Consider the following 144179-nt stretch of genomic DNA (forward strand, 5'->3'; position numbering starts at 1 on the left):
AAAAATCCCAAATTGCATGCAAAACCACCTTTATGTGAGAAAAAAATTACATTTCCAGAAAAGTGTCTTTTAAGTGTTTTTGAGCGTGAGAGGCAGTAAAGCACTAAAAAGCAGGGCTATTATATTACATTGGAATAACACCAATTTATACCAAAAACTTGCCTTTAAGTGTTTTTGAGCTCCTTATATAACAAACCGCTAAAACGCATGCAAAACAAACTTCATGGAGAAACAGAATAACATTACCAAAAACATGTATTTTGAGTGTTTTTGATCATGTTATCTATAAAAACGCTTAAATACATGCAAAGAACATTATGTTTGGGAAACAAAAAGGACATTACGAGAAACGTGTATTATGAGTGTTTTTTAAGTTCCTTAAGTACCAAAAAGCTAAAACCCACAATAGCACTCTTTATTTAAAAAATAAAAAAATAAAAAAAAATAAAAAAAAATAGGATTTTTTTTTTTTTTTTTTGTTATTCATCTTCATAGGTACCGAGATGACAAAATTCTGGGAAGAGTCAGGGCAATCATATGATAAAACAATATTATCAAAAAGTTAATTTCAGCTTTTTTTTTCGGACTGTTATGTACCAAACCATAAAGTGCATGCAAAGCCTCCTATATAAATAAATTAAACAACCTTACAAGAAATCTGTGTTTTGAGTGTTTTTTAGCATGTTAGGCACCAAAACGATAAATAATAAGGAACTCACTCTATATGGGAATCCAAAACAAAGTTACTGAAAACGTGTCTTCTCAGTGTTTTACGTAGAAAAACGGTAAAACGGATGCAAAGCAACGAATATCAAGAAATAGAAAAATGTTACTAAAAAGGTATATTTTGAGTGTTTTTGAGCTTGTTACCTACAAAAAATGCGAAAATTGATGCAAAGCATTCTATATTGGGAAAGAAAAGAACATTGCAAGAAAAGTGCATAATGAGTGTTTTATAGTTCAAAAGAACCACAAGGCAAAAAACGCAAAATCTCGTGTATATGGAGAGGTTTCCTAGATACCAAAATGCTAAAACTCATATATAACACTCTGAATTGAAAAACCAAACAAACTTACTAAATGCATGTATTTTCAGTGCTTTTAACATTCTTAGTTACCAAAACCCCAAATTCCATGCGAAAATCGATTGTGGGAAAAAAAAAGACTTTAGTAGAAAAGTGTCTTTTGAGTATTTTTGAGCATGATAGGCAATAAAGCACTAAAAAGGAGGGCAATAACATTATATTGGAGTAAAATATATTTTTACCAAGAACTTGCCTTTAAGTGTTTTTGAGGTCCTTATATACCAGAACACTAAAACGCATGGAAAACAAACTTTATAGTGAAACAGAATAAAATTACTAAAAACATGTATTTTGAGGGTTTTTGATCATGTTACCAATAAAAACGCTTAAATACATGCAAAGAACCCTAATTTTGGGAAACGAAAGGACATTACGAGAAACATGTATTATGAGTGTTTTTAAGTTCCTTTAGTACCAAAAAAGCTAAAACCCAGAAATAAAACTCTTTATAGAGAAAAAAATAAAAATAAAGTATATATTTTTTTTATTTTGTTATTCATCTTCATAGGTACTAAGATGTCAAATTTCTGGCAAAATTCTTTGGGAATCGAAAAAAAATTACTAAAAACGTGTCTTTTTGGTGTTTTACGTAGAAAAATGCTAAAACAGATGAAAACCAACCAATATGATGAAATACAATAACAGAACCAAAGAGGTATATTTTTAGTGTTTTTGAGCTTGTTACCAAAAAAAAAAAGCGAAAAAGGATGCAAAGCAGTAGGTATTGGGAAAGAAAAGGACATTACGAGAAATATGTATAATGAGTGTCTTATTATTTTCGGGCAAAAGAACTTTTCTTTCACAAGAACCACAAGGCAAAAAACACAAAAACTCGTGTATATAAAGAAGTTTCTTAGATACCAAAATGCTGAAACTCATGAATAACAATCTTAATTGAGAAACAGAACAACATTACCAAATGCATGTATTTTGAGAGTTTTTTCACATTCTTCGCAAAACCCTAAATAGCATGAGAAATTAGTTTTATGTGGGAAAAAATGACATTACCAGAAGTATCTTTTCAGTGTTTTTGAGCGTGTTAGTCAATAAAGCACTGAAAAGCTGGGCAATCATATTACAATGGAATAAAACTAACTTTTACCAAGAACTTGCCTTCAAATGTTTTCCAGCTCCTTATATAACAAAGCGCTAAAACGCATGTAAAACACTCCTTTATGGAGAAGCAGAATAACATTATCAAAAACAAGTGTTTTGAGTGTTTTTTATTATGTTACCTATAAAAACGCTTAAATACATGCAAAGATCCCCATATTTGGGAAACGAAAGGACATTACGAGAAATGTGTATTATGAATATTTTTAAGTTCCTTAAGTACCAAAACGTTTTTTGTAGGAAACAAGCACACAAACACTTATAATGTACATTTTTGGTAATGTTTTTCTGCTTCTTGATATTGATTAGTTTGTATCATTTTTAGCGTTTTTCTACGTAAAACACAGAAGAAACGTTTTCAGTAATTTTCTTTTGGATTCCCACTTAGAGTGAGTTCCTTATTATTTATCGTTTTGGTGCCTAATATGCTGAAAAACACTCAGAAGACATATTTCTTGTAAGGTCTTTAATTTTCTCATATGAGAGGCTTTGTATGTCTTTTCAGTGTTTGTGAGCGTGTTAGGCAATAAAGACCTAAAAGCCAGGGCAATCACATTACATGGGAATAAAACCAAATTATACCAAGAACTTGCCTTTAAGTGTTTTTGAGCTCGTTACATACCAAAACGCTAAAACGCATCCGAATACATTTTATATAGAAACATAATAACATTACCAAATACATGTATTTTGAGTGTTTTTTTTAATCATCTTATGTATAAAAACGCTTAAACACATACAAAGAACCTTATGTTTGGGAAACGAAAGAACATTACGAGAAACGTGTATTATGAGTGATTTTTAAGTTCCTTCGGTACCAAAAAGCTAAAACCCACAAATAACACTCTTTAGAAAAATAAATAAATAACAAAAAATTGGGATTCTTTTTTTTTGGTTATTCATCTTCATAGGTACCGAGATGCTAAAATTCTGCCAAAATTCACGGAATTTATGTGGAAAAAAGAATATTATTATAGAAGTTAATTATAGCTTTTTTTTCGGATTGTTATGTACCAAACCCTAAAGTGCATACAAAGCCACCTATATAAAGAAGTTAAAGGACTTTACCAGAAACCTGTCTTTTCAGAGTTTTTCAGCATGTTAGGCACCAAAACGATAAATATTATGGAAGTCAGTCAATATGTAAATCGAAAAGAAAATTACTGAAAACGTGTCTTTTCAGTGTTTTACGTAGAAAAACGCTAAAGAGGATACAAACCATCCTATATGAAGAAATAGAATAACATTACCAAAAAGATATATTTTGAATGTTTTTGAGCTTGTTACCTACAAAAAATGCAAAAATGTATGTAAAGCACTCTATATTAGGAAACAAAAGGACATTAGGAGAAACGTGTATAATGAGTGTTTTATAGTTTTAAAAGAATGACAAGGCAATAAACGCAAAAACTCGTGTATATAGAGAAATGTCTTAAATACCAAAATGAATAAATGCATGAATAACACTTTTTTTTTTAGATAAACAGTACTACCTTACCAAATTGCGTATTTTGAGTATTTTTCACATTCTTAGTTACGAAAATGCCAAATTACATGCGAAACTACCATCATTTGGGAAAAAAATGACATCACCAGAAGTGTCTTTTGAGTGTTTTTCAGCGTGATATGCAAGAAAGCACTAAAAAGCAGAACGATCACATTACATGGGAATAAAACCAACTTTCACGAAGAATTTGCCTTTAAGTGTTTAATAACCTTTTATATACCAAACCGCTAAAAGATTTTGCCAATATGTGTTTTTGAGTTCCTTACATACCAAACCGCTAAAACGCATGCAAAACAAACTTTATGGAAAAACAGAATAACATTACCAAAAACATGTATTTTGAGTGTTTTTGATCATGTTATCTATAAAAACGCTAAAATACATGCAAAGAACATTATGTTTGGGAACCAAAAGGACATTACGAGAAACGTGTATTATGAGTGTTTTATAAGTTCCTTAAGTAGCAAAAAGGTAAAACCCACAAATAACACTAAATATTTAGAAAATAAAAAAATAAAAAATATTAAAGTTTTTTTTTTTTTATTCATATTCATATGTACCGACATGCCAAAATTCTGGGAAAATTCAGGGCAATTATGTGATAAAAGAATATTATCAAAAAATTTAATATCAGCTTTTTTTCGAACTGTTATCTACCAAACCCTAAAGTGCATGCAAAGCCTCCTATATGAGCAAATTAAACGACCTTAAAACAAGTCTGTCTTTTGAGTGTTTTTCAGAATCTTAGGCACCAAAACGATAAATAAATAACTCACTTTATATGGGAATCCAAAACAAAACTACTGAAAACGTGTCTTTTCAGTTATTTACGTAGAAAAACACTAAAACGGATGCAAACCAACCAATATAAAAAAATAGAAAAACATTACCAAAAATGTATATTTTGAGTGTTTTTAAGCTTGTTACCTACAAAAAAACGCGAAAATTGTTGCAAAGCACTCTATATTAGGAAATAAAAAGGACATTGCAAGAAAAGTGTATAATGAGTGTTTTATAGTTCAAAAGAACAAAAATGCAAAAAACGCAAAAAGATGTGGATATGGAGAAGTTCCCTACATAAGAAAATGCCAAACTCATGAATAACATTCCTAATTGAGAAACAGAACAACCTTACTAAATGCGTGTATTTTGAGAGTTTTTTTTACATTTTTAGTTACCAAAACCCCAAATTGCATGCGAAACCAGCTTTATGTGAAAAAAAAATGACATTACCAGAAAAATGTCTTATGAGTGTTTTTGAGCATGATAGCCAATAAAGCACTAAAAAGCAGGGGAATCACATTACATTTGAATAAAACCAATTTTTATCCTTTAAGTGTTTTTGAGCTCCTTATATACTAAACCGCTAAAACGCATGCAAAACAAACTTTATGGAGAAACAGAATGAAATTACCAAAAGCATGTATTTTCAGTGTTTTTGATCATGTTATCTATAAAAACGCTTAAATACATGAAAAGAACCTTATGTTTCGGAAACAAAAGGACATTACGAGAAACGTATATTATGGGTGTTTTTAAGTTTGTTAAGTACCAAAAACCTAAAACCCACTCTTTATTTATTAAAAATAAATAAATAAATATAAAAATAAAAATAAATTTTTTTTTTTGTTGTTCATCTTCATAGGTACCGAAATGCCAAAATTCTGGGAAAATTCAAGACAATTATATAATAAGAGAATATTATCAAAAAAGTTGATTTTAGCTTTTTTTTCGGACTGTTATGTACCAAACCCTAAACTGCATGCAAGGCCTTTTATATAAGGAAATTAAACGACCTTACCAGAAATCTATATTTTGAGTGTTTTTCAGCATGTTAGGCACCAAAATGATAAATAATAAGGAACTCACTTTATATGGGAATCCAAAACAAAATCATTGAAAACGTGTCTTCCCAGTGTTTTACGTAGAAAAACGCTAAAATGGGTGCAAACCAACCAATATCAAGAAATAAAAAAAACATTACCAAAAAGGTATATTTTGAGTGTTTTTGAGCTTGTTACCTACAAAAAAAAAAAAAAACGCTAAAATTGATACAAAGCACTCTACATTGGGATACAAAGGGACATTGCGAAAAAAGTGTATAATGAGTGTATTATAGTTCAAAAGAACAACAAGGCAAACAACGCAAAAACTCGTGTATATGGAGAAGTTTCCTAGATACCAAAATGCTGAAACTCATGAATAACACACTTAATTGAGAAACAGAACAACCTTACCAAATTCGTTTATTTTGAGTGTTTTTCATATTCTTAGTTACCAAAAACCCAAATTTCATGCACAACCAGATTTAAGTTGGAAAATATAACATTTCCAGAAAAATATCTTTTGAGTGTTTTTGAGCGTGATAGGCAATAAAGCACTTAAAACCAGGACAATCACTTTTCATTGGAATAAACCCAATTTTTACCAAGAACTTGCCTTTAAATGTTTTTGAGCTCCTTATATACCAAACCACTAAAATGCATGCAAAACAACCTTTATGGAGAAACAGAATAACATTACCAAAAACATGTAGTTTGGGTGTTTTTTATCATATTATCTATAAAAAAGATTAAATACATGGAAAGAACATTATGTTTGGGAAACAAAAGGACATTATGAGAAACGTGTATTATGAGTGTTTTTTTTTAAGTTCCTTAAGTTCCAAAAAGCTGAAACCCACAAATAACACTTTATTTAGAAAAAAAAATAGGATTTTCCTCTTCCATCTTCATAGGTACCGAGATGCTAAAATTCTGGGAAAATTCAGGAAAATTATATGAACAAAATAATATTATCAAAAAAGTTAATTTTAGCTTTTTTTTCGGACTGTTATGTACCAAACCCTAAAGTGCATGGGAAATCTCTTATATAAGGAAATTAAACGAACTTAACAGATATCTGTCTTTTGAGTGTTTTTCAGCATGTTAGGCACCAAAATGATAAATAATAATGAACTCACTCAATATGGGAATCCAAAACAAAATTACTGAAAATGTATCTTCTTAGTGTTTTACGTAGAAAAACGCAAAAAGAAGTTTCTTAGATACCAAAATGCTGAAACTCATGAATAACAATCTTAATTGAGAAACAGAACAACCTAAGCAAATGCCTGTATTTTGAGTGTTTTTCATATTCCTAGTTAGCAATACCCAAAATAGCATGCGAAACTAGCTTTATGAGGGAAAAAAATGACATTAACAGAAGTGTCTTTTAATTGTTTTTTTTTTTTAGCGTGTTAGGCAATGAAGTACTAAAAAGCAGGGCAATCACATTACATGGGAATACATCCAACTTTTACCAATATTTTGCCAATATGTATTTTTGAGCTCCTTACATACCAAACCGCTAAAACGCATGGAAAACAAACTTTATGGAGAAACAGAATAACATCACCAAAAACATGTATTTTGAGTGTTTTTGATAATCTTATCTATAAAAACTCTTAAATACATGGAAAGAACCTTATGTTTGGGAAACAAGGACATTACGAGAAACGTGAATTATGAGTGTTTTTAAGTTCCTTGACTACTAAAAATCTAAAATCCACAAATAACACACGTTATGTAAAAAAAAAAATAAATAAAAAAATAAATAAAGAAAAGGATTTTCTTTTTTTTTTTTTTGTTATTCAACTTCATAGGTAACGAGATGCCAAAATTCTGGGAAAAATTAGGGCAATTATATGATAAGAGAATATTATCAAAAAAAGTTGATAATAGCTTTTTTCGGACTGTTATGTACGAAACACGAAAGTCCATGCAAAGCCTCCTATATGAGGAAATTAAATGACCTTACCAGAATTCTGTGTTTTGAGTGTTTTTCAGCATGTTAGGCACCAAAACGATAAATAATAAGGAACTCACTCTATATGGCAAACCAAAACAAAATTACTGAAAACGTGTCTTCTCATTGTTTTACGTAGAAAAACGCTAAAACGGCTGCAAACCAATCAATATCAAGAAGTAGAAAAACATTACCAAAAAGGTATATTTTGAGTGTTTTTGAGCTTGTTACCTACAAAAAAACGCGAAAATTGATACAAAGCACTCTATATTGGGAAACAAAGGACATTGCGAGAAAAGTGTATAATGAATGTTTTATAATTTAAAAGAACCACAAGGCAAAAAACGCAAAAACTCGTGTATATGGAGAAGTTTCCTAGATACCAAAATGCTGAAACTCATGAATAACACTCTTAATTGAGAAACAGAACAACTTTAATAAATGCGTGTATTTTGAATGCTTTTCACATTCTTAGTTACCAAAAGCCCAAATTGCATGCCCAACCAGCTTTATGTGGGAAAAATATGACATTACCAGAAAAGTGTCTTTTAAGTGTGTTTAAGCGTGATAGGCAATAAAGCACTAAAAACCAGGGGAATCACTTTACATGGCAATAAAATCAATTTTTACCAAGAACTTGCCTTTAAGTGTTTTGAGCTCCTTAGATACCAAAACGCTAAAACGCATGCAAAACACACTTTATGGAGAAAGAGAATACCATTACCAAAATCATATATTTTGAGTGTTTTTGATCATGTTACCAATAAAAACGCTTAAATACATGCAAAGAACCCTATTTTTGGGAAATGAAAGGACATTGCGAGAAACGTGTATTACGAGTATTTTTAAGATCATTATTTACCAAAAAGCTAAAAGCCACAAATAACACTCTTTATTGAGAAAAAATAAATAAATAAATAAAAATACGATATTTTTTTCTTTCTTTTACATCTTCACAGGCATCTAGATGCCAAAATTTGGGCAAAATTCAATAAATTATGAGTTAATTATCAAAAAAATTTAATTTAGGTTTTTTTTTTTTCGTACTGTTATGTACGAAACCCTAAAGTGCATGCAAAGCCACCTATATGGGGAAATTAAACGTCTTTGCCAGAAAACTGTCTTATGAGTGTTTTTCAGCTTTTTAGGCACCATAACCGTAAATAACATGCAAGTCACTCTATATGGAAATCTAAAACAAAATTACTGAAAATGTGTCTTTTCGGTGTTTTACGTAGAAAAACGCTAAAACGGATGCAAACCAACCAATAAGAAGAAATAAAATAACATTACCAAAAAGGTACATTTTGAGTGTTTTTGAGCTTGTTACCTACAAAAAACGCGAAAATGGATGCAAAGCACTCCCTATTGGGAAACAAAAGGACATTACGAAAAACGTGTATAATGAGTGTCTAATTATTTTTGAGCAAAAGAACTTGTGGTTCACCAGAACCACAAGTCAAAAAACGCAAAAACTAGTGTACATAAAGAAGTTTCTTAGATACCAAAATGCTGAAACTCTTGAATAACAATATTAATTGAGAAACAGAACAATCTTACCAAATCCGTGTATTTTGAGTGTTTTTCACATTCATAGTTAGCAAAACCCCAAATAGAACGCGAAACTATGTTGGAAAAAAAATGACATTACCAGAAGTGTCTTTTGAGTGTTTTTGAGCGTGTTAGACAATAAGTCACAAAAAAACAGGGCAATCACATTACATGGGAATAAAACCAACTTTTTACCAAGAACTTGCTTTGAAGTGTTTTTGACCTCCTTAGAAACCAAAACGCTAAAACGCATTCAAAAAATCATTTATGGAGATGGAGAATCATTTTGATCATGTTACCTACAAAAAACGCTTAAATACATGCAAAGAACCCAATGTTTGGGAAACGAAGGGACATTACAAGAAACGTGTATTAGGACCGTTTTTAAGTTCCTTAAGTACCAAAACGTTAAAACCCACAAATAACACTCTGTATAGAGAAAAAATAAATAAATAAAAATAGCCTTTTTTCTTATATTGATTTTCATAGGTACCAAGACGCCAAAATTCTGCCAAAATTCAGGGAATTTATGTGGAAAAAAGAACATTATCAAAAAAGTTAATTATAGCTCTTTTTCGGATTTTTATGTACCAAACTCTAAAGTGCATGCCACCTATATAAGGAAGTTAAACGACTTTACCAGAAAGCTGTCTTTTCAGTGTGTTTCAGCATGTTAGGCACCAAAACGATAAATAATATGGAAGTCAGTCTATATGTGAATCCAAAACAAAATTACTGAAAACGTGTCTTTTCAGTGTTTTAAGTAGAAAAACGCTAAAACGGATGCAATCCAACAAATATGAAGAAATAGAATAACATTACCAAAAAGTGTTTTTGAGCTTTTTACCTACAAAAAACGCGCAAAAGGATGGAAAGCACTCTATATTGGGAAGCAAAAGGACATTACGAGAAACGTGTATAATGAGTGTTTTATAGTTTCACAAGAACCACAAGGCAAAAAACGCAAAAACTCGTGTATATAGAGAAGTTTCTTACATACCAAAACGCTAAAACTCATGAATAACACTTTTAATTGAAAAAAAAGAACTACCTTACCAAATGTGTGTATTTTGAATGTTTTTCACATTCTTAGTTACGAAAATCCCAAATTACATGCGAAACTAGCTTTATGTGGTAAAAAATTGACATTACCAGAAAAGTGTCTTTTGAGTGTTTTTCAGCGTTATATGCAAAAAAAAAACACTAAAAAGCAGAACAATCACATTACATTGGAATAAAACCAAATTTTACGAAGAACTTGCCTCTAAGTGTTTTTTAACTCCTTACATACCAAAACGCTAAACACAAGCAAAACAACCTTTATGGAGAAACAGAATAACATTACTAAAAACAAGTATTTTGATTGTTTTTGATCATGTTACCTATAAAATCGCTTAAATACATGCAAAGAAATGTTTGTGAAGCGAAAGGACATTACGAAAATCGTGTATTATGAGTATTTTTAAGTTCCTTAAGTACCAAAAATCTAAAACCCACAAATAACACTTTATAGAGAAAAAAAAAATATATATATTTTTTTTTTTTGTTATTCATCTTCATAGATAACGAGATGCCAAAATTCTGAGAAATTTCTGGGAAATTATGTGAAAAAAAAACAAAAAAAATCATTTTAGCTTTTTCTGGAGTTATGTACGAAGTGCATGCAAACCCACCTATATGGGTAAGTTACACGACTTTACAAGAAATGTGTCTTTGGGTGTTTTCAGCAATTTCAACAGTATTACTGAAAACGTGTCTTTTCAGTTTTAGCGTAGAACGCTAAAACAGATGCAAACCAACGAATATGAAGAAATAGAATAACATTACAAAAAAGTTGAGTGTTTTTGAGCTTGTTACCTAAAAAAAACGCAAAAATGAATGCAAAGCGGTCTATAATGGGAAAGAAAAGGATATTACAAGAAAATTGTATAATGAATGTATTAATAGTTTTCAAGAACCATAAGGCAAAAAACGCAAAACTCGTATATATGGAGAAGTTTCTTAGACACCAAAATGCTGAAACTCATGAATAATACTCTTATTTAAGAAACAGAACAATTTTAGGAAATGAGTGTATTTTGAGTGTTTTTTTTTTCACATTCTTAGTGGTCCAACCCCAAATTACATGCGAAACTGTGGAAAAAAAATGAAATTACTAGAAAAATGTCTTTTTAGTGTTTTTCAGCGTGTTAGACAATTAAGCACTAAAAAGCAGGGCAATCACATTACATGGGAATATAACCAACTTTTACCAAGAACTTGCCTTTAAGTTTTTTTTGAGCTCGTTACATACCAAAACGCTAAAACCCATGCAAAACACCCTTTATGGAAAAACAGAGTAACATTATCAAAAACATGTATTTTGAGTGTTTTTGAGCTTGTTACCAATAAAAATGCTTAAATACATGCAAAGAACCCTATGTTTGGGAATGAAAGGACATTACGGGGAATGTGTATTACGAGTGTTTATAAGTTCCTTAAGTACGAAAAAGCTAAAACCCACAAATAACACTCTTTATAGAGAAAAAAAAAATAAAAAAAAAATAAAAAATAGCATTTTTTTTATTGATCTTCATAGGCACTGAGATGCCAAAATTCTGGGAAAATTCAGGAAAATTACGTGAAAAAAAAATATTATGAAAGAGGTTAATTTTAGCTTTTTTTAGGACTGTTATGTACCAAACCATATATTATAGTACCAATATATACCATATATACCAATAATATACCAACCATATACCAAGAATATACCATATTTTATAGTAACAATATATTATAGAAAATATGGGAATAAAAAACATTATCAAAAACATGTTTTTTCAATCTTTTTGAGCTTCTTACGTACCAAAACGCTAATACGTTTGCAAAACACTCTTTATGGAGAAACAGAATAAAATTCCCCAAAACAAGTATTTTATGTGTTTATGAGCTTGTAACGTAGAAAACGCAAAAATGCATGCAAAGTAACCTTTATGAGGAAATGAAACGATGTTTCCAGAAACGTGTTTTTTGAGTGTTTAGACACTAAACCGATATAAAGCTTGGAAATCACTTGATTTAAACCAGAAAAGAACACTAAGGAAAACGTGTCTTTTAAGTGTTTTTGAGCTTATTACATACCAAAAACCTAAGCCGCACGCAAAAAAAATAGAAAAAAAAATCATCATGGAGAAACATAATAACATTACCAAAAACTTGTAATTGGAGTGTATTTCTCATTGTTAGGTACACATGCAAAGCATGCGAAAGGAAACGAGTTTTCCAGAAAGGTGTCTTTTCAGTGTTTATGAATGTTCTACCTCCAAAAAAATTAAAAGCATGGAAATCACACTGTAATGGAAAACAAAACATTAACAAAAATGTCTCTTTCCAGTATTTTTGAGCAACTTAGGTATCAGAACGCTAAAACGCATGCAAAACACCCTGGATGGAGAAAGAGAATAACATTACCAAAAACAAGTTTTTTGATTGTTTTTGAGGCTGTTAGGTGAAAAACGTCAAAATACATTCCAAGTACCCTATTTGGTTAAATGGAAAAAAAAAAAATTACGAGAAAGGTGTTTTTTTTTTTTTACCTCTTAGGTAACAAACCGCTAAAAGGCAATAATTAGCACTCTATATAAAAAAAAAATAAAAAAAAACAATATTTCCGAAAACATGTATTTTGAGTGTATTTCACATTGTCAGGTACCAAAACTCCAAAATGCAAACAAAACACCCTATAGGGTGAAAGAAAACGAGACTTCAAGAAAAGTGTCTTTTGATTGTTAATGAGTGCGTTAGACACGAAAACGAAAAAAAAGAAACAAAAAAACACCCTATATGGGAAAACAACACATTACCAGAAACTTTTTTTTTTGCACTGTTTTTGAGCAACTTATGTACCAAAACTTTGAAACGCATGTAAAATATTATTAATAACATTAAGAAAATAAGTATTTTGAGTGTTTTTTCAACTTGTTCCGTAGAAAAACGACAAAAAGTAAGCACAGAACCCTAAATGGGGAAATGAATAAACATTACGAAAAACGTGTATTATGATTATTTTATTAGTTTCATAAGTAGCAAAACGCTATGAATGAGTATGAATAACACTCTATAGAGAGAAACAGAATTACATTACGTATTATTTTGAGTGTATATCATATTGTTAGGTTTTTAAATTCGTGGAAAGCACCCTATATGGAGAAAGGAAACGAGATTTCCAGAAACGTGTTTTTTTTTTTAATATTTATGTGCGTGCAGACACCCAAACGATAAAAAAAAAGGAGGGAAAGTATCCTATATGGGAGAACAAGACATTACCAAAACGTCTCTTTATAGTGTTTTTGAGCTACTTACGTACCAAAAACGCTGAAACGCTTGCAAAAAAGAAAAAAATCATGAAGAAAAGTATAAGTATCAAAAACGTGTTTTTGTTTGTTTTTGTGCTTAGTACGTGGAAAAAAGCCAAAATGCAAGCAAAAGACTCTGTAATATTAAACGAAAAGACATTAGGAAAAAGGTGTATTATGAGAGTTTTAGAGCTTCTTAGGTAGCAAAATACTAAAACGCATGAATTTTATAGTGCACTTTATATCGACAAATCAGAACATTAACAATAATTTTTTATTTGGGTGTTTTTTCTTTTATAATTAGGTACCAAAATGCCATAATGTATTCACAGTCACCTATATATGGAAACAAAACTACATACTAGAAAAATGTTTTTTGATGGTTTTTTTATTTATTTATTTTATTTTTTTTTCGTATAAGGCATCATAACGCTAAAAAAAAAAAAAAAACATAGAAATCACCCTATATGGGAATATACATGTAAAACAACATTACGAACAAGTGTCTTTTCAGGGTTTTTGAATTTCTTTAGCACCAAAACTCTAAAACATGCAAAACACACTTCATAAAAAAAAAAAAGAAAGAGAATAACCTTACGAAAAACAAGTATTTTGAGTTTTTTTGAGCTTGTTACGTAAACAAACACCAAAATATATGCAAAGTCCTCTATTTTGGGAAACGAAATGACATTATGAAAGATGTATTATAATCGTTTTTTTTTTTTTACCTTTTTAGGTACAAAGACGCTAAAACGCATTGACAGCACTTAATAAAAACAAAAAAACATTACCTAAAACTTATATTTTAAGTGTATTTAACAAAATGCCAAAATGCATGCAAAGCAACGTATATGGCAATATAAAACATCATTACGAAAAAAACGTGTCTTTTGAATGTTATAGAGCTTCCTACGTACAAAACGCTATAACGAGTACAAAACACTTTATGGAGAAAAAGAATAATATTACAAGAAATAACTATTTCGAGTGTTTTTAGCGTGTTACTTACAAAAATGCAAAAATTCATGAAAATAACGTTATATGGGGAAACGAAAGGACATTACGAAGAAAATCTATTATAAGTGTTTTGAACATCACGAGGTAACAAAATGCTGAAACTCATGAATAGTACGAGTTAATGAAAAACATGACTTTTTGAGTGTTTTTGAACTTCTTATGTACCAAAAAGGTAAAATGCATGCAAAACACCCTTTATGCAGAAAACAGAATAACATTACCAAAAACAAGTATTTTTAGTGTTTTTGAGCTTGTTACAGAATAACACCAAAATATATGAAATGTATAATATGTGGGGAAACAAAAAAGACATTAGAAGAAAAGTGTATTATAAGTGTTTTTGAGCTTCCCAGGTACCGAAATGCGAAAACGCGTTAATACCACCTTATAAAAAGAAACAACAACATTACCAAAAACCGTGGAATTTGAGTGTTTTCTTTTTTTTTTACACATTGTTAAGTACCTATATATTTGGAAACGATACTACATTTCAAGAAATGTTTTTTTTTTTTAGTGTTTAAAATGCAATGGTAAACACCGTAAATTGGAATAGAAAACAACTTTACCAAAAAACGTGTCTTTTGAGTGTTTTTCAGCCTCTTACGTACCGAAACCCTAAAAAAGCATGCAAAACACCTTTTATGTAGAAGAATATCATTACCAAAAACAAGTATTTTGAGAGTTTTTTGAGTTTGTTGCATACAAAAACATTAAAATGGATGCAAAATAATCTTAATAGGTAGACGTAATGACATTACGAAAAACATGTATTATAATTATTTTTTTAACATTTTAGGTATTGAAACGCTAAACATATAAACAGCACTCTATGAAGAAACAGAACAACATTAACAAAAACGTGTGTTTTGAGCATATTTCACATATGGTAGGTACCGAAACGCCAAAATGCATGGAAAGGCCTTGATATGGGGAAATGAAATTGTTACAAGAAAGCATGTTTCGAAACGAAAAGACTTTACGAGAAACGTGTATTATGAAAGTTTTTGGTTCTTAGGTACAAAAACGCTAAAACGCATGAATAACACTTTATATGAAGACACATAACATTATTAATAACATATATTTTGAGTCTATTTCGCTCAAAAAAACCGAAGAGAAACGTTTTTGGTAATGATGTTTCTTTTTTCCATATAGGGTACTTTTCATGCTTTTTTAACCGTTTTGGTGCCTAACACGCTCATAAACACTCAAAAAACACATTTCTGGATATATCGTTCCCTTTTCCTATAAAGTGTGCTTTGCGTACATTTTGGCATTTTGGTACCTAACCATGTGAAATACACTCAAAATGCAAGTTTTTATAATGTTAATTTTCTCCATATATTTAGGCGTTTTAGCGTTTCAGTACCTAAGAAACTGAAAAAAACACTCATAACACAAGTTTCTCGTAATGCGTTTTTGTTTCTTCAGATCGTGTAATCAAGGATTTTGGCGTTTTTCTAGGCAATAAACTCAAAAACTCTCAAAATACTTGGTTTCAGTAATATTATCATGTTTTCTACATGAAGAGTGTTTGCATGCATTTTTGCGTTTTGGTAATTAACAAGATCATAATCACTCAAAAAAACATGTTCCTGGAAATGTCTTTTTTTTCTTTTTCCTCATATAGGGTACCTTACTTATATTTATGCATTTAATTACTTAACAGTGTAAAAGAATACACAAAGCACGTTTGTTTTTTCTTTTGATGTTGTTCTGTTTCTCCATTTAGAGTGTTATTACAGGGTTTTCGCGTTTTCGTAGACAGGAAACTCAAAAACACTCATAACACACATTTCTCGCAATGTCTTTTCATTTCCTCATTCTTTGCATGCATTTTGGCGATTTTGTACGTAACAAGCTCAAAAGGATTTAAATACTTGTTTTTAAAAGGGTGTTTTCCATTCGTTTTATGGTTTTTGTACATAAATAGCTCAAAAACACACCAAACGCACGTTTTTAGAAATGTTGTTTTGCTTTCCCCATGGAGGAACCCACAAATAACACTCTTTATAGAGAGAGAGAAAAAAAATTTCGTTATTCATCTTCATAGGTACCGAGATGGCAAAATTCTGGCAAAATTAATGGAAATTAAAAAATATATATATATATATATATATATATAAAAAAATAATTTTAGCTTTTTTCCGGAGTTATGTACAAACCCTGAAGTGTATGCAAATCCACCTATATGGGGAAATTACACGACTTTACCAGAAACCTGTCTTTTGAGTGTTTTTCAGCAATTTCAACAATATTACTGAAAACGTGTCTTTTCAGTGATTTACGTAGAAAAACGCTAAAACTGATGTAAACTAACCAATATGAAGAAATAGAATAACATTACCAAAAAGATATATTTTTATGTGTTTTGAGCTTGTTAACTACAAAAAACGCAAAAATGGATGGAAAGCACTTTATATTGGCGAAAAAAAGGACATTACGTGAAACGTGTATGAGTGTTTTATAGTTTGACAAGAACCACAAGGTAAAAAGCTCAAAAACTCGTGTACATAAAGAAGTTTCTTACATACCAAAAAGATGAAACTCATGAATAACACTTTTAATTTTAAAACAGAAATACATTACCAAATGTGTGTAGAAGAAAAGTTTCTTACATACCAAAATGCTGGAACTCATGAATAACACTTTTAATTAAGAAATAGAACAACCTTACTAAATGCCTCTATTTTGAGTTTTTTTTCACATTCTTAGTTACCAAAACCACAAATTCCATGCAAAACTAGCTTTATGTGGGTGATGATACTACCAGAAAAGTGTCTTTTGAGTGTTTTTGAGCGTGTTAGGCAATAAAGCACTAAAAAGCAGGGTAATCACATTACATGGGAATAAAAACAACTCATTACATACCAAAACGCTAAAACGCATGCAAAATTCCTTTTATGGAGAAACAGAATAAAATTACCAAAAACATAAATTTTGAGGGTTTTCATCATGTTATCTATAATGACGCTTAAATACATACAAAGAACCTTAAGTTTGCGAAACGAAAGGACATTACGAGAAATGTGTATTATAAGTGTTTTTAAGTTGCTTAAGTACCAAAATGTTAAAACCCACAAATAACACTTTATTTAGAAACAAAGTAAAAAAAATAAAAAAATAAGATTTTTTTTTTTTTGTTATTCATCTTCATAGGTACCGAGATGTCAAAATTCTGAGAAAATTCAGGGCTATTATATGATAAAAGAAAATTATTTAAAAAGTTAATTTTAGCTTTTTTTTTTCGGACTGTTATATACCAAACCATAAAGTGCATCCAAAGACTCCTATATGAGGAAATTAAACGACCTTACCAGAAATCTGTTTTTTGAGTGTTTTTCAGCATGTTAGGCACCAAAACGATAAATAATAAGGAACTCACTCTATATGAGAATCCAAAACAAAATTGCTCAAAACGTGTCTTTTCAGTGTTTTACGTAGAAAAACGCTAAAACGGATTGAAACCAACCAATATCAAGAAATAGAAAATCATTACCAAAAAGGTATATTTTGAGTGTTTTTCAGCTTGTTACCTACAAAAAGCGGGAAAATTGATACAAAGCACTCTATATTAGAAAAGAAAAGGACTTTGCAAGAAAAGTGTATAATGAGTTTTTATAGTGCAAACGAACCAAAATGCAAAAAACACAAAAACTCGTGGATATGGAGTAGGTTCCTAGATACCAAAATGCTGAAACTCATAAATAACACTCTTAATTGAGAAACAGAACAACCTTACTAAATGCGTGTATTTTGAGTGCTTTTCACATTCTTAGTTACCAAAAATCCCAAATTGCATGCAAAACCACCTTTATGTGAGAAAAAAATGACATTTCCAGAAAAGTGTCTTTTAAGTGTTTTTCAGCGTGAGAGACAATAAAGCACTAAAAAGCAGGGCAATCATATTACATTGGAATAACACCAATTTATACCAAAAACTTGCCTTTAAGTGTTTTTGAGCTCCTTATATAACAAACCGCTAAAACGCATGCAAAACAAACTTCATGGAGAAACAGAATAACATTACCAAAAACATGTATTTTGAGTGTTTTTGATCATGTTATCTATAAAAACGCTTAAATACATGCAAAGAACATTATGTTTGGGAAACAAAAGGACATTACGAGAAACGTGTATTATGAGTGTTTTTTAAGTTCCTTAAGTACCATAAAGCTAAAACCCACAATAGCACTCTTTATTTAGAAAATAAAAAATAAAAAAATAAAAAAAATAGGATTTTTTTTTTTTTTTTTTATTCAGCTTCATAGGTACCGAGATGACAAAATCCTGGGAAAAGTCAGGGCAATCATATGATAAAACAATATTATCAAAAAGTTAAATTCAGCTTTTTTTTTTTTTCGGACTGCTATGTACCAAACCCTAAAGTGCATGCAAAGCCTCCTATATAAATAAATTAAACAACCTTACAAGAAATCTGTGTTTTGAGTGTTTTTTAGCATGTTAGGCACCAAAACGATAAATAATAAGGAACTCACTCTATATGGGAATCCAAAACAATGTTACTGAAAACGTGTCTTCTCAGTGTTTTACGTAGAAAAACGGTAAAACGGATGCAAAGCAACGAATATCAAGAAATAGAAAAACATTACTAAAAAGGTATATTTTGAGTGTTTTTGAGCTTGTTACCTACAAAAAACGCGAAAATTGATGCAAAGCATTCTATATTGGGAATGAAAAGGACATTGCAAGAAAAGTGCATAATGAGTGTTTTATAGTTCAAAAGACCCACAAGGCAAAAAACGCAAAATCTCGTGTATATGGAGAGGTTTCCTAGATACCAAAATGCTAAAACTCATATATAACACTCTTAATTCAAAAACCGAACAACCTTACTAAATGCATGTATTTTCAGTGCTTTTAACATTCTTAGTTACCAAAACCCCAAATTCCATGCGAAAATCGATTGTGGGAAAAAAAAAAAAGACTTTACTATTAAAGTGTCTTTTGAGTATTTTTGAGCATGATAGGCAATAAAGCACTAAAAAGGAGGGCAATAACATTATATTGGAGTAAACCATATTTTTACCAAGAACTTGCCTTTAAGTGTTTTTGAGGTCCTTATATACCAGAACACTAAAACGCATGGAAAACAAACTTTATAGTGAAACAGAATAAAATTACTAAAAACATGTATTTTGAGTGTTTTTGATCATGTTACCAATAAAAACGCTTAGATACATGCAAAGAACCCTAATTTTGGGAAACGAAAGGACATTACGAGAAACGTGTATTATGAGTGTTTTTAAGTTCCTTTAGTACCAAAAAAGCTAAAACCCAGAAATAAAACTCTTTATAGAGAAAAAAAAAATAAAATAAAGTATAATTTTTTTTATTTTTGTTATTCATCTTCATAGGTACTAAGATGTCAAATTTCTGGCAAAATTCTTTGGGAATCGAAAAAAAATTACTGAAAACGTGTCTTTTTGGTGTTTTACGTAGAAAAACGCTAAAACAGATGAAAACCAACCAATATGATGAAATACAATAACAGAACCAAAGAGGTATATTTTTAGTGTTTTTGAGCTTGTTACCAACAAAAAAAGCGAAAAAGGATGCAAAGCAGTACGTATTGGGAAAGAAAAGGACATTACGAGAAACATGTATAATGAGTGTCTTATTATTTTCGGGCAAAAGAACTTTTCGTTCACAAGAACCACAAGGCAAAAAACGCAAAAACTCGTGTATATAAAGAAGTTTCTTAGATACCAAAATGCTGAAACTCATGAATAACAATCTTAATTGAGAAACAGAACAATATTACCAAATGCATGTATTTTGAGAGTTTTTTTCACATTCTTCGCAAAACCCTAAATAGCATGCAAAATTAGTTTTATGTGGGAAAAAATGACATTACCAAAAGTATCTTTTCAGTGTTTTTGAGCGTGTTAGGCAATAAAGCACTGAAAAGCAGGGCAATCATATTACAATGGAATAAAACTAACTTTTACCAAGAACTTGCCTTCAAATGTTTTCCAGCTCCTTACATACCAAAGCGCTAAAACGCATGTAAAACACTCCTTTATGGAGAAGCAGAATAACATTATCAAAAACAAGTGTTTTGAGTGTTTTTTATCATGTTACCTATAAAAACGCTTAAATACATGCAAAGATCCCCATATTTGGGAAACGAAAGGACATTACGAGAAATGTGTATTATGAATATTTTTAAGTTCCTTAAGTACCAAAACGTTTTTTGTAGGAAACAAGCACACAGGCACTTATAATATACATTTTTGGTAATGTTTTTCTGCTTCTTGATATTGATTAGTTTGTATCATTTTTAGCGTTTTTCTACGTAAAACACTGAGAAGAAACGTTTTCAGTAATTTTCTTTTGGATTCCCACTTAGAGTGAGTTCCTTATTATTTATCGTTTTGGTGCCTAATATGCTGAAAAACACTCAGAAGACATATTTCTTGTAAGGTCTTTAATTTTCTCATATGGGAGGCTTTGCATGTCTTTTCAGTGTTTGTGAGCGTGTTACGCAATAAAGCCCTAAAAGCCAGGGCAATCACATTACATGGGAGTAAAACCAAATTATACCAAGAACTTGCCTTTACCGCGACGGTTCATGGGCCTACTCCACATGAACAAGGAACTGTGTAACTTTGAAGAAGTGTCGCGGCTTACCCTAACCTGCAGGCTTGCCCGGGGACTAGTAGGAGATTCCCTGTAACCAGTTGGGGGCAATAAGCAGCAGGAAAGGACTAATTAACAGTTCCGAAGAGCCAGGATAGGCCTAGCAAGCCACTGGTGTTACAGTTTTTGCTCAAGAAACGCAGAACGTGCCTCGGAATCGGACTGACCAAAGGGTAACGAACCGGAATGGAACTGGACATGAAAATAAGAAACAAAAGACAATAAAGATTGCAACGATAAACTTGGCAACATTCAAGGATAAAGAAGAGGAAATAATAGAGATGATGAAGGAAAGAAAGCTGGAAATCGTTGGATTATGTGAAACTAGAATCAAAGGGAAAGGAGAAAAAACATTACATGAAAATTATAAGATCATAATAGTGGTAATGAGGATGGAAGACATGGGGTTGATATAATGATGTCACCACTGATGGCAGAAAGGATGGACAGTATGGACTGTAGAAATGAGAGAGTGATGGGTATAACGTTAACTATAGATCAGACAAAAATTAGCATTATCCAAACATATGCTCCACAACAGGGCAGAAGTCTGAGGGAGAAAGAGCAGTTTTATGAAACTCTAGAGGAAATGACAAAAACAATAAGACATCACGAGAATGTCATTGTCATGGGAGACATGAATGGACATGTCGGACAGAATAGAGATGGAGTAGAGCACGTCATCGGAGAGTTTAGCATTGGCGAAAGGAACCAGGAGGGAGAAAGAATAATAGATTATTGTGTGATGAATAACATGTCCATTATGAATACTTATTATAAACATCAGGAGAGCCATAAATGGACATGGTATCGGTGGAATGAAGCACAACAAGGATATACTGAGAGGTCAATGATTGACCTGTTTCTCACCAACAGGAAAAACATATTTAAAGATGTTAGGACCATACCATCAGTGTCCTTAGACTCTGACCACAGGTTGGTGGTGGCTAAATTAAAAATTGTAAAACCAAAGGAAAAAGTCAAGAAAAAGCAAAAGAGATTCAAATTGGAAAACCTCAAGGACGAAGAGAAGAAGCAAGCACTACGGCAACTGGTAACATTACGAAAACCAACTGAATTGGAAATGGAAGCAATGAACATAGAAGAACAATGGAATAAATTCAAGAACACTGTGTATGGGGCAGCTGAGGAGACAGTTGGTATTAAGATCAAATATGGAACCAAAAAGAAAAGTACTGCATGATGGACTTATGATGTTAAGGAAGCAGTCAAAGAAAAAACAAGATCTTTCAGAAAATGGATGAAAACAAGAAACATTGAAGATAGAGAAGATTACGTAGATAAACGAAACAGTGCAGAAGCAACCAAAAGAGCAGCCAAGGAGGACATGTGGATCAAGATTGGTCAAGATCTAGAGAGAGACGTAGAAGGAACAAGAAAATTATTGTATAGCATGGCTAAGAACTATAGGAAAGGAAATAACGAATCAACATATGCAATAATGAACAAAACAGGAGAATTACTAACAAAACCACAGGAGATTGAAGAAAGATGGAGAGAATACTTCCAAGAACTTCTAAATGTGGAGGATGTGGAAGTGGATGAAGAGCGGAATCTAGATATACAGGAAGAACAAGGAGAGAACCCAAATGAGATCAATATAGAGGAAGTGAAGGAGGCACTAAAGAAGATGAGAAGCGGCAAAGCCCCGGGGGACGACGAGCTCCTTATAGAGCTATTTAAAGCTGCTGGGGAAGAATGTGTAGAGTGGATGAGGTACATTTTCAGTAATGCGTGGAAAGAGGAGAAAGTGCCCCATGATTGGCACAAAGCAATAGTATGTCCAATATATAAGAAAGGCAGTAAAACAGATTGTGCAAATTATAGAGGTATATCCCTGTTATCTCATGTTGGAAAATTGTATGAAAGAATAGTTGAGAAAAGATTAAGAACCTGTGTCGAGGAGAAACTAGGAATATGGCAGTATGGTTTCAGGCCCAATAGGAGCACGACAGATCTAGTGTTCACTTTAAAGATGATAATGGAGAAGAGTTGGGAGTGGAGCATTGATAAATATGTGGCTTTTATAGATCTGGAAAAAGCCTTTGATAGAATTAGAAGAGATTGCTTGTGGAGAGTCTTACAACATCAAGACTACGGCATAAACTCTAAACTGATACGAGTAATTAAGAGTATATATAAGAACACGGAGAGCAGAGTCAAGAACAGAGAGCTGGAGAGTGAATGGTTTAGCATTAAGACAGGAGTGAGACAAGGGGGAGTGCTCTCTCCTTTGCTATTCATTATATACATGGACAGATGCCTGAAGGAAGTGTGTGTAAGGGAGGATAAAGAGATCACGCTGGCCTATGCAGACGATGTCGCTGTCGTGACAGGAAGCCAACAAGATCTTCAAGAGGCCATGACAAGATGGAATGATGTCTTAAATAGGGAAGGAATGAGAATGAACAAACAAAAAACTGAAATAATGAAAGTTGGCAGAATAAAGGAGGAATGTAATATTTACATAGAAAACGTTAAACTGAAGCAGACCGACAAATTTTGTTATCTGGGAGTACTTTTCGACGAGGAAAACAGACAGAATATAGAAATTTTAAATAGAATACAGAAGTACAATGCAAATGTCAGTGCATTGTATCCCATACTTAAAGATAAGAATATTCCAACAAAAGCTAAAACCATAATATTTACAACAATACTAAGACCAGTACTTCTATATGGGTCAGAAACTTGGACACTGACAACAAGAACATCTTCACAAATACAAGCAGCAGAAATGAGAGTTCTGAGAATGATCCGAGGTGTGACCAGACTTGATAGAATTAGAAATGAAGAAACCAGAGAGAGATTAGGGATAACATCTATACTGAGGATAATTGAAAAGAACAAATTGAGATGGTATGGACATGTACGAAGAATGGAAGATACAAGATACGCAAGGAAGTTTCTGGAATGGGTTCCTCTAGGCAGGAGGCCGGTGGGACGACCTAGGAAGCGATGGATGCAGGGAGTTGAAGAAGCTACTGAACGAAGAGGAAGAAATCTACAAGAAATAACCAGAGATGAGGATTTCATGGATAGAGACCTTTGGAGAAGATTCGTAGAGGCCGGACACTGACAGGCATTGCCTACCTTGCGTCTGGTGACAAAGGTGAGAAACTTGCCTTTAAGTGTTTTTGAGCTCGTTACATACCAAAACGCTAAAACGCATGCAAAATACATTTTATGGAGAAACAGAATAACATTACCAAATACATGTAATTTGAGTGTTTTTTTTATCATTTGATGTATAAAAACGCTTAAACACATACAAAGAACCTTATGTTTGGGAAACGAAAGAACATTACGAAAAACGTGTATTATGAGTGATTTTTAAGTTCCTTCGGTACCAAAAAGCTAAAACCCACAAATAACACTCTTTAGAAAAATAAATAAATAACAAAAAATTGGGATTCTTTTTTTTTTTGGTTATTCATCTTCATAGGTACCGAGATGCTAAAATTCTGCCAAAATTCACGGAATTTATGTGGAAAAAAGAATATTATTATAGAAGTTAATTATAGCTTTTTTTTCGGATTGTTATGTACCAAACCCTAAAGTGCATACAAAGCCACCTATATAAGGAAGTTAAAGGACTTTACCAGAAACCTGTCTTTTCAGTGTTTTTCAGCATGTTAGGCACCAAAACGATAAATAATATGGAAGTCAGTCAATATGTAAATCGAAAAGAAAATTACTGAAAACGTGTCTTTTCAGTGTTTTACGTAGAAAAACGCTAAAGAGGATACAAACCATCCTATATGAAGAAATAGAATAACATTACCAAAAAGATATATTTTGAATGTTTTTGAGCTTGTTACCTACAAAAAATGCAAAAATGTATGTAAAGCACTCTATATTAGGAAACAAAAGGACATTAAGGAGAAACGTGTATAATGAGTGTTTTATAGTTTTAAAAGAATGACAAGGCAATAAACGCAAAAAACTCGTGTATATAGAGAAATTTCTTAAATACCAAAATGAATAAATGCATGAATAACACTTTTTTTTTTAGATAAACAGAACTACCTTACCAAATTGCGTATTTTGAGTATTTTTCACATTCTTAGTTACGAAAATGACAAATTACATGCGAAACTACCATCATTTGGGGAAAAAAATGACATTACCAGAAAAGTGTCTTTTGAGTGTTTCTCAGCGTGATATGCAAGAAAGCACTAAAAAGCAGAACGATCACATTACATGGGAATAAAACCAACTTTTACGAAGAATTTGCTTTTAAGTGTCTATTAACCCCTTATATACCAAACCGCTAAAAGATTTTGCCAATATGTGTTTTTGAGCTCCTTACATACCAAACTGCTAAAACGCATGCAAAACAAACTTTATGGAAAAACAGAATAACATTACCAAAAACATGTATTTTGAGTGTTTTTGATCATGTTATCTATAAAAACGCTAAAATACATGTAAAGAACATTATGTTTGGGAACCAAAAGGACATTACGAGAAACGTGTATTATGAGTGTTTTTTTAAGTTCCTTAAGTAGCAAAAAGGTAAAACCCACAAATAACACTATTTATTTAGAAAATAAAAAAATAAAAAAAATTAAATAAATAGGATTTTTTTTAAAATTCATATTCATAGGTACCGACATGCCAAAATTCTGGGAAAATTCAGGGCAATTATGTGATAAAAGAATATTATCCAAAAATTTAATATCAGCTTTTTTTACGAACTGTTATCTACCAAACCCTAAAGTGCATGCAAAGCCTCCTATATGAGGAAATTAAACGACCTTAAAAGAAGTCTGTCTTTTGAGTGTTTTTCAGAATTTTAGTCACCAAAAATAAGTAACTCACTTTATATGGGAATCCAAAACAAAACTACTGAAAACGTGTCTTTTCAGTGATTTACGTAGAAAAACACTAAAACGGATGCAAACCAACCAATATAAAAAAAATAGAAAAACATTACCAAAAATGTATATTTAGAGTGTTTTTGAGCTTGTTACCTACAAAAAACGCGAAAATTGATGCAAAGCACTCTATATTAGGAAATAAAAAGGACATTGCAAGAAAAGTGTATAATGAGTGTTTTATAGTTCAAAAGAACAAAAAGGCAAAAAACGCAAAAAGATGTGGATATGGAGAAGTTTCCTAGATACGAAAATGCCAAACTCATGAATAACATTCCTAATTGAGAAACAGAACAACCTTACTAAATGCGTGTATTTTGAGAGCTTTTTACATTTTTAGTTACCAAAACCCCAAATTGCATGCGAAACCAGCTTTATGTGAAAAAAAAAAATGACATTACCAGAAAAATGTCTTATGAGTGTTTTTGAGCATGATAGCCAATAAAGCACTAAAAAGCAGGGCAATCACATTACATTTGAATAAAGCCAATTTTTATCCTTTAAGTGTTTTTGAGCTCCTTATATACTAAACCGCTAAAACGCATGCAAAACAAACTTTATGGATAAACAGAATGAAATTACCAAAAGCATGTATTTTCAGTGTTTTTGATCATGTTATCTATAAAAACGCTTAAATACATGAAAAGAACCTTATGTTTGGGAAACAAAAGGACATTACGAGAAACGTATATTATGGGTGTTTTTAAGTTTGTTAAGTACCAAAAACCTAAAACCCACTCTTTATTTAGGAAAAATAAATAAATAAATATAAAAATAAAAATAAATTTTTTTTTTTTTTTTGTTATCTTCATAGGTACCGAAATGCCATAATTCTGGGAAAATTCAAGACAATTATATGATATGAGAATATTATCAAAAAAGTTGATTTTAGCTTTTTTTTCGGACTGTTATGTACCAAACCCTAAACTGCATGCAAGGCCTTTTATATAAGGAAATTAAACGACCTTACCAGAAATCTATCTTTTCAGCATATTAGGTACCAAAATGATAAATAATAAGGAACTCACTTTATATGGGAATCCAAAACAAAATCATTGAAAACGTGTCTTCCCAGTGTTTTACGTAGAAAAACGCTAAAATGGGTGCAAACCAACCAATATCAAGAAATAGAAAAAAACATTACCAAAAAGGTATATTTTGAGTGTTTTTGAGCTTGTTACCTACAAAAAAAAAAAAAAAACGCTAAAATTGATACAAAGCACTCTACATTGGGATACAAAGGGACATTGCGAGAAAAGTGTATAATGAGTGTATTATAGTTCAAAAGAACAACAAGGCAAAAAACGCAAAAACTCGTGTATATGGAGAAGTTTCCTAGATACCAAAATGCTGAAACTCATGAATAACACACTTAATTGAGAAACAGAACAACCTTACCAAATTCGTTTGAGTGTTTTTCATATTCTTAGTTACCAAAAACCCAAATTTCATGCACAACCAGATTTAAGTGGGAAAATATAACATTTCCAGAAAAATGTCTTTTGAGTGTTTTTGAGCGTGATAGGCAATAAAGCACTAAAAACCAGGGCAATCACTTTTCATTGGAATAAACCCAATTTTTACCAAGAACTTGCCTTTAAATGTTTTTGAGCTCCTTATATACCAAACCACTAAAATGCATGCAAAACAACCTTTATGGAGAAACAGAATAACATTACCAAAAACATGTAGTTTGGGTGTTTTTTATCATATTATCTATAAAAAAGCTTAAATACATGGAAAGAACATTATGTTTGGGAAACAAAAGGACATTATGAGAAACGTGTATTATGAGTGTTTTTTTTTTAAGTTCCTTAAGTACCAAAAAGCTGAAACCCACAAATAACACTCTTTATTTAGAAAAAAAAAAAATAGAATTTTTCTCTTCCATCTTCATAGGTACCGAGATGCCAAAATTTTAGGAAAATTCAGGAAAATTATATGAACAAAATAATATTATCAAAAAAGTTAATTTTAGCTTTTTTTTTCGGACTGTTATGTACCAAACCCTAAAGTGCATGGAAAACCTCCTATATGAGGAAATTAAACGAACTTAACAGATATCTGTCTTTTGAGTGTTTTTCAGCATGTTAGGCACCAAAACGATAAATAATAAGGAACTCACTCTATATGGGAATCCAAAACAAAGTTACTGAAAATGTATCTTCTTAGTGTTTTACGTAGAAAAACGCAAAAAAACTTGTGTATATAAAGAAGTTTCTTAGATACCAAAATGCTGAAACTCATGAATAACAATCTTAATTGAGAAACAGAACAACCTAAGCAAATGCCTGTATTTTGAGTGTTTTTCATATTCCCAGTTAGCAATACCCAAAATAGCATGCGAAACTAGCTTTATGAGGAAAAAAATGACATTAACAGAAGTGTCTTTTAATTGTTTTTTTTTTAGCGTGTTAGGCAATGAAGTACTAAAAAGCAGGGCAATCACATTACATGGGAATACATCCAACTTTTACCAAGATTTTGCCAATATGTATTTTTGAGCTCCTTACATACCAAACCGCTAAAACGCATGGAAAACAAACTTTATGGAGAAACAGAATAACATTACCAAAAACATGTATTTTGAGTGTTTTTGATAATCTTATCTATAAAAATGCTTAAATACATGCAAAGAACCTTACGTTTGGGAAACAAGGACATTACGAGAAACGTGAATTATGAGTGTTTTTAAGTTCCTTGACTACTAAAAATCTAAAACCCACAAATAACACTCGTTATGTAGAAAAAATAAAAAATAAAAAATAAATAAAGAAAAGGATTTTCTTTTTTTTTTTTTTGTTATTCAACTTCATAGGTAACGAGATGCCAAAATTCTGGGAAAAATTAGGGCAATTATATGATAAGAGAATATTATCAAAAAAAGTTGATAATAGCTTTTTTTCGGACTGTTATGTACGAAACACCAAAGTCCATGCAAAGCCTCCTATATGAGGAAATTAAATGACCTTACCAGAATTCTGTGTTTTGAGTGTTTTTCAGCATGTTAGGCACCAAAACGATAAATAATAAGGAACTCACTCTATATGGCAAACCAAAACAAAATTACTGAAAACGTGTCTTCTCATTGTTTTACGTAGAAAAACGCTAAAACGGCTGCAAACCAATCAATATCAAGAAGTAGAAAAACATTACCAAAAAGGTATATTTTGAGTGTTTTTGAGCTTACCTACAAAAAAAAACGCGAAAATTGATGCAAAGCACTCTATATTGGGAAACAAAGGACATTGCGAGAAAAGTGTATAATGAATGTTTTATAATTTAAAAGAGCCACAAGGCAAAAAACGCAAAAACTCGTGTATATGGAGAAGTTTCCTATATACCAAAATGCTGAAACTCATGAAAAACACTCTTAATTGAGAAACAGAACAACTTTACTAAATGCGTGTATTTTGAATGCTTTTCACATTCTTAGTTACGAAAATCCCAAATTGCATGCCCAACCAGCTTTATGTGGGAAAAATATGACATTACCAGAAAAGTGTCTTTTAAGTGTTTTTTGAGCGTGATAGGCAATAAAGCACTAAAAACCAGGGGAATCACTTTACATGGCAATAAAATCAATTTTTACCAAGAACTTGCCTTTAAGTGTTTTGAGCTCCTTAGATACCAAAACGCTAAAACGCATGCAAAACACACTTTATGGAGAAAGAGAATAGCATTACCAAAACATATATTTTGAGTGTTTTTTATCATGTTACCAATAAAAACGCTTAAATACATGCAAAGAACCCTATTTTTGGGAAATGAAAGGACATTGCGAGAAACGTGTATTACGAGTGTTTTTTAAGATCATTATTTACCAAAAAGCTAAAAGCCACAAATAACACTCTTTATTGAGAAAAAATAAATAAATAAAAAAAATACGATATTTTTTTCTTTCTTTTACATCTTCACAGGTATCTAGATGCCAAAATTTGGGCAAAATTCATTAAATTATGAGTTAATTATCAAAAAAATTTAATTTAGGTTTTTTTTTTTTCGTACTGTTATGTACGAAACCCTAAAGTGCATGCAAAGCCACCTATATGGGGAAATTAAACGTCTTTGCCAGAAAACTGTCTTATGAGTGTTTTTCAGCTTTTTAGGCACCATAACCGTAAATAACATGCAAGTCACTCTATATGGGAATCTAAAACAAAATTTCTGAAAATGTGTCTTTTCGATGTTTTACGTAGAAAAACGCTAAAACGGATGCAAACCAACCAATAAGAAGAAATAAAATAACATTACCAAAAAGGTACATTTTGAGAGTTTTTGAGCTTGTTACCTACAAAAAACGCGAAAATGGATGCAAAGCACTCCCTATTGGGAAACAAAAGGACATTACGAAAAACGTGTATAATGAGTGTCTAATTATTTTTGAGCAAAAGAACTTGTGGTTCACCAGAACCACAAGTCAAAAAACGCAAAAACTAGTGTACATAAAGAAGTTTCTTAGATACCAAAATGCTGAAACTCTTGAATAACAATATTAATTGAGAAACAGAACAATCTTACCAAATCCGTGTATTTTGAGTGTTTTTCACATTCATAGTTAGCAAAACCCCAAATAGAACGCGAAACTATGTTGGAAAAAAAATGACATTACCAGAAGTGTCTTTTGAGTGTTTTTGAGCGTGTTAGACAATAAGTCACAAAAAAACAGGGCAATCACATTACATGGGAATAAAACCAACTTTTTACCAAGAACTTGCTTTGAAGTGTTTTTGACCTCCTTAGAAACCAAAACGCTAAAACGCATTCAAAAAATCATTTATGGAGATGGAGAATCATTTTGATCATGTTACCTACAAAAAACGCTTAAATACATGCAAAGAACCCAATGTTTGGGAAACGAAGGGACATTACAAGAAACGTGTATTAGGACCGTTTTTAAGTTCCTTAAGTACCAAAACGTTAAAACCCACAAATAACACTCTGTATAGAGAAAAAATAAATAAATAAAAATAGCCTTTTTTTCTTATATTGATTTTCATAGGTACCAAGACGCCAAAATTCTGCCAAAATTCAGGGAATTTATGTGGAAAAAAGAACATTATCAAAAAAGTTAATTATAGCTCTTTTTCGGATTTTTATGTACCAAACTCTAAAGTGCATGCCACCTATATAAGGAAGTTAAACGACTTTACCAGAAAGCTGTCTTTTCAGTGTGTTTCAGCATGTTAGGCACCAAAACGATAAATAATATGGAAGTCAGTCTATATGTGAATCCAAAACAAAATTACTGAAAACGTGTCTTTTCAGTGTTTTAAGTAGAAAAACGCTAAAACGGATGCAATCCAACAAATATGAAGAAATAGAATAACATTACCAAAAAGTGTTTTTGAGCTTTTTACCTACAAAAAACGCGCAAAAGGATGGAAAGCACTCTATATTGGGAAGCAAAAGGACATTACGAGAAACGTGTATAATGAGTGTTTTATAGTTTCACAAGAACCACAAGGCAAAAAACGCAAAAACTCGTGTATATAGAGAAGTTTCTTACATACCAAAACGCTAAAACTCATGAATAACACTTTTAATTGAAAAAAAAGAACTACCTTACCAAATGTGTGTATTTTGAGTGTTTTTCACATTCTTAGTTACGAAAATCCCAAATTACATGCGAAACTAGCTTTATGTGGTAAAAAATTGACATTACCAGAAAAGTGTCTTTTGAGTGTTTTTCAGCGTTATATGCAAAAAAAAAACACTAAAAAGCAGAACAATCACATTACATTGGAATAAAACCAAATTTTACGAAGAACTTGCCTCTAAGTGTTTTTTAACTCCTTACATACCAAAACGCTAAACACAAGCAAAACAACCTTTATGGAGAAACAGAATAACATTACTAAAAACATGTATTTTGATTGTTTTTGATCATGTTACCTATAAAATCGCTTAAATACATGCAAAGAAATGTTTGTGAAGCGAAAGGACATTACGAAAATCGTGTATTATGAGTATTTTTAAGTTCCTTAAGTACCAAAAATCTAAAACCCACAAATAACACTTTATAGAGAAAAAAAAAAAAATAAAAAAATAGATATTTTTTTTTTGTTATTCATCTTCATAGATAACGAGATGCCAAAATTCTGAGAAATTTCTGGGAAATTATATGAAAAAAAAACAAAAAAAATCATTTTAGCTTTTTCTGGAGTTATGTACGAAGTGCATGCAAACCCACCTATATGGGTAAGTTACACGACTTTACAAGAAATGTGTCTTTGGGTGTTTTCAGCAATTTCAACAGTATTACTGAAAACGTGTCTTTTCAGTTTTAGCGTAGAACGCTAAAACGGATGCAAACCAACGAATATGAAGAAATAGAATAACATTACAAAAAAGTTGAGTGTTTTTGAGCTTGTTACCTAAAAAAACGCAAAAATGAATGCAAAGCGGTCTATATTGGGAAAGAAAAGGATATTACAAGAAAATTGTATAATGAATGTATTAATAGTTTTCAAGAACCATAAGGCAAAAAACGCAAAACTCGTATATATGGAGAAGTTTCTTAGACACCAAAATGCTGAAACTCATGAATAATACTCTTAATTAAGAAACAGAACAATTTTAGGAAATGAGTGTATTTTGAGTGTTTTTTTTTCACATTCTTAGTGGTCCAACCCCAAATTACATGCGAAACTGTGGAAAAAAAATGAAATTACTAGAAAAGTGTCTTTTTAGTGTTTTTTCAGCGTGTTAGACAATTAAGCACTAAAAAGCAGGGCAATCACATTACATGGGAATATAACCAACTTTTACCAAGAACTTGCCTTTAATTTTTTTTTGAGCTCGTTACATACCAAAACGCTAAAACCCATGCAAAACACCCTTTATGGAAAAACAGAATAACATTATCAAAAACATGTATTTTGAGTGTTTTTGAGCTTGTTACCAATAAAAATGCTTAAATACATGCAAAGAACCCTATGTTTGGGAATGAAAGGACATTACGGGGAATGTGTATTATGAATGTTTATAAGTTCCTTAAGTACGAAAAAGCTAAAACCCATAAATAACACTCTTTATAGAGAAAAAAATAAGAAAAAAATAAAAAATAGCATTTTTTTTATTGATCTTCATAGGCACTGAGATGCCAAAATTCTGGGAAAATTCAGGAAAATTATGTGAAAAAAATATTATGAAAGAGGTTAATTTTAGCTTTTTTTTTGGACTGTTATGTACCAAACCATATATTATAGTACCAATATATACCATATATACCAATAATATACCAACCATATACCAATAATATACCATATATTATAGTAACAATATATTATAGAAAATATGGGAATAAAAAACATTATCAAAAACATGTGTTTTCAATCTTTTTGAGCTTCTTACGTACCAAAACGCTAATACGTTTGCAAAACACTCTTTATGGAGAAACAGAATAAAATTCCCAAAAACAAGTATTTTATGTGTTTATGAGCTTGTAACGTAGAAAACGCAAAAATGCATGCAAAGTAACCTTTATGAGGAAATGAAACGATGTTTCCAGAAACGTGTTTTTTGAGTGTTTAGACACTAAACCGATATAAAGCTTGGAAATCACTTGATTTAAACAAGAAAAGAACACTAAGGAAAACGTGTCTTTTAAGTGTTTTTGAGCTTATTACATACCAAAAACCTAAGCCGCACGCAAAAAAAATAGAAAAAAAAATCTTCATGGAGAAACATAATAACATTACCAAAAACTTGTAATTGGAGTGTATTTCTCATTGTTAGGTACACATGCAAAGCATGCGAAAGGAAACGAGTTTTCCAGAAAGGTGTCTTTTCAGTGTTTATGAATGTTCTACCTCCAAAAAAATTAAAAGCATGGAAATCACACTGTAATGGAAAACAAAACATTAACAAAAATGTCTCTTTTCAGTATTTTTGAGCAACTTAGGTATCAGAACGCTAAAACGCATGCAAAACACCCTGGATGGAGAAAGAGAATAACATTACCAAAAACAAGTTTTTTGATTGTTTTTGAGGCTGTTACGTGAAAAACGTCAAAATACATTCCAAGTACCCTATTTGGTTAAATGGAAAAAAAAATATTACGAGAAAGGTGTTTTTTTTTTTTTTACCTCTTAGGTAACAAACCGCTAAAAGGCAATAATTAGCACTCTATATAAAAAAAAACAATATTTCCGAAAACATGTATTTTGAGTGTATTTCACATTGTCAGGTACCAAAACTCCAAAATGCAAACAAAACACCCTATAGGGTGAAAGAAAACGAGACTTCAAGAAAAGTGTCTTTTGATTGTTAATGAGTGCGTTAGACACGAAAACGAAAAAAAAGAAACAAAAAAACACCCTATATGGGAAAACAACACATTACCAGAAACTTTTTTTTTTTTGCACTGTTTTTGAGCAACTTATGTACCAAAACTTTGAAACGCATGTAAAATATTATTAATAACATTAAGAAAATAAGTATTTTGAGTGTTTTTTCAACTTGTTTCGTAGAAAAACGACAAAAAGTAAGCACAGTACCCTAAATGGGGAAATGAATAAACATTACGAAAAACGTGTATTATGATTATTTTATTAGTTTCATAAGTACCAAAACGCTATGAATGAGTATGAATAACACTCTATAGAGAGAAACAGAATTACATTACGTATTATTTTGAGTGTATATCATATTGTTAGGTTTTTAAATTCGTGGAAAGCACCCTATATGGAGAAAGGAAACGAGATTTCCAGAAACGTGTTTTTTTTTTTAATATTTATGTGCGTGCAGACACCCAAACGATAAAAAAAAAGGAGGGAAAGTATCCTATATGGGAGAACAAGACATTACCAAAACGTCTCTTTATAGTGTTTTTGAGCTACTTACGTACCAAAAACGCTGAAACGCTTGCAAAAAAGAAAAAAAAATCATGAAGAAAAGTATAAGTATCAAAAACGTGTTTTTGTTTGTTTTTGAGCTTAGTACGTGGAAAAAAGCCAAAATGCAAGCAAAAGACTCTGTAATATTAAACGAAAAGACATTAGGAAAAAGGTGTATTATGAGAGTTTTAGAGCTTCTTAGGTAGCAAAATACTAAAACGCATGAATTTTATAGTGCACTTTATATCGACAAATCAGAACAACATTAACAATAATTTTTTATTTGGGTGTTTTTTTTTTCATAATTAGGTACCAAAATGCCATAATGTATTCACAGTCACCTATATATGGAAACAAAACTACATACTAGAAAAATGTTTTTTGATGGTTTTTTATTTATTTATTTTTTTTTTTCGTATAAGGCATCATAACGCTAAAAAAAAAAAAAAACATAGAAATCACCCTATATGGGAATATACATGTAAAACAACATTACGAACAAGTGTCTTTTCAGGGTTTTTGAATTTCTTTAGCACCAAAACTCTAAAACATGTTACGAAAAACAAGTATTTTGAGTTTTTTTGAGCTTGTTACGTAAACAAACACCAAAATATATGCAAAGTCCTCTATTTTGGGAAACGAAATGACATTATGAAAGATGTATTATAATCGTTTTTTTTTTTTTTTACCTTTTTAGGTACAAAGACGCTAAAACGCATTGACAGCACTTAATAAAAAAAAAAAAAAACATTACCTAAAACTTATATTTTAAGTGTATTTAACAAAATGCCAAAATGCATGCAAAGCAACGTATATGGCAATATAAAACATCATTACGAAAAAACGTGTCTTTTGAATGTTATACACTTTATGGAGAAAAAGAATAATATTACAAAAAATAACTATTTCGAGTGTTTTTAGCGTGTTACGTACAAAAATGCAAAAATGCATGAAAATAACGTTATATGGGGAAACGAAAGGACATTACGAAGAAAATCTATTATAAGTGTTTTTGAACATCTTAGGTAACAAAATGCTGAAACTCAAGAATAGTACTCGATATCGAGACCAACTAACGTGTATTTTGAGTTTCACATTAATAAATAGCAAATCGCCAAAATGCATCGAAAATCCTCTATATGGGTAAAAACGAGATTTCCAGAAACGTATCTTTTAAATGTTTTTGAGCGTGTTAAGCACCAATACGCTAAAAAGCATGGAAATCACCTTATTTGGGAATACAAAACGAGTTAACGAAAAACATGACTTTTTGAGTGTTTTTGAACTTCTTATGTACCAAAAAGGTAAAATGCATGCAAAACACCCTTTATGCAGAAAACAGAATAACATTACCAAAAACAAGTATTTTGAGTGTTTTTGAGCTTGTTACAGAATAACACCAAAATATATGAAATGTATAATATGTGGGGAAACAAAAAAGACATTAGAAGAAAAGTGTATTATAAGTGTTTTTGAGCTTCCCAGGTACCGAAATGCGAAAACGCGTTAATACCACCTTATACAAAGAAACAACAACATTAACAAAAACCGTGCAATTTGAGTGTTTTCTTTTTTTTTTACACATTGTTAAGTACCAATATATTTGGAAACGATACTACATTTCAAGAAATGTTTTTTTTTTTTTTAGTGTTTAAAATGCAATGGTAAACACCCTAAATTGGAATAGAAAACAACTTTACCAAAAAACGTGTCTTTTGAGTGTTTTTCAGCCTCTTACGTACCGAAACCCTAAAAAAGCATGCAAAACACCTTTCATGTAGAAGAATATCATTACCAAAAACAAGTATTTTGAGAGTTTTTTGAGTTTGTTGCATACAAAAACATTAAAATGGATGCAAAATAATCTTAATAGGTAGACGTAATGACATTACGAAAAACATGTATTATAATTATTTTTTTTAACATTTTAGGTATTGAAACGCTAAACATATAAACAGCACTCTATGAAGAAACAGAACAACATTAACAAAAACGTGTGTTTTGAGCATATTTCACATTATTAGGTACCGAAACGCCAAAATGCATGGAAAGGCCTTGATATGGGGAAATGAAATTGTTACAAGAAAGCATGTTTCGAAACGAAAAGACTTTACGAGAAACGTGTATTATGAAAGTTTTTGGTTCTTAGGTACAAAAACGCTAAAACGCATGAATAACACTTGATATGAAGACACATAACATTATTAATAACATATATTTTGAGTCTATTTCGCTCAAAAAGACCAAAGAGAAACGTTTTTGGTAATGATGTTTCTTTTTTCCATATAGGGTACTTTTCATGCTTTTTTAACCGTTTTGGTGCCTAACACGCTCATAAACACTCAAAAAACACATTTCTGGATATATCGTTTGCGTACATTTTGGCATTTTGGTACCTAACCATGTGAAATACACTCAAAATGCAAGTTTTTATAATGTTAATTTTCTCCATATATTTAGGCGTTTTAGCGTTTCAGTACCTAAGAAACTGAAAAAAACACTCATAACACAAGTTTCTCGTAATGCGTTTTTGTTTCTTCAGATCGTGTAATCAAGGATTTTGGCGTTTTTCTAGGTAATAAGCTCAAAAACTCTCAAAATACTTGGTTTCAGTAATATTATCATGTTTTCTACATGAAGAGTGTTTGCATGCATTTTTGCGTTTTGGTAATTAACAAGATCATAATCACTCAAAAAAACATGTTCCTGGAAATGTCTTTTTTTTTTTCCTCATATAGGGTACCTTACTTATATTTATGCATTTAATTACTTAACAGTGTAAAAGAATACACAAAGCACGTTTGTTTTTTCTTTTGATGTTGTTCTGTTTCTCCATTTAGAGTGTTATTACAGGGTTTTCGCGTTTTCGTAGACAGGAAACTCAAAAACACTCATAACACACATTTCTCGCAATGTCTTTTCATTTCCTCATTCTTTGCATGCATTTTGGCGATTTTGTACGTAACAAGCTCAAAAGCATTTAAATACTTGTTTTTAAAAGGGTGTTTTCCATTCGTTTTATGGTTTTTGTACATAAATAGCTCAAAAACACACCAAACACACGTTTTTAGAAATGTTGTTTTGCTTTCCCCATGGAGGAACCCACAAATAACACTCTTTATAGAGAGAGAGAAAAAAAATTTCGTTATTCATCTTCATAGGTACCGAGATGGCAAAATTCTGGCAAAATTAATGGAAATAAAAAAAAAATATATATATAAAAAAATAATTTTAGCTTTTTTCCGGAGTTATGTACAAACCCTGAAGTGTATGCAAATCCACCTATATGGGGAAATTACACGACTTTACCAGAAACCTGTCTTTTGAGTGTTTTTCAGCAATTTCAACAATATTACTGAAAACGTGTCTTTTCAGTGATTTACGTAGAAAAACGCTAAAACGGATGTAAACTAACCAATATGAAGAAATAGAATAACATTACCAAAAAGATATATTTTTATGTGTTTTGAGCTTGTTAACTACAAAAAACGCAAAAATGGATGGAAAGCACTTTATATTGGCGAAGAAAAGGACATTACGTGAAACGTGTATGAGTGTTTTATAGTTTGACAAGAACCACAAGGTAAAAAGCTCAAAAACTCGTGTACATAAAGAAGTTTCTTACATACCAAAAAGCTGAAACTCATGAATAACACTTTTAATTTTAAAACAGAAATACCTTACCAAATGTGTGTAGAAGAAAAGTTTCTTACATACCAAAATGCTGGAACTCATGAATAACACTTTTAATTAAGAAATAGAACAACCTTACTAAATGCCTCTATTTTGAGTTTTTTTCACATTCTTAGTTACCAAAACCCCAAATTCCATGCAAAACTAGCTTTATGTGGGAAAAAAATGATATTACCAGAAAAGTGTCTTTTGAGTGTTTTTGAGCGTGTTAGGCAATAAAGCACTAAAAAGCAGGGTAATCACATTACATGGGAATAAAAACAACTCATTACTTACCAAAACGCTAAAACGCATGCAAAATTCCTTTTATGGAGAAACAGAATAAAATTACCAAAAACATAAATTTTGAGGGTTTTCATCATGTTATCTATAATAACGCTTAAATACATACAAAGAACCTTAAGTTTGCGAAACGAAAGGACATTACGAGAAATGTGTATTATAAGTGTTTTTAAGTTGCTTAAGTACCAAAAAGTTAAAACCCACAAATAACACTTTATTTAGAAACAAAGTAAAAAAATAAAAAAATAGGATTTTTTTTTTTTGTTATTCATCTTCATAGGTACCGAGATGTCAAAATTCTGAGAAAATTCAGGGCTATTATATGATAAAAGAAAATTATTAAAAAAGTTAATTTTAGCTTTTTTTCGGACTGTTATATACCAAACCATAAAGTGCATCCAAAGACTCCTATATGAGGAAATTAAACGACCTTACCAGAAATCTGTTTTTTGAGTGTTTTTCAGCATGTTAGGCACCAAAACGATAAATAATAAGGAACTCACTCTATATGAGAATCCAAAACAAAATTGCTCAAAACGTGTCTTTTCAGTGTTTTACGTAGAAAAACGCTAAAACGGATTGAAACCAACCAATATCAAGAAATAGAAAATCATTACCAAAAAGGTATATTTTGAGTGTTTTTGAGCTTGTTACCTACAAAAAGCGGGAAAATTGATGCAAAGCACTCTATATTAGAAAAGAAAAGGACTTTGCAAGAAAAGTGTATAATGAGTTTTTATAGTGCAAACGAACCAATATGCAAAAAACACAAAAACTCGTGGATATGGAGTAGGTTCCTAGATACCAAAATGCTGAAACTCATAAATAACACTCTTAATTGAGAAACAGAACAACCTTACTAAATGCGTGTATTTTGAGTGCTTTTCACATTCTTAGTTACCAAAAATCCCAAATTGCATGCAAAACCACCTTTATGTGAGAAAAAAATGACATTTCCAGAAAAGTGTCTTTTAAGTGTGAGAGACAATAAAGCGTGAGAGACAATAAAGCACTAAAAAGCAGGGCAATCATATTACATTGGAATAACACCAATTTATACCAAAAACTTGCCTTTAAGTGTTTTTGAGCTCCTTATATAACAAACCGCTAAAACGCATGCAAAACAAACTTTATGGAGAAACAGAATAACATTACCAAAAACATGTATTTTGAGTGTTTTCGATCATGTTATCTATAAAAACGCTTAAATACATGCAAAGAACATTATGTTTGGGAAACAAAAGGACATTACGAGAAACGTGTATTATGAGTGTTTTTTAAGTTCCTTAAGTACCAAAAAGCTAAAACCCACAATAGCACTCTTTATTTAGAAAATAAAAAATAAAAAAATAAAAAAAATAGGATTTTTTTTTTTTGTTATTCATCTTCATAGGTACCGAGATGACAAAATTCTGGGAAAAGTCAGGGCAATCATATGATAAAACAATATTATCAAAAAGTTAATTTCAGCTTATATTTTTTTCGGACTGCTATGTACCAAACCCTAAAGTGCATGCAAAGCCTCCTATATAAATAAATTAAACAACCTTACAAGAAATCTGTGTTTTGAGTGTTTTTTAGCATGTTAGGCACCAAAACGATAAATAATAAGGAACTCACTCTATATGGGAATCCAAAACAATGTTACTGAAAACGTGTCTTCTCAGTGTTTTACGTAGAAAAACGGTAAAACGGATGCAAAGCAACGAATATCAAGAAATAGAAAAACATTACTAAAAACGTATATTTTGAGTGTTTTTGAGCTTGTTACCTACAAAAAACGCGAAAATTGATGCAAAGCATTCTATATTGGGAATGAAAAGGACATTGCAAGAAAAGTGCATAATGAGTGTTTTATAGTTCAAAAGAACCACAAGGCAAAAAACGCAAAATCTCGTGTATATGGAGAGGTTTCCTAGATACCAAAATGCTAAAACTCATATATAACACTCTTAATTGAAAAACCGAACAACCTTACTAAATGCATGTATTTTCAGTGCTTTTAACATTCTTAGTTACCAAAACCCCAAATTCCATGCGAAAATCGATTGTGGGAAAAAAAAAATGACTTTACTATTAAAGTGTCTTTTGAGTATTTTTGAGCATGATAGGCAATAAAGCACTAAAAAGGAGGGCAATAACATTATATTGGAGTAAAACATATTTTTACCAAGAACTTGCCTTTAAGTGTTTTTGAGGTCCTTATATACCAGAACACTAAAACGCATGGAAAACAAACTTTATAGTGAAACAGAATAAAATTACTAAAAACATGTATTTTGAGTGTTTTTGATCATGTTACCAATAAAAACGCTTAGATACATGCAAAGAACCCTAATTTTGGGAAACGAAAGGACATTACGAGAAACGTGTATTATGAGTGTTTTTAAGTTCCTTTAGTACCAAAAAAGCTAAAACCCAGAAATAAAACTCTTTATAGAGAAAAAAAAAACAAAATAAAGTATATATTTTTTTATTTTTGTTATTCATCTTCATAGGTACTAAGATGTCAAATTTCTGGCAAAATTCTTTGGGAATCGAAAAAAAATTACTGAAAACGTGTCTTTTTGGTGTTTTACGTAGAAAAACGCTAAAACAGATGAAAACCAACCAATATGATGAAATACAATAACAGAACCAAAGAGGTATATTTTTAGTGTTTTTGAGCTTGTTACCAACAAAAAAAGCGAAAAAGGATGCAAAGCAGTACGTATTGGGAAAGAAAAGGACATTACGAGAAACATGTATAATGAGTGTCTTATTATTTTCGGGCAAAAGAACTTTTCGTTCACAAGAACCACAAGGCAAAAAACGCAAAAACTCGTGTATATAAAGAAGTTTCTTAGATACCAAAATGCTGAAACTCATGAATAACAATCTTAATTGAGAAACAGAACAACATTACCAAATGCATGTATTTTGAGAGTTTTTTCACATTCTTCGCAAAACCCTAAATAGCATGCGAAATTAGTTTTATGTGGGAAAAAATGACATTACCAAAAGTATCTTTTCAGTGTTTTTGAGCGTGTTAGGCAATAAAGCACTGAAAAGCAGGGCAATCATATTACAATGGAATAAAACTAACTTTTACCAAGAACTTGCCTTCAAATGTTTTCCAGCTCCTTACATACCAAAGCGCTAAAACGCATGTAAAACACTCCTTTATGGAGAAGCAGAATAACATTATCAAAAACAAGTGTTTTGAGTGTTTTTTATCATGTTACCTATAAAAACGCTTAAATACATGCAAAGATCCCCATATTTGGGAAACGAAAGGACATTACGAGAAATGTGTATTATGAATATTTTTAAGTTCCTTAAGTACCAAAACGTTTTTTGTAGGAAACAAGCACACAGACACTTATAATATACATTTTTGGTAATGTTTTTCTGCTTCTTGATATTGATTAGTTTGTATCATTTTTAGCGTTTTTCTACGTAAAACACTGAGAAGAAACGTTTTCAGTAATTTTCTTTTGGATTCCCACTTAGAGTGAGTTCCTTATTATTTATCGTTTTGGTGCCTAATATGCTGAAAAACACTCAGAAGACATATTTCTTGTAAGGTCTTTAATTTTCTCATATGGGAGGCTTTGCATGTCTTTTCAGTGTTTGTGAGCGTGTTACGCAATAAAGCCCTAAAAGCCAGGGCAATCACATTACATGGGAATAAAACCAAATTATACCAAGAACTTGCCTTTACCGCGACGGTTCATGGGCCTACTCCACATGAACAAGGAACTGTGTAACTTTGAAGAAGTGTCGCGGCTTACCCTAACCTGCAAGCTTGCCCGGGGACTAGTAGGAGATTCCCTGTAACCAGTTGGGGGCAATAAGCAGCAGGAAAGGACTAATTAACAGAGATTGAAGAAAGATGGAGAGAATACTTCCAAGAACTTCTAAATGTGGAGGATGTGGAAGTGGATGAAGAGCGGAATCTAGATATACAGGAAGAACAAGGAGAGAACCCAAATGAGATCAATATAGAGGAAGTGAAGGAGGCACTAAAGAAGATGAGAAGCGGCAAAGCCCCGGGGGACGACGAGCTCCCTATAGAGCTATTTAAAGCTGCTGGGGAAGAATGTGTAGAGTGGATGAGGTACATTTTCAGTAATGCGTGGAAAGAGGAGAAAGTGCCCCATGACTGGCACAAAGCAATAGTATGTCCAATATATAAGAAAGGCAGTAAAACAGATTGTGCAAATTATAGAGGTATATCCCTGTTATCTCATGTTGGAAAATTGTATGAAAGAATAGTTGAGAAAAGATTAAGAACCTGTGTCGAGGAGAAACTAGGAATATGGCAGTATGGTTTCAGGCCCAATAGGAGCACGACAGATCTAGTGTTCACTTTAAAGATGATAATGGAGAAGAGTTGGGAGTGGAGCATTGATAAATATGTGGCTTTTATAGATCTGGAAAAAGCCTTTGATAGAATTAGAAGAGATTGCTTGTGGAGAGTCTTACAACATCAAGACTACGGCATAAACTCTAAACTGATACGAGTAATTAAGAGTATATATAAGAACACGGAGAGCAGAGTCAAGAACAGAGAGCTGGAGAGTGAATGGTTTAGCATTAAGACAGGAGTGAGACAAGGGGGAGTGCTCTCTCCTTTGCTATTCATTATATACATGGACAGATGCCTGAAGGAAGTGTGTGTAAGGGAGGATAAAGAGATCACGCTGGCCTATGCAGACGATGTCGCTGTCGTGACAGGAAGCCAACAAGATCTTCAAGAGGCCATGACAAGATGGAATGATGTCTTAAATAGGGAAGGAATGAGAATGAACAAACAAAAAACAGAAATAATGAAAGTTGGCAGAATAAAGGAGGAATGTAATATTTACATAGAAAACGTTAAACTGAAGCAGACCGACAAATTTTGTTATCTGGGAGTACTTTTCGACGAGGAAAACAGACAGAATATAGAAATTTTAAATAGAATACAGAAGTACAATGCAAATGTCAGTGCATTGTATCCCATACTTAAAGATAAGAATATTCCAACAAAAGCTAAAACCATAATATTTACAACAATACTAAGACCAGTACTTCTATATGGGTCAGAAACTTGGACACTGACAACAAGAACATCTTCACAAATACAAGCAGCAGAAATGAGAGTTCTGAGAATGATCCGAGGTGTGACCAGACTTGATAGAATTAGAAATGAAGAAACCAGAGAGAGATTAGGGATAACATCTATACTGAGGATAATTGAAAAGAACAAATTGAGATGGTATGGACATGTCCGAAGAATGGAAGATACAAGATACGCAAGGAAGTTTCTGGAATGGGTTCCTCTAGGCAGGAGGCCGGTGGGACGACCTAGGAAGCGATGGATGCAGGGAGTTGAAGAAGCTACTGAACGAAGAGGAAGAAATCTACAAGAAATAACCAGAGATGAGGATTTCATGGATAGAGACCTTTGGAGAAGATTCGTAGAGGCCGGACACTGACAGGCATTGCCTACCTTGCGTCTGGTGAGAAAGGTGAGAAACTTGCCTTTAAGTGTTTTTGAGCTCGTTACATACCAAAACGCTAAAACGCATGCAAAATACATTTTATGGAGAAACAGAATAACATTACCAAATACATGTAATTTGAGTGTTTTTTTTTATCATTTTATGTATAAAAACGCTTAAACACATACAAAGAACCTTATGTTTGGGAAACGAAAGAACATTACGAAAAACGTGTATTATGAGTGATTTTTAAGTTCCTTCGGTACCAAAAAGCTAAAACCCACAAATAACACTCTTTAGAAAAATAAATAAATAACAAAAAATTGGGATTCTTTTTTTTTTGGTTATTCATCTTCATAGGTACCGAGATGCTAAAATTCTGCCAAAATTCACGGAATTTATGTGGAAAAAAGAATATTATTATAGAAGTTAATTATAGCTTTTTTTTCGGATTGTTATGTACCAAACCCTAAAGTGCATACAAAGCCACCTATATAAGGAAGTTAAAGGACTTTACCAGAAACCTGTCTTTTCAGTGTTTTTCAGCATGTTAGGCACCAAAACGATAAATAATATGGAAGTCAGTCAATATGTAAATCGAAAAGAAAATTACTGAAAACGTGTCTTTTCAGTGTTTTACGTAGAAAAACGCTAAAGAGGATACAAACCATCCTATATGAAGAAATAGAATAACATTACCAAAAAGATATATTTTGAATGTTTTTGAGCTTGTTACCTACAAAAAATGCAAAAATGTATGTAAAGCACTCTATATTAGGAAACAAAAGGACATTAGGAGAAACGTGTATAATGAGTGTTTTATAGTTTTAAAAGAATGACAAGGCAATAAACGCAAAAAACTCGTGTATATAGAGAAATTTCTTAAATACCAAAATGAATAAATGCATGAATAACACTTTTTTTTTTAGATAAACAGAACTACCTTACCAAATTGCGTATTTTGAGTATTTTTTACATTCTTAGTTACGAAAATGCCAAATTACATGCGAAACTACCATCATTTGGGAAAAAAAATGACATTACCAGAAAAGTGTCTTTTGAGTGTTTTTCAGCGTGATATGCAAGAAAGCACTAAAAAGCAGAACGATCACATTACATGGGAATAAAACCAACTTTTACGAAGAATTTGCCTTTAAGTGTCTATTAACCCCTTATATACCAAACCGCTAAAAGATTTTGCCAATATGTGTTTTTGAGCTCCTTACATACCAAACTGCTAAAACGCATGCAAAACAAACTTTATGGAAAAACAGAATAACATTACCAAAAACATGTATTTTGAGTGTTTTTGATCATGTTATCTATAAAAACGCTAAAATACATGCAAAGAACATTATGTTTGGGAACCAAAAGGACATTACGAGAAACGTGTATTATGAGTGTTTTTTTAAGTTCCTTAAGTAGCAAAAAGGTAAAACCCACAAATAACACTATTTATTTAGAAAATAAAAAAATAAAAAAAAATTAAATAAACAGGATTTTTTTTTTAATTCATATTCATAGGTACCGACATGCCAAAATTCTGGGAAAATTCAGGGCAATTATGTGATAAAAGAATATTATCCAAAAATTTAATATCAGCTTTTTTTTCGAACTGTTATCTACCAAACCCTAAAGTGCATGCAAAGCCTCCTATATGAGGAAATTAAACGACCTTAAAAGAAGTCTGTCTTTTGAGTGTTTTTCAGAATTTTAGTCACCAAAAATAAGTAACTCACTTTATATGGGAATCCAAAACAAAACTACTGAAAACGTGTCTTTTCAGTGATTTACGTAGAAAAACACTAAAACGGATGCAAACCAACCAATATAAAAAAAATAGAAAAACATTACCAAAAATGTATATTTTGAGTGTTTTTGAGCTTGTTACCTACAAAAAACGCGAAAATTGATGCAAAGCACTCTATATTAGGAAATAAAAAGGACATTGCAAGAAAAGTGTATAATGAGTGTTTTATAGTTCAAAAGAACAAAAAGGCAAAAAACGCAAAAAGATGTGGATATGGAGAAGTTCCCTAGATACGAAAATGCCAAACTCATGAATAACATTCCTAATTGAGAAACAGAACAACCTTACTAAATGCGTGTATTTTGAGAGCTTTTTACATTTTTAGTTACCAAAACCCCAAATTGCATGCGAAACCAGCTTTATGTGAAAAAAAATGACATTACCAGAAAAATGTCTTATGAGTGTTTTTGAGCATGATAGCCAATAAAGCACTAAAAAGCAGGGCAATCACATTACATTTGAATAAAGCCAATTTTTATCCTTTAAGTGTTTTTGAGCTCCTTATATACTAAACCGCTAAAACGCATGCAAAACAAACTTTATGGATAAACAGAATGAAATTACCAAAAGCATGTATTTTCAGTGTTTTTGATCATGTTATCTATAAAAACGCTTAAATACATGAAAAGAACCTTATGTTTGGGAAACAAAAGGACATTACGAGAAACGTATATTATGGGTGTTTTTAAGTTTGTTAAGTACCAAAAACCTAAAACCCACTCTTTATTTAGGAAAAATAAATAAATAAATATAAAAATAAAAAAAATAAAAAAATTTTTTTTTGTTATTCATCTTCATAGGTACCGAAATGCCATAATTCTGGGAAAATTCAAGACAATTATATGATAAGAGAATATTATCAAAAAAGTTGATTTTAGCTTTTTTTTTCGGACTGTTATGTACCAAACCCTAAACTGCATGCAAAGCCTTTTATATAAGGAAATTAAACGACCTTACCAGAAATCTATCTTTTGAGTGTTTTTCAGCATGTTAGGTACCAAAATGATAAATAATAAGGAACTCACTTTATATGGGAATCCAAAACAAAATCATTGAAAACGTGTCTTCCCAGTGTTTTACGTAGAAAAACGCTAAAATGGGTGCAAACCAACCAATATCAAGAAATAGAAAAAACATTACCAAAAAGGTATATTTTGAGTGTTTTTGAGCTTGTTACCTACAAAAAAAAAAAAAAAAAAACGCTAAAATTGATACAAAGCACTCTACATTGGGATACAAAGGGACATTGCGAGAAAAGTGTATAATGAGTGTATTATAGTTCAAAAGAACAACAAGGCAAAAAACGCAAAAACTCGTGTATATGGAGAAGTTTCCTAGATACCAAAATGCTGAAACTCATGAATAACACACTTAATTGAGAAACAGAACAACCTTACCAAATTCGTTTATTTTGAGTGTTTTTCATATTCTTAGTTACCAAAAACCCAAATTTCATGCACAACCAGATTTAAGTGGGAAAATATAACATTTCCAGAAAAATGTCTTTTGAGTGTTTTTGAGCGTGATAGGCAATAAAGCACTAAAAACCAGGGCAATCACTTTTCATTGGAATAAACCCAATTTTTACCAAGAACTTGCCTTTAAATGTTTTTGAGCTCCTTATATACCAAACCACTAAAATGCATGCAAAACAACCTTTATGGAGAAACAGAATAACATTACCAAAAACATGTAGTTTGGGTGTTTTTTATCATATTATCTATAAAAAAGCTTAAATACATGGAAAGAACATTATGTTTGGGAAACAAAAGGACATTATGAGAAACGTGTATTATGAGTGTTTTTTTTTTAAGTTCCTTAAGTACCAAAAAGCTGAAACCCACAAATAACACTCTTTATTTAGAAAAAAAAAAATAGAATTTTTCTCTTCCATCTTCATAGGTACCGAGATGCCAAAATTTTGGGAAAATTCAGGAAAATTATATGAACAAAATAATATTATCAAAAAAGTTAATTTTAGCTTTTTTTTTCGGACTGTTATGTACCAAACCCTAAAGTGCATGGAAAACCTCCTATATGAGGAAATTAAACGAACTTAACAGATATCTGTCTTTTGAGTGTTTTTCAGCATGTTAGGCACCAAAACGATAAATAATAAGGAACTCACTCTATATGGGAATCCAAAACAAAGTTACTGAAAATGTATCTTCTTAGTGTTTTACGTAGAAAAACGCAAAAAACTTGTGTATATAAAGAAGTTTCTTAGATACCAAAATGCTGAAACTCATGAATAACAATCTTAATTGAGAAACAGAACAACCTAAGCAAATGCCTGTATTTTGAGTGTTTTTCATATTCCCAGTTAGCAATACCCAAAATAGCATGCGAAACTAGCTTTATGAGGGAAAAAAATGACATTAACAGAAGTGTCTTTTAATTGTTTTTTTTTAGCGTGTTAGGCAATGAAGTACTAAAAAGCAGGGCAATCACATTACATGGGAATACATCCAACTTTTACCAAGATTTTGCCAATATGTATTTTTGAGCTCCTTACATACCAAACCGCTAAAACGCATGGAAAACAAACTTTATGGAGAAACAGAATAACATTACCAAAAACATGTATTTTGAGTGTTTTTGATAATCTTATCTATAAAAACGCTTAAATACATGCAAAGAACCTTACGTTTGGGAAACAAGGACATTACGAGAAACGTGAATTATGAGTGTTTTTAAGTTCCTTGACTACTAAAAATCTAAAACCCACAAATAACACTCGTTATGTAGAAAAAAATAAAAAATAAAAAAAATAAATAAAGAAAAGGATTTTCTTTTCTTTTTTTTTTGTTATTCAACTTCATAGGTAACGAGATGCCAAAATTCTGGGAAAAATTAGGGCAATTATATGATAAGAGAATATTATCAAAAAAAGTTGATAATAGCTTTTTTTCGGACTGTTATGTACGAAACACCAAAGTCCATGCAAAGCCTCCTATATGAGGAAATTAAATGACCTTACCAGAATTCTGTGTTTTGAGTGTTTTTCAGCATGTTAGGCACCAAAACGATAAATAAAAAGGAACTCACTCTATATGGCAAACCAAAACAAAATTACTGAAAACGTGTCTTCTCATTGTTTTACGTAGAAAAACGCTAAAACGGCTGCAAACCAATCAATATCAAGAAGTAGAAAAACATTACCAAAAAGGTATATTTTGAGTGTTTTTGAGCTTGTTACCTACAAAAAAAAACGCGAAAATTGATACAAAGCACTCTATATTGGGAAACAAAGGACATTGCGAGAAAAGTGTATAATGAATGTTTTATAATTTAAAAGAGCCACAAGGCAAAAAACGCAAAAACTCGTGTATATGGAGAAGTTTCCTATATACCAAAATGCTGAAACTCATGAATAACACTCTTAATTGAGAAACAGAACAACTTTACTAAATGCGTGTATTTTGAATGCTTTTCACATTCTTAGTTACCAAAATCCCAAATTGCATGCCCAACCAGCTTTATGTGGGAAAAATATGACATTACCAGAAAAGTGTCTTTTAAGTGTTTTTTGAGCGTGATAGGCAATAAAGCACTAAAAAGCAGGGGAATCACTTTACATGGCAATAAAATCAATTTTTACCAAGAACTTGCCTTTAAGTGTTTTGAGCTCCTTAGATACCAAAACGCTAAAACGCATGCAAAACACACTTTATGGAGAAAGAGAATAGCATTACCAAAAACATATATTTTGAGTGTTTTTGATCATGTTACCAATAAAAACGCTTAAATACATGCAAAGAACCCTATTTTTGGGAAATGAAAGGACATTGCGAGAAACGTGTATTACGAGTGTTTTTAAGATCATTATTTACCAAAAAGCTAAAAGCCACAAATAACACTCTTTATTGAGAAAAAATAAATAAATAAAAAAAATACGATATTTTTTTCTTTCTTTTACATCTTCACAGGTATCTAGATGCCAAAATTTGGGCAAAATTCATTAAATTATGAGTTAATTATCAAAAAAATTTAATTTAGGTTTTTTTTTTTCGTACTGTTATGTACGAAACCCTAAAGTGCATGCAAAGCCACCTATATGGGGAAATTAAACGTCTTTGCCAGAAAACTGTCTTATGAGTGTTTTTCAGCTTTTTAGGCACCATAACCGTAAATAACATGCAAGTCACTCTATATGGGAATCTAAAACAAAATTTCTGAAAATGTGTCTTTTCGGTGTTTTACGTAGAAAAACGCTAAAACGGATGCAAACCAACCAATAAGAAGAAATAAAATAACATTACCAAAAAGGTACATTTTGAGAGTTTTTGAGCTTGTTACCTACAAAAAACGCGAAAATGGATGCAAAGCACTCCCTATTGGGAAACAAAAGGACATTACGAAAAACGTGTATAATGAGTGTCTAATTATTTTTGAGCAAAAGAACTTGTGGTTCACCAGAACCACAAGTCAAAAAACGCAAAAACTAGTGTACATAAAGAAGTTTCTTAGATACCAAAATGCTGAAACTCTTGAATAACAATATTAATTGAGAAACAGAACAATCTTACCAAATCCGTGTATTTTGAGTGTTTTTCACATTCATAGTTAGCAAAACCCCAAATAGAACGCGAAACTATGTTGGAAAAAAAATGACATTACCAGAAGTGTCTTTTGAGTGTTTTTGAGCGTGTTAGACAATAAGTCACAAAAAAACAGGGCAATCACATTACATGGGAATAAAACCAACTTTTTACCAAGAACTTGCTTTGAAGTGTTTTTGACCTCCTTAGAAACCAAAACGCTAAAACGCATTCAAAAAATCATTTATGGAGATGGAGAATCATTTTGATCATTGACCGTTTTTAAGTTCCTTAAGTACCAAAACGTTAAAACCCACAAATAACACTCTGTATAGAGAAAAAATAAATAAATAAAAATAGCCTTTTTTCTTATATTGATTTTCATAGGTACCAAGACGCCAAAATTCTGCCAAAATTCAGGGAATTTATGTGGAAAAAAGAACATTATCAAAAAAGTTAATTATAGCTCTTTTTCGGATTTTTATGTACCAAACTCTAAAGTGCATGCCACCTATATAAGGAAGTTAAACGACTTTACCAGAAAGCTGTCTTTTCAGTGTGTTTCAGCATGTTAGGCACCAAAACGATAAATAATATGGAAGTCAGTCTATATGTGAATCCAAAACAAAATTACTGAAAACGTGTCTTTTCAGTGTTTTAAGTAGAAAAACGCTAAAACGGATGCAATCCAACAAATATGAAGAAATAGAATAACATTACCAAAAAGTGTTTTTGAGCTTTTTACCTACAAAAAACGCGCAAAAGGATGGAAAGCACTCTATATTGGGAAGCAAAAGGACATTACGAGAAACGTGTATAATGAGTGTTTTATAGTTTCACAAGAACCACAAGGCAAAAAACGCAAAAACTCGTGTATATAGAGAAGTTTCTTACATACCAAAACGCTAAAACTCATGAATAACACTTTTAATTGAAAAAAAAAGAACTACCATACCAAATGTGTGTATTTTGAGTGTTTTTCACATTCTTAGTTACGAAAATCCCAAATTACATGCGAAACTAGCTTTATGTGGTAAAAAATTGACATTACCAGAAAAGTGTCTTTTGAGTGTTTTTCAGCGTTATATGCAAAAAACACTAAAAAGCAGAACAATCACATTACATTGGAATAAAACCAAATTTTACGAAGAACTTGCCTCTAAGTGTTTTTTAACTCCTTACATACCAAAACGCTAAACACAAGCAAAACAACCTTTATGGAGAAACAGAATAACATTACTAAAAAAATGTATTTTGATTGTTTTTGATCATGTTACCTATAAAATCGCTTAAATACATGCAAAGAAATGTTTGTGAAGCGAAAGGACATTACGAAAATCGTGTATTATGAGTATTTTTAAGTTCCTTAAGTACCAAAAATCTAAAACCCACAAATAACACTCTTTATAGAGAAAAAAAAAATTAAAAATATATATTTTTTTTGTTATTCATCTTCATAGATAACGAGATGCCAAAATTCTGAGAAATTTCTGGGAAATTATGAAAAAAAAAAAATCATTTTAGCTTTTTCTGGAGTTATGTACGAAGTGCATGCAAACCCACCTATATGGGTAAGTTACACGACTTTACAAGAAATGTGTCTTTGGGTGTTTTCAGCAATTTCAACAGTATTACTGAAAACGTGTCTTTTCAGTTTTAGCGTAGAACGCTAAAACGGATGCAAACCAACGAATATGAAGAAATAGAATAACATTACAAAAAAGTTGAGTGTTTTTGAGCTTGTTACCTAAAAAAACGCAAAAATGAATGCAAAGCGGTCTATATTGGGAAAGAAAAGGATATTACAAGAAAATTGTATAATGAATGTATTAATAGTTTTCAAGAACCATAAGGCAAAAAACGCAAAACTCGTATATATGGAGAAGTTTCTTAGACACCAAAATGCTGAAACTCATGAATAATACTCTTAATTAAGAAACAGAACAATTTTAGGAAATGAGTGTATTTTGAGTGTTTTTTTTTTCACATTCTTAGTGGTCCAACCCCAAATTACATGCGAAACTGTGGAAAAAAAATGAAATTACTAGAAAAGTGTCTTTTTAGTGTTTTTCAGCGTGTTAGACAATTAAGCAATAAAAAGCAGGGCAATCGCATTACATGGGAATATAACCAACTTTTACCAAGAACTTGCCTTTAAGTTTTTTTGAGCTCGTTACATACCAAAACGCTAAAACCCATGCAAAACACCCTTTATGGAAAAACAGAATAACATTATCAAAAACATGTATTTTGAGTGTTTTTGAGCTTGTTACCAATAAAAATGCTTAAATACATGCAAAGAACCCTATGTTTGGGAATGAAAGGACATTACGGGGAATGTGTATTATGAGTTTATAAGTTCCTTAAGTACGAAAAAGCTAAAACCCACAAATAACACTCTTTATAGAGAAAAAAAAGTAAAAAAAAATAAAAAATAGCATTTTTTTTATTGATCTTCATAGGCACTGAGATGCCAAAATTCTGGCAAAATTCAGGAAAATTACGTGAAAAAAGAATATTATGAAAGAGGTTAATTTTAGCTTTTTTTTGGACTGTTATGTACCAAACCCTAAAGTGTATGCAAAGCCACCTATATGGGGAAATTAAACGAGTTTACAAGAAACCTGTCTTTTGAGTGTTTTTCACCATGTTAGGCATCAAAACGATAAATAACATAGAAGTCACTCTATATGGGAATCCAAAACAAAATTACTGAAAACGTGTCTTTTCTGTGTTTTACGTAGAAAAACGCTAAAACGGATGGAAACCAACCAATATGAAGAAATAGAATAACATTACCAAAAAGGTATATTTTGAGTGTTTTTGATGATGTTACCTATAAAAACGCTTAAATACATGTAAAGAATCTTATCTTTAGGAAACAAAAGGACATTACGAGAAACGAGTATTATGAGTGTTTTTACGTTCCTTACGTACCAAAAAGCTTAAACCCACAAATAACACTCTATATAGAGAAAAAATAAATAAATGAAAAAATAGCATTTTTTTATTTTTTATTTTTTTTTATTAATCTTCATAGTTATCGAGATGCCAAAATTCTGGCAAAATTCAGGGAAATTATGTGAAAAAAGAATATCAAAAAAGTTAATTTTAGCTTTTTTTCAGACCGTTATGTACCAAACCCTAAAGTGCATGTACGTAGAGCCACCTATATTGGGAAATTAAACGACTTTACCTGAAACCTGTCTTTTGCCTTTTTTTCAGTATGTTAGGCACCAAAACAATAAATAATATGGAAATCACCCTGTATGGGAATCCAAAACAAAATTACTGAAAACGTGTCTTTTCAGTGTTTTACGTAGAAAAACGCTAAAAAGAATGCAAATCAACCAATATCATGTAATAGAATAATATTACCAAATAGGTATTTTTTTGTGTTTTTGAGCGAAAATGGATGCAAATCTCTCTATATTGGGAAACAAAAGGACATTATATATATATATAGGATAACATTACCAAAAAGGTATATTTTGAGTCTTTTTGAGCTTCTTACCTACAAAAAACGCGAAAATGCATGCAATCCACTCTTTATTTGGAAACAAAAGGAGGTTACGAGAAAAATGTATAATGAGTATTCTATAGTTTCACAAGAACCACAAGGCAAAAAACGCAAAAACTCGTGTATGTTTCTTAGTTTCTTAGATACCAAAATGCTGAAACTCATGACACTCTGAATTCAGAAACAGAACAACCTTACCAAATGGGTGTATTTTGAGTATTTTTCACATTCTTAGTTACCAGAACCCCAAATTGCATGCGAAACTATCTTTATGTGGGAAAGAAATGACATTACGAGAAAAGTGTCTTTTGAGTGTTTTTGAGCGTGTTAGGCAATAAAGCACTAAAAAGGAGGGCAATCATATTACATGGGAATAAAACTAACTTTTACCAAGAACTTGCCTTTAAGTGTTTTTGAGCTCCTTATATACCAAAATCGCTCAAACGCATGCAAAACACCCTTTATAGAGAAACAGATTAACATTACCAAAAACATGTATTTTGAATATTTTTGATCATGTTATCTCTAAAAACGCTAAAATACATGCAAAGAACCCTATGTCTGGGAAACGAATGGACATTACGAGAAACGTGTATTATGAGTGTTTTTAAGTTCCATAAGTACCAAAAAACTAAAACATCTTTATAAAGAAAAAAAAATTAAAAAAATAGGATTTTTTTTGGTGGGGGTATTCTTCATAGGTACCGAGATGTCAAAATTCTGGCAAAATTCAGTGAAATTATGTGAAAAAAGAACATTATCAAAAAAGTTAATTTTAGCTTTTTTTCCGGACTGTTTTGTACCAAACCTTAAAGTGCAACTATATGAGGAAATTAAACGACTTTTGAGTGTTGTTCAGCATGTTATTCACCAAAACAACAAATAATAAGGAAGTCATTCTATATGAGAATCCAAAACCAAATTACTGAAAACACGTCTTTTCCGTGTTTTACGTAGAAAAACGCTAAAACGGATGCAAACCAACCAACATATAGAAATAGAATAAGATTACCAAAAATTATATTTTGAAAGTTTTTGAGCTTTTTACTTACAAAAAACGCGAAAATGGATGCCTTTTAGCGGTTTGTTAAATAAGAAGTAAAAAAAAAAAAAACGTTTCTCGTAATATTTTTTGTTCCATTTAACCAAATAGGGTACTTGGAATGTATTTTGACGTTTTTCACGTAACAGCCTCAAAAACAATAAAAAAAACTTGTTTTTTGGTAATGCAATTCTGTTTCTCCATCAACAGTGTTTTCCATGCGTTTTAGCGTTCTGGTACCTAAGTTGCTCAAAAATACTAAAAAGAGACATTTTTGTTGATGTTTTGTTTTCCATTGCAGTGTGATTTCCATGTTTTTCATCGTTTTGGAGCTAGAACACTGATAAACACTCAAAAGACACCTTTCTAGAAAACTAGTCTCCTTTCGCATGCTTTGCATGTGTACTTAACAATGAGAAATACACTCCAATTACAAGTTTTTGGTAATATTATTATGTTTCTCGATGACAATTTTTTTTTTTTTTTTTTTTTTTGCATGCAGCTTAGGTTTTTGGTAGGTAATAAGCTCAAAAACACTTAAAAGACACGTTTTCCTTAGTGTTGTTTTGTTGTTCAAATCAAGTGATTTCCAAGCTTTATATCGATTTAGTGTCTAAACACTAAAACCTAACCTAACCTAACCTAACCTAACCTAAGCAAAACGTGTATTTTTAATGTTTTAAGATAATTACGTAAAAACATTCAAAATTCATGTAAAGTTCCCAATATGGGGAAACAAAAAGACATTACGAGAAACGTATCTTATAAGTGCTTTACACCTTATTAGGTTGAAAAATACGAAAATGCATGAATACCACTCTATATAGAGTAACAGAGCAACATTACTAAAAACGTGTATTTTGTTTGTTTTCACAATGTTATGTACCAAAACGTCGAAATTCATGCAAAGTTCAATCTATGGGAGAAACGAAACGAAATTTCCAGAAACGTGAATTTTGAGTGTTTATGAGCGTGTTAGGCACCAAAACTCTAAAAAAATAAAAAATGGAAAGCATCCTTCCTATATTGGAATACAAAACAAAATTACAAAAAAAAAAGTATTTTTTTAGTGTTTTTGAGCTACTTCTATATCAAAACGCTTGAACAGACGCAAAACACGCTTTACGGAGAAACAAAATAACAATACAAAAAAATATATATATATTTTCAGTGTTTTTGAGGTATGTAAGAAGAATAACGCCGAAATGTATGCAAAGTTCCCTATGCCGGAAAACGAAGACATTTCGAGAAACGTGTATTATGAGAGCTTTTCAGCTTTTTAGGTACCAAACACAGAGGCACCTTAATAGTACTCTATATGGAGAAACAAAACAACACGAATGAAAATATATATTTTGAGTGGTTTTCATATTATTAGGTACCAAAGCGCAAAAATACATGCAAAGACCTCTAAAAGACGACACAAAACGAAATTACAAGAAACCTATGTTTTGAGAGTGTTTCTACGTGTTAGGCACCAAAACAATAAGAGGTATGAAAAGAGCACTATGTTGGAAGAGAAAAAGAAATAACCAACAAAGTGACTTTTCACGTGTTTGGAAGTTTTTAAATTTATAATGTACCAAAACCATAAAACATTCAAAACACCCTTCCTGCAGAAACATAAAACATTACCAAAAAACAGCATTTTGAGCGATTTTTCAGCTTGTTATGTACAAAAGCGTCAAAATGCATATAATGTACCCTATGTAAGAAAACGAAAAGACATTAAGAGAAACCAGTATTATAAGGTTTTTTTTTTTTTTTAGCTTATTAGGTACCGAAACGATAAAACGTACGATTTGCCTCATGTATGGAGAAAACGTGTATTTCAAAAGTATTTAGCTTTGTTAGGTATGAAAACGCCAAAATGCATGCAAAGCACCCGATATGGACAAAATAAACGACATTTCCAGAAACATGTCTTTTGAGAGTTTATGAGTGTGTTAGGCACAAAAAGCTCTTAAAAAGCATGGAAAGTACCGTAAATGGGAAAACTTTGTTTTGAGCTACTTACGTACCAAACTGCTAAAACGGTTGGAAAACACACTTTATGGAGAAACTCAACAGATTTACCAAAAACATGCAACCAAAAACCAAAAACGAAACGAAATTTCCAGAAACGTGAATTTTGAGTGTTTATGAGCGTGTTAGGCACCAAAACTCTAAAAAAATAAAAATAGAAAGCATCCTATATGGGAATACAAAACAAAATTACAAAAAAAAATAGTATTTTTTTGTGTGTTTTTGAGCTACTTCTATATCAAAACGTTTGAACAGACGCAAAACACGCTTTATGGTGAAACAAAATAACAATAAAAAAAATTTTTTCAGTGTTTTTGAGGTATGTAAGTAGAATAACGCCGAAATGTATGCAAATTTCCCTATGCCGGGAAACGAAGACATTTCGAGAAACGTGTATGAGAGCTTTTGAGCTTTTTAGGTACCAAACACAAAGGCACCTTAATAGTATTCTATATGGAGAAACAAAACAACACGAATGAAAATATATATTTTGAGTGGTTTTCATATTATTAGGTACCAAAACGGAAAAATACATGCAAAGACCTCTAAAAGACAACACAAAACGACATTACAAGAAACCTATGTTTTGAGAGTGTTTCTACGTGTTAGGCACCAAAACACTAAGAAGTATGAAAAGAGCACTATGTTGGAAGGGAAAAAGAAATAACCAACAAAGTGACTTTTCACGTGTTTGGAAGTTTTTAAAATTATAATGTACCACAACGATAAAACAAGCAAAACACCCTTCCTGCAGAAACAAAAAACATTACCAAAAACGAGCATTTTCAGCGATTTATGAGTTTGTTATGTACAAATTGTCAAAATGCATATAAAGTACCCTATATAAGAAAACGAAAAGACATTAAGAGAAACCAGTATCATGAGTTTTTTTTTTCTTTTTAGCTTATTAGGTACCAAAACAATAAAACGTATGATTTGCATTCTGTATGGAGAAAACGTGTATTTTAAGTGTATTTAGTGTTGGTAGGTATCAAAACGCCAAAATGCATGCAAAGCACCCGATATGGGGAAAATAAATGATATTTCCAGAAACATGTCTTTTGAGAGTTTATGAGTGTGTTAGGCACAAAAGAATTTTAAAAAGCATGAAAAGTACCGTAAATGGGAAAACATTGTTTTGAGCTACTTACGTACCAAACCGCTAAAACGGTTGCAAAACACACTTTATGAAGAAACTCAACAGCTTTACCAAAAACATGCATTTTGAGAAATTTTGCGCGTGTTACGTACAAAAACGATAAAATACATGCAAATAACCCTAAAAGGGGAAAAGAAAACATTAAAAGAAACGTATATTTTGAGTGGTATTGAGCTTCATAGGTACCAGAACACTAAAACGAATGAATAATACTCTATATGGAGAAACAGAACAAGATTAACCAAAACTTGTGTTTTAAGGCTTTTTTCACGTTATTAGGTACCGCAACGCGAAAATGCATGCAAAGCATACTATATGGGGAAAGGAAACATTTCCAGAAACATGTCCTTTCAGTGTTTATGAGCATGTTAGGTACCAAGAAGCTAAAAACCAAGGAAAGCACCCTATAGGAGAAAACAAAAGATTACAAAAACTTTTCATTTCAGTTCTTATGAGCTACTTACATACAAAAAACACTTAAACGCATCCAAAACGCCTTTTTTTGGAAAAAAAAAAAACTTAATAACATTACCAAAAAAAGTATATTTTCCAATAACCAAAGGCATTATGAGAAACTTATATTAAGAGCGTTTTTGAGCTTCTCAGGTACCAAAACGCGAAAATGCATGAATAATACTCTCTTTAGAGAAACACAACAATATTAGATACCAACACGCTAAAAAGCAACGAAAACTCTCTATTTGGAAAAGCAAAACATTACCAAAAGCGTGTCTTTTGAGAGCTTTTATAGCTAGTTACGTACCAAAACGCTAAAATGTATGCAAAGCACATTTTATGGAGAAACAGAATAACATTACCAGAAACGTATATTTTGAGTTTTTTTTTTTTTATCTTATGTACAAAAAAAAAATGCATGCAAAGTATCCTAAATGGCGATACGAAAAGAAATAAAAAGACACTTCATTTATCAGTGTTTTTGAGATTTTTAGGTAGCAAAATGCACAAACGCATGTATAACATTATATATGAAGAAACAGAAGAACATTTCCGAAAACGTATATTTTGAGCATTTTTCACATTGTTACGTAACAAAAACACCAAAATGCATGGAAATCACCCAATATGGACATTACGAAAAAGATGTATTATTAGTGTCTTTGTGCGTCTTAGGTACCAAACGCAAAAACTATTTAGTACCACTGTATATGGAGAAACAGAACATTACCAAAAACGTTTATTTTGAGTGTTTTTCACAATTTTATGTACCCAAACGTCAAAATGCCTCCAGAGCACCATCTATGGGGAAATGAAACGACATTTCCAGAAACATGTCTTTTGAGTGTTGATGAACGTGTTAGGTACCAAAGTTATATAAAAAAAACATTGAAAGCTACCTATATGAAAGAACAAGACAACCAAAAATTTTTCTTTTGGGTATTTTCAGCTACTTACGTACCATAACGCTGAGATGTATGCAAAACACACTTTGCATGTGGAAACGAAAAGACATTAGAAGAAACTTTTATAATGAGTGTTTATTTTTTTTATTTCTTAGGTACCAAGACCTATTTGACGCATTGAAGAGCACTCTATATGGAGAAAAGAACAAAATTACCAAAAATGTGCTTTTTGAGTGTTTTTCACATTGTTAGGTACGAAAACACTATAAAGAAAGTTATTTGTGGGTTTTAGCTTTTTCATACTTAACGAACTTAAAAAAAAAACTCATAATACACGTTTCTCGTAACGTCCTTTCATTTTCCAAATATAGGGTTCTTTGGATGTATTTAAGCTTTTTTATAGGTAACATGATCAAAAACACTCAAAATACATGTTTTTGGTAATGTTATTCTGTTTCTCCATAAAGGGTGTTCTGCATGCGTTTTAGCGTTTTGATATGTAAGGAGCTCAGAAACACTTAAAGGCAAGTTCTTGGTAAAAGTTGGTTTTATTCCCATGTCATGTGATTTCCCTGCTTTATAATGCTTTATTGCCTATCACGCTCAAAAACACTCAAAAGACACTTTTCTGGTAGTGTCATTTTTTTTCCCACATAAAGCTAGTTTCGCATGCAATTTGGAGTTTTGGTAACTAAGAATGTGAAAAGCACTCAAAATACACAAATTTGGTAAGGTTTTTCTGTATTCTTAATTAAGAGCGTTATTCCTGAGTTTCAGCATTTTGGTATCTAAGAAAATTCTTTATATACACGAGTTTTTGCGTTTTTTGCCTTGTGGTTCTTGTGAAACTATAAATCACTTATTATACACGTTTCTCGTAATGTCCTTTTGTATCCCAATATAGAGTGCTTTCCATCCATTTTCGCTTTCTTTGTAGGTAAGAAGCTCAAAAACATTCATAATATACCTTTTGGTAATATTATTCTATTTCTTCATATTCGTTGGTTTGCATCCTTTTTAGCGTTTTTTTTTACCTAAAACACTGAAAAGACACTTTTTCAGTAATTTTGTGATGGATTCCCATTTTGAGTGACTTCCATATTATTTATCGTTTTGGTGCCTAACATGCTGAAAAACGCTCAAAAGACAGGTTTCTGGTAAAGTCGTTTAATTTCCCAATATAGGTGGCTTTGCATCCACTTTAGGGTTTGGTACATAAGTCCGAAAAAAAAGCAAAAATTAACTTTTTTTCATAATATTCTTTTCTCACATAATTTTCCTGAATTTTGCCACAATTTTGGCATCTCGGTACCTATGAAGATAAATAAAAAAAAAAATCCAGTTTTTTTTATTTATTTTTTTTCTCTCTAAAGAATGTTATTTTAGGGTTTTAGCTTTTTGGTACTTAAAAAAATTAAAAACACTCATAATACACGTTTCTCGAAATGTTCTTTCGTTTCTCAAACATAAGTTTCTTTGCATTATTAGAGTTTTTATAGGTAACATAATCAAAAATACTCAAAATACATGTTTTTGGTAATGTTATTCTGTTTCTCCATAAGGGGTGTTTTGCATGCGTTTTAGCTCAAAAACACTTAAAGGCAAGTTCTTGGTAAAAGTTGGTTTTATTCCCATGTAATATGATTGCTCTCCTTTTTAGTGCTTTATTGCCTAACACGCTGAAAAACACTGAAAAGATACTATTCTGGTAATGTCACTTTTTTCCCCACATAAAGCTAGTTTCGTATGCAATTTGGAGTTTTGGTAACTAAAAATGTGAAAAACACTCAAAATACACATATTTAGAAAGGTTGTTCTGTTTCTCAATTAAGAGTGTTATTCAGGAGTTTCAGCATTTTGGTATCTCCATATATACGAGTTTTTGCGTTTTTTGCCTTGTGGTTCTTGAGAATCTATAAAACACTCATTATACACATTTCTCGTAATGTCCATTTGTTAACCAATATAGAGAGCTTTGCATCCATTTTCGCGTTTTTTGTAAGTAAAGAGCTGAAAAACACTCAAAATGTACCTTTTTGGTAATGTTTTTCTATTTTTTCATTTTGTTTGGTTTGCATCCGTTTTAGCGTTTTTCTACGTAAAACACGGAAAAGACACGTTTTCAGTAATTTTGTTTTGGATTTCACATAGAATGACTTCCATATTATTTATTGTTTTGGTGACTAACACGCTGAAATCACTCACAACACAGGTTTCTCGTAGAGTCTCGTAAAGGGTGTTTTGCATACATCTCAGCGTTATGGTACGTAAGTAGCTGAAAATACCCAAAAGATAAATTTTTGGTTGACTTGTTCTTTCATATAGGTAGCTTTCCATGCTTTTTATAACTTTGGTACCTAACAACAATAATCGACACTCAAAAGACATGTTTCTGGATATATCGTTTCATCTCACCAAACATAGATGGTGCTCTGGAGTCATTTTGACCTTTTGGTACATAAAATTGTGAAAAAAAAACACAAAATAAACGTTTTTGGTTTATGTTCTGTTTCTCCATATACAGTGGTACTAAATAGTTTTTGCGTTTGGTACCTAAGACGCTCAAAAACACTAATGGCATCTTTCTCGTAATGTCATTTATTTTATCCACATTGTGTGATTTCCATGCATTTTGGCGTTTTTGTTACGTAACAATGTGAAAAAACACTCAAAATATACGTTTTCGGTAATGTTCTTCTGTTTCTTCATATATAATGTTATACATGCGTTTGTGCATTTTGCTACCTAAGAATCTCAAAAACACTGATAAATGAAGTGTCTTTTTATTTCTTTTCGTATCGCCATTTAGGATACTTTGCATGCATTTTTGCTTTTTTTATACGTAAGATAAAAAAAAAAAAAAAAAAACTCAAAATACACGTTTCTGGTAATGTTATTCTGTTTCTTCATAAAATGTGCTTTGCATGCATTTTAGCGTTTTGGTATGTAAGTAGCTGTAAAAACTCTCAAAAAACACGCTTTTGGTAATGTTTTGCTTTTCCAAATAGGGAGCTTTCGTTGCTTTTTAGCGTTTTGGTATCTAATATTGTTGTGTTTCTCTAAAGAGAGTATTATTTATGCATTTTCGCGTTTTGGTACCTGAGAAGCTCAAAAACGCTCTTTATATAAGTTTCTCATAATGTCTTAGGTTACTTTTTTTTGCGTAACAAGCTCAAAACATTGAAAATATACGCTTTTTTGGTAATGTTATTCAGTTAAAAAAAAAAAAAGGCATTTTGGATGCGTTTAAGTGTTTTTGTATGTAAGTAGCTCATAAGGACTGAAATTAAAAGTTTTTGTAATCATTTGTTTTCTCCTATAGGGTGCTTTCCTTGGTTTTTAGCTTCTTGGTACCTAACATGCTCATAAACATAGAGTGTGTTTTCCAACCGTTTTAGCGGTTTGGTATGTAAGTACCTCAAAACACTTAATGTTTTCCCATTTACGATACTTTCCATGCTTTTTAAGAGCTTTTTGTGCCTAACACACTCATAAACTCTCAAAAGACATGTTTCTGGAAATGTCGTTTAAATTGCCCATATCGGGTGCTTTGCATGCATTTTGGCGTTTTGATACCTAACGAAGCTAAATGCTTTTGAAATACACGTTTTCTCCATACATAAGGCAAATCGTGCGTTTTATCGTTTCGGTACCTAATAAGCTAAAAAAAAAAAAAACTCGTAATACTGGTTTCTCTTAATGTCTTTTCGTTTTCTTATATAGGGTACTTTATATGCATTTTGACGCTTTTGTACATAACAAGCTGAAAGATCGCTGAAAATGCTCTTTTTTGGTAATGTTTTATGTTTCTGCAGGAAGGGTGTTTTGCATGTTTTATCGTTTTGGTACATTATAAATTTAAAAACTTCCAAACACGTGAAAAGTCACTTTGTTGGTTATTTCTTTTTCCCTTCCAACATAGTGCTCTTTTCATACCTCTTATTGTTTTGGTGCTTAACACGTAGAAACACTCTCAAAAGATAGGTTTCTTGTAATTTCGTTTTGTGTCATCTTTTAGAGGTCTTTGCATGTTTTTTTTTGCGCTTTGGTACCTAATAATATGAAAACCACTCAAAATATATATTTTCATTCGTGTTGTTTTGTTTCTCCATATAGAGTACTATTAAGGTGCCTTTGTGTTTGGTACCTAAAAAGCTCAAAAGCTCTCATAATACGTTTCTCGAAATGTCTTCGTTTCCCGGCATAGGGAACTTTGCATACATTTCGGCGTTATTCTACTTACATACCTCAAAAACACTGAAAATATAGTTTTTTTTTTTGTATTGTTATTTTGTTTTTCCATAAAGCGTGTTTTGCGTCTGTTCAAGCGTTTTGATATAAAAGTAGCTCAAAAACACTAAAAAAATACTATTTTTTGATAATTTTGTTTTTTATTCCCAAATAGAATGCTTTCCATTTTTATTTTTTAGAGTTTTGGTGCCTAACACGCTCATAAACACTCAAAATTTACGTTTCTGGAAATTTCGTTTCGTTTCTCCCATAGATTGCACTTTGCATGAATTTCGACGTTTTGGTACATAATATTGTTAAAACAAACAAAATACACGGTTTTAGTAATGTTGCTCTGTTACTCCATATAGAGTGGTATTCATGCATTTTCGTATTTTTCAACCTAATAAAGGTGTAAAATAATTATAATATACGTTTCTCGTAATGTCTTTTCGTTTCCCCATATTGGGAACTTTACATGAATTTTGAAATTTTTTAACGTAATTATCTTAAAACATTAAAAATACACGTTTTGCTGTTTTTCCATAAAAGGTGTTTTTGCATGCACCTTTGCGTTTTAGTATGTAAGTAGCTCAAAACAATGAAAAGACTTTTTTGTAATGTTTTGTTTTCCCATGTATGGTTCTTTCCTTGCTTTTTAGCGTTTTGGTACCTAATACGATTACAAACACTGAAAAGACACGTTTCTAGAAGTGTCGTATTTTCCCTCATATATGATGCTTTTTATGCATTTTTGCGTTTTTGTTTCTCCATATAGAGTGCTATTCATTCGCTTTAGCGTTTTGGTACCTAATAATTTGAAAACACTCATACTGCACGTTTCTCGTAATGCACTTTCGTATCCATATATAGTGTACTTTGGATGCATTTTGGCGCTTTTGTACGTGACAAGCTTAAGAAATAAAATGAAATACTAGTTTGTGGTAAGGTTATTTGTTTTTTCCATGAAGGGATTTTTGCAAGCATTTTAGCGTTTTTGTACGTTAGTAGCTGAAAAATACTGAAAAAATGTTGTTTTTGCTTTTCCAGTATAGGGAAGTTTTCATGCTTTTTACTGTTTTGTAGTTAACGAGTTTATATACACATACACATGGAAATAAAAAAAAAAAACTACTTTGCCAAAAACGTGTCTTTTAAGTTTTTTTTTTTTTTTTTCACCTTCTTACGTACCAAAAAGGTAAAATGCATGAAAAACACACCTTATGAAAAAACAGAATAATATCATCAAAAAGAAATCATTTGAGAGTGTTTGAGCTTGTTAGGAAGAAAAACGCCATAATGTATGCAAAGTATTCTATATGAAGAAAGAATAAGACATTACGAGAAACGTGTATTATGAGTAAATTTGAGCTTCTTAGGTAGCAAAATGTGAAAACGCATGAATAGCACTCTATGGATAAACATAACAACATTACCAAAAAAGTGTATTTTGAGTGTTTTTTCATATTGTTAGGTGCCAAAACGCAAAAATGTATGGAAGCCCACTAACTAACAAACAAAACTAAATTTAATGAAACGTGTCTTTTGAATGTTTATGAATCTGCTAGGTACCAGAATGCTAAAAAGCATGGAAAGATCACCATATGGGAATAAAAAACATTATCAAAAACATGTGTTTTCAATCTTTTTGAACTTCTTACGTACCAAAACGCCAATATGTTTGGAAAACACTCCTTATGGAGAAACAGAATAAAATTCTCAAAAACAAGTATTTTATGTGTTTATGAGCTTGTAACGTAGAAAACGCAAAAATGCATGCAAAGTAACCTTTATGAGGAAATGAAACGATGTTTCCAGAAACGTGGTTTTTTGAGTGTTTAGACACTAAACCGATATAAAGCTTGGAAATCACTTGATTTGAACAAGAAAAGAACACTAAGGAAAACGTGTCTTTTAAGTGTTTTTGAGCTTATTACATACCAAAAACCTAAGCCGCACGCAAAAATAATAGAAAAAAAAATCTTCATGGAGAAACATAATAACATTACCAAAAACTTGTAATTGGAGTGTATTTCTCATTGTTAGGTACACATGCAAAGCATGCGAAAGAAAACGAGTTTTCCAGAAAGGTGTCTTTTCAGTGTTTATGAATGTTCTACCTCCAAAAAAATGAAAAGCATGGAAATCACACTGTAATGGAAAACAAAACATTAACAAAAATGTCTCTTTTCAGTATTTTTGAGCAACTTAGGTATCAAAACGCTAAAACGCATGCAAAACACCCTTGATGGAGAAACAGAATAACATTACCAAAAACAAGTTTTTTTATTGTTTTTGAGGCTGTTACGTGAAAAACGTCAAAATACATTCCAAGTACCCTATTTGGTTAAATGGAAAAAAAAAATATTACTAGAAAGGTGATTTTTTTTTTTACCTCTCAGGTAACAAACCGCTAAAAGGCAATCTATAAATTAGCACTCTATAAAAAAAAAAAAAAAATTCCGAAAACATGTATTTTGAGTGTATTTCACATTGTCAGGTACCAAAACTCCAAAATGCAAACAAAACACCCTATAGGGTGAAAGAAAACGAGACTTCAAGAAAAGTGTCTTTTGATTGTTAATGAGTGTGTTAGACACGAAAACGAAAAAAAAAAGAAACAAAAAAACACCCTATATGGTAAAACAACACATTACCAGAAACTTTTTTTTTTTTTTTGCAATGTTTTTGAGCAACTTATGTACCAAAACTTTGAAACGCATGTAAAATATTATTAATAACATTAAGAAAATAAGTATTTTGAGTGTTTTTTCAACTTGTTTCGTAGAAAAACGACAAAAAGTAAGCACAGTACCCTAAATGGGGAAATGAATAAACATTACGCAAAACGTGTATTATGATTATTTTATTAGTTTCATAAGTACCAAAACGCTATGAATGAGTATGAATAACACTCTATAGAGAGAAACAGAATTACATTACGTATTATTTTGAGTGTATATCATATTGTTAGGTTTTTAAATTCGTGGAAAGCACCCTATATGGAGAAAGGAAACGAGATTTCCAGAAACGTGTTTTTTTTTTTTTAATATTTATGTGCGTGCAGACACCCAAACGATAAAAAAAAGGAGGGAAAGTATCCTATATGAAAGAACAAGACATTACCAAAACGTCTCTATATAGTGTTTTTGAGCTACTTACGTACCAAAAACGTACCAAAAGTATCAAAAACGTGTTTTTGTTTGTTTTTGAGCTTAGTACGTGGAAAAAAGCCAAAATGCAAGCAAAAGACTCTGTAATATTAAACGAAAAGACATTAGGAAAAAGGTGTATTATGAGAGTTTTAGAGCTTCTTAGGTAGCAAAATACTAAAACGCATGAATTTTATAGTGCATTTTATATCGACAAATCAGAACAACATTAACAATAATTTTTTATTTATTTTTTTTATAATTAGGTACCAAAATGCCATAATGTATTCACAGTCACCTATATATGGAAACAAAACTACATACTAGAAAAATGTTTTTTGATGGTTTTTTATTTATTTATTTATTTTTTTTCGTATAAGGCATCATAACGCTAAAAAAAAAAAAAACATAGAAATCACCCTATATGGGAATATACATGTAAAACAACATTACGAACAAGTGTCTTTTCAGGGTTTTTGAATTTCTTTAGCACCAAAACTCTAAAACATGCAAAACACACTTCATAAAAAAAAAAAAGAGAGAGAGAATAACCTTACGAAAAACAAGTATTTTGAGTTTTTTTGAGCTTGTTACGTAAACAAACACCAAAATATATGCAAAGTCCTCTATTTTGGGAAACGAAATGATATTATGAAAGATGTATTATAATCGTTTTTTTTTTTTTACCTATTTAGGTACAAAGACGCTAAAACGCATTGACAGCACTTAATAAAAACAAAAAAAACATTACCTAAAACTTATATTTTAAGTGTATTTAACAAAATGCCAAAATGCATGCAAAGCAACGTATATGGCAATATAAAACATCATTACGAAAAAACGTGTCTTTTGAATGTTATAGAGCTTCCTACGTACAAAACGCTATAATGAGTACAAAACGCTTTATGGAGAAAAAGAATAATATTACAAAAAATAACTATTTCGAGTGTTTTTAGCGTGTTACGTACAAAAATGCAAAAATGCATGAAAATAACGTTATATGGGGAAACGAAAGGACATTACGAAGAAAATCTATTATAAGTGTTTTGAACATCACGAGGTAACAAAATGCTGAAACTCACGAATAGTACTCGATATCGAGACCAACTAACGTGTATTTTGAGTTTCACATTAATAAATAGCAAATCGCCAAAATGCATCGAAAATCCTCTATATGGGTAAAAACGAGATTTCCAGAAACGTATCTTTTAAATGTTTTTGAGCGTGTTAAGCACCAATACGCTAAAAAGCATGGAAATCACCTTATTTGGGAATACAAAACGAGTTAATGAAAAACATGACTTTTTGAGTGTTTTTGAACTTCTTATGTACCAAAAAGGTAAAGTGCATGCAAAACACCCTTTATGCAGAAAACAGAATAACATTACCAAAAACAAGTATTTTGAGTGTTTTTGAGCTTGTTACAGAATAACACCAAAATATATGAAATGTATACTATGTTGGGAAACAAAAAAGACATTAGAAGAAAAGTGTATTATAAGTGTTTTTGAGCTTCCCAGGTACCGAAATGCGAAAACGCGTTAATACCACCTTATACAAAGAAACAACAACATTACCAAAAACCGCGCAATTTGAGTTTTTTTTTTTTTTTTTACACATTGTTAAGTACCAATATATTTGGAAACGATACTACATTTCAAGAAATGTTTTTTTTTTTAGTGTTTAAAATGCAATGGTAAACACCCTAAATGGGAATAGAAAACAACTTTACCAAAAAAACGTGTCTTTTGAGTGTTTTTCAGCCTCTTACGTACCGAAACCCTAAAAAAGCATGCAAAACACCTTTCATGTAGAAGAATATCATTACCAAAAACAAGTATTTTGAGAGTTTTTTTAGTTTGTTGCATACAAAAACATTAAAATGGATGCAAAATAATCTTAATAGGTAGACGTAATGACATTACGAAAAACATGTATTATAATTGTTTTTTTTTTACATTTTAGGTATTGAAACGCTAAACATATAAACAGCACTCTATGAAGAAACAGAACAACATTAACAAAAACGTGTTTTTTGAGCATATTTCACATTATTAGGTACCGAAACACCAAAATGCATGGAAAGGCCTTGATATGGGGAAATGAAATTGTTACAAGAAAGCATGTTTCGAAACGAAAAGACTTTACGAGAAACGTGTATTATGAAAGTTTTTGGTTCTTAGGTACAAAAACGCTAAAACGCATGAATAACACTTTATATGAAGACACATAACATTATTGATAACATATATTTTGAGTCTATTTCGCTCAAAAAGACCGAAGAGAAACGTTTTTGGTAATGATGTTTCTTTTTTCCATATAGGGTACTTTTCATGCTTTTTTAACCGTTTTGGTGCCTAACACGCTCATAAACACTCAAAAAACACATTTCTGGATATTTCGTTCCCTTTTCCTATAAAGTGTGCTTTGCGTACATTTTGGCATTTTGGTACCTAACCATGTGAAATACACTCAAAATGCAAGTTTTTATAATGTTAATTTTCTCCATATATTTAGGCGTTTTAGCGTTTCAGTACCTAAGAAACTGAAAAAAACACTCATAACACAAGTTTCTCGTAATGCGTTTTTGTTTCTTCAGATCGTGTAATCAAGGATTTTGGCGTTTTTCTAGGTAATAAGCTCAAAAACTCTCAAAATACTTGGTTTCAGTAATATTATCATGTTTTCTACATGAAGAGTGTTTGCATGCATTTTTGCGTTTTGGTAATTAACAAGATCATAATCACTCAATAAAACATGTTCCTGGAAATGCCTTTTTTTTTTCTTTTCCTCATATAGGGTACCTTACTTATATTTATGCATTTAATTACTTAACAGTGTAAAAGAATACACAAAGCACGTTTGTTTTTTCTTTTGATGTTGTTCTGTTTCTCCATTTAGAGTGTTATTACAGGGTTTTCGCGTTTTCGTAGACAGGAAACTCAAAAACACTCATAACACACATTTCTCGCAATGTCTTTTCATTTCCTCATTCTTTGCATGCATTTTGGCGATTTTGTACGAAGCAAGCTCAAAAGCATTTAAATACTTGTTTTTAAAAGGGTGTTTTCCATTCGTTTTATGGTTTTTGTACATAAATAGCTCAAAAACACACCAAACACACGTTTTTAGAAATGTTGTTTTGCTTTCCCCATGGAGGAACTTTTCCATGCCTTTTAGCGTTTTTGTGCCTAACACGCTTTTAACACTTAAAAAAAAAAGAAAAAAATACATGTTTCTAGAAATTTCGTTTCGTTTCCCTAGAGAGGGCACCTTGTATGCATTTTGGCGTTTTTGCTATCTTACAATGTAAAATAAAACTAAAAAATCACGTTTTTGGTAAGTGTTTTTATTTTATTTATATTTTTTTTCCATATAGAGTAATACTATTTATGTCTTATAACTTAAAAGTGTCTTTTAACTTAAAAGACACTTTTCTGGTAATGTGATTTCTTTCTCACATAAAGGTGGTTTTGCATGCAATTTGGGGTGAAAAGCACTCAAAATACACGCATTTAGTAAGGTTGTTATCTTTCTCAATTAAGAGTGTTATTCATGAGTTTCAACATTTTGGTATCTAGGAACCTTCTCCATATACACGAGTTTTTGTGTTTTTAGCCTTTTGGTTCTTTTGAACTATAAAAAACTCATTATACACTTTTCTTGCAAAGTCCTTTTGTTTTTTAATATAGAGTGCTTTGCATCAATTTTCGCGTTTTTTGTAGGTAACAAGCTCAAAAACACTCAAAATATACCTTTTTGGTAATGTTTTTCTATTTCTTGATATTGGTAGGTTTGCATCCGTTTTTGCGTTTTTCTACGTAAAAGAAAAAAAAACACTTTTTCAGTATTTTTGTTTTGGATTCTCATATACAGTGAAATCCTTATTATTTATCGTTTTGGTGCCTAACATGCTGAAAAACACAAAAAACAGATTTCTGGTAAGCTCGTTTAATTTCCTCATATAGGAGTCTTTGGATGCACTTTAGGGTTTGGTACATAACAGTCCAAAAAAAAAGTTAAAATTCACTTTTTTGATAATTTTTGTTTTAACATATAATAGTCCTGAATTTTCCCAGAATTTTGGCATCTCGGTACCTATGAAGATGAATAACAAAAAAATCCTATTTTTTTTTTATTTTATTACTTTTTTCCTAAATAAAGTGTTATTTGTGGGTTTTAGCTTTTTGGTACTTAAGGAACTTAGAAAACACTTATAATACACATTTCTCGTAATGTCATTTCGTTTCTTAAACATAAGGTTTTTTGCATGTATTTAAGCGTTTTTATAGATAACATGATCAAAAACACTCAAAATATATGTTTTTGGTAATTTTATTCTCGTTCTCCATAAAAGGTGTTTTGCTAAAAACGTGTATTTTGTTTGTTTTCACAATGTTATGTACCAAAACGTCGAAATTCATGCAAAGTTCAATCTATGGGAGAAACGAAAAGAAATTTCCAGAAACGAAAATTTTGAGTGTTTATGAGCGTGTTAGGCACCAAAACTCTAAAAAAAATAAAAAATGGAAAGCATCCTTCCTATATTGGAATACAAAACAAAATTACAAAAAAAAAAGTATTTTTTTAGTGTTTTTGAGCTACTTCTAAATCAGAACGCTTGAACAGACGCAAAACACGCTTTACGGAGAAACAAAATAACAATACAAAAAAAATATATATATATATATTTTAAGTGTTTTTTAAGTATGTAAGTAGAATAACGCCGAAATGTATGCAAAGTTCCCTATGCTGGAAAACGAAGACATTTCGAGAAACGTGTATTATGAGAGCTTTTCAGCTTTTTAGGTACTAAACACAGAGGCACCTTAATAGTACTCTATATGGAGAAATATGGAGAAACAAAACAACACGAATGAAAATATATATTTTGAGTGGTTTTCATATTATTAGGTACCAAAACGCAAAAATACATGCAAAGACCTCTAAAAGACGACACAAAACGAAATTACAAGAAACCTATCTTTTGAGAGTGTTTCTACGTGTTAGGCACCAAAACAATAAGATGTATGAAAAGAGCACTATGTTGGAAGGGAAAAAGAAATAACCAACAAAGTGACTTTTCACGTGTTTGGAAGTTTTTAAATTTATAATGTACCAAAACGATAAAACATGCAAAACACCCTTCCTCCAGAAACATAAAACATTACCAAAAAAGAGCATTTTCAGCGTTTTTTCAGCTTGTTATGTACAAAAGCGTCAAAATGCATATAAAGTACCCTATATAAGAAAACGAAAAGACATTAAGGGAAACCAGTATTATAAGTTTTTTTTTTTTTTTAGCTTATTAGGTACCGAAACGATAAAACGCACGATTTGCCTCATGTATGGAGAAAACGTGTATTTCAAAAGTATTTAGCTTTGTTAGGTATCAAAACGCCAAAATGCATGCAAAGCACCCGATATGGTCAAAATAAACGACATTTCCAGAAACATGTCTTTTGAGAGTTTATGAGTATGTTAGGCACAAAAAGCTCTTAAAAAGCAAGGAAATTACCGTAAATGGGAAAACATTGTTTTGAGCTACTTACGTACCAAACTGCTAAAACGGTTGGAAAACACACTTTATGGAGAAACTCAACAGTTTTACCAAAAACATGTAACCAAAAACCAAAAACGAAACGAAATTTCCAGAAACGTGAATTTTGAGTGTTTATGAGCGTGTTAGGCACCAAAACTCTAAAAAAATAGAAATAGAAAGCATCCTATATGGGAATACAAAACAAAATTACAAAGAAAAATAGTATTTTTTTGTGTGTTCTTGAGCTACTTCTATATCAAAACGTTTGAACAGACGCAAAACACGCTTTATGGAGAAACAAAATAACAATAAAAAAAAAAATTTCAGTGTTTTTGAGGTATGTAAGTAGAATAACGCCGAAATGTATGCAAAGTTCCCTATGCCGGGAAACGAAGACATTTCGAGAAACGTGTATGAGAGCTTTTGAGCTTTTTAGGTACCAAACACAAAGGCACCTTAATAGTATTCTATATGGAGAAACAAAACAACACGAATGAAAATATATATTTTGAGTGGTTTTCATATTATTAGGTACCAAAACGCAAAAATACATGCAAAGACCTCTAAAAGACAACACAAAACGACATTACAAGAAACCTATGTTTTGAGAGTGTTTCTACGTGTTAGGCACCAAAACACTAAGAAGTATGTTGGAAGGGAAAAAGAAATAACCAATAAAGTGACTTTTCACGTGTTTGGAAGTTTTTTAATTTATAATGTACCACAACGATAAAACAAGCAAAACACCCTTCCTGCAGAAACAAAAAACATTACCAAAAACGAGCATTTTCAGCGATTTATGAGCTTGTTATGTACAAATCGTCAAAATGCATATAAAGTACCCTATATAAGAAAACGAAAAGACATTAAGAGAAAACAGTATCATTAGTTTTTTTTTTTTCTTTTTAGCTTATTAGGTACCAAAACAATAAAACGTATGATTTGCATTCTGTATGGAGAAAACGTGTATTTTAAGTGTATTTAGTGTTGGTAGGTATCAAAACGCCAAAATGCATGCAAAGCACCCGATATGGGGAAAATAAATGATATTTCCAGAAACATGTCTTTTGAGAGTTTATGAGTGTGTTAGGCACAAAAAAATCTTAAAAAGCATGAAAAGTACCGTAAATGGGAAAACATTGTTTTGAGCTACTTACGTACCAAACCGCTAAAACGGTTGCAAAACACACTTTATGAAGAAACTCAACATCTTTACCAAAAACATGCATTTTGAGAAATTTTGCGCGTGTTACGTACAAAAACGATAAAATACATGCAAATAACCCTAAAAGGGGAAAAGAAAACATTAAAAGAAACGTATATTTTGAGTGGTTTTGAGCTTCATAGGTACCAGAACACTAAAACGTATGAATAATACTCTATATGGAGAAACAGAACAAGATTAACCAAAACTTGTGTTTTAAGGCTTTTTTTCACGTTATTAGGTACCGCAACGCGAAAATGCATGCAAAGCATACTATATGGGGAAAGGAAACATTTCCAGAAACATGTCCTTTCAGTGTTTATGAGCGTGTTAGGTACCAAGAAGCTAAAAACCAAGGAATGCACCCTATGGGAGAAAACAAAAGATTACAAAAACTTTTCATTTCAGTTCTTATGAGCTACTTACATACAAAAAACACTTAAACGCATCCAAAACGCCTTTTTTGGAAAAAAAAAAACTTAATAACATTACCAAAAAAAGTATATTTTCAATATTTTGAGCTTCTTAACTCCCCCCCCCCAAAAAAAAAAAAGTAACCAAAGGCATTATGAGAAACTTATATTAAGAGCGTTTTTGAGCTTCTCAGGTACCAAAACGCGAAAATGCATGAATAATACTCTCTTTAGAGAAACACAACAATATTAGATACCAACACGCTAAAAAGCAACGAAAACTCTCTATTTGGAAAAGCAAAACATTACCAAAAGGGTGTCTTTTGAGAGCTTTTATAGCTAGTTACGTACCAAAACGCTAAAATGTATGCAAAGCACATTTTATGGAGAAACAGAATAACATTACCAGAAACGTATATTTTGAGTTTTTTTTTTTTATCTTACGTACAAAAAAAAACAAAAATGCATGCAAAGTATCCTAAATGGCGATACGAAAAGAAATAAAAAGACACTTCATTTATCAGTGTTTTTGAGATTTTTAGGTAGCAAAATGCACAAACGCATGTATAACATTATATATGAAGAAACAGAAGAACATTACCGAAAACGTATATTTTGAGCATTTTTCACATTGTTACGTAACAAAAACACCAAAAAGCATGGAAATCACCCAATATGGACATTACGAGAAAGATGTATTATTAGTGTCTTTGAGCGTCTTAGGTACCAAACGCAAAAACTATTTAGTAACACTGTATATGGAGAAACAGAACATTACCAAAAACGTTTGTTTTGAGTGTTTTTCACAATTTTATGTACCCAAACGTCAAAATGCCTCCAGAGCACCATATATGGGGAAATGAAACGACATTTCCAGAAACATGTCTTTTGAGTGTTGATGAACGTGTTAGGTACCAAAGTTATATAAAAAAAACATTGAAAGCTACCTATATGAAAGAACAAGACAACCAAAAATTTTTCTTTTGGGTATTTTAAGCTACTTACGTACCATAACGCTGAGATGTATGCAAAACACACTTTGCATGTGGAAACGAAAAGACATTAGAAGAAACTTTTATAATGAGTGTTTTTTTTTTTATTTCTTAGGTACCAAGACCTATTTGACGCATTGAAGAGCACTCTATATGGAGAAAAGAACAAAATTACCAAAAATGTGCTTTTTGAGTGTTTTTCACATTGTTAGGTACGAAAACACTCTATAAAGAATGTTATTTGTGGGTTTTAGCTTTTTCATACTTAACGAACTTAAAAGAAAAACTCATAATACACGTTTCTCGTAACGTCCTTTCATTTTCCAAATATAGGGTTCTTTGGATGTATTTAAGCTTTTTTATAGGTAACATGATCAAAAACACTCAAAATACATGTTTTTGGTAATGTTATTCTGTTTCTCCATAAAGGGTGTTCTGCATGCGTTTTAGCGTTTTGATATGTAAGGAGCTCAGAAACACTTAAAGGCAAGTTCTTGGTAAAAGTTGGTTTTATTCCCATGTCATGTGATTTCCCTGCTTTATAGTGCTTTATTGCCTATCACGCTCAAAAACACTCAAAAGACACTTTTCTGGTAATGTCATTTTTTTCCCACATAAAGCTAGTTTCGCATGCAATTTGGAGTTTTGGTAACTAAGAATGTGAAAAGCACTCAAAATACACAAATTTGGTAAGGTTTTTCTGTATTCTTAATTAAGAGCGTTATTCCTGAGTTTCAGCATTTTGGTATCTAAGAAAATTCTTTATATACACGAGTTTTTGCGTTTTTTGCCTTGTGGTTCTTGTGAAACTATAAATCACTTATTATACACGTTTCTCGTAATGTCCTTTTGTATCCCAATATAGAGTGTTTTCCATCCATTTTCGCTTTCTTTGTAGGTAAGAAGCTCAAAAACATTTATAATATACCTTTTGGTAATAATATTCTCTTTCTTCATATTCGTTGGTTTGCATCCTTTTTAGCGTTTTTTTACCTAAAACACTGAAAAGACACTTTTTCAGTAATTTTGTGATGGATTCCCATTTTGAGTGACTTCCATATTATTTATCGTTTTGGTGCCTAACATGCTGAAAAACGCTCAAAAGACAGGTTTCTGGTAAAGTCGTTTAATTTCCCAATATAGGTGGCTTTGCATCCACTTTAGGGTTTGGTACATAACAGTCCGAAAAAAAAAAGCAAAAATTAACTTTTTTCATAATATTCTTTTCTCACATAATTTTCCTGAATTTTGCCACAATTTTGGCATCTCGGTACCTATGAAGATAAATAAAAAAAAAAATCCAGTTTTTTTATTTATTTTTTTTTTTCTCTCTAAAGAATGTTATTTTAGGGTTTTAGCTTTTTTGTACTTAAAAAAATTAAAAGCACTCATAATACACGTTTCTCGAAATGTTCTTTCGTTTCTCAAACATAAGTTTCTTTGCATTATTAGAGTTTTTATAGGTAACATAATCAAAAATACTCAAAATACATGTTTTTGGTAATGTTATTCTGTTTCTCCATAAGGGGTGTTTTGCATGCGTTTTAGCTCAAAAACACTTAAAGGCAAGTTCTTGGTAAAAGTTGGTTTTATTCCCATGTAATATGATTGCCCTCCTTTTTAGTGCTTTATTGCCTAACATGCTCAAAAACACTGAAAAGATACTATTCTGGTAATGTCACTTTTTTCCCCACATAAAGCTAGTTTCGGATGCAATTTGGGGTTTTGGTAACTAAGAATGTGAAAAACACTCAAAATACACGTATTTAGAAAGGTTGTTCTGTTTCTTAATTAAGAGTGTTATTCAGGAGTTTCAGCATTTTGGTATCTCCATATATACGAGTTTTTGCGTTTTTTGCCTTGTGGTTCTTGAGAATCTATAAAACACTCATTATACACATTTCTCGTAATGTCCATTTGTTAACCAATATAGAGAGCTTTGCATCCATTTTCGCGTTTTTTGTAAGTAAAGAGCTGAAAAACACTCAAAATGTACCTTTTTGGTAATGTTTTTCTATTTTTTCATTTTGTTTGGTTTGCATCCGTTTTAGCGTTTTTCTACGTAAAACACGGAAAAGACACGTTTTCAGTAATTTTGTTTTGGATTTCACATAGAATGACTTCCATATTATTTATTGTTTTGGTGACTAACACGCTGAAATCACTCACAACACAGGTTTCTCGTAAAGTCTCGTAAAGGGTGTTTTGCATACATCTCAGCGTTATGGTACGTAAGTAACTGAAAATACCCAAAAGATAAATTTTTGGTTGACTTGTTCTTTCATATAGGTAGCTTTCCATGCTTTTTATAACTTTGGTACCTAACAACAATAATCGACACTCAAAAGACATGTTTCTGGATATATCGTTTCATCTCACCAAACATAGATGGTGCTCTAGAGTCATTTTGACCTTTTTGTACATAAAATTGTGAAAAAAACACAAAATAAACGTTTTTGGTAATGTTCTGTTTCTCCATATACAGTGGTACTAAATAGTTTTTGCGTTTGGTACCTAAGACGCTCAAAAACACTAATGGCATCTTTCTCGTAATGTCATTTATTTTATCCACATTGTGTGATTTCCATGCATTTTGGCGTTTTTGTTACGTAACAATGTGAAAAAACACTCAAAATATACGTTTTCGGTAATGTTCTTCTGTTTCTTCATATTATATAATGTTATACATGCGTTTGTGCATTTTGCTACCTAAGAATCTCAAAAACACTGATAAATGAAGTGTCTTTTTATTTCTTTTCGTATCGCCATTTAGGATACTTTGCATGCATTTTTGCTTTTTTTATACGTAAGATAAAAAAAAAACTCAAAATACACGTTTCTGGTAATGTTATTCTGTTTCTTCATAAAATGTGCTTTGCATGCATTTTAGCGTTTTGGTATGTAAGTAGCTGTAAAAACTCTCAAAAGACACGCTTTTGGTAATGTTTTGCTTTTCCAAATAGGGAGCTTTCGTTGCTTTTTAGCGTTTTGGTATCTAATATTGTTGTGTTTCTCTAAAGAGAGTATTATTTATGCATTTTCGCGTTTTGGTACCTGAGAAGCTCAAAAACGCTCTTTATATAAGTTTCTCATAATGTCTTAGGTTACTTTTTTTTTGCATAACAAGCTCAAAACATTGAAAATATACGCTTTTTTGGTAATATTATTCAATTAAAAAACAAAAAAAGGCATTTTGGATGCGTTTAAGTGTTTTTGTATGTAAGTAGCTCATAAGGACTGAAATTAAAAGTTTTTGTAATCATTTGTTTTCTCCTATAGGGTGCTTTCCTTGGTTTTTAGCTTCTTGGTACCTAACATGCTCATAAACATAAAGTGTGTTTTCCAACCGTTTTAGCGGTTTGGTATGTAAGTACCTCAAAACACTTAATGTTTTCCCATTTACGATACTTTCCATGCTTTTTAAGAGCTTTTTGTGCCTAACACACTCATAAACTCTCAAAAGACATGTTTCTGGAAATGTCGTTTAAATTGCCCATATCGGGTGCTTTGCATGCATTTTGGCGTATTGATACCTAAGAAAGCTAAATGCTTTTGAAATACACGTTTTCTCCATGCATAAGGCAAATCGTGCGTTTTATCGTTTCAGTACCTAATAAGCTAAAAAAAAAAAAAACCTCGTAATACTGGTTTCTCTTAATGTCTTTTCGTTTTCTTATATAGGGTACTTTATATGCATTTTGACGCTTTTGTACATAACAAGCTGAAAAATCGCTGAAAATGCTCTTTTTTCGTAATGTTTTATGTTTCTGCAGGAAGGGTGTTTTGCATGTTTTATCGTTTTGGTACATTATAAATTTAAAAACTTCCAAACACGTGAAAAGTCACTTTGTTGGTTATTTCTTTTTCCCTTCCAACATAGTACTCTTTTCATACCTCTTATTGTTTTGGTGCTTAACACGTAGAAACACTCTCAAAAGATAGGTTTCTTGTAATTTCGTTTTGTGTCATCTTTTAGAGGTCTTTGCATGTTTTTTTTGCGCTTTGGTACCTAATAATATGAAAACCACTCAAAATATATATTTTCATTCGTGTTGTTTTGTTTCTCCATATAGAGTACTATTAAGGTGCCTTTGTGTTTGGTACCTAAAAAGCTCAAAAGCTCTCATAATACGTTTCTCGAAATGTCTTCGTTTCCCGGCATAGGGAACTTTGCATACATTTCGGCGTTATTCTACTTACATACCTCAAAAACACTGAAAATATAGTTTTTTTTTTTTTTGTATTGTTATTTTGTTTTTCCATAAAGCGTGTTTTGCGTCTGTTCAAGCGTTTTGATATAAAAGTAGCTCAAAAACACTAAAAAAATACTATTTTTTTGATAATTTTGTTTTTTATTCCCATATAGAATGCTTTCCATTTTTATTTTTTAGAGTTTTGGTGCCTAACACGCTCATAAACACTCAAAATTTACGTTTCTTGAAATTTCGTTTCGTTTCTCCCATAGATTGCACTTTGCATGAATTTCGACGTTTTGGTACATAATATTGTTAAAACAAACAAAATACACGGTTTTAGTAATGTTGCTCTGTTACTCCATATAGAGTGGTATTCATGCATTTTCGTATTTTTCAACCTAATAAAGGTGTAAAATAATTATAATATACGTTTCTCGTAATGTCTTTTCGTTTCCCCATATTGGGAACTTTACATGAATTTTGAAATTTTTTTACGTAATTATCTTAAAACATTAAAAATACACGTTTTGCTGTTTTTCCATAAAAGGTGTTTTTGCATGCACCTTTGCGTTTTAGTATGTAAGTAGCTCAAAACAATGAAAAGACTTTTTTGTAATGTTTTGTTTTCCCATGTATGGTTCTTTCCTTGCTTTTTAGCGTTTTGGTACCTAATACGATTACAAACACTGAAAAGACACGTTTCTAGAAGTGTCGTATTTTCCCTCATATATGATGCTTTTTATGCATTTTTGCGTTTTTGTTTCTCCATATAGAGTGCTATTCATTCGCTTTAGCGTTTTGGTACCTAATAATTTGAAAACACTCATACTGCACGTTTCTCGTAATGCACTTTCGTATCCATATATAGTGTACTTTGGATGCATTTTGGCGCTTTTGTACGTGACAAGCTTAAGAAATAAAATGAAATACTAGTTTGTGGTAAGGTTATTTGTTTTTTCCATGAAGGGATTTTTGCAAGCATTTTAGCGTTTTTGTACGTTAGTAGCTGAAAAATACTGAAAAAATGTTGTTTTTGCTTTTCCAGTATAGGGAAGTTTTCATGCTTTTTACTGTTTTGTAGTTAACAAGTTTATATACACATATACATGGAAATAAAAAAAAAAACTACTTTGCCAAAAACGTGTCTTTTAATTTTTTTTTTCACCTTCTTACGTACCAAAAAGGTAAAATGCATGAAAAACACACCTTATGGAAAAACAGAATAATATCATCAAAAAGAAATCATTTGAGAGTGTTTGAGCTTGTTAGGAAGAAAAACGCCATAATGTATGCAAAGTATTCTATATGAAGAAAGAATAAGACATTACGAGAAACGTGTATTATGAGTAAATTTGAGCTTCTTAGGTAGCAAAATGTGAAAACGCATGAATAGTACTCTATGGATAAACATAACAACATTACCAAAAAAGTGTATTTTGAGTGTTTTTTCATATTGTTAGGTGCCAAACGCAAAAATGTATGGAAGCCCACTAACTAACAAACAAAACTAAATTTAATGAAACGTGTCTTTTGAATGTTTATGAATCTGCTAGGTACCAGAATGCTAAAAAGCATGGAAAGATCACCATATGGGAATAAAAAACATTATCAAAAACATGTGTTTTCAATCTTTTTGAGCTTCTTACGTACCAAAACGCTAATACGTTTGCAAAACACTCTTTATGGAGAAACATAATAAAATTCTCAAAAACAAGTATTTTATGTGTTTATGAGCTTGTAACGTAGAAAACGCAAAAATGCATGCAAAGTATCCTTTATGAGGAAATGAAACGATGTTTCCAGAAACGTGGTTTTTTGAGTGTTTAGACACTAAACCGATATAAAGCTTGGAAATCACTTGATTTGAACAAGAAAAGAACACTAAGGAAAACGTGTCTTTTAAGTGATTTTGAGCTTATTACATACCAAAAACCTAAGCCGCACGCAAAAAAAATAGAAAAAAAAATCTTCATGGAGAAACATAATAACATTACCAAAAACTTGTAATTGGAGTGTATTTCTCATTGTTAGGTACACATGCAAAGCATGCGAAAGGAAACGAGTTTTCCAGAAAGGTGTCTTTTCAGTGTTTATGAATGTTCTACCTCCAAAAAAATGAAAAGCATGGAAATCACACTGTAATGGAAAAAGAAACATTAACAAAAATGTCTCTTTTCAGTATTTTTGAGCAACTTAGGTATCAAAACGCTAAAACGCATGCAAAACACCCTTGATGGAGAAACAGAATAACATTACCAAAAACAAGTTTTTTGATTGTTTTTGAGGCTGTTACGTGAAAAACGTCAAAATACATTCCAAGTACCCTATTTGGTTAAATGGAAAAAAAAATTTTACGAGAAAGGTGTTTTTTTTTTTTACCTCTTAGGTAACAAACCGCTAAAAGGCAATAACTAGCACTCTAAAAAAAAAAAAAAAACAATATTTCCGAAAACATGTATTTTGAGTGTATTCCACATTGTCAGGTACCAAAACTCCAAAATGCAAACAAAACACCCTATAGGGTGAAAGAAAACGAGACTTCAAGAAAAGTGTCTTTTGATTGTTAATGAGTGTGTTAGACACGAAAACGAAAAAAAAAAAAAAAAAAAAAACATCCTATTTGGGAAAACAACACATTACCAGAAACTTTTTTTTTTTGCACTGTTTTTTGAGCAACTTATGTACCAAAACTTTGAAACGCTTGTAAAATATTATTAATAACATTAAGAAAATAAGTATTTTGAGTGTTTTTTCAACTTGTTTCGTAGAATAACGACAAAAAGTAAGCACAGTACCCTAAATGGGGAAATGAATAAACATTACGAAAAACGTGTATTATGATTATTTTATTAGTTTCATAAGTACCAAAACGCTATGAATGAGTATGAATAACACTCTATAGAGAGAAACAGAATTACATTACGTATTATTTTGAGTGTATTTCATATTGTTAGGTTTTTAAATTCGTGGAAAGCACCCTATATAGAGAAAGGAAACGAGATTTCCAGAAACGTGTTTTTTTTTTTTAATATTTATGTGCGTGCAGACACCCAAACGATAAAAAAAAGGAGGGAAAGTATCCTATATGGGAGAACAAGACATTACCAAAACGTCTCTATATAGTGTTTTTGAGCTACTTACTTACCAAAAACGCTGAAACGCTTGCAAAAAAAAAAAAAAAATCATGTAGAAAAGTATAAGTATCAAAAACGTGTTTTTGTTTGTTTTTGAGCTTAGTACGTGGAAAAAAGCCAAAATGCAAGTAAAAGACTCTGTAATATTAAACGAAAAGACATTAGGAAAAAGGTGTATTATGAGAGTTTTAGAGCTTCTTAGGTAGCAAAATACTAAAACGCATGAATTTTATAGTGCACTTTATATCGACAAATCAGAACAACATCAACAATAATTTTTTATTTGGGTGTTTTTTTTTTTTATAATTAGGTACCAAAATGCCATAATGTATTCACAGTCACCTATATATGGAAACAAAACTACATACTAGAAAAATGTTTTTTGATGGTTTTTTATTTATTTTATTTTTTTTCGTATAAGGCATCATAACGCTAAAAAAAAAAAAAAAAACATAGAAATCACCCTATATGGGAATATACATGTAAAACAACATTACGAACAAGTGTCTTTTCAGGGTTTTTGAATTTCTTTAGCACCAAAACTCTAAAACATGCAAAACACACTTCATAAAAAAAAGAGAGAGAATAACCTTACGAAAAACAAGTATTTTGAGTTTTTTTGAGCTTGTTACGTAAACAAACACCAAAATATATGCAAAGTCCTCTATTTTGGGAAACGAAATGACATTATGAAAGATGTATTATAATCGTTTTTTTTTTTTTTTACCTATTTAGGTACAAAGACGCTAAAACGCATTGACAGCACTTAATAAAAAAAAAAAAAAAACATTACCTAAAACTTATATTTTAAGTGTATTTAACAAAATGCCAAAATGCATGCAAAGCAACGTATATGGCAATATAAAACATCATTACGAAAAAACGTGTCTTTTGAATGTTATAGAGCTTCCTACGTACAAAACGCTATAACGAGTACAAAACACTTTATGGAGAAAAAAAATAATATTACAAAAAATAACTATTTCGAGTGTTTTTAGCGTGTTACGTACAAAAATGCAAAAATGCATGAAAATAACGTTATATGGGGAAACGAAAGGACATTACGAAGAAAATCTAAAATAAGTGTTTTGAACATCACGAGGTAACAAAATGCTGAAACTCATGAATAGTACTCGATATCGAGACCAACTAACGTGTATTTTGAGTTTCACATTAATAAATAGCAAATCGCCAAAATGCATCGAAAATCCTCTATATGGGTAAAAACGAGATTTCCAGAAACTTATCTTTTAAATGTTTTTGAGCGTGTTAAGCACCAATACGCTAAAAAGCATAGAAATCACCTTATTTGGGAATACAAAACGAGTTAACGAAAAACATGACTTTTTGAGTGTTTTTGAACTTCTTATGTACCAAAAAGATAAAATGCATGCAAAACACCCTTTATGCAGAAAACAGAATAACATTACCAAAAACAAGTATTTTTAGTGTTTTTGAGCTTGTTACAGAATAACACCAAAATATATGAAATGTATACTATGTTGGGAAACAAAAAAGACATTAGAAGAAAAGTGTATTATAAGTGTTTTTGAGCTTCCCAGGTACCGAAATGCGAAAACGCGTTAATACCACCTTATACAAAGAAACAACAACATTACCAAAAACCGCGCAATTTGAGTTTTTTTTTTTTTTTTACACATTGTTAAGTACCAATATATTTGGAAACGATACTACATTTCAAGAAATGTTTTTTTTTTAGTGTTTAAAATGCAATGGTAAACACCCTAAATGGGAATAGAAAACAACTTTACCAAAAAAACGTGTCTTTTGAGTGTTTTTCAGCCTCTTACGTACCGAAACCCTAAAAAAGCATGCAAAACACCTTTTATGTAGAAGAATATCATTACCAAAAACAAGTATTTTGAGAGTTTTTTGAGTTTGTTGCATACAAAAACATTAAAATGGATGCAAAATAATCTTAATAGGTAGACGTAATGACATTACGAAAAACATGTATTATAATTGTTTTTTTTTTACATTTTAGGTATTGAAACGCTAAACATATAAACAGCACTCTATGAAGAAACAGAACAACATTAACAAAAACGTGTTTTTTGAGCATATTTCACATTATTAGGTACCGAAACGCCAAAATGCATGGAAAGGCCTTGATATGGGGAAATGAAATTGTTACAAGAAAGCATGTTTCGAAACGAAAAGACTTTACGAGAAACGTGTATTATGAAAGTTTTTGGTTCTTAGGTACAAAAACGCTAAAACGCATGAATAACACTTTATATGAAGACACATAACATTATTAATAACATATATTTTGAGTCTATTTCGCTCAAAAAGACCGAAGAGAAACGTTTTTGGTAATGATGTTTCTTTTTTCCATATAGGGTTTTTTTCATGCTTTTTTAACCATTTTGGTGCCTAACACGCTTATAAACACTCAAAAAACACATTTCTGGATATATCGTTCCCTTTTCCTATAAAGTGTGCTTTGCGTACATTTTGGCATTTTGGTACCTAACCATGTGAAATACACTCAAAATGCAAGTTTTTATAATGTTAATTTTCTCCATATATTTAGGCGTTTTAGCGTTTCAATACCTAAGAAACTGAAAAAAACACTCATAACACAAGTTTCTCGTAATGCGTTTTTGTTTCTTCAGATCGTGTAATCAAGGATTTTGGCGTTTTTCTAGGTAATAAGCTCAAAAACTCTCAAAATACTTGGTTTTAGTAATATTATCATGTTTTCTACATGAAGAGTGTTTGCATGCATTTTTGCGTTTTGGTAATTAACAAGATCATAATCACTCAAAAAAAACATGTTCCTGGAAATGTCTTTTTTTTTTTTTCCTCATATAGGGTACCTTACTTATATTTATGCATTTAATTACTTATCAGTGTAAAAGAATACACAAAGCACGTTTGTTTTTTCTTTTGATGTTGTTCTGTTTCTCCATTTAGAGTATTATTACAGGGTTTTCGCGTTTTCTTAGACAGGAAACTCAAAAACACTCATAACGCAGATTTCTCGCAATGTCTTTTCATTTCCTCATTCTTTGCATGCATTTTGGCGATTTTCTACGTAAGAAGCTCAAAAGCATTTAAATACTTGTTTTTAAAAGGGTGTTTTCCATTCGTTTTATGGTTTTTGTACATAAATAGCTCAAAAACACACCAAACACACGTTTTTAGAAATGTTGTTTTGCTTTCCCCATGGAAGAACTTTTCCATGCCTTTTAGCGTTTTTGTGCCTAACACGCTCATAAACACTTAAAAAAAATAAAAAAAATACATGTTTCTAGAAATTTCGTTTCGTTTCCCTAGAGAGGGCACCTTGTATGCATTTTGGCGTTTTTGCTATCTTACAATGTAAAATAAAACTAAAAAATCACGTTTTTGGTAAGTGTTTTTATTTTATTTATTTTTTTTCCATATAGAGTAATACTATTTATGTCTTATAACTTAAAAGTTGCTTTTAACTTAAAAGACACTTTTCTGGTAATGTGATTTTTTTCTCACATAAAGGTGGTTTTGCATGCAATTTGGGATTTTGGTAACTAAGAATGTGAAAAGCACTCAAAATACACGCATTTAGTAAGGTTCTTATCTTTCTCAATTAAGAGTGTTATTCATGAGTTTCAGCATTTTGGTATCTAGGAACCTTCTCCATATACACGAGTTTTTGTGTTTTTAGCCTTTTGGTTCTTTTGAACTATAAAAAACTCATTATACACTTTTCTTGCAAAGTCCTTTTGTTTTTTAATATAGAGTGCTTTGCATCAATTTTCGCGTTTTTTGTAGGTAACAAGCTCAAAAACACTCAAAATATACCTTTTTGGTAATGTTTTTTTATTTCTTGATATTGGTAGGTTTGCATCCGTTTTTGCGTTTTTCTACGGAAAAGAAAAAAAAACACTTTTTCAGTATTTTTGTTTTGGATTCTCATATACAGTGAGATCCTTATTATTTATCGTTCTGGTGCCTAACATGCTGAAAAACACAAAAAACAGATTTCTGGTAAGTTCGTTTAATTTCCTCATATAGGAGTCTTTGGATGCACTTTAGGGTTTGGTACATAACAGTCCAAAAAAAAAAGTTAAAATTCACTTTTTTGATAATTTTTGTTTTAACATATAATAGTCCTGAATTTTCCCAGAATTTTGGCATCTCGGTACCTATGAAGATGAATAACAAAAAAAATCCTATTTTTTTATTTTATTACTTTTTTCCTAAATAAAGTGTTATTTGTGGGTTTTAGCTTTTTGGTACTTAAGGAACTTAGAAAACACTTATGATACACATTTCTCGTAATGTCCTTTCGTTTCTTAAACATAAGGTTTTTTGCATGTATTTAAGCGTTTTTATAGATAACATGATCAAAAACACTCAAAATATATGTTTTGGTAATTTTATTCTCTTTCTCCATAAAAGGTTTTTTGCATGCGTTTTAGCGTTTTGGTATGTAATTAGCTCAAAAACACTTAAAGGCAATTTCTTGGTAAAAGTTGTTATTATTCCCATGTAATGTGATTCCCCTGCTTTTTAGTGCTTTATTGCCTAACACGCTCAAAAACACTCAAAAAACACTTTTTTGGTTATATCATTTTTTTTTTTCCACATAAAGCTAGTTTTGCATGGAATTTGGGGTTTTGGTAACTAAGAATGTGAAAAAAAACTCAAAACACAGGGTTTAGTAAGGTTGTTCTTTTTCCTAATTAAAAGTGTTATTCATGAGTTTCAGCATTTTGGTATGTAAGAAACTTTTCTAATACACACATTTGGTAAGGTATTTCTTTTTCAAAATTAAAAGTGTTATTGATGAATTTCAGCTTTTTGGTATGTAAGAAACTTCTTTATGTACACGAGTTTTTGAGTATTTTACCTTGTGGTTATTGTCAAACTATAAAACACTCATACACGTTTCTCGTAATGTCCTCTTATTTTCCAATATAAAGTGCTTTCCATCCATTTTTGCATTTTTTTAGGTAACAAGCTCAAAAACACAACAAAATATATCTTTTTGGTAATGTTATTCTATTTCGTCATATTGGTTGGTTTGCATCTGTTTTAGCGTTTTTCTACGTAAATCACTGAAAAGACACGTTTTAAGTAATATTGTTCAGATTGGTGAAAAGCACTCAAAAGACAGGTTTCTGGTAAAGTCGTGTAATTTCCCCATATAGGTGGATTTGCATGCATTTCAGAGTTTGTACATAACTCTGGAAAAGAGCTAAAATTATTTTTTTATAATGATTTTTTTTTACAAAATTTCCATGAATTTTGGCAGAACTTTGGCATCTCGGTACTTATTAAGATGAATAACATTTTTTTTTCTCAATAAAAAGTTATTTGTGGGTTTTAGCTTTTTGGTACTTAAGGAACTTAAAAACACTCATAATACACGATTTTCGTAATGTCCTTTCATTTTCCAAACATAGGGTTCTTTACATGTATTTAGGCATTTTTATAGGTAACATGATCAAAAACACTCACAATACATGTTTCTGGTAATGTTATTCTGTTTCTCCATAAAGGGTGTTTTGCAAGCGTTTTAGCGTTTTGGTATGTAAGAAGCTCAAAAACACGTAAAGGCAGGTTCTTGGTAAAAGTTGGTTTTATTCCCATGTAATGTGATTGCCCTCCTTTTTAGAGCTTTAGTGCCTATCACGCTCAAAAACACTCAAAAGACACTTTTTTTGGTAATGTCATTTTTTTTCCCACATAAAGCTAGTTTTGCATGCAATTTTTGGTTTTGGTAACTAAGAATGTGAAAAGCACTCAAAATACATGCATTTGGTAAGGTTGTTCTGTATTCTTAATTAAGAGTGTTATTTCTGAGTTTCAGCATTTTGGTATCTAAGAAACTTCTCCATATACACCGAGTTTTGCGATTTTTGCCTTGTGGCTGTTGTGAAACTATAAAACACTCATTATACACGTTTCTCGTAATGTCTTTTTGTATCCCAATATAGAGTGCTTTCCATCCATTTTCGCTTTTTTTGAAGGTAAGAAGCTCAAAAACACTCAAAATATACCTTTTTGGTAATGTTATTCTATTTCTCCATATTCGTTGGTTTGCATCTGATTTAGCGTTTATCTACGTAAAACACTGAAAAGATACTTTTTCAGTAATTTTGTGATGGATTCCCACATTTAATGACTTCCATATTATTTATCGTTTTGGTGCCTAACATGCTGAAAAAAAAAAAAAAAACACAAAAGACAGGTTTCTGGTAAGGTCGTTTAATTTCCCAATGCTAAAGTGCTTTGCATGCACTTTAGGGTTTGGTACATAACAGTCCGAAAAAAAAGCTAAAATTAACTCTTTTTCATAATGTTCTTTTTTCACACAATTTCCCTGAATTTTTGGCAGAATTTTAGCATCTCGGTACCTATGAAGATGAATAAAAAAAAATCCTATTTTTCTATTTATTTATTTATTTACTTTTTCTCTATAAAGAGTGTTATTTGTGGGTTTTAGCTTTTTGGTACTTAAAGAACTTAAAAACACTCATAATACACGTTTCTCGAAATGTCCTTTCGTTTCCCAAACATAAGATTCTTTGCATGTATTTAAGCGTTTTTATAGGTAACATGATCAAAAACACTCAAAATACATGTTTTTGGTAATGTTTTTCCGATTCTAAATAAAGGGTGTTTTACATGCGTTTTAGCGTTTTGGTATATAAGGAGCTCAAAAACACTTAGAAAAAACACTTGGTAAAAGTTGATTTTTTTCCCATGTAATGTGATTGCCCTGCTTTTTAGTGCTTTATTGCCTATCATGCTAAAAAAAAAAAAAACACTTAAAAGACACTTTTCTGGTAATTTTTTTCCCACATAAAGCTACTTTCACATAAAATTTGGGGTTTTGGTAACTAAGAATGTGAAAAACACTCAAAATACACGCATTTGGTAAGGTTGTTCTGTTTCTCAATTGATAGTGTTATTCAGGAGTTTCACCATTTTGGTATCTAAGAAACTTCTCCATATATACGAGTTTTTGCGTTTTTTGTCTTGTGATTCTTGAGAATCTATAAAACACTCATTATACACGTTTCTCGTAATGTCCTTTTGTTAACCAATAGAGAGAGCTTTCCATCCATTTTCGCGTTTTTTTTTTGTAAGTAAGAAGCTAATAAAACACTCAAATTATACCTTTTTGGTAATCTTATTCTATTTGTTTATATTGGTTGGCTTGCATCCGTTTTAGCGTTTTTCTACGTAAAACACGAAAAAGACACGTTTAAAGTAATTTTGTTTTGGATTACCACATAGAATGACTTTAATATTATTTATTGTTTTGGTGACTAACATGCTCAAAAACAATAGAAACACAGGTTTCTCGTAAAGTCGTCTGATTTCTCCATATAATTGGGTTTGCATGCACTTCATGGTTTGGTACATAACAGTCCGAAAAAAAGCTAAAATGAACATTTTTGATAATGTTCTTTTTACACATAATTTCCCTGAATTTTGCCAGAATTTTTGTATCTAAGTACCTATGAAGAAGAATAACAAAAAAAAAAAAAATCCTATTTTTTTGTTATTTCTTTATTTTTTTCTTTATAAAGAGGTTTTAGCTTTTTGGTACTTATGAAACTTAAAAAACACGCAAAATACACGTTTTTCGTAATGTCCTTTCGTTTCCCAGACATAGGGTTCTTAGCATGTATTTAAGTGTTTTTAGAGGTAACATGATCAAAAACACTCAAAATATATGTTTTTGGTAATGTTAATCTGTTTCTCCGTAAAGGGTGTTTTGCATGTGTTTTTAGCGTTTTGGTATATAAGGAGTTAAAAAACACTTAAAGGCAAGTTCTTGGTAAAAGTTGGTTTTATTCCGTTGTAATGTGATTCCCCTCCTTTTTAGTGCTTTATTGCCTAACTCTCTCAAAAACCCTCAAAAGACACTTTTCTTGTTATATCATTTTTTTTCCCACATAAAGCTTGTTTCGCATGCTTTTTGGTGTTCTAGTAACTAAGAATGTGAAAAACACTCAAAATACACGCATTTAGTAATATTATTCTGTTTCTTAATTAAGAGTTATACACTAGTTATACACATATACACTAGTTTTTACGTTTTTTGCTTTTTGGTTCTTGTGAAACTATAAAATACTCATTATACACGTTTCTCGTAATGTCTTTTTGTTTCTCAATATAGAGTGGTTTGCATCTATTTTCGCGTTTTTTTTTTTTTTGTTTGGTACAAGCTCAAAAATACTTAAAATATATCTTTTTGGTAATGTTATTCTATATCTTCATATTGGTCTGTTTGCATCAGTTTTAACATTTTTTTACGTAAAACACTGAAAAGACACGTTTTCAGTAATTTTGTTTTGGATTCCCATACAGAGTGACTTCCATATTATTTATCGTTTTGGTGCTTAACATGCTGAAAAACACTCAAAAGACAGTTTTCTTGTAAAGTCGTTTAATTTCCTCGTAGAAAAACGCTAAAACGGATGCAAACCAACGAATATGAAAAAATAGAATAATATTACCAGAAAAGTATATTTTGTGTTTTTGAGCTTGTTACATAAAAAAAAAACGCAAAAATGGATGCAAAGCACTGTATATTAGGAAAAAAAATGGACATAACGAAAAACGTGTATAATGAGTGTTTTATAGTTTCACCAGAATCACAAGGCAAACAACGCAAAAACTCGTCTGTGTGGAGAAGTTTCTAAGATACCAAAATGCTGAAACTCATGAATAACACTCTTAATCAAGAAACAGAACAACCTTACTAAATGCGTGTATTTTAAGTGTGTTTTTTTACATTCTTAGTTACCAAAACCCCAAATTCCATGCGAAACTAACTTTATGTGGGAATAAAATGACATTACCAGAAAAGTGTCTTTGAGTGTTTTTGAGCATGTTAGGCAATAAAGCACTAAAAAGCAGGGCAATCACATTACATGGGAATAAAACCAACTTTTACGAAAAACTTGCCTTTTAGTGTTTTTGACACGCATTTAGTAAGGTTGTTCTGTTTCTCAATTAAGAGTGTTATTCATGAGTTTCAGCATTTTAGTATCTAGGAAGCTTTTCCATGTACACGAGTTTTTGCGTTTTTTGGCTTGTGGTTTTTTTGAACTATAAAACATTCATTATACACTTTTCTCGCAATGTCCCTTTGTTTCCCAATATACAGTTGAGTGTTTTGTATCAATTTTGTGTTTTTTTTGTATGTAACAAGCTCAAAAACACTCAAAATATATATTTTTGGTAATGTTTTTCTGCTTCTTGATATTGGTTGGTTTGCATCAGTTTTAGCGTTTTTCTACGTAAAAGACTGAGAAGACAAGTTTTCAGTAATTTTCTTTTGGATTCCCACATAGAGAGAGTTCCTTATTATTCATCGTTTTGGTGCCTAACATGCTGAAAAACACTCAAAAGACAGATTTCTGGTAAGGTCTCTTATTTCCTCATATGCGAGGCCTTGCATGTCTTTTGAGTGTTTTTGAGCGTGTTACGCAATAAAGCACTAAAAGGAAGGGCAATCACATTACATGGGAATAAAACCAAATTTTACCAAGAACTTGCCTTTAAGTGTTTTTGAGCTCCTTACATACCAAAACGATAAGACGCCTGCAAAATACATTTTATGGAGAAACAGAATAATATTACCAAATACATGTATTTTGAGTGTTTTTGATCATATTATCTATAAAAACACTTAAATACATGCACAGAACCTTATGTTTGGGAAACGAAAGGACATTACGAGAAACGTGTATTATGAGTGTTTTTTAAGTTCCTTCAATACCTAAAAGCTAAAACCCACAAATAACACTCTTTATTTAGAAAAAAAAATAAAATAAACAAAAAAAATAAAAAAATGGGATTTTTTTTTGTTACTCATCCTTATAGGTACCGAGATGCGAAAATTCTGCCAAAATTCAGGATATTTATGTGGAAAGAAGAACATTACCAAAAAAGTTAATTACAGCTTTTTTTCGGATTGTTAAGTACCAAACCCTAAAGTGCATGCAAAGACACCTATATAGGGAAGTTAAACGACTTTATCAGAAACCTGTCTTTTCAGTGTTTTTCAGCATGTTAGGCACCAACACGATAAATAATATGGAAGTCAGTCAATATGTGAATCCAAAACAAAATTACTGAAAACGTGTCTTTTCAGTGTTTTACGTAGAAAAACACTAAAGCGGATGCAAACCAACCTATATGAACAAATAGAATAACATTACTAAAAAGATATATTTTGAGTGTTTTTGAGCTTGTTACCTACAAAAAATGCAAAAATGGATGTAAAGCACTCTATATTAGGAAACAAAAGGACTTTACGAGAAACGTGTATAATGAGTGTTTTATAGTTTTAAAACAACCACAAGGCAATAAACACAAAAACTCGTGTATATAGAGAAATTTCTTACAAACCGAAATGATGAAATGCATGAATAACACTTTTAATCAATAAACAGAACTACCTTACCATATTGTGTATTTTGAGTGTTTTTCACATTCTTAGTTACGAAAATGCCAAATTACATGCGAAACTACCTTCATGTGGGAAAAAAAAATGACATTTCCAAAAAAGTGTATTTTTAGTGTTTTTGAGCGTGATATGCAACAATGCCCTAAAAAGCAGAACAATCACATTACATGGGAATAAAACCAACTTTTACGAAGAACTTGCCTTTAAGTGTTTTTTAACTCCTTACATACCAAATCTCTAAAACGTATGGAAAACACCCTTTATGGAGAAACAGAATAACATTACCAAAAACATGTATTTTGAGTGTTTTTGATCATGTAACCTATAAAAACGCTTAAATACATGTAAAGGACCCTATGTTTGTATAACAAAAGGACATTACGAAAATCGTGTATTATGAGTATTTTTAAGTTACTTAAGTACCAAAAAGCTAAAACCCACAAATAACACTCTTTATAGAGATTTTTTTTTTTTTGTTATTCATCTTCATAGTTACCGAGATGCCAAAATTCTGGCAAAATTCATGGAAATTTTGTGAAAAAAAAAACAAAACAAAAAATTAGCTTTTTTCCGGGGTTATGTACAAACCATAAAGTGTATGCAAATCCACCTATATGGGGAAATTACACGACTTTACCAGAAACCTGTCTTTTGAGTGTTTTTCAGCAATATCAATAATATTACTGAAAACGTGTCTTTTCAGTGATTTACGTAGAAAAACGCTAAAACGGATGTAAACCAACCAATATGAAGAAATAGAATAACATTTCCAAAAAGATATATTTTGATGTGTTTTTGAGCTTGTTACCTACAAAAAATGAAAAAATGGATGGAAAGCACTTTATATTGGCAAAGAAAAGGACATTACGAGAAACGTGTATGAGTGTTTTATAGTTTGACAAGAATCAGAAGGAAAAAAACTCAAAAACTCGTGTAAAATAAAAAAGTTTCTTATATACCAAAAAGCTGAAACTCATGAATAACACTTTTAATTTTGAAACAGAAATACCTTACCAAATGTGTGTATTAGAAAAGTTTCTTACATACCAAAATGCTGGAACTCATGAATAATATTCTTAATTAAGAAATAGAACAACCTTACACTATGCCTGTGTTTTGAGTTTTTTTTCACATTCTTAGTTACCAAAACCCCAAATTTCATGCAAAACTAGCTTTATGTAAGAAAAAAAAATGATATTAGAAGAAAAGTGTTTTTTGAGTGTTTTTGAGCGTGTTAGGCAATAAAGCACTAAAAAGCAGGGTAATAACATTACATGGGAATAAAAACAACTTTTACCAAGAACTTGCCTTTAAGTGTTTTTGAGCTCATTACATACCAAAACGCTAAAACGCATGCAAAACACCTTTTATGGAGAAACAGAATAAAATTACCAAAAACATATTTTGAGGGTTTAGATCATGTTATCTATAAAAATGCTTAAATACATACAAAGAACCTTATGTTTGCGAAACGAAATGACTTTACGAAAAAATGTGTATTATAAGTGTTTTTAAGTTCCTTAAGTACCGAAAAGTTAAAACCCACAAATAACACTCTTTATTTAAAAAAAAAATTTATTCATCTTCATAGGTACTGAGATTCCAAAATTCTGGGAAAATTTAGGGCTATTATATGATAAAAGAAAATGATCAAAAAAGTTAATTTTAGCTTTTTTTTCGGACTGTTAATACCAAACCCTAAAGTGCATCCAAGGACTCCTATATGAAGAAAATAAACGACCTTACCAGAAATCTGTTTTTTGAGTGTTTTTCAGCATGTTAGGCACCAAAACGATAAATAATAAGGAACTCACTCTATATGAGAATCCAAAACAAAATTGCTGAAAACGTGTCCTTTCAGTGTTTTACGTAGAAAAAACGCTGAAACGGATGCAAACCAACCAATATCAAGAAATAGAAAAACATTACCAAAAAGGTATATTTTGAGTGTTTTTTGAGCATGTTACCTACAAAAAACGGGAAAATTGATGCAAAGCACTCTATATAAGAAAAGAAAAGGACTTTGCAAAAAAAGTGTATAATGAGTTTTTTATAGTTCAAACGAACCAAAAGGCTAAAAACATAAAAACTCGTGTATATGGAGAATGTTCCTAGATACCAAAATGCTGCTCATGAATAACACTCTTAATTGAAAAACAGAACAACCTTACTAAATGCGTGTATTTTGCGAGCTTTTCACATTCTTAGTTATCAAAACCCCAAATTGCATGCAGAACCACCTTTATGTTAGGAAAAAAATGACATTACCAGAAAAGTGTCTTTTAAGTGTTTTTGAGCGTGATAGGCAATAAAGCACTAAAAAGCACGGCAATCATATTACATTGGAATAACACCAATTTATAACAAAAAACTTGCCTTTAAGTGTTTTTGAGCTCTTTGTATAACAAACCGCTAAAACGCATGCTAAACAAACTTTATGGAGAAACAGAATAACATTACCAAAAACATATATTTTGAGCGTTTTTTGATCATGTTATCTATAAAAACGTTTAAATACATGCAAAGAACATTATGTTTGGGAAACAAAAGAACTTTACGAGAAACGTGTATTATGAGTGTTTTTTAAGTTCCTTTAGTACCAAAAAGCTAATACCCACAAATAACTTTCTTTATTTAGAAAATTAAAAAGAAAAATATATAAAAAAATAGGATTTTTTTTTTTTTTTTTTTTTGTTATTCATCTTCATGGTACCGAGATGCCGAAATTCTGGGAAAATTCAGGGCAATCGTATGATAAAAGAATATTATCAAAAAAGTTAATTTCAGCTTTTTTTTCCAAACTGTTATGTACCAAACCCTAAAGTGCATACAAAGCCTCCTATATGAAGAAATTTAACGACCTTACCAGAAATCTGTGTTTTGAGTGTTTTTTAGCATGTTAAGCACCAAAACGATAAATAATAAGGAACTCACCTCTATATGGGAATCCATATATACGAGTATATGGGAATCTAAAGTTACTGAAAACGTGTCTTCTCAGTGTTTTACGTAGAAAAACACTAAAACTGATGGAAAGCAACCAATATCAAGGAATAGAAAAACGTTACTAAAAAGGTATATTTTGAGTGTTTTTGAGCTTATTACCTACAAAAAACGCGAAAATTGATGCAAAGCACTCTATATTGGTAAACAAAAGGACATTGCAAGAAAAGTGAGTAATGATTGTTTTATAGTTCAAAAGAACCACAAGGCAAAAAACGCAAAATCTCGTGTATATGGAGAGGTTTCCTAGATACAAAAATGCTAAAACTCATGTATAACACTCCTAATTGAGAAACAGAACAACCTTAATAAATGCGTGTATTTTGAGTGCTTTTCACATTCTAAGTTACCAAAACCCCAAATTGCATGGGAAAATAGATTTGTGGGAAAAAAAGACTTTACCAGAAAAATGTCTTTTAAGGGTTTTTGAGCGTGATAGGCAATAAAGCACTAAAAAGGAGGGCAATCACATTACATTGGAGGGAAACAAATTTTTACCAAGAACTTGCCTTTAAGTGTTTTTGAGCTCCTTATATACCAAAACATTAAAACGCCTGCAAAACACTCTTTATGGTGAAACAGAATAATATTACCAAAAACATATATTTTGAGTGTATTTGATTATGTTACCAATGAAAACGTTTAAATACATGCAAAGAACACTATTTTTGGGAAACGAAAGGAGATTACGAGAAACGTGTATTATGAGTGTTTTTAACTTCATTAATTACCAAAAAGCTAAAATCCATAAATAACACTCTTTATTGAGAAACAATAAATAAATAAAAAAAAATACGATATTTTTTTCTTTCTTATTCATCTTCACTGTTACCGAGATACCAAAATTCAGGCAAAATTCAGGAAATTATGTGAAATAAGAACATTATCAAAAAAGTTAAATTTAGCTTTTTTTTCGGACTATTATTTACCAAACCCCTAAAGTGCATGGAAAGCCACCTATATGGGGAAATTAAACGTTTTTGCCAGAAAACGGTCTTATGAGTATTTTACAGCATCTTAGGAACCAACACGATAAATAAGATGGAAGTCAATCTATATGGGAATCCAAAACAATATTACTAAAAACGTGTCTTTTCGGTGTTTTACGTAGAAAAACGCTAAAACGGATGCAAACCAACCAATATGAAGGAATAAAATAACATTACCAAAAAGGTATATTTTGAGTGTTTTTGAAATTGTTACCTACAAAAAACGCGAAAATAGATGGAAAGCTCTCTATATTGGGAAACAAAAGGACATTACGAGAAACGTGTATAATGTGTGTTTTATAATTTCACAAGAACTACAAGGCAAAAAACGCAAAAACTCGTGTATATAGAGAAGTTTCTTACATTCCTTTCTCAACTTTCTCACCAGACGCACGGTAGGCAATGCCTGTCAGTGTCCGGCCTCTACGAATCTTCTCCAAAGGTCTCTATTCATGAAATCCTCATCTCTGGTTATTTCTTGTAGATTTCTTCCTCTTCGTTCAGTAGCTTCTTCAACTCCCTGCATCCATCGCTTCCTAGGTCGTCCCACCGGCCTCCTGCCTAGAGGAACCCATTCCAGAAACTTCCTTGCGTATCTTGTATCTTCCATTCTTCGGACATGTCCATACCATCTCAATTTGTTCTTTTCAATTATCTTCAGTATAGATGTTATCCCTAATCTCTCTCTGGTTTCTTCATTTCTAATTCTATCAAGTCTGGTCACACCTCGGATCATTCTCAGAACTCTCATTTCTGCTGCTTGTATTTGTGAAGATGTTCTTGTTGTCAGTGTCCAAGTTTCTGACCCATATAGAAGTACTGGTCTTAGTATTGTTGTAAATATTATGGTTTTAGCTTTTGTTGGAATATTCTTATCTTTAAGTATGGGATACAATGCACTGACATTTGCATTGTACTTCTGTATTCTATTTAAAATTTCTATATTCTGTCTGTTTTCCTCGTCGAAAAGTACTCCCAGATAACAAAATTTGTCGGTCTGCTTCAGTTTAACGTTTTCTATGTAAATATTACATTCCTCCTTTATTCTGCCAACTTTCATTATTTCTGTTTTTTGTTTGTTCATTCTCATTCCTTCCCTATTTAAGACATCATTCCATCTTGTCATGGCCTCTTGAAGATCTTGTTGGCTTCCTGTCACGACAGCGACATCGTCTGCATAGGCCAGCGTGATCTCTTTATCCTCCCTTACACACACTTCCTTCAGGCATCTGTCCATGTATATAATGAATAGCAAAGGAGAGAGCACTCCCCCTTGTCTCACTCCTGTCTTAATGCTAAACCATTCACTCTCCAGCTCTCTGTTCTTGACTCTGCTCTCCGTGTTCTTATATATACTCTTAATTACTCGTATCAGTTTAGAGTTGATGCCGTAGTCTTGATGTTGTAAGACTCTCCACAAGCAATCTCTTCTAATTCTATCAAAGGCTTTTTCCAGATCTATAAAAGCCACATATTTATCAATGCTCCACTCCCAACTCTTCTCCATTATCATCTTTAAAGTGAACACTAGATCTGTCGTGCTCCTATTGGGCCTGAAACCATACTGCCATATTCCTAGTTTCTCCTCGACACAGGTTCTTAATCTTTTCTCAACTATTCTTTCATACAATTTTCCAACATGAGATAACAGGGATATACCTCTATAATTTGCACAATCTGTTTTACTGCCTTTCTTATATATTGGACATACTATTGCTTTGTGCCAGTCATGGGGCACTTTCTCCTCTTTCCACGCATTACTGAAAATGTACCTCATCCACTCTACACATTCTTCCACAGCAGCTTTAAATAGCTCTATAGGGAGCTCGTCGTCCCCCGGGGCTTTGCCGCTTCTCATCTTCTTTAGTGCCTCCTTCACTTCCTCTGTACTGATCTCATTTGGGTTCTCTCCTTGTTCTTCCTGTATATCTAGATTCCGCTCTTCATCCACTTCCACATCCTCCACATTTAGAAGTTCTTGGAAGTATTCTCTCCATCTTTCTTCAATCTCCTGTGGTTTTGTTAGTAATTCTCCTGTTTTGTTCATTATTGCATATGTTGATTCGTTATTTCCTTTCCTATAGTTCTTAGCCATGCTATACAATAATTTTCTTGTTCCTTCTACGTCTCTCTCTAGATCTTGACCAATCTTGATCCACATGTCCTCCTTGGCTGCTCTTTTGGTTGCTTCTGCACTGTTTCGTTTATCTACGTAATCTTCTCTATCTTCAATGTTTCTTGTTTTCATCCATTTTCTGAAAGATCTTGTTTTTTCTTTGACTGCTTCCTTAACATCATAAGTCCACCATGCAGTACTTTTCTTTTTGGTTCCATATTTGATTTTAATACCAACTGTCTCCTCAGCTGCCCCATACACAGTGTTCTTGAATTTATTCCATTGTTCTTCTATGTTCATTTCTTCCAATTCCAGTTCGGTTGGTTTTCGTAATGTTACCAGTTGCCGTAGTGCTTGCTTCTTCTCTTCGTCCTTGAGGTTTTCCAGTTTGAATCTCTTTTGCTTTTTCTTGACTTTTTCCTTTGGTTTTACAATTTTTAATTTAGCCACCACCAACCTGTGGTCAGAGTCTAAGGACAAAGATGGTATGGTCCTAACATCTTTAAATAAGTTTTTCTTGTTGGTGAGAAACAGGTCAATCATTGACCTCTCAGTATATCCTTGTTGTGCTTCATTCCACCGATACCATGTCCATTTATGGCTCTCCTGATGTTTATAATAAGTATTCATAATGGACATGTTATTCATCACACAATAATCTATTATTCTTTCTCCCTCCTGGTTCCTTTCGCCAATGCTAAACTCTCCGATGACGTGCTCTACTCCATCTCTATTCTGTCCGACATGTCCATTCATGTCTCCCATGACAATGACATTCTCGTGATGTCTTATTGTTTCTGTCATTTCCTCTAGAGTTTCATAAAGCTGCTCTTTCTCCCTCAGACTTCTGCCCTGTTGTGGAGCATATGTTTGGATAATGCTAATTTTTGTCTGATCTATAGTTAACGTTATACCCATCACTCTCTCATTTCTGCAGTCCATACTGTCCATCCTTTCTGCCATCAGTGGTGACATCATTATAGCAACCCCATGTCTTCCATCCTCATTACCACTATACATGATCTTATAATTTTCATGTAATGTTTTTTCTCCTTTCCCTTTGATTCTAGTTTCACATAATCCAACGATTTCCAGATTTCTTTCCTTCATCATCTCTATTATTTCCTCTTCTTTATCCTTGAATGTTGCCAAGTTTATCGTTGCAATCTTTATTGTCTTTTGTTTCCTATTTTCATGTCCAGTTCCATTCCGGTTCGTTACCCTTTGGTCAGTCCGATTCCGAGGCACGTTCTGCGTTTCTTGAGCAAAAACTGTAACACCAGTGGCTTGCTAGGCCTATCCTGGCTCTTCGGAACTGTTAATTAGTTCTTTCCTGCTGCTTATTGCCCCCAACTGGTTACAGGGAATCTCCTACTAGTCCCCGGGCAAGCCTGCAGGTTAGGGTAAGCCGCGACACTTCTTCAAAGTTACACAGTTCCTTGTTCATGTGGAGTAGGCCCATGAACCGTCGCGGTCTTACATTCCAAAATGCTGAAACTCTGGAACAACACTTTTCACATCCTTAGTTACCAAAACCCCAAATTGCATGCGAAACCATCTTTATGTGGGAAAAAAATGACATTACCAGAAAAATGTCTTTTGAGTGTTTTTGAGCGTGTTAGGCAATAAAGCATTAAAAAGCAGGGCAATCACATTACATTGAAATAAAACCAATTTTTAACAAGAAGTTGCCTTTAAGTGTATTTGAGCTCCTTATATACCAAAACACTAAAATGTATGCAAAATAAACTTGATGGTGAAACAGAATAACATTACCAAAAACATGTATTTTGAGTGTTTTGATAATGTTACCAATAAAAACTCTTAAATACATGCAAAGAACCCTATTTTTCGGGAAACAAAAGGGCATTACGAGAAACGTGTATTATGAGTGTTTTTAAGTTCATTAGGTACGAAAAAGCTAAAAGCCACAAATTACACTCTTTATTGAGAAAAAAAAATACGATATTTGTTCATTCTTATTCATCTTCACAGGTAAGGAGGTGCCAAAATTCGGGCAAAGTTCAGGAAATTATATAAAATAAGAACATTATCAAAAAACTTACATTTAGCTTTTTTTTGGACTGATATGTATCAAACACCTAAATTGCATGCAAAGCCACCTATATGGGGAAATTAAACGTCTTTGCCAGAAAACTGTCTTCTGAGGGTTTTCTAGCATGTTAGGAACCAACACGATAAAACCCAAGGAAGTCAATCTATATGGGAATCCAAAACAAAATTACTGAAAACGTGTCTTTTTGGTGTTTTACGTAGAAAACGCTAAAACGGATGCAAACCATCCAATATGAAGAAAAAGAATAACATTACCAAAAAATATATTTTGTGTTTTCTTGAGCGTGTTACATAAAAAAAACGCGAAAATATATGCAAAGCACTCTATATAAGGAAAAAAAAGGACATAACGAGAAACGTGTATAATGAGTGTTTTGTAGTTTCACCAGAATCACAAGGCAAAAAACGCAAAAACTCGACTATATGGAGAAGTTTCTAAAATACCAAAATACTGAAACTCATGAATAACACTCGTAATCAAGAAACAGAACAACCTTACTAAATGCGTGTATTTTAAATGTTTTTTTTACATTCTTAGTTACCAAAACCCCAAATTCCATGCGAAACTAGCTTTATGTGGTAAAAAAAAAATGACATTACCAGGAAAGTGTCTTTGAGTGTTTTTAAGCGTGTTAGGCAATAAAACAATAAAAAGCAGGGCAATCACATTACGTGGGAATAAAACCAACTTTTACGAAGAACTTGCCTTTTAGTGTTTTTGACACGCATTTAGTAAAGTTGCTCTGTTTCTCAATTAAGAGTGTTATTCATGAGTTTCAGCATATACACATGATCAAAAACACTCAAAATACATGTTTTTGGTAATGTTATTCTGTTTCTCCATAAAGTTTGTTTTGCATGCGTTTTAGCGGTTTGTTATATAAGGAGCTCAAAAACACTTAAAGGCAAGTTTTTGGTATAAATTGGTGTTATTCCAATGTAATATGATTGCCCTGCTTTTTAGTGCTTTATTGCCTCTAACGCTCAAAAACACTTAAAAGACACTTTTCTGGTAATGTCATTTTTTTCTCACATAAAGATGGTTTTGTATGCAATTTGGGTTTTTTGGTAACTAAGAATGTGAAAAGCACTCAAAATACACGCATTTAGTAAGGTTGTTCTGTTTTTCAATTAAGAGTGTTATTCATGAGCAGCATTTTGGTATCTAGGAACATTCTCCATATACACGAGTTTTTTATGTTTTTAGCCTTTTTGTTCGTTTGAACTATAAAAAACTCTTTATACACTTTTTTTGCAAAGTCCTTTTCTTTTCTTATATAGAGTGCTTTGCATCAATTTTCCCGTTTTTTGTAGGTAACATGCTCAAAAACACTCAAAATATACCTTTTTGGTAGTTTTTCTATTTCTTGATATTGGTTGGTTTGCATCCGTTTCAGTGTTTTTCTACGTAAAACACTGAAAGGACACGTTTTCAGCAATTTTGTTTTGGATTCTCATATAGAGTGAGTTCCTTATTATTTATCGTTTTGGTGCCTAACATGCTGAAAAACACTCAAAAAACAGATTTCTGGTAAGGTCGTTTATTTTCCTCATATAGGAGTCCTTGGATGCACTTTAGGGTTTGGTATATAACAGTCCGAAAAAAAAAGCTAAAATTAACTTTTTTGATAATTTTCTTTTATCATATAATAGCCCTAAATTTTCCCAGAATTTTGGAATCTCAGTACCTATGAAGATGAATAAATTTTTTTTTTTTTTTAAATAAAGAGTGTTATTTGTGGGTTTTAACTTTTCGGTACTTAAGGAACTTAAAAACACTTATAATACACATTTTTTCGTAATGTCATTTCGTTTCGCAAACATAAGGTTCTTTGTATGTATTTAAGCATTTTTATAGATAACATGATCTAAACCCTCAAAATATGTTTTTGGTAATTTTATTCTGTTTCTCCATAAAAGGTGTGTTGCATGCGTTTTAGTGTTTTGGTATGTAATGAGTTCAAAAACACTTAAAGGCAAGTTCTTGGTAAAAGTTGTTTTTATTCCCATGTAATGTTATTACCCTGCTTTTTAATGCTTTATTGCCTAACACGCTCAAAAACACTCAAAAAACACTTTTCTTCTAATATCATCTTTTTTATTACATAAAGCTAGTTTTGCATGAAATTTGGGGTTTTGGTAACTAAGAATGTGAAAAAAAACTCAAAACACAGGCATAGTGTAAGGTTGTTCTATTTCTTAATTAAAAATATTAGTCATGAGTTCCAGCATTTTGGTATGTAAGAAACTTTTCTAATACACACATTTGGTAAGGTATATCTGTTTCAAAATTAAAAGTGTTATTCATGAGTTTCAGCTTTTTGGTATATAAGAAACTTCTTTATTTTACACGAGTTTTTGAGTTTTTTTCCTTCTGATTCTTGTCAAACTATAAAACACTCATACACGTTTCTCGTAATGTCCTTTTCTTTGCCAATATAAAGTGCTTTCCATCCATTTTTTCATTTTTTGTAGGTAACAAGCTGAAAAACACATCAAAATATATCTTTTTGGAAATGTTATTCTATTTCTTCATATTGGTTGGTTTACATCCGTTTCAGCGTTTTTCTACGTAAATCACTGAAAAGACACGTTTTCAGTAATATTGTTGATATTGCTGAAAAACACTCAAAACACAGGTTTCTGGTAAAGTCGTGCAATTTCCCGATATAGGTGGATTCGCATACACTTTAGGGTTTGTACATATCCCCGGAAAAAAGCTAAATTTTTTTTTTTGTTTTTTTTTTCACAAAATTTCCATGAATTTTGCCAGAATTTTGGCACCTCGGTAACTATGAAGATGAATAACAAAAAAAAAAAAATTATCTCTATAAAGAGTGCTATTTGTGGGTTTTAGCATTTTGGTACTTAAGTAACTTAAAAATACTCATAATACACGATTTTCGTAATGTCCTTTTGTTATACAAACATAGGGTCCTTTACATGTATTTAAGCGTTTTTATACGTTACATGATCAAAAACACTCAAAATACATGTTTTTGGTAATGTTTCTCCATAAAGGGTGTTTTCCATACGTTTTAGAGATTTGGTATGTAAGGAGTTAAAAAAACACTTAAAGGCAAGTTCTTCGTAAAAGTTGGTTTTATTCCCATGTAATGTGATTGTTCTGCTTTTTAGGGCATTGTTGCATATCACGCTCAAAAACACTAAAAATACACTTTTTTGGAAATGTCTTTTTTTTTCCCACATGAAGGTAGTTTCGCATGTAATTTGGCATTTTCGTAACTAAGAATGTGAAAAACACTCAAAATACACAATATGGTAAGGTAGTTCTGTTTATTGATTAAAAGTGTTATTCATGCATTTCATCATTTCGGTTTGTAAGAAATTTCTCTATATACACGAGTTTTTGTGTTTATTTCCTTGTGGTTGTTTTAAAACTATAAAACACTCATTATACACGTTTCTCGTAAAGTCCTTTTGTTTCCTAATATAAAGTGCTTTACATCCATTTTTGCATTTTTTGTAGGTAACAAGCTCAAAAACACTCAAAATATATCTTTTTAGTAATGTTATTCTATTTGTTCATATAGGTTGGTTTGCATCCGCTTTATGTTTCTGGAAATGTTTCCTTTCCCCATATAGTATGCTTTGCATGCATTTTCGCGTTCCGGTACCTAATAACGTGAAAAAAGCCTTAAAACACAAGTTTTTGGTTAATCTTGTTCTGTTTCTCCATATAGAGTATTATTCATACGTTTTAGTGTTCTGGTACCTATGAAGCTCAATACCACTCAAAATATACGTTTCTTTTAATGTTTTCTTTTCCCCTTTTAGGGTTATTTGCATGTATTTTATCGTTTTTGTACGTAACAGGCGCAAAATTTCTCAAAATGCATGTTTTTGGTAAAGCTGTTGAGTTTCTTCATAAAGTGTGTTTTCCAACCGTTTTAGCGGTTTGGTACGTAAGTAGCTCAAAACAATGTTTTCCCATTTACGGTACTTTTCATGCTTTTTAAGATTTTTTTGTGCCTAACACACTCATAAACTCTCAAAAGACATGTTTCTGGAAATATCATCTATTTTTCCCATATCGGGTGCTTTGCATGCATTTTGGCGTTTTGATACCTACCAACACTAAATACACTTAAAATACACGTTTTCTCCATACAGAATGCAAATCATACGTTTTATTGTTTTGGTACCTAATAAGCTAAAAAGAAAAAAAAACTCATGATACTGGTTTCTCTTAATGTCTTTTCGTTTTCTTATATAGGGTACTTTATATGCATTTTGACGATTTGTACATAAGAAGCTCATAAATCGCTGAAAATGCTCGTTTTTTAGTAATGTTTTTTGTTTCTGCAGGAAGGGTGTTTTGCTTGTTTTATCGTTGTGGTACATTATAAATTAAAAAACTTCCAAACACGTGAAAAGTCACTTTGTTGGTTATTTCTTTTTCCCTTCCAGCATAGTGCTCTTTTCATACTTCTTAGTGTTTTGGTGCCTAACACGTAGAAAAACTCTCAAAACATAGGTTTCTTGTAATGTCGTTATGTGTTGTCTTTTAGAGGTCTTTGCATGTATTTTTGCGTTTTGGTACCTAATAATATGAAAACCACTCAAAATATATATTTTCATTCGTGTTGTTTTGTTTCTCCATATAGAATACTATTAAGGTGCCTTTGTGTTTGGTACCTAAAAAGCTCAAAAGCTCTCATACACGTTTCTCGAAATGTCTTCGTTTCCCGGCATAGGGAACTTTGCATACATTTCGGCGTTATTCTACTTACATACCTCAAAAACACTGAAAAAAAATTTTTTATTGTTATTTTGTTTCTCCATAAAGCGTGTTTTGCGTCTGTTCAAACGTTTTGATATAGAAGTAGCTCAAAAACACACAAAAAAAAATACTATTTTTTTTTGTAATTTTGTTTTGTATTCCCATATAGGATGCTTTCTATTTTTATTTTTTTAGAGTTTTGGTGCCTAACACGCTCATAAACACTCAAAATTCACGTTTCTGGAAATTTCGTTTCGTTTTTGGTTTTTGGTTACATGTTTTTGGTAAATCTGTTGAGTTTCTCCATAAAGTGTGTTTTCCAACCGTTTTAGCAGTTTGGTACGTTAGTAGCTCAAAACAATGTTTTCCCATTTACGGTACTTTCCTTGCTTTTTAAGAGCTTTTTGTGCCTAACACACTTATAAACTCTCAAAAGACATGTTTCTGGAAATGTCGTTTATTTTGTCCATATCGGGTGCTTTGCATGCATTTTGGCGTTTTGATACCTAACAAAGCTAAATACTTTTGAAATACACGTTTTCTCCATACATGAGGCAAATCGTGCGTTTTATCGTTTTGGTACCTAATAAGCTAAAAAAAAAAACCCTTATAATACTGGTTTCTCTTAATGTCTTTTCGTTTTCTTATATAGGGTACTTTATATGCATTTTGACGCTTTTGTACATAACAAGCTGAAAAATCGCTCAAAATGCTCTTTTTTGGTAATGTTTTATATTTCTGCAGGAAGGGTGTTTTGCATGTTTAATCGTTTTGGTACATTATATATTTAAAAACTTCCAAACACGTGAAAAGTCACTTTGTTGGTTATTACTTTTTCCCTTCCAACATAGTGCTCTTTTCATACCTCTTATTGTTTTGGTGCCTAACACGTAGAAACACTCTCAAAAGATAGGTTTCTTGTAATTTCGTTTTGTGTCGTCTTTTAGAGGTCTTTGCATGTATTTTTGCGCTTTGGTACCTAATAATATGAAAACCACTCAAAATATATATTTTCATTCGTGTTGTTTTGTTTCTCCATATAGAGTACTATTAAGGTGCCTCTGTGTTTGGTACTTAAAAAGCTGAAAAGCTCTCATAATACACGTTTCTCGAAATGTCTTCGTTTTCCGGCATAGGGAACTTTGCATACATTTCGGCGTTATTCTACTTACATACTTAAAAAACACTGAAAATATATATATATTTTTTTGTATTGTTATTTTGTTTCTCCGTAAAGCGTGTTTTGCGTCTGTTCAAGCGTTCTGATTTAGAAGTAGCTCAAAAACACTAAAAATACTTTTTTTTTGTAATTTTGTTTTGTATTCCAATATAGGAAGGATGCTTTCCATTTTTTATTTTTTTTAGAGTTTTGGTGCCTAACACGCTCATAAACACTCAAAATTCACGTTTCTGGAAATTTCGTTTCGTTTCTCCCATAGATTGAACTTTGCATGAATTTCGACGTTTTGGTACATAACATTGTGAAAACAAACAAAATACACGTTTTTAGCAAAACACCTTTTATGGAGAAAGAGAATAAAATTACCAAAAACATATATTTTGAGTGTTTTTGATCATGTTATCTATAAAAACGCTTAAATACATGCAAAAAATCTTATGTTTAAGAAACGAAATGACATTACGAGAAATGTGTATTATAAGTGTTTTCTAAGTTCCTTAAGTACCAAAAAGCTAAAACCCACAAATAACACTTTATTTAGGAAAAAAGTAATAAAATAAAAAAATAGGATTTTTTTTGTTATTCATCTTCATAGGTACCGAGATGCCAAAATTCTGGGAAAATTCAGGACTATTATATGTTAAAACAAAAATTATCAAAAAAGTGAATTTTAACTTTTTTTTTGGACTGTTATGTACCAAACCCTAAAGTGCATCCAAAGACTCCTATATGAGGAAATTAAACGAGCTTACCAGAAATCTGTTTTTTGTGTTTTTCAGCATGTTAGGCACCAAAACGATAAATAATAAGGATCTCACTGTATATGAGAATCCAAAACAAAAATACTGAAAAAGTTTTTTTTTCTTTTACGTAGAAAAACGCAAAAACGGATGCAAACCTACCAATATCAAGAAATAGAAAAACAGTACCAAAAAGGTATATTTTGAGTGTTTTTGAGCTTGTTACCTACAAAAAACGCGAAAATTGATGCAAAGCACTCTATATTAAAAAACAAAAAGACTTTGCAAGAAAAGTGTATAATGAGTTTTTTATAGTTCAAAAGAACCAAAAGGCTAAAAACACAAAAACTCGTGTATATGGAGAAGGTTCCTAGATACCAAAATGCTGAAACTCATGAATAACACTCTTAATTGAGAAAGATAACAACCTTACTAAATGCGTGTATTTTGAGTGCTTTTCACCCCAAATTGCATGCAAAACCACCTTTATGTGAGAAAGAAATCACATTACCAGAAAAGTGTCTTTTAAGTTAAAAGACACTTTTAAGTTATAAGACATAAATAGTATTACTCTATATGGAAAAAAAAATAAATAAAATAAAAACACTTACCAAAAACGTGATTTTTTAGTTTTATTTTACATTGTAAGATAGCAAAAACGCCAAAATGCATACAAGGTGCCCTCTCTAGGGAAACGAAACGAAATTTCTAGAAACATGTATTTTTTTCTTTTTTTTTGTGTGTTTATGAGCGTGTTAGGCACAAAAACGCTAAAAGGCATGGAAAAGTTCCTCCATCGGGAAAGCAAAACAACATTTCTAAAAACGTGTGTTTGGTGTGTTTTTGAGCTATTTATGTACAAAAACCATAAAACGAATGGAAAACACCCTTTTAAAAACAAGTACGAGTATTTAAATGCTTTTGAGCTTGCTTCGTACAAAATCGCCAAAATGCATGCAAAGAATGAGGAAATGAAAAGACATTGCGAGAAATGTGTGTTATGAGTGTTTTTGAGTTTCCTGTCTACGAAAACGCGAAAACCCTGTAATAACACTCTAAATGGAGAAACAGAACAACATCAAAAGAAAAAAACAAACGTGCTTTGTGTATTCTTTTACACTGTTAAGTAATTAAATGCATAAATATAAGTAAGGTACCCTATATGAGGAAAAAAAAAAAAGACATTTCCAGGAACATGTTTTTTTGAGTGATTATGATCTTGTTAATTACCAAAACGCAAAAATGCATGCAAACACTCTTCATGTAGAAAACATGATAATATTACTGAAACCAAGTATTTTGAGAGTTTTTGAGCTTATTACCTAGAAAAACGCCAAAATCCTTGATTACACGATCTGAAGAAACAAAAACGCATTACGATAAACTTGTGTTATGAGTGTTTTTTTTCAGTTTCTTAGGTACTGAAACGCTAAAACGCCTAAATATATGGAGAAAATTAACATTATAAAAACTTGCATTTTGAGTGTATTTCACATGGTTAGGTACCAAAATGCCAAAATGTACACTTTATAGGAAAAGGGAACGAAATATCCAGAAATGTGTTTTTTTGAGTGTTTATGAGCGTGTTAGGCACCAAAACGGTTAAAAAAGCATGAAAAGTACCCTATATGGAAAAAAGAAACATCATTACCAAAAACGTTTCTCTTCGGTCTTTTTGAGCGAAATATACTCAAAATATATGTTATCAATAATGTTATGTGTCTTCATATAAAGTGTTATTCATGCGTTTTAGCGTTTTTGTACCTAAGAACCAAAAACTTTCATAATACACGTTTCTCGTAAAGTCTTTTCGTTTCGAAACATGCTTTCTTGTAACAATTTCATTTCCCCATATCAAGGCATTTTGGCGTTTCGGTACCTAATAATGTGAAATATGCTCAAAACACACGTTTTTGTTAATGTTGTTCTGTTTCTTCATAGAGTGCTGTTTATATGTTTAGCGTTTCAATACCTAAAATGTAAAAAAAAAACAATTATAATACATGTTTTTCGTAATGTCATTACGTCTACCTATTAAGATTATTTTGCATCCATTTTAATGTTTTTGTATGCAACAAACTCAAAAAACTTTCAAAACACTTGTTTTTGGTAATGATATTCTTCTACATAAAAGGTGTTTTGCATGCTTTTTTAGGGTTTCGGTACGTAAGAGGCTGAAAAACACTCAAAAGACACATTTTTTGGTAAAGTTGTTTTCTATTCCCATTTAGGGTGTTTACCATTGCATTTTAAACACTAAAAAAAAAAAACATTTCTTGAAATGTAGTATCGTTTCCAAATATATTGGTACTTAACAATGTGTAAAAAAAAAAGAAAACACTCAAATTGCGCGGTTTTTGGTAATGTTGTTGTTTCTTTGTATAAGGTGGTATTAACGCGTTTTCGCATTTCGGTACCTGGGAAGCTCAAAAACACTTATAATACACTTTTCTTCTAATGTCTTTTTTGTTTCCCAACATAGTATACATTTCATATATTTTGGTGTTATTCTGTAACAAGCTCAAAAACACTCAAAATACTTGTTTTTGGTAATGTTATTCTGTTTTCTGCATAAAGGGTGTTTTGCATGCATTTTACCTTTTTGGTACATAAGAAGTTCAAAAACACTCAAAAAGTCATGTTTTTCGTTAACTCGTTTTGTATTCCCAAATAAGGTGATTTCCATGCTTTTTAGCGTATTGGTGCTTAACACGCTCAAAAACATTTAAAAGATACGTTTCTGGAAATCTCGTTTTTTTCCATATAGAGGATTTTCGATGCATTTTGGCGATTTGCTATTTATTAATGTGAAACTCAAAATACACGTTAGTTGGTCTCGATATCGAGTACTATTCATGAGTTTCAGCATTTTGTTATATAATGAAATAGTTATTTTTTGTAATATTATTCTTTTTCTCCATAAAGCGTTTTGTACTCGTTATAGCGTTTTGTACGTAGGAAGCTCTATAACATTCAAAAGACACGTTTTTTCGTAATGATGTTTTATATTGCCATATACGTTGCTTTGCATGCATTTTGGCATTTTGTTAAATACACTTAAAATATAAGTTTTAGGTAATGTTTTTTTTTTTATTAAGTGCTGTTAATGCGTTTTAGAGTCTTTGTACCTAAATAGGTAAAAAAAAGAAAAACGATTATAATACATCTTTCATAATGTCATTTCGTTTTCCAAAATAGAGGACTTTGCATATATTTTGGTGTTTGTTTACGTAACAAGCTCAAAAAAACTCAAAATACTTGTTTTTCGTAAGGTTATTCTCTCTCTTTTTTTTTTATGAAGTGTGTTTTGCATGTTTTAGAGTTTTGGTGCTAAAGAAATTAAAAAACCCTGAAAAGACACTTGTTCGTAATGTTGTTTTACATGTATATTCCCATATAGGGTGATTTCTATGTTTTTTTTTTTTTTTCAGCGTTATGATGCCTTATACGAAAAAAAAAAAAATAAATAAATAAAAAACCATCAAAAAACATTTTTCTAGTATGTAGTTTTGTTTCCATATATAGGTGACTGTGAATACATTATGGCATTTTGGTACCTAATTATAAAAAAAAAAAAAATAAATAAAATTATTGTTAATGTTGTTCTGATTTGTCGATATAAAGTGCACTATAAAATTCATGCGTTTTAGTATTTTGCTACCTAAGAAGCTCTAAAACTCTCATAATACACCTTTTTCCTAATGTCTTTTCGTTTAATATTACAGAGTCTTTTGCTTGCATTTTGGCTTTTTTCCACGTACTAAGCTCAAAAACAAACAAAAACACGTTTTTGATACTTATAGTTTTCTTCATGATTTTTTTTTTTTTGGAAGCGTTTCAGCGTTTTTGGTACGTAAGTAGCTCAAAAACACTATATAGAGACGTTTTGGTAATGTCTTGTTCTCCCATATAGGATACTTTCCCTCCTTTTTTTTTATCGTTTGGGTGTCTGCACGCACATAAATATAAAAAAAAAAAACACGTTTCTGGAAATCTTGTTTCCTTTCCACGAATTTAAATACCTAACAATATGATATACACTCAAAATAATACGTAATGTAATTCTGTTTCTCTCTATAGAGTGTTATTCATACTCATTCATAGCGTTTTGGTACTTATGAAACTAATAAAATAATCATAATACACGTTTTTCGTAATGTTTATTCATTTCCCCATTTAGGGTACTGTGCTTACTTTTTGTCGTTTTTCTACGAAACAAGTTGAAAAAACACTCAAAATACTTATTTTCTTAATGTTATTAATAATATTTTACATGCGTTTCAAAGTTTTGGTACATAAGTTGCTCAAAAACAGTGCAAAAAAAAAAAAAAGTTTTTGGTAATGTGTTGTTTTCCCATATAGGGTGTTTTTTTGTTTCTTTTTTATTTCGTTTTCGTGTCTAACACACTCATTAACAATCAAAAGACACTTTTCTTGAAGTCTCGTTTTCTTTCACCCTATAGGGTGTTTTGTTTGCATTTTGGAGTTTTGGTACCTGACAATGTGAAATACACTCAAAATACATGTTTTCGGAAATATTGTTTTTTTTTTTTTTTTTTATAGAGTGCTAATTTATAGATTGCCTTTTAGCGGTTTGTTACCTAAGAGGTAAAAAAAAAACACCTTTCTCGTAATATTTTTTTTTCCATTTAACCAAATAGGGTACTTGGAATGTATTTTGACGTTTTTCACGTAACAGCCTCAAAAACAATCAAAAAACTTGTTTTTGGTAATGTTATTCTGTTTCTCCATCAAGGGTGTTTTGCATGCGTTTTAGCGTTTTGATACCTAAGTTGCTCAAAAATACTGAAAAGAGACATTTTTGTTAATGTTTTGTTTTCCATTACAGTGTGATTTCCATGCTTTTCATTTTTTTGGAGGTAGAACATTCATAAACACTGAAAAGACACCTTTCTGGAAAACTCGTTTTCTTTCGCATGCTTTGCATGTGTACCTAACAATGAGAAATACACTCCAATTACAAGTTTTTGGTAATGTTATTATGTTTCTCCATGAAGATTTTTTTTTTCTATTTTTTTTGCGTGCGGCTTAGGTTTTTGGTATGTAATAAGCTCAAAAACACTTAAAAGACACGTTTTCCTTAGTGTTCTTTTCTTGTTCAAATCAAGTGATTTCCAAGCTTTATATCGGTTTAGTGTCTAAACACTCAAAAAAACACGTTTCTGGAAACATCGTTTCATTTCCTCATGAAGGTTACTTTGCATGCATTTTTGCGTTTTCTACGTTACAAGCTCATAAACACATAAAATACTTGTTTTTGAGAATTTTATTCTGTTTCTCCATAAAGAGTGTTTTGCAAACGTATTAGCGTTTTGGTACGTAAGAAGCTCAAAAAGATTGAAAACACATGTTTTTGATAATGTTTTTTATTCCCATATGGTGATCTTTCCATGCTTTTTAGCATTCTGGTACCTAGCAGATTCATAAACATTCAAAAGACACGTTTCATTAAATTTAGTTTTGTTTGTTAGTTAGTGGGCTTCCATACATTTTTGCGTTTTGGCACCTAACAATATGAAAAAACACTCAAAATACACTTTTTTGGTAATGTTGTTATGTTTATCCATAGAGTGCTATTCATGCGTTTTCACATTTTGCTACCTAAGAAGCTCAAATTTACTCATAATACACGTTTCTCGTAATGTCTTATTCTTTCTTCATATAGAATACTTTGCATACATTATGGCGTTTTTCTTCCTAACAAGCTCAAACACTCTCAAATGATTTATTTTTGATGATATTATTCTGTTTTTCCATAAGGTGTGTTTTTCATGCATTTTACCTTTTTGGTACGTAAGAAGGTGAAAAAAAAACTTAAAAGACACGTTTTTGGCAAAGTAGTTTTTTTTTTATTTCCATGTATATGTGTATATAAACTTGTTAACTACAAAACAGTAAAAAGCATGAAAACTTCCCTATACTGGAAAAGCAAAAACAACATTTTTTCAGTATTTTTCAGCTACTAACGTACAAAAACGCTAAAATGCTTGCAAAAATCCCTTCATGGAAAAAACAAATAACCTTACCACAAACTAGTATTTCATTTTATTTCTTAAGCTTGTCACGTACAAAAGCGCCAAAATGCATGCAAAGTACACTATATATGGATACGAAAGTGCATTACGAGAAACGTGCAGTATGAGTGTTTTCAAATTATTAGGTACCAAAACGCTAAAGCGAATGAATAGCACTCTATATGGAGAAACAAAAACGCAAAAATGCATGAAAAGCATCATATATGAGGGAAAATACGACACTTCTAGAAACGTGTCTTTTCAGTGTTTGTAATCGTATTAGGTACCAAAACGCTAAAAAGCAAGGAAAGAACCATACATGGGAAAACAAAACATTACAAAAAAGTCTTTTCATTATTTTGAGCTACTTACATACTAAAACGCAAAGGTGCATGCAAAACACCTTTTATGGAGAAACAGCAAAACGTGTATTTTTAATGTTTTAAGATAATTACGTAAAAAAATTTCAAAATTCATGTAAAGTTCCCAATATGGGGAAACGAAAAGACATTACGAGAAACGTATATTATAATTATTTTACACCTTTATTAGGTTGAAAAATACGAAAATGCATGATTACCACTCTATATGGAGTAACAGAGCAACATTACTAAAACCGTGTATTTTGTTTGTTTTAACAACATTATGTACCAAAACGTCGAAATTCATGCAAATTGCAATCTATGGGAGAAACGAAACGAAATTTCCAGAAACGTAAATTTTGAGTGTTTATGAGCGTGTTAGGCACCAAAACTCTAAAAAATAAAAATGGAAAGCATTCTATATGGGAATAAAAAACAAAATTATCAAAAAAATAGTATTTTTTTAGTGTTTTTGAGCTACTTTTATATCAAAACGCTTGAACAGACGCAAAACACGCTTTATGGAAAAACAAAATAACAATACAAAAAAAAAAAACTATATTTTCAGTGTTTTTGAGGTATGTAAGTAGAATAACGCCGAAATGTATGCAAAGTTCCCTATGCCGGGAAACGAAGACATTTCGAGAAACGTATTATGAGAGTTTTTGAGCTTTTTAGGTACCAAACACAAGGGCACCTTAATAGTACTCTATATGGAGAAACAAAACAACACGAATGAAAATATATATTTTGAGTGGTTTTCATGTTATTAGGTACCAAAGCGCAAAAAAAACATGCAAAGACCTCTAAAAGATGACACAAAACGAAATTACAAGAAACCTATCTTTTGAGTGTTTCTACGTGTTAAGCACCAAAACAATAAGAGGTATGAAAAGAGCACTATGTTGGAAGGGAAAAAGAAATAGCCAACAAAGTGACTTTTCACGTGTTTGGAAGTTTTTAAATTTATAATGTACCAAAACGATAAAACATGCAAAACACCCTTCCTGCAGAAACATAAAACATTACCAAAAAAGAGCATTTTGAGCGATTTTTCAGCTTGTTATGTACAAAAGCGTCAAAATGCATATAAAGTACCCTATATAAGAAAACGAAAAGACATTAAGAGAAACCAGTATTACGAGTTTTTTTTTTTTTTTAGCTTATTAGGTACCGAAAAAATAAAACGCACGATTTGCCTTATGTATGGAGAAAACGTGTATTTCAAAAGCATTTAGCTTTGTTAGGTATCAAAACGCCAAAATGCATGCAAAGCACCCGATATGGGCAATTTAAACGACATTTCCAGAAACATGTCTTTTGAGAGTTTATGAGTGTGTTAGGCACAAAAAGCTCTTAAAAAGCATGGAAAGTATCGTAAATGGGAAAACATTAAGTGTTTTGAGGTACTTGCATACCAAACCGCTAAAACGGTTGGAAAACACACTTTATGTTTATGAGCATGTTAGGTACCAAGAAGCTAAAAACCAAGGAAAGCACCCTATAGGAGAAAACAAATGATTACAAAAACTTTTAATATCAGTCCTTATGAGCTACTTACATACAAAAACACTTAAACGCATCCAAAATGCCTTTTTTTTTTTTTTTACTGAATAACATTACCAAAAAAGCGTATATTTTTAATGTTTTGAGCTTGTTACGCAAAAAAAAGTAACCTAAGACATTATGAGAAACTTATATAAAGAGCGTTTTTGAGCTTCTCAGGTACCAAAACGCGAAAATGCATAAATAATACTCTCTTTAGAGAAACACAACAATATTAGATACCAAAACGCTAAAAAGCAACGAAAGCTCTTTATTTGGAAAAGCAAAACATTACCAAAAGCGTGTCTTTTGAGAGTTTTTACAGCTACTTACATACCAAAACGCTAAAATGCATGCAAAGCACATTTTATGAAGAAACAGAATAACATTACCAGAAACGTGTATTTTGAGTTTTTTTTTTTTATCTTACGTATAAAAAAAGCAAAAATGCATGCAAAGTATCCTAAATGGCGATACGAAAAGAAATAAAAAGACACTTCATTTATCAGTGTTTTTGAGATTCTTAGGTAGCAAAATGCACAAACGCATGTATAACATTATATATGAAGAAACAGAAGAACATTACCGAAAACGTATATTTTGAGTGTTTTTTCACATTGTTACGTAACAAAAACGCCAAAATGCATGGAAATCACACAATGTGGATAAAATAAAGGACATTACGAGAAAGATGCCATTAGTGTTTTTGAGCGTCTTAGGTACCAAACGCAAAAACTATTTAGTACCACTGTATATGGAGAAACAGAACATTACCAAAAACGTTTATTTTGTGTTTTTTTCACAATTTTATGTACCAAAAGGTCAAAATGACTCCAGAGCACCATCTATGTTTGGTGAGATGAAAAGATACATCCAGAAACATGTCTTTTGAGTGTCGATTATTGTTGTTAGGTACCAAAGTTATAAAAAGCATGGAAAGCTACCTATATGAAAGAACAAGTCAACCAAAAATTTATCTTTTGGGTATTTTCAGCTACTTACGTACCATAACGCTGAGATGTATGCAAAACACCCTTTACGAGACTTTACGAGAAACCTGTGTTGTGAGTGATTTCAGCGTGTTAGTCACCAAAACAATAAATAATATGGAAGTCATTCTATGTGAAATCCAAAACAAAATTACTGAAAACGTGTCTTTTCCGTGTTTTACGTAGAAAAACGCTAAAACGGATGCAAACCAAACAAAATGAAAAAAAATAGAAAAACATTACCAAAAAGGTACATTTTGAGTGTTTTTCAGCTCTTTACTTACAAAAAACGCGATAATGGATGCAAAGCTCTCTATATTGGTTAACAAATGGACATTACGAGAAATGTGTATAATGAGTGTTTTATAGATTCTCAAGAACCACAAGGCAAAAAACGCAAAAACTCGTATATATGGAGATACCAAAATGCTGAAACTCCTGAATAACACTCTTAATTAAGAAACAGAACAACCTTTCTAAATACGTGTATTTTGAGTGTTTTTCACATTCTTAGTTACCAAAACCCCAAATTGCATACGAAACTAGCTTTATGTGGGGAAAAAAGTGACATTACCAGAATAGTATCTTTTCAGTGTTTTTGAGCGTGTTAGGCAATAAAGCACTAAAAAGGAGGGCAATCATATTACATGGGAATAAAAGCAACTTTTACCAAGAACTTGCCTTTAAGTGTTTTTGAGCTAAAACGCATGCAAAACACCCCTTATGGAGAAACAGAATAACATTACCAAAAACATGTATTTTGAGTATTTTTGATTATGTTACCTATAAAAACTCTAATAATGCAAAGAAACTTATGTTTGAGAAACGAAAGAACATTTCGAGAAACGTGTATTATGAGTGCTTTTAATTTTTTTAAGTACCAAAAAGCTAAAACCCTAAAATAACATTCTTTAGAGAGAAAAAAAAATAAATAAATAAAAAAACTGGATTTTTTTTTTTATTTATCTTTAAAGGTACCGAGATGCCAAAATTGTGGCAAAATTCAGGAAAATTATGTGAGAAAAGAATATTATGAAAAAAAGTTAATTTTTGCTTTTTTTTCGGACTGTTATGTACCAAACCCTAAAGTGGATGCAAAGCCACCTATAATGGGAAATTAAACGACTTCACCAGAAACCTGTCTTTTGAGCGTTTTTCAGCATGTTAGGCACCAAAACGATAAATAATATGGAAGTCACTCAAAATGGGAATCCATCACAAAATTGCTGAAAAGGTGTCTTTTCAGTGTTTTAGGTAAAAAAAAACGCTAAAAAGGATGCAAACCAACGAATATGAAGAAACAGAATAATATTACCAAAAGGTATATTATGAATGTTTTTGAGCTTCTTACCTACAAAGAAAGCGAAAATGGATGGAAAGCACTCTATATTGGGATACAAAAGGACATTACGAGAAACGTGTATAATAAGTGTTTTATAGTTTCACAAGAACCACAAGGCAAAAAACGCAAAAACTCGTGTATATAAAGAATTTTCTTAGATACCAAAATGCTGAAACTCAGGAATAACGCTCTTAATTAAGAATACAGAAAAACCTTACCAAAATTGTGTATTTTGAGTGCTTTTCACATTCTTAGTTACCAAAACTCCAAATTGCATGCGAAACTAACTTTATGTGGGAAAAAAATGACATTACCAGTAAAGTGTCTTTTGAGTGTTTTTGAGCGTGATAGGCAATAAAGCACTATAAAGCAGGGAAATCACATGACATGGGAATAAAACCAACTTTTACCAAGAACTTGCCTTTAAGTGTTTCTGAGCTTTTTACATATCAAAACGCTAAAACGCATGCAGAACACCCTTTATGGAGAAACAGAATAACATTACCAAAAACATGTATTTTGAGTGTTTTTGATCATGTTACCTATAAAAAAGCTTAAATACATGCAAAGAACCCTATATTTGGAAAATGAAAGGACGTTACGAGAAACGTGTATTATGAGTATTTTTTTTAAGTTCGTTAAGTATGAAAAAGCTAAAACCCACAAATAACATTCTTTATAGAGTGTTTTCGTACCTAACAATGTGAAAAACACTCAAAAAGCACATTTTTGGTAATTTTGTTCTTTTCTCCATATAGAGTGCTCTTCAATGCGTCAAATAGGTCTTGGTACCTAAGAAATAAAAAAAAAAAAACACTCATTATAAAAGTTTCTTCTAATGTCTTTTCGTTTCCACATGCAAAGTGTGTTTTGCATGCATCTCAGCGTTATGGTACGTAAGTAGCTGAAAATACCCAAAAGAAAAATTTTTGGTTGTGTTGTTCTTTCATACAGGTAGCTTTCAATGTTTTTTTTATATAACTTTGGTACCTAATACGTTCATCAACACTCAAAAGACATGTTTCTGGAAATGTCGTTTCATCTCCCCATAGATGGTGCTCTAGAGGCATTTTGACGTTTGGGTACATAAAATTGTGAAAAACACTCAAAATAAACGTTTTTGGTAATGTTCTGTTTCTCCATATACAGTGTTACTAAATAGTTTTTGCGTTTGATACCTAAGACGCTCAAAGACACTAATAATACATCTTTCTCGTAATGTCCATATTGGGTGATTTCCATGCATTTTGGTGTTTTTGTTAAGTAACAATGTGAAAAATGCTCAAAATATACGTTTTCGGTAATGTTCTTCTGTTTCTTCATATATAATGTTATACATGCGTTTGTTCATTTTGCTACCTAAAGATCTCAAAAACACTGATAAATGAAATGTCTTTTTATTTCTTTTCCTATCGCCATTTAGGATACTTTGCATGCATTTTTTTTTTTTTTTTGTACGTAAGATAAAAAAAAAACTCAAAATATACGTTTCTGGTAATGTTATTCTGTTTCTCCATAAAATGTGCTTTGCATACATTTTAGCGTTTTGGTACGTAACTAGCTATAAAAGCTCTCAAAAGACACGCTTTTGGTAATGTTTTGCTTTTCCAAATAGAGAGTTTTCGTTGCTTTTCAGCGTGTTGGTATCTAATATTGTTGTGTTTCTCTAAAGAGAGTATTATTCATGCATTTTCGCGTTTTGGTACCTGAGAAGCTCAAAAACGCTCTTAATATAAGTTTCTCATAATGCGTTTGGTTACTTTTTTTTTTTTGAGGGGGTGAGTTAAGAAGCTCAAAATATTGAAAATATACTTTTTTTGGTAATGTTTTTAAGTTTTTTTTTTTCCAAAAAAGGCGTTTTGGATGCGTGTAAGTGTTTTTTGTATGTAAGTAGCTCATAAGAACTGAAATGAAAAGTTTTTGTAATCTTTTGTTTTCTCCCATAGGGTGCTTTCCTTGGTTTTTAGCTTCTTGGTACCTAACACGCTCATAAACACTGAAAGGACATGTTTCTGGAAATGTTTCCTTTCCCCATATAGTATGCTTTGCATGCATTTTCGCGTTCCGGTACCTAATAACGTGAAAAAAGCCTTAAAACACAAGTTTTTGGTTAATCTTGTTCTGTTTCTCCATATAGAGTATTATTCATACGTTTTAGTGTTCTGGTACCTATGAAGCTCAATACCACTCAAAATATACGTTTCTTTTAATGTTTTCTTTTCCCCTTTTAGGGTTATTTGCATGTATTTTATCGTTTTTGTACGTAACAGGCGCAAAATTTCTGAAAATGCATGTTTTTGGTAAAGCTGTTGAGTTTCTTCATAAAATGTGTTTTGCAACCGTTTTAGCGGTTTGGTACGTAAGTAGCTCAAAACAATGTTTTCCCATTTACGGTACTTTTCATGCTTTTTAAGATTTTTTTGTGCCTAACACACTCATAAACTCTCAAAAGACATGTTTCTGGAAATATCATCTATTTTCCCCATATCGGGTGCTTTGCATGCATTTTGGCGTTTTGATACCTACCAACACTAAATACACTTAAAATACACGTTTTCTCCATACAGAATGCAAATCATACGTTTTATTGTTTTGGTACCTAATAAGCTAAAAAGAAAAAAAAACTCATGATACTGGTTTCTCTTAATGTCTTTTCGTTTTCTTATATAGGGTACTTTATATGCATTTTGACGATTTGTACATAATAAGCTCATAAATCGTTGAAAATGCTCGTTTTTGATAATGTTTTTTGTTTCTGCAGGAAGGGTGTTTTGCTTGTTTTATCGTTGTGGTACATTATAATTTTAAAAACTTCCAAACACGTGAAAAGTCACTTTGTTGGTTATTTCTTTTTCCCTTCCACCATAGTGCTCTTTTCATACTTCTTAGTGTTTTGGTGCCTAACACGTAGAAACACTCTCAAAACATAGGTTTCTTGTAATGTCGTTTTGCGTTGTCTTTTAGAGGTCTTTGCATGTATTTTTGCGTTTTGGTACCTAATAATATGAAAACCACTCAAAATATATATTTTCATTCGTGTTGTTTTGTTTCTCCATATAGAATACTATTAAGGTGCTTTTGAGTTTGGTACCTAAAAAGCTCAAAAGCTCTCATACACGTTTCTCGAAATGTCTTCGTTTCCCGGCATAGGGAACTTTGCATACATTTCGGCGTTATTCTACTTACATACCTCAAAAACACTGAAAAATTTTTTTTTATTGTTATTTTGTTTCTCCATAAAGCGTGTTTTGCGTCTGTTCAAACGTTTTGATATAGAAGTAGCTCAAAAACACACACAAAAAAACTATTTTTTTTGTAATTTTGTTTTGTATTCCCATATAGGATGCTTTCTATTTTTATTTTTTTAGAGTTTTGGTGCCTAACACGCTCATAAACACTCAAAATTCACGTTTCTGGAAATTTCGTTTCGTTTTTGGTTTTTGGTTACATGTTTTTGGTAAATCTGTTGAGTTTCTCCATAAAGTGTGTTTTCCAACCGTTTTAGCAGTTTGGTACGTAAGTAGCTCAAAACAATGTTTTCCCATTTACGGTACTTTCCTTGCTTTTTAAGAGCTTTTTGTGCCTAACACACTCATAAACTCTCAAAAGACATGTTTCTGGAAATGTCGTTTATTTTGTCCATATCGGGTGCTTTGCATGCATTTTGGCGTTTTGATACCTAACAAAGCTAAATACTTTTGAAATACACGTTTTCTCCATACATGAGGCAAATCGTCCGTTTTATCGTTTCGGTACCTAATAAGCTAAAAAAAAAAAAAAAAAACCTTATAATACTGGTTTCTCTTAATGTCTTTTCGTTTTCTTACATAGGGTACATTATATGCATTTTGACGCTTTTGTACATAACAAGCTGAAAAATCGCTCAAAATGCTGTTTTTTGGTAATGTTTTATGTTTCTGCAGGAAGGGTGTTTTGCATGTTTTATCGTTTTGGTACATTATAAATTTAAAAACTTCCAAACACGTGAAAAGTCACTTTGTTGGTTAATTCTTTTTCTCTTCCAACATAGTGCTCTTTTCATACCTCTTATTGTTTTGGTGCCTAACACGTAGAAACACTCTCAAAAGATAGGTTTCTTGTAATTTCGTTTTGTGTCGTCTTTTAGAGGTCTTTGCATGTATTTTTGCGCTTTGGTACCTAATAATATGAAAACCACTCAAAATATATATTTTCATTCGTGTTGTTTTGTTTCTCCATATAGAGTACTATTAAGGTGCCTCTGTGTTTGGTACTTAAAAAGCTGAAAAGCTCTCATAATACACGTTTCTCGAAATGTCTTCGTTTTCCGGCATAGGGAACTTTGCATACATTTCGGAGTTATTCTTCTTACATACCTCAAAAACACTGAAAATATATATATATTTTTTTGTATTGTTATTTTGTTTCTTCGTAAAGCGTGTTTTGCGTCTGTTCAAGCGTTTTGATATAGAAGTAGCTCAAAAACACTAAAAAATACTTTTTTTTTTGTAATTTTGTTTTGTATTCCAATATAGGAAGGATGCTTTCCATTTTTTATTTTTTTAGAGTTTTGGTGCCTAACACGCTCATAAACACTCAAAATTCACGTTTCTGGAAATTTCATTTCGTTTCTCCCATAGATTGAACTTTGCATGAATTTCGACGTTTTGGTACATAACATTGTGAAAACAAACAAAATACACGTTTTTAGTAATGTTGCTCTGTTACTCCATATAGAGTGGTATTCATGCATTTTCGTATTTTTCAACCTAATAAGGTGTAAAGCACTTATAATATACGTTTCTCGTAATGTCTTTTTGTTTCCCCATATTGGGAACTTTACATGAATTTTGAATGTTTTTACGTAATTATCTTAAAACATTAAAAATACACGTTTTGCTTAGGTTAGGTTAGGTTAGGTTAGGTTAGGTTTTAGTGTTTAGACACTAAATCGATATAAAGCTTGGAAATCACTTGATTTGAACAACAAAACAACACTAAGGAAAACGTGTCTTTTAAGTGTTTTTAAGCTTATTACATACCAAAAACCTAAGCTGCATGCAAAAAAAAAAAAAAAAAAAAAAAATTGTCATCGAGAAACATAATAATATTACCAAAAACTTGTAATTGGAGTGTATTTCTCATTGTTAAGTACACATGCAAAGCATGCGAAAGGAGACTAGTTTTCTAGAAAGGTGTCTTTTGAGTGTTTATCAGTGTTCTAGCTCCAAAACGATGAAAAGCATGGAAATCACACTGCAATGGAAAGCAAAACATCAACAAAAATGTCTCTTTTTAGTATTTTTGAGCAACTTAGGTACCAGAACGCTAAAACGCATGGAAAACACTGTTGATGGAGAAACAGAATAGCATTACCAAAAAACAAGTTTTTTTTATTGTTTTTGAGGCTGTTACGTGAAAAACGTCAAAATACATTCCAAGTACCCTATTTGGTTAAATGGAACAAAAAATATTACGAGAGACGTTTTTTTTTTTTTACTTCTTATTTAACAAACCGCTAAAAGGCATCCATTTTCGCGTTTTTTGTAAGTAAAAAGCTCAAAAACTTTCAAAATATAATTTTTGGTAATCTTATTCTATTTCTACATATTAGTTGGTTTGCATCCGTTTTAGCGTTTTTCTACGTAAAACACGGAAAAGACGTGTTTTCAGTAATTTGGTTTTGGATTCTCATATAGAATGACTTCCTTATTATTTATTATTTTGGTGAATAACATGCTGAACAACACTCAAAACACAGGTTTCTAGTAAAGTCGTATAATTTCCTCATATAGTTGCACTTTAAGGTTTGGTACAAAACAGTCCGGAAAAAAAGCTAAAATTAACTTTTTTGATAATGTTCTTTTTTCACATAATTTCACTGAATTTTGCCAGAATTTTGACATCTCGGTACCTATGAAGAATACCCCCACCAAAAAAAATCCTATTTTTTTAATTTTTTTTTCTTTATAAAGATGTTTTAGTTTTTTGGTACTTATGGAACTTAAAAACACTCATAATACACGTTTCTCGTAATGTCTATTCGTTTCCCAGACATAGGGTTCTTTGCATGTATTTTAGCGTTTTTAGAGATAACATGATCAAAAATATTCAAAATACATGTTTTTGGTAATGTTAATCTGTTTCTCTATAAAGGGTGTTTTGCATGCGTTTGAGCGATTTTGGTATATAAGGAGCTCAAAAACACTTAAAGGCAAGTTCTTGGTAAAAGTTAGTTTTATTCCCATGTAATATGATTGCCCTCCTTTTTAGTGCTTTATTGCCTAACACGCTCAAAAACACTCAAAAGACACTTTTCTCGTAATGTCATTTCTTTCCCACATAAAGATAGTTTCGCATGCAATTTGGGGTTCTGGTAACTAAGAATGTGAAAAATACTCAAAATACACCCATTTGGTAAGGTTGTTCTGTTTCTGAATTCAGAGTGTCATGAGTTTCAGCATTTTGGTATCTAAGAAACTAAGAAACATACACGAGTTTTTGCGTTTTTTGCCTTGTGGTTCTTGTGAAACTATAGAATACTCATTATACATTTTTCTCGTAACCTCCTTTTGTTTCCAAATAAAGAGTGGATTGCATGCATTTTCGCGTTTTTTGTAGGTAAGAAGCTCAAAAAGACTCAAAATATACCTTTTTGGTAATGTTATTCTATATATATATATAATGTCCTTTTGTTTCCCAATATAGAGAGATTTGCATCCATTTTCGCTCAAAAACACAAAAAAATACCTATTTGGTAATATTATTCTATTTCATGATATTGGTTGATTTGCATTCTTTTTAGCGTTTTTCTACGTAAAACACTGAAAAGACACGTTTTCAGTAATTTTGTTTTGGATTCCCATACAGGGTGATTTCCATATTATTTATTGTTTTGGTGCCTAACATACTGAAAAAAAGGCAAAAGACAGGTTTCAGGTAAAGTCGTTTAATTTCCCAATATAGGTGGCTCTACGTACATGCACTTTAGGGTTTGGTACATAACGGTCTGAAAAAAAGCTAAAATTAACTTTTTTGATATTCTTTTTTCACATAATTTCCCTGAATTTTGCCAGAATTTTGGCATCTCGATAACTATGAAGATTAATAAAAAAAAAAATAAAAAATAAAAAAATGCTATTTTTTCATTTATTTATTTTTTCTCTATATAGAGTGTTATTTGTGGGTTTAAGCTTTTTGGTACGTAAGGAACGTAAAAACACTCATAATACTCGTTTCTCGTAATGTCCTTTTGTTTCCTAAAGATAAGATTCTTTACATGTATTTAAGCGTTTTTATAGGTAACATCATCAAAAACACTCAAAATATACCTTTTTGGTAATGTTATTCTATTTCTTCATATTGGTTGGTTTCCATCCGTTTTAGCGTTTTTCTACGTAAAACACAGAAAAGACACGTTTTCAGTAATTTTGTTTTGGATTCCCATATAGAGTGACTTCTATGTTATTTATCGTTTTGATGCCTAACATGCTGAAAAACACTCAAAAGACAGGTTTCTTGTAAACTCGTTTAATTTCCCCATATAGGTGGCTTTGCATACACTTTAGGGTTTGGTACATAACAGTCCAAAAAAAAGCTAAAATTAACCTCTTTCATAATATTCTTTTTTCACGTAATTTTCCTGAATTTTGCCAGAATTTTGGCATCTCAGTGCCTATGAAGATCAATTAAAAAAATGCTATTTTTTATTTTTTTTTACTTTTTTTTCTCTATAAAGAGTGTTATTTGTGGGTTTTAGCTTTTTCGTACTTAAGGAACTTATAAACACTCATAATACACATTCCCCGTAATGTCCTTTCATTCCCAAACATAGGGTTCTTTGCATGTATTTAAGCATTTTTATTGGTAACAAGCTCAAAAACACTCAAAATACATGTTTTTGATAATGTTATTCTGTTTTTCCATAAAGGGTGTTTTGCATGGGTTTTAGCGTTTTGGTATGTAACGAGCTCAAAAAAACTTAAAGGCAAGTTCTTGGTAAAAGTTGGTTATATTCCCATGTAATGCGATTGCCCTGCTTTTTATTGCTTAATTGTCTAACACGCTGAAAAACACTAAAAAGACACTTTTCTAGTAATTTCATTTTTTTTCCACAGTTTCGCATGTAATTTGGGATTGGACCACTAAGAATGTGAAAAAAAAAACACTCAAAATACACTCATTTCCTGAAATTGTTCTGTTTCTTAATTAAGAGTATTATTCATGAGTTTCAGCATTTTGGTGTCTAAGAAACTTCTCCATATATACGAGTTTTGCGTTTTTTGCCTTATGGTTCTTGAAAACTATTAATACATTCATTATACAATTTTCTTGTAATATCCTTTTCTTTCCCAATATAGACCGCTTTGCATTCATTTTTGCGTTTTTTTAGGTAACAAGCTCAAAAACACTCAACTTTTTTGTAATGTTATTCTATTTCTTCATATTGGTTGGTTTGCATCCGTTTTAGCGTTCTACGCTAAAACTGAAAAGACACGTTTTCAGTAATACTGTTGAAATTGCTGAAAACACCCAAAGACACGTTTCTTGTAAAGTCGTGTAACTTACCCATATAGGTGGGTTTGCATGCACTTCGTACATAACTCCAGAAAAAGCTAAAATTATTTATTTTTTGTTTTTTTTTTCACATAATTTCCCAGAAATTTCTCAGAATTTTGGCATCTCGTTATCTATGAAGATGAATAACAAAAAAAAAAAAATCTATTTTTTTAATTATTTTTTTCTCTATAAAGAGTGTTATTTGTGGGTTTTAGATTTTTGGTACTTAAGGAACTTAAAAATACTCATAATACACGATTTTCGTAATGTCCTTTCGCTTCACAAACATTTCTTTGCATGTATTTAAGCGATTTTATAGGTAACATGATCAAAAACAATCAAAATACATGTTTTTAGTAATGTTATTCTGTTTCTCCATAAAGGTTGTTTTGCATGCGTTTAGCGTTTTGGTATGTAACGAGTTAAAAAACACTTAGAGGCAAGTTCTTCGTAAAATTTGGTTTTATTCCAATGTAATGTGATTGTTCTGCTTTTTAGTGTTTTTTTGCATATAACGCTCAAAAACACTCAAAAGACACTTTTCTGGTAATGTCAATTTTTTACCACATAAAGCTAGTTTCGCATGTAATTTGGGATTTTCGTAACTAAGAATGTGAAAAACACTCAAAATACACACATTTGGTAAGGTAGTTTTTTTTTTTTTTCAATTAAAAGTGTTATTCATGAGTTTTAGCGTTTTGGTATGTAAGAAACTTCTCTATATATACACGAGTTTTTGCGTTTTTTGCCTTGTGGTTCTTGTGAAACTATAAAACACTCATTATACACGTTTCTCGTAATGTCCTTTTGCTTCCCAATATAGAGTGCTTTCCATCCTTTTGCGCGTTTTTTGTAGGTAAAAAGCTCAAAAACACTTTTTGGTGATGTTATTCTATTTCTTCATATTTGTTGGATTGCATCCGTTTTAGCGTTTTTCTACTTAAAACACTGAAAAGACACGTTTTCAGTAATTTTGTTTTGGATTCACATATAGACTGACTTCCATATTATTTACCGTTTTGGTGCCTAACATGCTGAAAAACACTGAAAAGACAGCTTTCTGGTAAAGTCGTTTAACTTCCTTATATAGGTGGCATGCACTTTAGAGTTTGGTACATAAAAATCCGAAAAAGAGCTATAATTAACTTTTTTGATAATGTTCTTTTTTCCACATAAATTCCCTGAATTTTGGCAGAATTTTGGCGTCTTGGTACCTATGAAAATCAATATAAGAAAAAAGACTATTTTTATTTTTATTTTTTTTTTCTCTATACAGAGTGTTATTTGTGGGTTTTAACGTTTTGGTACTTAAGGAACTTAAAAACGGTCCTAATACACGTTTCTTGTAATGTCCTTTCGTTTCCCAAACATTGGGTTCTTTGCATGTATTTAAGCGTTTTTTGTAGGTAACATGATCAAAATGATTCTCCATCTCCATAAATGATTTTTTGAATGCGTTTTAGCGTTTTGGTTTCTAAGGAGGTCAAAAACACTTCAAAGCAAGTTCTTGGTAAAAAGTTGGTTTTATTCCCATGTAATGTGATAGCCCTGTTTTTTTTGTGATTTATTGTCTAACACGCTCAAAAACACTCAAAAGACACTTATGGTAATGTTATTTTTTTTTCAACATAGTTTCGCGTTGTATTTGGGGTTTTGCTAACTATGAATGTGAAAAACACTCAAAATACACGCATTTGGTAAGATTGTTCTGTTTCTCAATTAATATTGTTATTCAAGAGTTTCAGCATTTTGGTATCTAAAAAACTTCTTTATGTACACTAGTTTTTGCGTTTTTTGACTTGTGGTTCTGGTGAACCACAAGTTCTTTTGCTCAAAAATAATTAGACACTCATTATACACGTTTTTCGTAATGTCCTTTTCTTTCCCAATAGGGAGTGCTTTGCATCCATTTTCGCGTTTTTTGTAGGTAACAAGCTCAAAAACACTCAAAATGTACCTTTTTGGTAATGTTATTTTATTTCTTCTTATTGGTTGGTTTGCATCCGTTTTAGCGTTTTTCTACGTAAAACACCGAAAAGACAAATTTTCAGTAATTTTATTTTAGATTCCCATATAGAGTGACTTGCATGTTATTTACGGTTATGGTGCCTAAAATGCTGAAAAACACTCATAAGACAGTTTTCTGGCAAAGACGTTTAATTTCCCCATATAGGTGGCTTTGCATGCACTTTAGGGTTTCGTACATAACAGTACGAAAAAAAAACCTAAATTAAATTTTTTTTGATAATTAACTCATAATTTAATGAATTTTGCCCAAATTTTGGCATCTAGATACCTGTGAAGATGTAAAAGAAAGAAAAAAATATCGTATTTTTTTATTTATTTATTTTTTCTCAATAAAGAGTGTTATTTGTGGCTTTTAGCTTTTTGGTAAATAATGATCTTAAAAACACTCGTAATACACGTTTCTCGCAATGTCCTTTCATTTCCCAAAAATAGGGTTCTTTGCATGTATTTAAGCGTTTTTATTGGTAACATGATCAAAAACACTCAAAATATATGTTTTTTGGTAATGCTATTCTCTTTCTCCATAAAACTGTGTTTTGCATGCGTTTTAGCGTTTTGGTATCTAAGGAGCTCAAAACACTTAAAGGCAAGTTCTTGGTAAAAATTTATTTTATTGCCATGTAAAGTGATTCCCCTGCTTTTTAGTGCTTTATTGCCTATCACGCTGAAAAACACTTAAAAGACACTTTTCTGGTAATGTCATATTTTTTCCACATAAAGCTGGTTGGGCATGCAATTTGGGATTTTGGTAACTAAGAATGTGAAAAGCAGTCAAAATACACGCATTTAGTAAAGTTGTTCTGTTTCTCAATTAAGAGTGTTATTCATGAGTTTCAGCATTTTGGTATATAGAAAACTTCTCCATATACACGAGTTTTTGCGTTTTTTGCCTTGTGGTTCTTTTAAATTATAAAACATTCATTATACACTTTTCTCGCAATGTCCTTTGTTTCCCAATATAGAGTGCTTTGTATCAATTTTCGCGTTTTTTTGTAGGTAACAAGCTCAAAAACACTCAAAATATACCTTTTTGGTAATGTTTTTCTACTTCTTGATATTGATTGGTTTGCAGCCGTTTTAGCGTTTTTCTACGTAAAACAATGAGAAGACACGTTTTCAGTAATTTTGTTTTGGTTTGCCATATAGAGTGAGTTCCTTATTATTTATCGTTTTGGTGCCTAACATGCTGAAAAACACTCAATACACAGAATTCTGGTAAGGTCCTTTAATTTCCTCATATAGGAGGCTTTGCATGGACTTTGGTGTTTCGTACATAACAGTCCGAAAAAAAGCTAATATCAACTTTTTTTGATAATATTCTCTCATCATATAATTGCCCTAATTTTTCCCAGAATTTTGGCATCTCGTTACCTATGAAGTTGAATAACAAAAAAAAGAAAAGAAAATCCTTTTCTTTATTTATTTTTTTATTTTTTATTTTTTCTACATAACGAGTGTTATTTTGGTTATGGGTTTTAGCTTTTTAGTAGTCAAGGAACTTAAAAACACTCATAATTCACGTTTCTCGTAATGTCCTTGTTTCCCAAACATAAGGTTCTTTGCATGTATTTAAGCGTTTTTATAGATAAGATTATCAAAAACACTCAAAATACATGTTTTCGGTAATGTTATTCTGTTTCTCCATAAAGTTTGTTTTCCATGCGTTTTAGCGGTTTGGTATGTAAAGAGCTCAAAAATACATATTGGCAAAATCTTGGTAAAAGTTGGATTTATTCCCATGTAATGTGATTGCCCTGCTTTTTAGTACTTCATTGCCTAACACGCTAAAAAAAACAATTAAAAGACACTTCTGTTAATGTCAATTTTTTCCCTCATAAAGCTAGTTTCGCATGCTATTTTGGGTATTGCTAACTAGGAATATGAAAAACACTCAAAATACAGGCATTTGCTTAGGTTGTTCTGTTTCTCAATTAAGATTGTTATTCATGAGTTTCAGCATTTTGATATCTAAGAAACTTCTTTATATACACGAGTTTTTGCGTTTTTCTACGTAAAACACTAAGAAGATACATTTTCAGTAATTTTGTTTTGGATTCCCATATAGAGTGAGTTCCTTATTATTTATCGTTTTGGTGCCTAACATGCTGAAAAACACTCAAAAGACAGATATCTGTTAAGTTCGTTTAATTTCCTCATATAGGAGGTTTTCCATGCACTTTAGGGTTTGGTACATAACAGTCCGAAAAAAAAGCTAAAATTAACTTTTTTGATAATATTATTTTGTTCATATAATTTTCCTGAATTTTCCCAGAATTTTGGCATCTCGGTACATATGAAGATGGAAAAAAAAATCCTATTTTTTTTTTCTAAATAAAGAGTGCTATTTGTGGGTTTCAGCTTTTTGGTACTTAAGGAACTTAAAAAAAAACACTCATAATACACGTTTCTCATAATGTCCTTTTGTTTCCCAAACATAATGTTCTTTCCATGTATTTAAGCTTTTTTATAGATAATATGATAAAAAACACCCAAACTACATGTTTTTGGAAATGTTATTCTGTTTCTCCATAAAGGTTGTTTTGCATGCATTTTAGTGGTTTGGTATATAAGGAGCTCAAAAACATTTAAAGGCAAGTTCTTGGTAAAAATTGGGTTTATTCCAATGAAAAGTGATTGCCCTTGTTTTTAGTGCTTTATTGCCTATCACGCTCAAAAACACTCAAAAGACATTTTTCTGGAAATGTTATATTTTCCCACTTAAATCTGGTTGTGCATGAAATTTGGGTTTTTGGTAACTAAGAATATGAAAAACACTCAAAATAAACGAATTTGGTAAGGTTGTTCTGTTTCTCAATTAAGTGTGTTATTCATGAGTTTCAGCATTTTGGTATCTAGGAAACTTCTCCATATACACGAGTTTTTGCGTTTTTTGCCTTGTTGTTCTTTTGAACTATAATACACTCATTATACACTTTTCTCGCAATGTCCCTTTGTATCCCAATGTAGAGTGCTTTGTATCAATTTTAGCGTTTTTTTTTGTAGGTAACAAGCTCAAAAACACTCAAAATATACCTTTTTGGTAATGTTTTTTCTATTTCTTGATATTGGTTGGTTTGCACCCATTTTAGCGTTTTTCTACGTAAAACACTGGAAAGACACGTTTTCAATGATTTTGTTTTGGATTCCCATATAAAGTGAGTTCCTTATTATTTATCATTTTGGTGCCTAACATGCTGAAAAACACTCAAAAGACAGATTTCTGGTAAGGTCGTTTAATTTCCTTATATAAAAGGCCTTGCATGCAGTTTAGGGTTTGGTACATAACAGTCAGAAAAAAAAAGCTAAAATCAACTTTTTTGATAATATTCTCTTATCATATAATTGTCTTGAATTTTCCCAGAATTTTGGCATTTCGGTACCTATGAAGATGAATAACAAAAAAAATTTTTATTTTTATTTTTATATTTATTTATTTATTTTTCCTAAATAAAGAGTGGGTTTTAGGTTTTTGGTACTTAACAAACTTAAAAACACCCATAATATACGTTTCTCGTAATGTCCTTTTGTTTCCCAAACATAAGGTTCTTTTCATGTATTTAAGCGTTTTTATAGATAACATGATCAGAAACACTGAAAATACATGTTTTTGGTAATTTCATTCTGTTTCTCCATAAAGTTTGTTTTGCATGCGTTTTAGCGGTTTAGTATATAAGGAGCTCAAAAACACTTAAAGGCAAGTTCTTGTTAAAAATTGGTTTTATTCAAATGTAATGTGACTGCCCTGCTTTTTAGTGCTTTATTGGCTATCATGCTCAAAAACACTCATAAGACATTTTTCTGGTAATGTCATTTTTTTTTCACATAAAGCTGGTTTTGCATGCAATTTGGGGTTTTGGTAACAAAAAATGTAAAAAGCTCTCAAAATACACGCATTTAGTAAGGTTGTTCTGTTTCTCAATTAGGAATGTTATTCATGAGTTTGGCATTTTCGTATCTAGGAAACTTCTCCATATCCACATCTTTTTGCGTTTTTTGCCTTTTTGTTCTTTTGAACTATAAAACACTCATTATACACTTTTCTTGCAATGTCCTTTTTATTTCCTAATATAGAGTGCTTTGCATCAATTTTCGCGTTTTTTGTAGGTAACAAGCTCAAAAACACTCAAAATATACATTTTTGGTAATGTTTTTCTATTTTTTTATATTGGTTGGTTTCCATCCGTTTTAGTGTTTTTCTACGTAAATCACTGAGAAGACACGTTTTCAGTATTTTTGTTTTGGATTCCCATATAAAGTGAGTTACTTATTTATTTATCGTTTTGGTGCCTAAAATTCTGAAAAACACTCAAAAGACAGACTTCTTTTAAGGTCGTTTAATTTCCTCATATAGGAGGCTTTGTATGCACTTTAGGGTTTGGTAGATAACAGTTCGAAAAAAAAAGCTGATATTAAATTTTTTGATAATATTCTTTTATCACATAATTGCCCTGAATTTTCCCAGAATTTTGGCATGTCGGTACCTATGAATATGAATTACAAAAAAAAAAAAAATCCTATTTATTTAATTTTTTTTTTATTTTATTTTCTAAATAAAGAGTGTTATTTGTGGGTTTTACCTTTTTGCTACTTAAGGAACTTAAAAAACACTCATAATACACGTTTCTCGTAATGTCCTTTTGGTTCCCAAACATAATGTTCTTTGCATGTACTTTAGCGTTTTTATAGATAACATGATCAAAAACACTCAAAATACATGTTTTTGGTAGTGTTAATCTGTTTTTCCATAAAGTTTGTTTTGCATGCGTTTTAGCGGTTTGGTATGTAAGGAGCTCAAAAACACATATTGGCAAAATCTTTTAGCGGTTTGGTATATAAGGGGTTAATAAACACTTAAAGGCAAATTCTTCGTAAAAGTTGGTTTTATTCCCATGTAATGTGATCGTTCTGCTTTTTAGTGCTTTGTTGCATATCACGCTGAAAAACACTCAAAAGACACTTTTCTGGTAATGTCATTTTTTTTTCCCAAATGATGGTAGTTTCGCATGTAATTTGGCATTTTCGTAACTAAGAATGTGAAAAATACTCAAAATACACAATTTGGTAAGGTAGTTCTGTTTATCTAAAAAAAAAAAGTGTTATTCATGCATTTATTCATTTTGGTATTTAAGAAATTTCTCTATATACACGAGTTTTTGCATTTATTGCCTTGTCATTCTTTTAAAACTATAAAACACTCATTATACACGTTTCTCCTAATGTCCTTTTGTTTCCTAATATAGAGTGCTTTACATACATTTTTGCATTTTTTGTAGGTAACAAGCTCAAAAACATTCAAAATATATCTTTTTGGTAATGTTATTCTATTTCTTCATATAGGATGGTTTGTATCCGCTTTAGCGTTTTTCTACGTAAAACACTGAAAAGACACGTTTTCAGTAATTTTCTTTTCGATTCACATATTGACTGACTTCCATATTATTTATCGTTTTGGTGCCTAACATGCTGAAAAACACTGAAAAGACAGGTTTCTGGTAAAGTCCTTTAACTTCCTTATATAGGTGGCTTTGTATGCACTTTAGGGTTTGGTACATAACAATCCGAAAAAAAAAAGCTATAATTAACTTCTATAATAATATTCTTTTTTCCACATAAATTCCGTGAATTTTGGCAGAATATTAGCATCTCGGTACCTATGAAAATGAATAACCAAAAAAAAAAATCCCACTTTTTTTTTATATATTTATTTTTTCTAAAGAGTGTTATTTGTGGGTTTTAGCTTTTTGGTACTGAAGGAACTTAAAAATCACTCATAATACACGTTTCTCGTAATGTTCTTTCGTTTCCCAAACATAAGGTTCTTTGTATGTGTTTAAGCGTTTTTATACATAACACGATAAAAAAAACACTCAAAATACATGTATTTGGTAATGTTATTCTGTTTCTCCATAAAATGTATTTTGCATGCGTTTTTAACGTTTTGGTATGTAACGAGCTCAAAAACACTTAAAGGCAAGTTCTTGGTATAATTTGGTTTTATTCCCATGTAATGTGATTGCATTGGCTTTTAGGGCTTTATTGCGTAACATGCTCACAAACACTGAAAAGACATGCAAAGCCTCCCATATGAGGAAATTAAAGACCTTACAAGAAATATGTCTTCTGAGTGTTTTTCAGCATATTAGGCACCAAAACGATAAATAATAAGGAACTCACTCTAAGTGGGAATCCAAAAGAAAATTACTCAAAACGTTTCTTCTCAGTGTTTTACGTAGAAAAACGCTAAAAATGATACAAACTAACCAATATCAAGAAGCAGAAAAACATTACCAAAAATGTATATATTAAGTGTTTGTGTGCTTGTTTCCTACAAAAAACGTTTTGGTACTTAAGGAACTTAAAAATATTCATAATACACATTTCTCGTAATGTCCTTTCGTTTCCCAAATATGGGGATCTTTGCATGTATTTAAGCGTTTTTATAGGTAACATAATAAAAAACACTCAAAACACTTGTTTTTGATAATGTTATTCTGCTTCTCCATAAAGGAGTGTTTTACATGCGTTTTAGCGCATTGGTATATAAGGAACTGAAAAACATTTGAAGGCAAGTTCTTGGTAAAAGTTAGTTTTATTCCATTGTAATATGATTGCCCTGCTTTTCAGTGCTTTATTGCCTAACACGCTCAAAAACACTGAAAAGATACTTCTGGTAATGTCATTTTTCCCCACATAAAACTAATTTCGCATGCTATTTAGGGTTTTGCGAAGAATGTGAAAAAACTCTCAAAATACATGCATTTGGTAATGTTGTTCTGTTTCTCAATTAAGATTGTTATTCATGAGTTTCAGCATTTTGGTATCTAGGAAACTTCTTTATATACACGAGTTTTTGCGTTTTTTGCCTTGTGGTTCTTGTGAACGAAAAGTTCTTTTGCCCGAAAATAATAAGACACTCATTATACATGTTTCTCGTAATGTCCTTTTCTTTCCAAATACGTACTGCTTTGCATCCTTTTTCGCTTTTTTTGTTGGTAACAAGCTCAAAAACACTAAAAATATACCTTTTTGGTTATGTTATTGTATTTCATCATATTGGTTGGTTTTCATTTGTTTTAGCGTTTTTCTACGTAAAACACCAAAAAGACACGTTTTCAGTAATTTTTTTTCGATTCCCAAAGAATTTTGCCAGAAATTTGACATCTTAGTACCTATGAAGATGAATAACAAAAATAAAAAAATATATACTTTTTTTTTTTTTCTCTATAAAGAGTTTTATTTCTGGGTTTTAGCTTTTTTGGTACTAAAGGAACTTAAAAACACTCATAATACACGTTTCTCGTAATGTCCTTTCGTTTCCCAAAATTAGGGTTCTTTGCATGTATTTAAGCGTTTTTATTGGTAACATGATCAAAAACACTCAAAATACATGTTTTTGGTAATTTTATTCTGTTTCACTATAAAGTTTGTTTTCCATGCGTTTCAGTGTTCTGGTATATAAGGACCTCAAAAACACTTCAAGGCAAGTTCTTGGTAAAAATTTGTTTTACTCCAATGTAATGTTATTGCCCTCCTTTTTAGTGCTTTATTGCCTATCATGCTCAAAAATACTCAAAAGACACTTTTCTAGTAAAGTCATTTTTTTTCCCACAATCGATTTTCGCATGGAATTTGGGGTTTTGGTAACTTAGAATGTTAAAAGCACTGAAAATACATGCATTTAGTAAGGTTGTTCTGTTTTTCAATTAAGAGTGTTATATATGAGTTTTAGCATTTTGGTATCTAGGAAACCTCTCCATATACACGAGATTTTGCGTATTTTGCCTTGTGGTTCTTTTGAACTATAAAACACTCATTATACACTTTTCTTGCAATGTCCTTTTCTTTCCCAATATAGAATGCTTTGCATCAATTTTCGCGTTTTTTGTAGGTAACAAGCTCAAAAACACTCAAAATATACCTTTTTAGTAACATTTTTCTATTTCTTGATATTGGTTGCTTTGCATCCGTTTTACCGTTTTTCTACGTAAAACACTGAGAAGACACGTTTTCAGTAACTTTGTTTTGGATTCCCATATAGAGTGAGTTCCTTATTATTTATCGTTTTGGTGCTTAACATGCTAAAAAACACTCAAAACACAGATTTCTTGTAAGGTTGTTTAATTTCCTTATATTTTTGCATGCACTTTAGGGTTTTGTATGCACTTTAGGGTTTGGTACATAACAGTCCGAAAAAAAAAGCTGAAATTAACTTTTTGATAATATTGCCCTGACTTTTCCCAGAATTTTGTCATCTCGGTACTTATGAAGATGAATAAGAAAAAAAAAATCCTATTTTTTTATTTTTTTATTTTTCATTTTCTAAATAAAGAGTGCTATTGTGGGTTTTAGCTTTTTAGTACTTAAGGAACTTAAAAAACACTCATGATACACGTTTCTCGTAATGTCCTTTTGTTTCCCAAACATAATGTTCTTTGCATGTATTTAAGCGCTTTTATAGATAACGTGATCAAAAAACACTCAAAATACATGTTTTTGGTAATGTTATTCTGTTTCTCCATAAAGTTTGTTTTGCATGCGTTTTAGCGGTTTGTTATATAAGGAGCTCAAAAACACTTTAAGGCAAGTTTTTGGTATAAATTGGTGTTATTCCAATGTAATATGATTGCCCTGCTTTTTAGTGCTTTATTGCCTCTCACGCTGAAAAACACTTAAAAGACACTTTTCTGGAAATGTCTTTTTTTTTTCTCACATAAAGGTGGTTTTGCATGCAATTTGGGATTTTTGGTAACTAAGAATGTGAAAAGCACTCAAAATACACGCATTTAGTAAGGTTGTTCTGTTTCTCAATTAAGAGTGTTATTTATGAGTTTCAGCATTTTGGTATCTAGGAACCTACTCCATATCCACGAGTTTTTGTGTTTTTTGCATTTTGGTTCGTTTCCACTATAAAAACTCATTATACACTTTTCTTGCAAAGTCCTTTTGTTTTCTAATATAGAGTGCTTTGCATCAATTTTCCCGCTTTTTGTAGATAACAAGCTCAAAAACACTCAACATATACCTTTTTGGTAATGATTTTCTATTTCTTGATATTGGTTGGTTTCAATCCGTTTTAGCGTTTTTCTACGTAAAACACTGAAAAGACACGTTTTGAGCAATTTTGTTTTGGATTCTCATATAGAGTGAGTTCCTTATTATTTATCGTTTTGGTGCCTAACATGCTGAAAAACACTCAAAAAACAGATTTCTGGTAAGGTCGTTTAATTTCCTCATATAGGAGTCTTTGGATGCACTTTATGGTTTGGTATATAACAGTCCGAAAAAAAAGCTAAAATTAACTTTTTTAATAATTTTCTTTTATCATATAATAGCCCTGAATTTTCCCAGAATTTTGACATCTCGGTACCTATGAAGATGAATAACAAAAAAAAAAATCCTATTTTTTTTATTTTCTTACTTTGTTTCTAAATAAAGTGTTATTTGTGGGTTTTAACTTTTCGGTACTTAAGCAACTTAAAAACACTTATAATACACATTTCTCGTAATGTCCTTTCGTTTCGCAAACTTAAGGTTCTTTGTATGTATTTAAGCGTTATTATAGATAACATGATGAAAACCCTCAAAATTTATATTTTTGGTAATTTTATTCTGTTTCTCCATAAAAGGAGTTTTGCATGCGTTTTAGCGTTTTGGTATGTAATGAGCTGAAAAACACTTAAAGGCAAGTTCTTGGTAAAGGTTGTTTTTATTCCCATGTAATGTGATTACCCTGCTTTTTAGTGCTTTATTGCCTAACACGCTCAAAAACACTCAAAAGACACTTTTCTGGTAATATCATTTTTTTCCCACATAAAGCTAGTTTTGCATGGAATTTGGGGTTTTGGTAACTAAGAATGTGAAAAAAACTCAAAATATAGTCATTTAGTAAGGTTGTTCTATTTCTTAATTAAAAGTGTTATTCATGAGTTCCAGCATTTTGGTATGTAAGAAACTTTTCTTCTACACACATTTGGTAAGGTATTTCTGTTTCAAAATTAAAAGCGTTATTCATGAGTTTCAGCTTTTTGGTATGTAAGAAACTTCTTTATGTACACGAGTTTTTGAGCTTTTTACCTTGTGGTTCTTGTCAAACTATAAAACACTCATACACGTTTCACGTAATGTCCTTTTCTTCACCAATATAAAGTGCTTTCCATCCATTTTTGCGTTTTTTGTAGTTAACAAGCTCAAAAACACATAAAAATATATCTTTTTAGTAATGTTATTCTATTTCTTCATATTGGTTAGTTTACATCCGTTTTAGCGTTTTTCTACGTAAATCACTGAAAAGACACGTTTTCAGTAATATTGTTGAAATTGCTGAAAAACACGCAAAAGACAGGTTTTTGGTAAAGTCGTGTAATTTCCCGATATAGGTGGATTTGCATACACTTCAGGGTTTGTACATAACTCCGGAAAAAAGCTAATATTATTTTTTTTATATAATGTTTTTTTTTTTTATTTCCATTAATTTTGCCAGAATTTTGCCATCTCGGTACCTATGAAGATGAATAACGAAACTTTTTTTTCTCTCTCTCTATAAAGAGTGTTATTTGTGGGTTCCTCCATGGGGAAAGCAAAACAACATTTCTAAAAACGTGTGTTTGGTGTGTTTTTGAGCTATTTATGTACAAAAACCATAAAACGAATGGAAAACACCCTTTTAAAAACAAGTATTTAAATGCTTTTGAGCTTGTTACGTACAAAATCGCCAAAATGCATGCAAAGAATGAGGAAATGAAAAGACATTGCGAGAAATGTGTGTTATGAGTGTTTTTGAGTTTCCTGTCTACGAAAACGCGAAAACCCTGTAATAACACTCTAAATGGAGAAACAGAACAACATCAAAAGAAAAAACAAACGTGCTTTGTGTATTCTTTTACACTGTTAAGTAATTAAATGCATAAATATAAGTAAGGTACCCTATATGAGGAAAAAAAAAAAAAAGACATTTCCAGGAACATGTTTTTTTGAGTGATTATGATCTTGTTAATTACCAAAACGCAAAAATGCATGCAAACACTCTTCATGTAGAAAACATGATAATATTACTGAAACCAAGTATTTTAAGAGTTTTTGAGCTTATTACCTAGAAAAACGCCAAAATCCTTGATTACACGATCTGAAGAAACAAAAACGCATTACGAGAAACTTGTGTTAAGAGTGTTTTTTTCAGTTTCTTAGGTACTGAAACGCTAAAACGCCTAAATATATGGAGAAAATTAACATTATAAAAACTTGCATTTTGAGTGTATTTCACATGGTTAGGTACCAAAATGCCAAAATGTACGCAAAGCACACTTTATAAGAAAAGGGAACGATATATCCAGAAATGTGTTTTTTGAGTGTTTATGAGCGTGTTAGGCACCAAAACGGTTAAAAAAAGCATGAAAAGTACCCTATATGGAAAAAAGAAACATCATTACCAAAAATGTTTCTCTTCGGTCTTTTTGAGCGAAATAGACTCAAAATATATGTTATTAATAATGTTATGTGTCTTCATATAAAGTGTTATTCATGCGTTTTAGCGTTTTTGTACCTAAGAACCAAAAACTTTCATAATACACGTTTCTCGTAAAGTCTTTTCGTTTCGAAACATGCTTTCTTGTAACAATTTCATTTCCCCATATCAAGGCGTTTCCATGCATTTTGGCGTTTCGGTACCTAATAATGTGAAATATGCTCAAAACACACGTTTTTGTTAATGTTGTTATGTTTCTTCATAGAGTGCTGTTTATATGTTTAGCGTTTCAATACCTAAAATGTTAAAAAAAATAATTATAATACATGTTTTTCGTAATGTCATTACGTCTACCTATTAAGATTATTTTGCATTCATTTTAATGTTTTTGTATGCAACAAACTCAAAAAACTCTCAAAATACTTGTTTTTGGTAATGATATTCTTCTACATAAAAGGTGTTTTGCATGCTTTTTTAGGGTTTCGGTACGTAAGAGGCTGAAAAACACTCAAAAGACACGTTTTTTGGTAAAGTTGTTTTCTATTCCCATTTAGGGTGTTTACCATTGCATTTTAAACACAAAAAAAAAAACATTTCTTGAAATGTAGTATCGTTTCCAAATATATTGGTACTTAACAATGTGTAAAAAAAAAAGAAAACACTCAAATTGCGCGGTTTTTGGTAATGTTGTTTCTTTGTATAAGGTGTCATTAACGCGCTTTCGCATTTCGGTACCTGGGAAGCTCAAAAACACTTATAATACACTTTTCTTCTAATGTCTTTTTTGTTTCCCCACATAGTATACATTTCATATATTTTGGTGTTATTCTGTAACAAGCTCAAAAACACTCAAAATACTTGTTTTTGGTAATGTTATTCTGTTTTCTGCATAAAGGGTGTTTTGCATGCATTTTACCTTTTTGGTACATAAGAAGTTCAAAAACACTCAAAAAGTCATGTTTTTCGATAAGTCGTTTTGTATTCCCAAATAAGGTGATTTCCATGCTTTTTAGCGTATTGGTGCTTAACACGCTCAAAAACATTTAAAAGATACGTTTCTGGAAATCTCGTTTTTACCCATATAGAGGATTTTCGATGCATTTTGGCGATTTGCTATTTATTAATGTGAGACTCAAAATACACGTTAGTTGGTCTCGATATCGAGTACTATTCATGAGTTTCAGCATTTTGTTACCTCGTGATGTTCAAAACACTTATAATAGATTTTCTTCGTAATGTCCTTTCGTTTCCCCATATAACGTTATTTTCATGCATTTTTGCATTTTTGTACGTAACACGCTAAAAACACTCGAAATAGTTATTTTTTGTAATATTATTCTTTTTCTCCATAAAGTGTTTTGTACTCGTTATAGCGTTTTGTACGTAGGAAGCTCTATAACATTCAAAAGACACGTTTTTTCGTAATGATGTTTTATATTGCCATATACGTTGCTTTGCATGCATTTTGGCATTTTGTTAAATACACTTAAAATATAGGTTTTAGGTAATGTTTTTTTTTTTTTTTTATTAAGTGCTGTCAATGCGTTTTAGCGTCTTTGTACCTAAAAAGGTAAAAAAAAAAAAACGATTATAATACATCTTTCATAATGTCATTTCGTTTCCCAAAATAGAGGACTTTGCATATATTTTGGTGTTTGTTTACGTAACAAGCTCAAAAAAACACAAAATACTTGTTTTTCGTAAGGTTATTCTCTCTCTCTTTTTTTTTTTTTATTATGAAGTGTGTTTTGCATGTTTTAGAGTTTTGGTGCTAAAGAAATTCAAAAACCCTGAAAAGACACTTGTTCGTAATGTTGTTTTACATGTATATTCCCATATAGGGTGATTTCTATGTTTTTTTTTTTTTAGCGTTATGATGCCTTATACGAAAAAAAATAAATAAATAAATCAAAAAATATCAAAAAACATTTTTCTAGTATGTAGTTTTGTTTCCATATATAGGTGACTGTGAATACATTATGGCATTTTGGTACCTAATTATAAAAAAAAAACACCCAAATAAAAAATTATTGTTAATGTTGTTCTGATTTGTCGATATAAAGTGCACTATAAAATTCATGCGTTTTAGTATTTTGCTACCTAAGAAGCTCTAAAACTCTCATAATACACCTTTTTCCTAATGTCTTTTCGTTTAATATTACAGAGTCTTTTGCTTGCATTTTGTTTTTTTTCCACGTACTAAGCTCAAAAACAAACAAAAACACGATTTTGATACTTATACTTTTCTTCATGATTTTTTTTTTTTTTTTGCAAGCGTTTCAGCGTTTTTGGTACGTAAGTAGCTCAAAAACACTATAAAGAGACGTTTTGGTAATGTCTTGTTCTCCCATATAGGATACTATCCCTCCTTTTTTTTTATCGTTTGGGTGTCTGCACGCACATAAATATAAAAAAAAAAAAAACACGTTTCTGGAAATCTCGTTTCCTTTCTCGATATAGGGTGCTTTCCACGAATTAAAAAACCTAACAATATGATATACACTCAAAATAATACATAATGTAATTCTGTTTCTCTCTATGGACTGTTATTCATACTCATTCATAGCGTTTTGGTACTTATGAAACTAATAAAATAATCATAATACACGTTTTTCGTAATGTTTATTAATTTCCCCATTTAGGGTACTGTGCTTACTTTTTGTCGTTTTTCTACGAAACAAGCTGAAAAAACACTCAAAATACTTATTTTCTTAATGTTATTAATAATATTTTACATGCGTTTCAAAGTTTTGGTACATAAGTTGCTCAAAAACAGTGCAAAAAAAAAAGTTTCTGGTAATGTGTTGTTTTCCCATATAGGGTGTTTTTTGTTCCTTTTTTGTCGTTTTCGTGTCTAACACACTCATTAACAATCAAAAGACACTTTTCTTGAAGTCTCGTTTTCTTTCACCCTATAGGGTGTTTTGTTTGCATTTTGGAGTTTTGGAACCTGACAATGTGAAATACACTCAGAATACATGTTTTCGGAAATATTGTTTTTTTTTTTTATAGAGTGCTAATTATTGCCTTTTAGCGGTTTGTTACCTAAGAGGTAAAAAAAAAAAAAAAACACCTTTCTCGTAATATTTTTTTTTTCCATTTAACCAAATAGGGTACTTGGAATGTATTTTGACGTTTTTCACGTAACAGCCTCAAAAACAATAAAAAAACTTGTTTTTGGTAATGTTATTCTGTTTCTCCATCCAGGGTGTTTTGCATGCGTTTTTAGCGTTCTGATACCTAAGTTGCTCAAAAATACTGAAAAGAGACATTTTTGTTAATGTTTTGTTTTCCATTACAGTGTGATTTCCATGCTTTTCATTTTTTTGGAGGTAGAACATTCATAAACACTGAAAAGACACCTTTCTGGAAAACTCGTTTCCTTTCGCATGCTTTGCATGTTTACCTAACAATGAGAAATACACTCCAATTACAAGTTTTTGGTAATGTTATTATGTTTCTCCATGAAGATTTTTTTTTCTATTTTTTTTTGCGTGCGGCTTAGGTTTTTGGTATGTAATAAGCTCAAAAACACTTAAAAGACACGTTTTCCTTAGTGTTCTTTTCTTGTTCAAATCAAGTGATTTCCAAGCTTTATATCGGTTTAGTGTCTAAACACTCAAAAAAGCACGTTTCTGGAAACATCGTTTCATTTCCTCATAAAGGTTACTTTGCATGCATTTTTGCGTTTTCTACGTTATAAGCTCATAAACACATAAAACACTTGTTTTTGGGAATTTTATTCTGTTTCTCCATAAAGAGTGTTTTGCAAACGTATTAGCGTTTTGGTACGTAAGAAGCTCAAAAAGATTGAAAACACATGTTTTTGATAATGTTTTTTATTCCCATATGGTGATCTTTCCATGCTTTTTAGCATTCTGGTACCTAGCAGATTCATAAACATTCAAAAGACACGTTTCATTAAATTTAGTTTTGTTTGTTAGTTAGTGGGCTTCCATACATTTTGGCGTTTTGGCACCTAACAATATGAAAAAAACACTCAAAATACACGTTTTTGGTAATGTT

The 144179-nt window shown here is 31.2% G+C and overlaps 2 protein-coding genes across 2 annotated transcripts; one reads left to right on the plus strand and one right to left on the minus strand.

The window, feature by feature from the left end:
- Window positions 1–21474: 21474 nt before the first annotated feature.
- Window positions 21475–22260, plus strand: LOC135115148 (craniofacial development protein 2-like). The gene has a single exon (XM_064031650.1). It carries the CDS (start codon window positions 21475–21477, stop codon window positions 22258–22260), a length of 786 nt encoding a protein of 261 aa, XP_063887720.1.
- A 214-nt stretch (window positions 22261–22474) lies between these two features.
- Window positions 22475–100088, minus strand: LOC135115149 (craniofacial development protein 2-like). The gene is made up of 3 exons (XM_064031651.1): window positions 99453–100088; window positions 98770–98918; window positions 22475–22481 (listed from the first exon to the last, which is right to left on the minus strand). Exons 1-3 carry the CDS (start codon window positions 100086–100088, stop codon window positions 22475–22477), a joined length of 792 nt encoding a protein of 263 aa, XP_063887721.1.
- Window positions 100089–144179: the final 44091 nt, after the last annotated feature.

The sequence above is a fragment of the Scylla paramamosain genome, chromosome 28, assembly GCF_035594125.1.
Source record: "Scylla paramamosain isolate STU-SP2022 chromosome 28, ASM3559412v1, whole genome shotgun sequence".
NCBI lineage: Eukaryota > Metazoa > Arthropoda > Malacostraca > Decapoda > Portunidae > Scylla > Scylla paramamosain.

Excerpts from the sequence above, each read along its gene's own strand:
- LOC135115148 (XM_064031650.1), top strand. The coding sequence starts at position 21,475 with ATGTCACCACTGATGGCAGAAAGGATGGACAGTATGGACTGTAGAAAT.
- LOC135115149 (XM_064031651.1), bottom strand. The coding sequence starts at position 100,088 with ATGTCACCACTGATGGCAGAAAGGATGGACAGTATGGACTGCAGAAAT. Across the intron at positions 98,919-99,452 it reads AGCAAGCACTACGGCAACTG|GAAGAACAAGGAGAGAACCC; the intron begins GTAACATTACGA and ends CTAGATATACAG.